The following is a 128387-nucleotide window of genomic DNA, read 5'->3' as shown; positions in this document are numbered from 1 at the left end:
AAACATATCAACCAACAAAAGGAATATATTAGCCAACACAAATACCATATCAGCAAACAAATGAAACATACTCCCTCCGTTTCGTATTAATCGCAACATTTTTCTTTTACATCCTTTTCGTATTAATTGCAACACTTTTATATTTGGAAAGAATCCACCATTATTTTATAATTTCTCTCTCCCATTAACCCACTTTTACAAAAAATTTATGATTTATTTTTCCTACCAACCCCATTTACACTGCTTTTTAATTATTTCTTTGTCCTACTAACAATACTTTATATTATAATAAATCCTTTTTTGGGCCTCACCCTATAAATTTTCTTAAACTTTGTGAACACCCCACTGTTGCGATTAATACGAAATGGAGGGAGTATCAACTAACACATAAAACATATTAGCCAACAAGTAAAATATATCAGCCACCCACCCAATCCTTTTTTTTTTTTTTTTTTTTTTTTTTTAATTTTAGCATTGCAGTGAGGAGGCTGTCATAACGTATACTCAATAGTCAATACCAGGCTCAGGGGCATGATTGTAATTACAAGGATTTTTAAATATTGAATTATATAAGAGTGGGTAGGGTACCGTACTACCGTGCGTTACGCCTAAAACTAAAAGATAAAGAAAGACGCATGTATAAATAAACAAAGAAAGGTTATACGAAGTAATAAACAGGGGAATTGAAAAAAAAAAATGAAACAACAATAGAAAAGTTTACCCTAACATAGTACTTTCATAATATGATCAGACCATATACGGAGTAATTACTAGTTTTATTATGCGAAGTACTTGCAAAAAGGTAAGGTTATACGGTTCTTCAAAAAGAAAGAAAGAAAAAAAAACCCTATTATGCAGCTGCAAAACTCATCTTGGTAGAAAAATAGAATAAAATAAAATAAATAAATAAAGGCCTAAACTTCGTGATAATTTAGGCCCAATCGTTAAAGCAGACTGAGACCTAAATCCTAGAAAATACTAGAAAGAAAAAAAAACCTAATATATTATTATTATTATTATTATTATTATTATTATTATTATTATTATTATTATTATTATTATATATAAAGGAGAGTTTTTTCCCCGAGATTATAGAGTTGTCACGTAGCATTATAATTAACGTGCCATGTAGGATTATAATTTTTAAAAATTATTAGAGCGTCACGTAAGATTATTATTTTTAAAGCGCTACGTAGGATAAAATTATAATTTTCTAATGGGCCATGTAGGGTCTGGATTGAAAAAACAATGAATTTGGATTAGAGTTGGAAGCTTGGTGTTTGGGTTATAACAATGTACTCCTTCCCTTTCATAATATAAAGCAATATTAGCTTCAGTAGTATGTATCAAGGTAGAACTTTGATTAAGAATAATTTTGAAATTAATTTAAAGAGATGTTAGTGATCAAAGTAAAAAAAAATTTTTGAATAATATCTAAGCATTGAAACAAAGGGAATAATAGAGAGAGAGTTGGATATGGGATAAATAAGACTATCCGCTTTATTTGAACAGAGTTTTCACATAATCGTAGACCTTATTCGTTTATAAAATGGATGTTATATATACATAGGTTGCATTCATGTCAAGTTTGTGAAAGTTATATATCATGAAGTATATACTCCGTATATTAGCAAATGTATGTATACCTTTACTGTATACCTGGGCACACCTAAGAATGGCACACCTAAGAATTTCAAACCACTACAAACGAATCTATGCATTGATATTCTTTTTACCAATTGATAATCTTATTTGTGTATGTATTGATCTTATTTATGTATGTATTGATCGTCAATTACAATGAGACAAGAAAAATAACAATTTACAAAGTAAATGCCGGCCTATGTGACATTGGATTATCATATTGACATTATATTTACGCCAAAACTTAAAATTTCTACAAATAAAAATTAATTACATATAGGTAAATCGGTAAACCAAAAGAACTTCTTTACAGAACAAAGGCAATATCTTTTTATTATTCTATGTTGATTGCATGTATTATTGTTATTGCTATTATTCAAAGATTTGGTACATCCTAGTATATCATTTGTTACCTTGTGAGTTTAATTTCTTACCTTATCAAGTGGGAACACATTTATTTTTGTTATCCCAAAAGAATCAACCCAATATAGAATGAATAGATGTTATTTTTAAAAATTAATAAATGAACTTTCTTACATAGTTTTCGTGGGAACACATTTGTTTTTGTTATCCTAAGAGAATCAAACCAATATAGAATGAATAGGTTTTGTTTTTTTAAAATTAATAAATGAATTTTCTTACATATTTTTCGTGGGAACACATTTATTTTGTTATCCTAAAATAATCAACCCATTATAGAATGAATAGATATTATTTTTAAAAATAAATAAGAGATGAATTTTCTTACATAGTTTTCTTGTGCTAAATAAAACTATGTAAGATTGACGTGGAATGTCATTTTCCATTTTACACACAGTTGGTCTATCCTATCCACTAGAACTCATTGAGCCACCTAAGGTTGTCAAAATGCAAACCCTAATCTTAGTTATTCTTTATAAATAGCTCTAATTTTCATACTATTGCATAAAAACAAACCATCTCTTCTTCTTCTTCCCTCCTCTCTTTTTCCTAACCTATTCTTCTTCCTCCTAACTTTAATTCCTTCAAAGATTTTTCTTTTTTCTTTTTTTTTTTTAAAAAAAAAAGTTGGATCACTCTGATAAAAATCCTTCGACGAAACTTTCTTGGGAAAATTGGCCGCAACAACACCAACCATGAAAAAGGTGCGTGTAGCAGCACAATAACCTTTCGAGGGTGCACTCAACATCACAAACTATGCACTTGGGTGCACATAACAACATAAATATATAGATTGTGATGCTACACGACCTTTATTGTATACATGTAGCATCACTCTTAAAAGGTTGTGATGTTACACGCACCTTTATCATGGTTGTTGTTGTTGCGGCCAATTTTTCCAACTTTCTTTTGGCTGATTAGATGCGCTTGATTTTTCGTGGAATAAATCTAGTTTTTAATCGGGTATAAATTCTTATATGTACCTGGCCTTTCAATGGTTCAATTTTTATTTTGTTATCTACAATCATCTTTTATACATGAATATTTGATGATATGATGATTTACTTACCAATTTATATAAATGACTAAATTAATTATTAAATTACTCTTGTAATTTGTGTACATATGTTCCTATTTTTTTTTCCCGGCAATTACCCTCTTCAGGTTGATTTAAATATGTAATTTTCAGTTAGACTTTAGTATAATATATTTATAATCAAATAATAAATATTTTTACATCTTATTATTTTTATTTATTTATTTATTTTTGCAAGTCTAGATCTTGAATATGTTCATAAAATTAGTAATTTTTTCATTTCAAAATGACTGTATAACAAAATTAACAATATATATTTTTTCTTGTAAACCAAGGTTACACTTAGTACGGAGCACCGGAGCAGCAACATTAGCCTACTTATTAACGGTCATAACAACCGTATAGTAGACTAGCTCTACTAAATACGCAAAAACAAAAAAAAACCTTTATTTATCCGTATCATTAATTAATGAAGGCTATCAACAACAATAATAATTAAATTCGAATCATATATAGAAAGTAGTTTTGATAATTATCATGTCTCAAGATTTGACATTGCAATTGTTATTGATCTTTAAGCATCTATTTATTTATACCTTTCTAATGCATACTTTCATTTTTTCACAATTAAACTACACAGATGCAAATTAAAAGTGGAAGGATTATCCATCAAAGATTACAGTGTGATGGATGGTGTTGCCTCTTCCTCAGGAGAAAAATATGCCACTGAGGTAAATATAATGTTATTACAAAGAAACATAATAATATGATAAATATCTTTACTTTATCATTACTTGTTTAAGCCCTGTGCAACTATATATATAATTTGCATTATTTAGGCGTTATTTAAAATGTTAAATTTATTTATAGTGAAAAAATAGCCAAGAATATATATATATATATATATATATATATATATATATATATATATATATATATATATATATGTATGTAAATGTATATATGTATATATATGTATTCCATACATTTATTGACAACAACATGTATCTTTAGTTCCATTGAAATTAATGTGTTCACAAAAAGTTTGGAATTGGCATAAATGACGTCACAATGAAGTTAAAATTAGGAAAAAAATTCCTCAATTATGTCGTCTCCCTCAGCTCTTCTCTCATCACTCTTTATTAAATTATGTCAATTTGATTCTTTTTTGAGCAAGTTAGTTTTAATGTAATAGTTGGTGTTAGATGGTTTACTTAGAATCAACAAATGTAATAATATCCCTGCTTAAAGTATTATACTCAACAATTTAGATCTTTTATTGAAATGACTAATTTAGTATTACTAATTACCTAGACTACTATATTTTCAGTATAGTTCTAAAAATAGCTAAAATAATGACTCAAAGGCCTTGAACCATGAAAATTTTAACTTTCCTTTCTTCTATGGACAAGGTTTATTTTTTTGAATTAAAATTAGTTCATTAGTAAAAAAGTCGAACAACATCTACAATAGAAATCAAAACTAGTAAATACAATATAAATTGTATAAATAATCTTCTAATTGGGAAAAACCTTGATCATTGTTGATACGAATTGACATTGATGAATACCCTTTTTACATCATTTTTGAGTCATTCCATGAGGGAGCCTTTCGATCTAATGTAATTTTGAAATCGAACAAAATTTAATGCAATTGATTGTAGATATAGGATTGACCTATGTCGCAACATTGCTGTCTATGTGTGTATGTATATATATACGAAGTATATAATATGCATTAAAAAATGCATTGTATAAGTTTAATTTTAAAGAACTATTCATTTTACATAAACAAATTGTAACCATATCTTTCACATGATTGTGCTTCATCTAATTAACCACAAGTTCCCTTATAATCTGACCACTCGATATATATTGTTGATTTCCTAAACTTTGTCTTCATTGGTGTTAGCATATGCTGATGTTTTCCATCTCTGGTAGCGAACGTAGCAGAGCAAGAACGTCGTCACTTTGTACGTCCAACCTCTAGAATCAATGAACCATCAACAATGGGCCATGTGGATGCAGGGTAAATGTTTGGATACACCTGACAATAGGCATTAAATTTTGTACATTTAACCTACTCAACATGTCATTGTTACGCATATTGTTAGAGGGTATTGACGACTTTAAATAACCTAATACCGCATGTGATACATAATTAAAGTTTTGATTATGAGTTTTCACCCTTCATTTGTCATCCAAAATACATGTTCAATTCCCAATGACTCTTAATTAGTTAGCAATTGTTTTGCCACTTATTGTAGTTCCTTAATGATGGAACATGCAATTTGGATTTCTGATGAACGATGAAAACTCAATATCAGGACTGAATGTATCACTTGCAGTATTAGATTATTTGAAGTCGTCATTGCCCTTTAATAATATGCTTAATTAGGACATGTTAGGTAGGGTAAAGATACAAAATTTTATGCATATCCCGTTAAATCAGGTGTACCCTGCAGCCACAGGACTTGTTGTTGATGGTTCATTGAATGCAAGAGGTAGGAATGTCGGTGACGGCGCTCTGCACTGCTACCTTCGCTGCCAAAGATAGACAACATCAACTATATATGCTAACGAGGAGGTTTTGATGAAGCATGGTCATGCAAAAGTTATGGAAAGCAGTTTTTATGAGTCAAATGTATAGCTACCCCTTTTTAAATTTATCTTATACAAATAATGCATTTTTTATGCATGCCATGCTATGCTATAATGCATGGTTATAAATATATGTGCTTGCATAACTTCTTGTCGTTGGAGACACCTTATATATCCAACTTTATAAAGGGATGTGTTACGTAGTTTGTCTTTCTTTTCTCTTCAAGCTAGTTTTTAAGGAGTCCGAATACAAGTGTACAACGATACAAATCCAATTATATTTAAGATATTGGGTAACATTTGTAAATTAAAGTTTAATGGAATGAGTCAGGTATATACATTAGTACATACTTATAATTCATTTCATCATTTAATTTTGATGGAATGAATATTTTTTTATATTTATTAAGTGATTTCATTCGAATTCCTACGCTAACACTTTTTTTTTTTTTTTTTCATTCATGTGCTATTGCATTTTTTCATGAAGCTCATCAACATTTTGAAAATAAGTGTGGTTAATCATGGTAAGGATCTTCCTTGCTTTTTATTTATTTGTTTGTTTGTTTATTTATAATTTTTAGTTTTAATATACTACCTCCGTTTCTGAAAGTTCGACTCACTTACTACTCATAGAGTCAAAATAAAATAACTTTGACCACATTCTATGGCTTATACAATATAAATAAATTAGCATATGAGATCTTATTAGATTCCACTTATTATAAATTTTCCAAATATCAATTTTTTTTTTATAATTTTCACTTATACATAGCCGAAAATGTTCATGGTCAAAGATATTCATTGGAGACCACGTAAATGTAAAGTGAGTCAAACTTTCAGGAACGGAGGGAGTATGTATTTTGGATATTGAATAAGCTGTAAGAAATTAGAGGATGATAAGGGATAATGCTCAAGCACATCAGACAAAAGCCTCAAAAATCAAAGAAGAAGGTCATGAATAACTTCATTCAACTCTTATTGTAATTTTATTTTCGTTTGTAAAAGCAAATCTCATCAATCAAATGAATCAATTATGCTTACCATTCCATTATGACCACATCTCTTATACAGTGTATTATATTTTATCTGTTACATAAATATTGCAATATATATGAAGATCAATATTACGTTTTTTAATGCACAAATCAATGTTGGAAATAGAAGTGGAAGTAGTACGTGATGGGTTGCAAGGATGAAATTATTATTGCATGAAGTGAATTACATTGCATGGCTACTCCTACTCTTATTTATAGTAGGTGTAAGTCGGTTCTTTCCACCGACATATTACTATACCTTTACTCTAGATCTTTCTAGGTGACTTAACATTATCTAGGACTTCCCTCTGGGCTAGATTTTTTCTTAGATTTTTTCTAGATATTTTCTTAAGCCTATTCTAGAATATTGTAAAATAGCTTTAAGTAGAAATTACAATATTTTTCTAGATTAGCTATTAGCTTATTTTTAACAATCAAACCATTGGCACTTACAATATTTTTTTTATTTAATATTTTTTGGAACTTTTGCAATTAATTGAACAAAAAAATGAAATACCAAAGCTTATATACTTGTATTTCAGTATCATCGCCCATGATCCAACATCCTTGGGGAATTTAAAGAATACCTCACAAGAATTTTATATTGTTATAAGTTTGAGGGGGTAGAGTAGTGGTGTCGCTCCCCTCCTAAATCTCATGGGATTTATTTAATTACTTGAGGGATTTCCCTTTTCTCCCTTCTTTCAAGTGAGCCCATTTTTCTTACCAAATAAATAAATAAAATAAAATAAAATTTTTTTTTTAAAAAAAAACGAGTATTCATGTTGCTATCGTATAGCGACAAGAAAGTGCAATGGTCAGATAATTGATGAATTGCATAAAATAATTTATTGCACAATTGATCACGGAGTACTAAAGATTGTTCATTGGGATGCAATTTACGTAGTGTATAAAACTCTGTTTGTACTACCAAAAAAATATCATGACATATTTATACCATTAAAAAATATTATAATACCATACTTAATTATGTCTAACTACTCCATAAAAAGTTCATATTATTTAGAAAAATTGTCATGGCATTTGATTCTTGGTACAACACGAGTATGGATTAAAACTTAGCGGTATTTTTTGTTTAAATAATAAAGACATTTCATTTACCATGTACGGAATATTTAGATTTTGTACTTTCTTAGACAACGGATATACTTAGTGTACTAATTTATTCAAATTGAAATTTTAATTAATGACTTTCACTTGACGTGGGTTTTTGGTCAGTTGAAGAACTCCCCGCATGCGTTGATAGTGGGCCGGCTAATATGCTACGGAGTACTTTCTTGATATGATAAATTGAAACTTAGATTAAATAAATAAATTAGAACTGCCCAATTCTATATTATTAAGATTCGTTGATGTAAAAGTTTCAAAGATCATATAAATATCTATCAACGTAACTTAATTCAAATTATCAATCAATTTTTTTTTTTTAAATAGATAAAATTAGCTTTTTTACCTCTCATTATTTGATTCATTTTTTAGTGCTAGCTTCATGTTTTTGCTGAGAAACTAATCTTCACAGCATTGATTTAGGTATTATATTGCTTTTTTTTTTTTTTTTTGAGATTTGGTTTAGAAAAAGAAATACTAGAGTGTAAATTAATGTACTATATGCAAGTGTTAAATGCAACATTTTATTGCATCTATCACATGTTATAAAGTTTTTTCCGGTTACATGTAAGTTATTATTATTATTATTATTATTATGAAAAATCTAATCTTTGATTAGTTTCCCTTTCCATTAAAAGATGAAGCATTGATCAAATAAGTGCATTTATTCAATGTTTGAAAAATAAATGAGCCATAACATGTATATTAGATATAAAATAAGTTGGGCCAAGCCATGGACGGGGATAAAACATGTAAAGAAGATTAATAAGGGTTCTGTTTTTCTATAATTTTTAGAACGTCTAGTTATGAAGAAATTGCTAAAACATTGTTCGTTTGGCAGATTTTCGTCGAAAATTTTTGTGGAAGGAGAGATTTTGGAGGGCTTAAACATGGCTTCCAAGTTAGAGGAAACTCGTGAAGCTGCAGAAGATGTTGATTTGGTAATATATTAGTTGGTGTTCATTTAAATTTACATTTTTTTTTTTGGCAAATTGGCATATGATTGTTGTAAATGTAGATAATTTTGTTTGTATGTACTTTATGTGCAGGAAAATGTACCAATTGAAGAAGTATTTGAGAGTCTTCAATGTACGAGAAATGGGTTAAGTTCTGATGAAGTTGAGCAAAGAATTGCAAAATACGGATACAACAAACTTGAGGAGAAAAAGGCAAGTGGGTGAATAATGGTTAAGAGTAGGTCACGTTTTTATCTTATGTTGTCCAGATATAATAAACATGTTTCAATTTAGCTCATAAAATTACGAACTTTCTTTTCTATCCTTTTTGTATCCGCCGAGGCATGGTAGAGATGGCGGATAATTTGATTCTAGCCTTTAATCTAACACAAATTGTTATAGATGAATTCCAAATCAAGCGTGTCTTATGATTTTGAAATAGAGGGAGTAATTAATATCTATTAGCAAAGTGTTATGTTCGTTTGATTTGTGTTATATGAATTTTCCAAAATGTATAGTACATTATTACTACTTTGTATGATTTAAGAATTTGCATGGGAAATTTTGTTGGTTGACAGGAGAACAAATTACTGAAATTCTTGGGATTTATGTGGAATCCTCTATCATGGGTCATGGAAATTGCTGCTATCATGGCTATTGGCCCTTGCTCATGGAGGGGTAATTACTACCTTTACTCTCTTCCTCTTCTCAACTCTCATGATGTTAATTTTACGTCGACTTCTCATATATAAGCAAAAGTTTTAAATTGATTTAAGGATTTCACATTAAAAAAAAGTTCAAAGGTGTTTTTGACACCACACTTTTTCATGTATGATTTATACTACAAGTACTTTGTACTCCATATGTTATAAAATTCGGTAAATTTATTTAACTTTGATCCAATATGAAATTAGACCTACAAGTTTTTATTTAGCATCTAGGTTATTATAAAATTTGCCACACCGAATGTCATAAAAAATAAAACCAGAAAAATGAATTGTTACTCTGTTTTCCTCTGTTTTATTTCCTTTTTTTAATTTAATTTTATTAATATTAGTAGTAGTAAAAGTTACATTTGTTTATCATCAGTATTTAATCTAAAATGAGTACGACTGATGGAGTGTTACATTTAGATACGTACAAAATTTTAATGTTATGATACTGAAGGAAATTTATTGGGTGTATTTTATTTTTTAATTAAAAAAACAGAGGAAAGGACCAGATTATCCAGATTTTATAGGAATAATAGTGCTGCTGCTGGTAAACTCAACAATCAGTTACATAGAAGAGAACAATGCTGGCAATGCAGCGGCCGCTCTTATGGCTCGTCTGGCCCCAAAAGCTAAGGTACATATATCAGTGTTATATTTCTTCTGTTTCATAAATATTGCAACATATAAAGTTTTACTTTTACGTGTTGGAAAGTAATTGTAAAAAACTTGTCGTATTGTAACGTATTAGTTAATCAGAATCGTTAATAAGAATAAATAAATTTAAGTAGGTCCTAAGAGATGGGGAGTGGAATGAAGATGATGCAACAAGATTGGTACCAGGGGATATTATTAGCATCAAACTTGGAGATATTGTACCTGCTGATGCACGTCTTCTTAATGGTGATCCTCTCAAAATTGACCAGGTTAATTATCTTCTTATATAATTGTTACATTATAGTATTATACATTGGCCAATCTGTATTTTATTTGGTTATTTTTATTTATTTAATTTTTGGTCAGTCACTCAGCCGGCTAAAGTGCTATACATGTAGTTAAGCATGCAATGATAATGTATTTTGTCTTTCATTATCTTCATCTGTCTTTATAATGAAAGGATCAATATAATAGTGGTTCTACATATTGTTGAAATTAAAAGACCGTGACAAAATGAAAATAATAAAGAAAAATCCTTCTCATGTACGGAGTAGATATAGTGGTACACATGTCTATAAATTCGACATCCAAAGACCACGACATAAGAATTTATGATTATTACGGTTCATTTGGTGTTTGGTATCGACTAAACTCTATGAATGGTCGAACAAGATATAGTGTAATGATTTTACCAAGATAATATTTACCATATTCAAGACAACCGTTCTTTGTAAGAGAACACAAATGTTTGTAAGCTAATACGAACTTCTATTGGCTAGATGTTACTTAATTGTCAAACAAGACGACCAACAATTACTAGCTAGCTTTGCATTAGGCTATGTACAAATATACGCCTTTCAAAATTGTCCAAAAATGTCACATTAGGACTTGTATCATATATTAAAAACCTCTATAACTTGAACTTTACACAAAGGCTAACAAGGTTAATAATTTCGCTTAACAAAAAATTATGTAAACTTAGACTTTCAAAATATGCCTTTTGGTAGCATAATTCTTAGCAAGTATAAGAAATTTTGTACTTATTAATTATTGTTCGAAAGTTTTGTTACTTTTTTTTTTCTTGACATTGGCTTCCCTGAAAATGTAACAGTCAGCACTTACAGGAGAGTCACTTCCAGTGACTAAACATCCAGGAAACCAAGTTTATTCAGGCTCAACATGTAAGCAAGGTGAGATTGAGGCCGTTGTTATTGCAACCGGCATCAATACTTTCTTTGGCAAGGCTGCTCATCTTGTAGAAAACACTAATCATGTTGGCCATTTCCAAAAGGTCAGTGCGTTTTTTAAATTCTAATGCTGCATTGTTTAATTTTTATGTAATCATTGGTAATCTTATAATGTGCAACTTTCGGTTGTTGGGCTGCAGGTTTTGACATCAATTGGGAACTTCTGTATATGCTCAATCGCGGTTGGAATGTTGATTGAAATCATAGTAATATATGCATTGCACCAAAGGCCATACCGCGTTGGCATAGACAATCTCCTTGTCTTGCTTATTGGTGGGATTCCTATAGCCATGCCTACTGTTCTCTCTGTTACTATGGCCATTGGCTCACATCGCTTGGCACAACAGGTATTTTTTTAGTTTAAAACTATATGTACTCGTGTAAAAATAATAGTCACGTGTACTATCTATCACAAGTCCTAGGAGTCTAGGACCATGGCTTTAAAAAAATGTGAGCTGATAAAGACGGTCTTAATTTGCAGGGCGCAATAACAAAGAGAATGACAGCAATCGAGGAAATGGCTGGCATGGATGTTCTTTGTAGTGACAAAACTGGCACACTGACACTTAACAAGCTAACTGTTGATAAAAATTTGATCGAGGTTTTGTATACTTTCCTTAATTAATGTCACAAAATTAAGTACTATACAAAATAGTGACATTATTAGCTTATTGCAGGTATTTGCCAAAGGTGTGGATAAGGACATGGTAGTGTTATTGGCTGCTAGAGCATCGAGAACAGAAAACCAAGATGCTATTGATGGTGCTATTGTATCAATGTTGCCGGACCCTAAGCAGGTATATTTTATACATGTGTAGGCTAGCTACTAGGTGGTCGTTTGGTTGACATATAAATACACGTGAAGTTACAAGTAGTCTTACATGAAACATGAGTTTTGATCTAAGTTGTTTTATGTTTTTGAGAGAAGGCAAGGGAAGGGATCAAAGAGGTTCATTTCCTACCGTTTAATCCAACTGATAAAAGAACCGCGTGACTTACATTGATGAAGCTGGTAAAATGCACAGGGTTAGCAAAGGTGCACCAGAACAGGTATAAACATTTTCAGAAAATCAGTAAAAAAAAAATTGTATTTACATTGCTTCACCACCTTAATAATATGTCTACCTTAACAGATTCTAGAGTTGGCTCATAACCAATCAGCAATTGAGCGTAGAGTTCATACAGTTATCGACAAATTTGCTAATCGTGGACTTCGTTCTCTTGGTGTTGCTCGCCAGGTAACCACTGCATGATCTTGTTCCATGAATAATGTGTTTCATTAGTAGATTTAATCATCTTATAAAAGGGTATAATATAATGTTATTTTTCTTAAAATGCATAGCTGTTTAAGGCATCATTGCTTGTACAATAGTACTTTACCATGCCATTATATTTTCTTGTAACTCTGTGTAGGAAGTGCCTGAAGGTACCCAAGAGAGCCCAGGTGGTCCATGGGAATTTGTCGCGCTTCTACCACTTTTTGACCCTCCCCGTCATGATAGTGCTGAAACAATCAGAAAGGCTCTGGACCTCGGTGTCAGTGTTAAGATGATTACAGGTTGCTACTTATATTGATCAACCTTAAAAAAAAACAATCTAACTCAAAAGCAGGGAAATGAACCTAATTTTTGCTTGTTATTACTTTTTTGTTAATTAAATCAGGGGATCAGCTCGCGATTGGGAAAGAAACAGGAAGGAGGCTTGGAATGGGCACAAACATGTACCCCTCTTCAACTATACTAGGAGACAACAAAGACAGAAGTCCTGATATGCCACCAATCGAAGAACTAATCGAAAATGCTGATGGTTTTGCTGGTGTTTTTCCTGGTAATTGTCCTGCATTTTTCAGCGGTTTTTCAATATATTATGTTTATCTTGTTCACGTAAAATGTTTAATTCAATTGCAGAACACAAGTACAATATTGTAAAGATACTGCAAGAGCGAAAGCACATTGTTGGGATGACAGGCGATGGAGTGAATGATGCCCCTGCATTAAAGAGAGCTGACATTGGTATCGCGGTTGATGATTCTACTGATGCTGCTAGGAGTGCTTCCGATATTGTTTTAACTGAACCCGGGCTTAGTGTTATCATTAGTGCTGTTCTTACAAGCCGTTCCATCTTCCAAAGAATGAAAAACTACACGGTACTACTCGAGTACTCGTACAAGAAAATTATTATTTAGCATCATGTAAACATTTTAGTCATAGTATGAATCCTGATACTGTAGTTTCATTTTTTTTTTTTTTTTTTCCTGCAGATATATGCAGTGTCCATTACCATCCGTATCGTGGTAAGAACTAATTTCTAGTCATTATTTCTTATAATCTAAACTTATATAGTACTTATTCCGTTTCTTTAAAATTGCAACAGTTTGATATGGCTCGTTATATTAAGTCATGGCAAACATACTCTTAATGATGATGTATTGTTATGTGGCAGTTGGGATTCATGATGCTATGTGTAATTTGGAAATTTGATTGCCCACCTACCATGATTCTAGTGATTGCAATCCTTAATGATGGTATGTTGATAAACATTTGCTACAAATTTGACGATCAATTAAGCTTATGATATGTGGTTTTCAACTTGCATAGATTGTGATTATTAGATTCAATATATGTGATGACTGATGAATGATTTTAATGTAATGTAGGTACCATAATGACCATATCCAAAGACAGAGTGAAACCGTCTCCGACACCTGATCGATGGAACCTCAAGGAAATATTTACCACTGGAATTGTCCTTGGTAGCTACCTTGCTACCATGACTATTGTTTTCTACTGGGCAGCTTCCGACACCAGCTTCTTCGCGGTACCTAAAACCTGGCCTATAAAAATTCTACCATTCATGTTTTGATTATTAGATGACATGAGAAGTAATTGGAGCCATTTTCGATACTAAAATACTAGATTTAACAAGTGATAAGAAAATACACGTGAAGACAAATCTAACAAGTAACAAGACCGCGCATAGACAAATCTAACAAGTAACAAGACCACACATTAAATTATTTTCTATAATTAGGGTGAATTAAACACTATGTTTGTTCCTAATTAGTCTTTATTGGTTTATATTTTTTTGAGCAGGAAAAGTTTGGAGTAAGAGATTTAAATCAATACAAACACAACTTATCAGCCCCAGGAGTTGAAAAAGATCTTAAGGAAAGAATGGCATCAGCTATCTATCTTCAAGTTAGCATTATAAGTCAGGCACTTATCTTTGTAACACGAGCTAGGGGTTGGTCTTTCACCGAAAGACCTGGCTTTCTTCTAGTTGTCGCCTTCCTCATCGCCCAATTGGTACGTAATATTAGTTGTCACATTACTAGTTCACATAAATTACACTATCAACATGACAATTAAATCTGGACTATATAGTACCTATAGTATATTATGGTACTACAAATATGTGTACGTGTTCTTTTCGGCATAACTCGAAATTGTGTAATGAAATGCAGATTGCTAGCATAATCTCGGCAGAAGCAAACTGGGATTTGGGGGGAATAAGAAAAATTGGATGGGGATGGACAGGGGTAATATGGTTGTACAACGTTATGACTTACATGCTTCTAGATCCTTTAAAATTCGCGGTTAGATATGCAATTAGTGGAAAAGCATGGCATCAAATGTTCAATAATAAGGTACTCTACTACACTAACTATTCACATTATTTTATTAGTTACTTTGTATTAAATTTTAGATTTATTTTTTCCGAACTTATTTTAAAAATGAATTTGAATTGGGGTGGCAATAGACCGCGTTTAGGGATAAAAAGAGCTTTGGAAGGGGAGAAAGGGAGGCGGCATGGGCGGCAGAAAGGTGGACGGAACATGGTGGGAGGAGAGCTGAAGACATGAAGGGTTTTTTTAGTGAGAGACACTCTTTCAGGGAACTTCATTCCATGGCTGAAGAAGCTAAGCGCAGAGCCGAAATTGCTAGGTTATTTCCCCTTGCCTAAAATTATACTTTGTAGGATATAGTTCGTGCATAAAATCTTGTATAGACCTGATTTTGGAATTTGAATAATGAATCTTATATTCTTATCGAGTTTAATTTATTATTGTTGTTTTTTCAGGCTCAGAGAACTCCAAAGCAACTCAAGTAACTAGAGTGATTTCCTATTTTTCACTACTTCACCACTACCTAACTATTATATGTGAATGGGATGAATTATCTAACTAACAAATATGTATAACTTGGTTTGATACTTCGTATTACACTCGAAGTTTTGCGTAATGTATTCTATTTTTTTTATTATCATATAAACATATATTTATTTTTTGACATTCAATTACTAAATTAATGGAGATCAACTTTTAATTATACTATAAGAATAATCGTTATTATAAAGTCCTGAAGGACGAGATAGAGTAGGTTTTACTTTTGTCATCAAATTAGTATCGTAGTGTGCCATGCGACACATGAACTAACTAATGTATAAGCAATTAAGCTTGTATGTTAATCAACATCTCAATCACGTATATGCTAGTATAACAAGGATTTATCACCATGTTTAGAATTCGGGGAGATAACAAGTACGAGTAGCTACTAACGTAGTTTAATAGTGGTGTATTACTATCTTGGACAACTAATAATTTGCAACTTAATTTTTGAAACATTTTGCTCTTTTGATCTCTTACATAAAGTTATCGGCCACAATTAGCAACCACCATAACCATTCAGGACATCATCTTAAGCATGTACAACCATGACTATATGCGATACCACCGTACTGAACCCATCCGGGCTTAATCTATTAATTATTAGTAAAACAAAACATGCTGATGTCATCAACCCTTTAAAGTGTCTTACGTGTCAAACTCTCATTAAAAAATTTCCCACCAAATTTACATATGATGTCATCATTTAATTTTTAGTTTTTTCCTTTCCTTTTATTTGCTAAAAATAAGGACTGAGTTAGTTTTGAAACTAAAAATATGAAACTTGACTTTCTCTTCCATTCTACTACCTCCTCTTTTTTTGTTGGCACGTTTTGATTTTAGCACTATTTACACAATCTCCTTTGACCGTGTTTTGTGCTTTATACGTAATGAAAAATATAGTCACGTGAGATCTTGTTAGATTCGTCACGATAAATATTTTCAAAAAATCTACTTTTCATAATTTTGTTTATCGGTAATTAAAGATATTAATGATTTAATTTGTGCATTGGCAAACGTATCTAAAGAAACGTATCAACTAAAAAGAAACGGGGGAAGTAATATTTAATAGATATAGATATTGATTGCTTATTATATGAGTTCTTCATTCCTTTAGCTTCCATTCTAAACGTTTATGCTCAATAGATAAAACAACATTAAATATATTTTGTCTAACCATTATTTTTGTATATTTTCAATAATATAGTAAATATTATGATGTAGTATTAAATAATAACAATTTAAAAATGACTATGCACATGTTTTTTTTAATATATAAATAAGTGAGCTAGTTATTTTAAAAAATTATCAACGAAAGATATAAAAATATGGAAATTTACTTATCATCACCGTACAATACGCGGTATTAATCTAGTAATATAATAAGAAAGGGGTGATGAAACGAGGGGTAAGCCGGGTAGCCAAACACGAAATTGTACTCGTACACTCACTCTTGTATTATGAATTTATGATGTTACCGTTTATCACCCAAAAAAATAAAATGATGGAACTGTTGACCCTTTTTCCTGCACTACTCTGCATCCGTTAATTAAAAGTTAAATTAAAATAATAAAATATTGAAACAAATATCATCCATAAAAAAATAAAATTAAAAATGGAGAGATATTGATGAAAGATTGATAGTCATACAAAAGATACTCTATAACTATTCTTGAGAGCCTCAATAATATAGATCGATCAACACCAACATTCTGCTGCCTAGGGTTTGTGCTTTTCTTCCCTTTAATATATTTTACATGTGATTTTAATTAATATTTCTCATAATTTTTTTCCTTCTTGTTATATTTGAATCACATATAGATTTTCCAATTATATATATATATATATATTTTTGTCCATTTTTTCTTGATTAATTATATTTTTTATCGTTGCAAACTTGATTTACTAATTATTTTGATATGCATATTTTTGAACTTTATTAATAATTTATTTATTTATACATATATGATGATTTTCTTAGGTAGGGAGACTAGATCTATATACATGTATACACATTAAATTTTTGATGTATTATTAATGATAAACATAGGAGATATAATATATTTTTATACGCTTTTAATTTTTCAGGTTGAATATGATGCAAAACCTTATGAATATGAAATTTGGACAGCAGAAATCTCCTGCCTCCTGGACCTCTAATGTGTCACCTACGTTCATCAATTTTTGTTAGTTCTTTCCCTTCTAATTCTTTTTTACTTTTTTATTGCATATTATTATTTTATTAAGGTATTATCATATTTACATGTATTACTATGAACTATGTTTCCTGTTAAATTGTTTTGTTTATTTTTCATCCTTTTTTTTTTTTTTTTGTGTCAAGTGGGATCAAGGGAAAAGAATGGAAAATGAGTTATTTCACTTTTTTAATTTAGAGATGTGTCTTCTTTAACTGTGAAGGTTTGACGTCTTTTGACCTGTATTGATTACCGATGTGAATACTTTTTTGAAGCATTATTCTTCTTTCCTTGAAGTTCCTCCCCCCTTTCCTCTCTTCCCATCTCCTATTCTCCACAATAAAATAAATACGGAGTATCATCAAATCACATTTAATTTGAATCACTTGTCTTTTATATAACTCCGTCGTCCACAAATCTATGACAAAGAAAAAGTGGGCTTTGAGGAAAAGGATATGTATGCAAACTTGGATTTGTACAAAAACAGTCAGAAATAATCAAATAATATGATAAGCTAATTGTATTATATCATGTGTTCAGCTATCAGCCTTTTGGATAGTTTTTTCATGAATTCCCCTATTTTTCTTATTTTTAATCCTGAGGGACTCAGAGATTTTGTTTGAATGATAAGAATTGGAATGGTGGATAACTTTACCCTAATACTTTCGGATATTATTGTCCTTCAACCATGTTCCACTTGGAAACATGCAAGTTTATAAACCAATAGATATTGAGCTGAACAACTATAGAGCATTTGAAAAACAAGGTGTGTCTTATTTATTTATTAGTATTTTTTTTTATTTTTTTTTCTAAAGTAAAAAGTTAATGAAAGTCTCTATAATGAGCTCGTGAAATTTAAACCCTAAACGTTCTACAAGGTGATGTAGGGAGCTGTATCACTACTTCACCCCAACCTAATAATGTGTCTCTTATTTATTCCGTGCAATTTATACTGAGATGAAAACCACCCCAATTGTATTGATTTTGGTTGATATTATAGCGAATGGTGAGTTATTAGCTTGACTTAATGTGTTTGAACAAGATCACTCATGGTTGCGCAACATTGTATACCTAGGGATGTCAATTCGGGTAAACAGTTCGGGTTTGGGTTGGGTTTATTAGTTTCGGGTTATAATGGATCGGTTTATAACGGGTTGAAATGATTAGCGGGTCGGTTTGGGTCGGTTTTGAAAACCATCAGGTCAATTCAATTTGGTTTTTTTATTGCGGTTTCTATTCGGGTTGGGTCCTAATCGGGTCGGGTTGTAATTAGTTCGGGTCATAATCAGTTTGGGTTAAACCGGATCGGTTTAAAAACGGGTTTAGCTAGTTTAAAGTGGGTTTCGGTTCAAAACAGTTCGGATTCTAATCAGGTCGGGTTGTAATCGATTCTGGTCATAATCAGTTTGGGTTAAATCGAGTCGGTTTGAAAATGGGTTTCGGTTCAAAACAGATCGATCGAGTGAAATTGGGGGTCCGGTCATTATCGAATCAGGGTCATAGTCGATTTTGATTGGACTTGGTCGGTTTGAAAATGGGTTTACCCAATTTGAAGTGGGTTTCAGTCCAAATCATATTGGGTTAAAATCGAGTCGGATCATTATCGAGTCGAGTTAGTTAGATAATGGGTAGGAACGGGTCATGTTATAATCAAGCTAAGAAATAAATAAGTTGGGTTTATCGAGTAGTGGGTTGAAACAGATCATATCATAAACATATTGGGCTACGGGTTGTAGACGACTCAGTAATAACGGGTTACCAGTCGTAAACGGTTCGGTCTCAATGGGCTACGGGTCGTAAACAGTTCGGTCTCAACGGGTTACGGGTTGGAAATGGTTCAGTAATAACTGATTATGAGTTATAAATGGTTCGATCACAACGGGTTACGGGTTGGACCGGTTCAGGTTTATCAGATTTTTGTCGGGTTTAAACGGTTTTCGGTTTTAAATGGGTCGGGTTACTATCGGCTTCAGACGTAATAGGTTCGAGTTGTTTTCAGTTTCGGGTTGTAACGGTGTGGCTTGATAAGGGTCGGGTTAGTAACGATTCGTACAAATTCGGTTCAGTTCAGTTTTGGGGGTTTGAAAAAATTGGATCGGGTCGGTTTTCGATTTCAAAAAAACAGGTTTTGTCGGTTCAGTTCCTTTTCAAATCGATTTGAAACAGTTGGATTTAATAGTTCGGATCAGAAACTGACAGCTCTAAGTATACCGCATAAATGTTACTTACATGACCGACATTCACACAACATCCTCAAATATACTTGTACTAATTAACTTATTTCAACAATGTTAATTTCCTTCATTGGGATCTTGCGTATAATTTTAAAATGTTTTGAAACTAAGCTAGAAGTTAATAGCCAAAGTCAAAGTTAGTTAATAGTTGAAGCTCAAATAAAATAGATTAAAAATAACAAACGAGTATGAACACGTTATCATTTCTGCTAAGCTAGGGGTCTGTCTGGTGCAATCCTCACTCTCCTACTACAATAGACGGACTAGGCGTGATTATCTAACTTGCCATTAAAAATTCTGCACTACTATTTACTTTTTCAAGGGTTATGGTATATGCGACCAACCTTTGTGTTGTATACCCTGTTGGTTTTGTTCTTCTTATTTAGAATCTTTTTAACTTTGTAATTTATTTCGAATGACTATTATAAAATTTTTATCAGCACAATCATAACCTTAACTTGATAGCAAGATTAGTATTTGAAATGCGGATGTAGCATAATCCAATGCTAGCATGTTTATTAGTTACAAATTTAAGTTAATAGTTGAAGTCGAAAATTAATTTTTATGCTCTATCACATGTGTTACGTGTATGATCAAGACACGCAGGGTTGTATTAGACCTGATCAAATGGCAAGCCGGGTCGGGCTGGATTCGGGTCGGGCCAAGTTCCTGTTTTCTGCCCATTTTCTCGGGTCGGTCCGGGCCAGGATTCGAGCCAAAATGTTGATGTCCAAACCCGTCCCATTCGGGCCTGCCAGGCCATTTCGAGCCTGCTTATCTAAACACTCTAAAGTCATCAATTTTAATTATTTTTTGTAATTTAAAGTTTGTTAGTGCATAAAATTATAAATTTTAATTTTTTTAACTAAACTAGTACAAATAAATAATAAAAGTTTTGAATATGGAAGTACAACAAAGCCTACAAATATTAAATTAAAAAGTAAATCCAAATTCCAACTCAGAAGGCGCTGCAATGGAGAACTCAGAAGGCGCATCAATGGAGAACTCAGAAGGCGCTTCAATGGAGAGGTCAGAAGGCGCTTAGAAGGTGTGGAAGATTGAGAAGGAGAAATTAAAGAAATGAAAATTTGAGAAGGAGAGTAAGGAAGAGGGAGTGACCAAGTGACGGCTGTTAGGAGAAAATGAGAAATGAAAAGACTTAGGCTGTTAGGGTTTAGGTTTAATGACATAATCTGATATTCTGAAAATAAAAAAATTGGACACCTCTTTTTCCGGGCCGGGCTGGGCCAGATCTGCTGCCCATAATCGCCCAGAATTTTTTCGGGCCTATTTTCCCTTGCCCAAACCCGCATTTTGGGCTCAAAAATTCTGGGCAAATTTCGGGCCATACTTGATCAGGTCTAGGTTGTATGTATCGATAATTTTTTTACCTTTAATTTTAAAGAAGGGGAAAAAAGAGATTAAATATAAGATTTGCGGCCGTTGGTGGAGGTTGAAATTGATAGCAACATTTCAGTTAAGTTTTTTCCAAAATTGAAGCAAATTTGCACTTTTGGTGGTAGCAAATTTCAAGTGATGTCATTTCTAATACATTATTAATTTTAATTTTTTTTTTTTTTTTTTTTTTTTTTTTTTTTTTTTTGCGGATTTTGCACGTATAAACATATCTGTAGCCGATTTTGGTTGCATGTGTTTTATGGAACAAGTCAATTAAGTCATGGCCTAATTTTCTTGTTGATGATATAATTTTAGTCTTGACCCTTTACCAATTCTTCAGTGCTGTCTTTCAGGAGTTATTGTCAAGGTACGCATAATTGTGCTCTAGCTACATTTGTTGGTGAGGTGGTGACATCCCCGAATTTCGCTTCGTCGGGTATGGCAACATCAACTTAAATGGTTAGATTTGTTTTCGACAATAGATGATTCGAGCAAAGTTGTTGTATTGGTAATTAAAATTTTATTTAATTCAAATAAAATAGGAAGATGTTGGACTCAAGTCACCTAAGTGCTTAATTTTTAGAAATCAATTCACGTAAGTGCTTGATTCTTTAAATCCTTTCGGCCTTTCAAATTGAGACAAAACACACAATCGTCCATAAATATAAGCTTGAAATGCTATGACTACTTGAAACCTAACCAGCTTTTAAAAAAATATGAAGCATGACGCACAAAGCAGTTTAGATTTAATAGTTTGAGTAAGTCAATATTTGTATATATACTACATTTAATCTACAATTTAACACTAAACACATTCATTAATCCATACATACCAATCAGAAATGAACACAGGGTGAGCACTCACACCATTATTATTGAATTTGAAATTTACCATACTATTTGCACCAAAATTCATGTGCCTATTCCTATACAAGAACACATGCAAGAAAATCTCACAGACAAACATCATTTAAATAACGCAAACCATAACAACTTACACCAAAGCATTAGTAAATAGTAAGATGCTCCCTTTATCCCCTAATTTATTGCCGAAATTAAAGTTTAATCCGTCCTCTATTTCATAAATAATGCACCACGTACATAATTATGCCTCACAAAGTCACAATACACAACTTTGAGTATATATATATATATATATTAACATCTAATGCATAATCCTTAGTAGGTAAATATTCTAAAAGTATCATATCAATCGTTGCAAATCCAATAACATTACAAATCGTTTACTTTTGTTTATGTACAAATCACAATGGGTGTTCAAAACTAAGCGTATGAATATGAATAGCATAGAAGTCAATTAAAACATAATAATAATACTTATGGAATGGAAAAGGTACAAACTTTAAAGTATTCTTATCCATTATCCTTTTTCAAACTTTAACTAACCTACAAATTGAATTGCATTGCATCTTTTGTATGTCTTGAAAGCTCCCTATACCAAAATATGGAGCCACAAAAATATGATAGTTGAAACTCAATATATATATCGGCTATTTCACCAAATATCACTGAGCACTTTAATAATTCACCAAATGTCATCAAGGTTTTCAAAATTCACCAAATGTCACTGAGTTTTAAAAAAATTCACCTAGTGCCATTAATGACTGACGGCCGTTAACTCCGTTAGTCATAAGGGTTTAATCATGGCACATGTGGACATGTGTCATTCAGCTATTTGTTTTTTTAAAAAAAGATAAATAAAAAGAAAAAAAATTAAAAAAAAAAAAAGCTCTAAATCTTAACCCAACCCAGCCCCACCACCGTAACCACCTGTCAAAGCCAACCGACAACCCAAAGCCAACCGGCGGAACTCCTTGACCTCCTGCCGGAACCCCCTAACCTCCCGTTGGAACCCGCCGGAACCCCCTGACATCCCTCTGGAACCCCTTGACCCCACCAAAACCGCCAACTCCACTTAATCCCCCTTTCCTCCTCCCGAAAAACCACCCAGCCACCGCAACTGTCTCATGCAATGTCTAGAACTCCGCCTTTCCGACTCCAGCACCTAGACGACGACCCACAGAACTCCGCCTGCCCGAAAACCCTCGCCCTGATCCCCACCCCAGCCCCCGCAACCACCTGACGCACCAACACGACGCATCATGGTAGCCACCGAAATCGACCATGGAAACCCTTCACCCTCAAACGACCGAAATCAACCATGGAAATCCAGAATGGTCATTTTCGTCGTTTCAAGGGTGGAGGATAAGAGGGGTGGTTTTGCGCGGTGGTCGGAAAACGCTGGGTGTTTTTTCGTGAGGGGAATAAGCGGAAGGCGCTAAGTCGCTGGTTTTAGGGGTGGTGGTTGAGCTGGTTTCAATACGGTGAAGGTGGGGCAGAGAGTACCGACGGCTGGGGTTAGGCTGCCCGGCAGCGGCAGTGTTGGTGGTGGGGATAGCTTAGGGTTAGGAATTTTTTTTTTAAAAAAAAAATTAAAATTTATTTATTTTAAGATTTTTTTAAATTGAACCAATCATATCATGACATGTGTCATGATTAAACTCTAATGACTTACAGAGTTAACGGCCGTTAGTTATTAATGGCACTCAGTAGCATTTGGTGAATTTTGAAAACCTTGATGGCATTTGGTGAATTATTAAAGTGCTCAGTGCCATTTGGTGAAATAGCTGATATATATATATATATATATATATATATATATATATATATATATATATATATATATATATATATATATATATATATATATATATATATATATATATATATATAACAGCTTCATAAGCTTTAAATTGAAAGAGCATAGCTAAAGCTCACCGTTTTTGTCCCTAAAAGATCATTAAGCTTAAAAGTTAAGGCCTCAATTAAAGCTATGAAGTGGTATTAGAGTGGGAGATATACAATAGGTGGCCTAAGCAGAAAACACCTAAAAAGTTAAGTATCAATCATCACAAATTATTTTCACTTCCTTAAAAAACAACTTTCCCGTGCCTAAAAAGTATTATATCCACTTATAATTAAAACTAATATAATAGTCACGTTTTCTACATAAGATGTTTGAAAAGATTGTCACATGTCCTAAAATATAAATAGTTCGTGCTATTGGTTATCCTATCATTTTATTTTTACTTAGATTGAACAATGAAGCATTGTGGTCCTAATTGTTATGAATTGGTGAGTATTATTGAAGCCTAAAAAGTATTCTATCCACTTATATATAATTAAAACTAATATAATAGTCACGTTTTCTATTTAAGATGCTTGGAAAGATGGTCACATGTCCTAAAATATAAATGGTTTGTGTTATTGTTTGTCAAATCATTATACTTTTTACTTAGAATGAACAATGAAGCATAGTGGTCCTAATTGTTATGAATTGGTGAGTATTATTGAATGGAACTAGATTTTATTTTGTTACAAGCCATAGAAACCCTATCTCAAAAAAATTGGAGTTTGCCTTTTATTTGCTTGATAAGACCCCAAAACACAAATTTAAAAGCAATGCACCTTGGATCAAAATACACTTTTCTATTATTTTATTGGTGGTGTTCCATAATGATTTGTGAAATAACATTTGCATACATTTCTTTTTTATTTTTATTTATTTATTTATTATTTTATTTTTTTGACAAAGGCAAATGAAGCATACATTTCTTTCACATGGCAAAATTTTGATTACATATGTAGCTATGATCTAGAATAACATAAAATCATGTCCAAATAACTAAAGTTGAAATACAAGTATAATGTATCTAAAAAAGAACACAGGGTTCATAATTATGCACCTACAAAAAAAATGAAGGACCTTTAATTCTAAAATAATAAACTTAGAACTTACCTTAAGTTTAAAAATAAAATCACCTTTCTTTCAAAACTATAATGTCCACTAATTCAATAAATAACTAATTATAAAACCGATATATACAAGGCTTATTATTTTTCAGTTTTGTATATACTACGTCCTAACCAAATAGTGGCTGAAGTGTCAAACCCTATCAATAAAAAAAAAAAAAAAAAAAAAAAAAAAAAAAAAAAAAAAAAAAAAAACCATTAACCGGTGAAAAGTAAACAAGTGAAGAAAACAATTTCAATAAAAGCATATAGTTGTTTTTTTATTCTTAAGTTTCTTTAACACTCAAGCTTTTTGGCTTAAAAAAACACTCCCTTCCAATTGGTCCAGTCAAGTTTTCATTGGATTTTATACATTGTTTATTTTGTATGTTTCCCTTTTTTCTACTCTTATTGTCAAATACTCCCTTCTTTTTCTTAAAATATATAACTTGGCCGGAGAAGAACAAAACAAACAAAAACAATTGAAGAATATACTATGCGTACAATAGTTTATAGTTGGCATAGGATTTTGGTCAAACCTTGTAATCATTAATCTACAATGTATGGATATATTAAAAAGGAAAAACTATGTTCTTAGCATGACGTTAGTTATAGTTTGTGCACTATTTAACTTTTTTATATATATTTTTTTTCTCTCCTTTATTTTTGGAGTACACTCCTTTTATATTGGGCCTAGCGAATAATTTTGACCCCAACTTTTGCCACGTATGTCATATATATTATATTTGGTGTATAAATTCTAGAAATAGTATGATAAATGTGCGAAATAGCTAAAGTTAGAATGATAGAGACTTTTGCTCTTTTACAAGTAGATAAGTTGCATTATGGCTGGCCATAGGGGGGGGGGGATACATGATTGCAACTTATCCTAATGTAGCCATGGAACTTTGGATACATGGGTCATTATAGTTGTGTGCACTCTTTCTATCAACATAGCTAAGGTTAACCACATGTATTCTTAGTGTTCACCTATAGCCTTGGAGTCTCATAGTCGATCCGTGGGTATTAGATTTCCACTTCTTAGTGCATTAACTCACAAGGGATGGTAGGTCAGACATTCTACAGGGAATCTATGAATAATCGAAAAGGGGTGTTTTTTTGAAGTTTTCAGCATATATATAAAGAATATAGTTGTTTTCTTTATCAGATAAAGATATTTTAATAAGAATATTAGATGTTTAAGAAAAAACATATATATATACTCTGATCTTTCTTTCGAGAGTATGATTTGAAGCAATTTTTATTTATTTGAATATTGAAATAAGGTAATGTACTTCTCAATTTGTTTTTGCTAAATTTAACTTTGCTTTGCTGACTATTTATAATTTAAAAGAACTTAGCATGTGTTGTCTCATGGATAGTGCGAATCAAAACGTGCTTTTAACTTTGTTCCTAAAGCAATAATGCCTCTAGTTGAGGGATGCAAACATAATTTGAAATTGACATTTTGTCCTTGTTAGAGTGGTGGTTTAGAATTTCTTAAAGCTATTAGGGAAGTAGGTCAATAAGTGTACGGAAAATTATATACATAAATCTATTTCTATGCGTGGCTTTAATAGTGGGAAAATGATGGTTTAAAACTAGCAAAATAATGGTTCTTGGTTATTAAAAAATTTCTAATTGACATAGTGACTTAATTTTAGAAACCTTTTGGGCTCAAAAGAATGTTATGTGGATTAATGCGAACTAAATAACTGTTTTTTTTCAAAGAATCCATTATTCTTTAGGAACTTGTAAATTTTAATCTCAAGAGCTTCAATTCAAAATTATTATCTTTAAATGGCCATTAAGTTAACTTTGCAATTTGTTCAATTCTCAAAATACCCTTTCTTGCTATCTATCTTCTAAAAACTTGAATCTAGAATAATTTGTTTTGTATAAATCATCTATAGCAATCATTGTTAACAAATAGAAAAATGAGTTATTGGTTCTAAGCAAATGAAATCGAATTATTGTGTAAGTCTTTGTATTTATTCATGTTTTTAATCATTGTGAAAATAATATTGGTATAATAGTTACTTAAAAGGTTTATATATATCATAATAATAGTTTTGTCTTCTCACCAAAGATGTATACCTTGATATTTTTAGTAATAAAAAGTAGCCAAATTGAATGATTATGATTTGTCAAATTCAATTGTCCTATTTTGCAACATCTTATCTCAATTTGAAGTGGGTTTTAAGCATGTTTGATTCACTACTGTTTGGATTTGTGGTTGCTATATTTATCATGTGAAGTTTAATTGAAAAAGGCATACAATGTTTCATGATCGAGTGAACTTGCTTTAAGTTTCAAAACTAACATCATTTGTTTGATATGATTTGCTTAGTTGGATTAAATTTTGATATAGAATGCAAAATTATAAAGTTGAGAAGTATAGAGCATTCAATTTTCGTTTCTTTATAGATGTCTTTTGAAGTGAATGTATGTATAATAATTTACTCCATGCAACCATATAGCTATCATCTAAAACAACTTAATTATCGAGTATAATATATTGCAATATAATTGTTTAATAACGGATTTATAAGAACACATGTATACACGTACACATATAAGTACATAACTCACCGTGATTCCTTATATACCTTCATAAAACCATAAAATAGTAATTGAAGTAATTCCTACGGAGTATAGCATATAAGCATATTTGCATGTCAACCATATGGTTGTCTTCAATTAATTCGTTAAGTTAGTTTTAAAAATTGGTAATAATAAATAATTATGTAGATGGTTTGCAGCATTTGCATGCTAGTTATATGGTTGGTTCCAATGGACTATAGATGACATTTCGAATTTCGTGGTACTGTTACGCTAATAGTGCCTTACACCCAACGGGAAGATTATTCAAGTTCCAACATTGCTATTTAACTCAACTTAGATTTCATTATTATCTATTGAATGCATTTGCTTTGTTGGTGCAGATAATCATATCATGTGCAACAATTATATAGACGGAATTTGATTGTACGCTTATGTACTAGTTTTAAAGACTTTAACCAATAAGGTTAGATGACATCCGTTTCATTGAATGCATTTGTAAGTCTTCTATAGTACTATTCTAATAATGCAATTGTAATGCATTTGCCATAATCGAAATATTAACTAGAAAGAGGATAAATTATTAACAATGATAGTACTACGTATAGTATTTAATTGATGAAAATTGAAAGTTTTGTGATGAATTTTCAAATTCAAGCTTCTTTTTCATTTGACTTTTGAACTACCTCATACTTTTAAGTTTGAAATATGTACGTAAAACACATATAGGTCTCACGTTACTGTGTAATCAATTGCTGGTGTTTGTTGGTTCACCTGATATATTTTTATTGTTTTAGTCAAGTGGTTAGTTGATATTATTGGCTTAATGTCACGTATACTTCTAAAGATATTTAGTAGGTAAAAACAATTATTGGCTATTAGATGCATGTTTATGGACAAATAAATCAACTCTTGAGGTAAACAACCTAAAGATAATATATCTAAATTATGCAATTGGTATATAAATAGTCGAGAAGCCAATTGATAAGCCAAAATAAAAAGCTATTTTAAGTGATATATTTATATAATTCGATGAAAAAATGTCCACTTAAGTCATTTACTAAATAAGGTCTGAGTTTCGTGATACTCCATATCTAAATAGGAATTATTTTCTCATTGAGCATGAAGGCATGAAGCAAATGTGCTTTGGTATCAGTTGCACTATTCACCATTTGTGTCATTTAATTTTTCTGTCTGCATGCATGGTTGCACTGCACCACTTTTTTGCCATTGGTTTGGAATGTTAAGTTTTAAGAGGATTGTTGACTTTCAATTTTTTTATAATCTCTAATATGGTCAATCTTTTTACATGTATTGGACAACAACTTTTATGGAGTGTTTCACATTTTTATGGCATGTATCTTAATATATATGCATGATTTAATGGTTTCACTACACTTTCGGAGGAATTGGAGCATACTTAGGTGTAAATTTACTATTATTAAAGTGATTATATCTCACTTTATAAATAACCTAAAATTATTAGTCAAAAAGTTTACCATATGTAATTAATTAGCCGCAAAAGAGGACCCCTAATCAAAGATACAATGGATGTGCGTGTCATTTGTCTGAAAGAAGTTATAACAAAATAATTACAATTAGAATGTTCTATTTACTCATTGTTATTGCATTTATTTTACTCTTGGTTCTGTGCAAGATATTTTGAGTTCAAATCTTTTAAAAATGATGATTTGGTTAGATAATCTTTGATTTAATTTGTCTAAATTAAGTGTTTGTAATCATAAGTTTAACTTCTTTCTTAACAATAATTATGAGAGTTTAACCGTGTGATTTGGGCATGTAGATTTCAGCTTTCTATGTTTACCTTTTAAGTTGTGCAATGAAATTATGGTGAAGAAAATGAATTTCATCCTTATGTAGTTCTAAGTGTTACATATATCACTACGCATGTATATATGCAAACACTAACACGCATTAATAATGTTGCAGTTTAGGACATACTTTTGTAATGAATTTCGAGGTATATTCTCTATCAACATGGAATAAAAATTTTATGGCTTCTATAATATGGACATATATGATACTTTTGAATAAAGATGATCATGTTCACATACTTATCTATTAGATTCTCAATTTTAATGATTGTTTGGCCATATTAATTTATTTTAACATTTTTTGACTTATCAGAGGTGACAATCAAGTTATTAGGGTAGATTTTGATTCGGGTCGTGTTATTTTTTGTTCTATTGTCAATATGTTTAATTTAATAAAATAATCATTACTACAAACATTGATTATCGAGTTGGGTGGGTATGGTCAGGGAGAAACTATGATTTTTGGTAAAGTTCAGGCATTGGGTTAGATTATCAAGTATGGATAAATTTTGCCAGACCTATGGCATACATTATTAATCTTTTGACATTTTATTTAGGAAAAATTGCAAGGAAGGTCCTTTTAAGTGGTCGACCTTGTGAGTAAGGTTCTTTTTAAAAAAAATGTGGCACATAAGGTCCTTTTATGACAATTGGGTTGTGAGGAGGGTACTTTGACCAATCTCCGGCGTTGACCTCTGTTTTCCGGCCAAAAAAAGTCATGTTCTGTGCACGTGACCACTTACATCAATTTTTTTTTTCTTTATTTCCCTTTCCCTCTTCTTTCTCGATTTCCCCTTTTCCCTTACAATTTCCCTCCCTTATCTCCCTTGAACCCACCATTAATGGCAAAGTTGCAAAGTGCGGTTCCCTCCACATCTAAAATCCGAACCAAATTCCGAGATAATAACCACTACAAACAGATAATCCCTAAAAATGGTGATTTAATACAGACCAAGGCATGTATGATGATCAGAGGAGTCGGTCAATGGTTGAGGCATTTGCCAAAGTCAAATCATAGTTTAGAGAGTTTGCACTTTGCTGCCTCAATGATTGAGTCATGAGTGGAAACTAACAAAAGCATGAGCCCAACAAATTAAATCACGAATTTGTTGAGATTTCTTGCAGACCTCTTATTGTATGCATCCGTTTTCAAGTTTGGCTAACTCTTGCCTAAATGCAGAATTAAAAATCCTACCCATTGATAATCTGGTATAAGTTTTTACCTTTTTTAAATCAGGAAAATTAAACCCTCAAAATCACAGTCTATTCCTATCTCAACAAATTAAATCCTCTGTTTGGATTCCACACTCACAATAGACTTAATGAGAAGACATTATACCCTGCAATTGAATTCAAATGAATAAGGATATACTCAAAATTAATGTAATTAGCAACCTACAAACTCAATTAACTGAAACTAATTACCATCAACAAACCCCTAAATTCAATTAACACATGAACCCTAGATTGTGAACATGGGCACTTGGCTATCATGGCGATTGCATTATACCGTGGCTTGCGGCCAGGAATTCGTGACTGGTGTGTCGATTCGGGTTGCCGACGGGTTATTATCAGAGAAATACGAAGGAGGGAATTTGGTTCAGATTTTAGATGTGTAGGGAACCGTACTTTGCAACTTCGTCATTAATGGTGGGTTCAAGGGAGATAAGGGAGGGAAATTGTAAGGGAAAGGGGAAATCGAGGAAGAAGAGGGAAAGGGAAAAAAGAAAAAAAAAATCTAATGTAAGTGGTCACGTGACTTTTTTTGGCCGGGAAATGTAGATCAACGCCGGAGATTGGTCAAAGGAGCCTCCTCACAACTCAATCGCCATAAAAGGACCTTCCGTGCCACCTTTTTTTAAAAGGACCTTTCTAACAAGGTCGACCACTTAAAAAGACCTTTCTTGCAATTTTTCCTTTTATTTATCTCGTCCTTGTTAATTTTACTTCTATAATGTGGTTGCGTCAATTTGTTGGAATTAGAAGATAAACTTGTGACTTTTTAGGATTGCGAAGAAAAAACTCAGGAACCAAGCAACAAAGCAATGATGTACTAAGGGTGATTATTACCTAGGTGCATTTAGAGGTAAGATACAACCAAGGGTTTGTTCATATTTTTCAGGTAAGAAGAGAAACCTTCAATTAAGCTCTATGAGATTTGATTCCTAGTATGTATGTTTAATATTTACGAAGTACATATTTATGTGGGGTCAAATACTTTAATTAAAGTCTAAAGCTTCATTGTTCGTTTGCAGAGTTGGAAGAAAATAATTATAGTTCGTACACATTCTTCTGTTTTTCCTTAGTTGTTTGGTCAAGTTGAGACTAAGGAAGGATACATACCATAATTTATATCATAAAGGTCTTCATAGACTTCAAATAGCTAAGTTTTCAATAAGTTTGGAAAACATTTAAAACTTGATTGCATGTCTATTATTGTTGAAGAACGAAATTCTAATTTGAGACATATTGCAGTTCATAAAATCAATTTACTCATTTTTTTGGCACATTTGACCGTTTACTACTTCCTTTGTTTAACGTAAACACAATTTTTTTAGTTAATAGCGGTCTCTAATATTGTATTTTGGTCAATAATATGTTTGATTATACATTAACCAAAAAATAAGCTATTTCAAATCTTATACATTGTATTGTGACAAATTTATCAAACTCTCACATGATTAAACAAAGAAATTTCATATATTGGTGTGAAGTCATGATAAAAGTTTAAGAAGTTTATTGACCATAAACAAGAGAGATTAAATGTTGAATTTACTTTTGGATCGGAATTGAGAAATCAAGTATGTACCCATTTTTTTAGAGTATATATGTATAACTTTCTAGGGTCAATATATTATTTTTTTTTCATTGAAAATGCCAAAGTTGTTGGGTTAGATGTTGGAATTTATACTTCAACGTGAAAACTTCAATTAGTTAAATCATGGAATTTTTGGTGACTGAAATTTCCTATAAGTTCCAGTTCAAAGTAATCCAAAACGAACAAGTACGTATATATTTATTTCTAATAAATTTAAATTTTAAATTTTCACACATATTTATATACAATCAAGCAATTTAGAAATTTGTGACAAATATTATATTGTGACAATTTGAATGTGCTTTGGTAATTTGTTTAGTGTTGAAACCATTGGACTTAATTGTGACTTACTTAGCTTTAGATATTTTCGAATTACAATTTACAATTAAGTGAAGTCTAGCATTTTTCAATTTTTCATCACTTGTGCTACCTTAAAGTTGTCAAATAGAGCATGTTAGTAGAATTAGTGTAGGTTCGTGTAGGGTCAAGGAGTACCCATGCTAATCAATTTTAATTCAAGCTACTTTGAATGTGATTAATTCAATTTTTGACAGCTTTAACCTTAAAGTTCAATTGATGCTAACTTGATAGATTATTTTATCTTTGGATTTCATGGTTTGCTCAGCTCTATACATCTTGTAGCATTCCTATTCACGAATCATTTTAAGCCATACTTCATCTATTCGTAGTAATGATAGCTAGGCAACTTATTTGCTTGTAATTTTGTATTTTCTAATAAACACATGATAATATTTTCCGACTAATTATTCAAATATATGGAGTAACTCAAAATAAAATAAAATAAAAACTATAATATGTCAATTAGTGCATATATATTTTTGTAATCTTATAAAATCTAAATGATATAGACTTATTAGACTAGATGATGATCATCAAATGATCCACTTTTTGAGTCAAATATTTTTTTTGTTGGCCTATAAAAATTGCGGCGGTATACTTGTAATTAATACGAGTACTAAGCAGTTGAACCTTTTTGGTACACGAACTTCGATGCAAGACTTTTTTTCCAATGACTTTTTTTCTTATAAAATAAGTTTGGTGTGTTGCACTTTAAGGAAAAAAATTACTTGTATAAATGGCCGGTGGAATGTGATTGGATGTTATTTTCATGTGTCAAATTTTGAACTCCGTAACTGTTTCATTTTCATGGCCGGTGTTATTTCATGCAGCCGTGAAGATTGTGGGTAATACACGGGTATGTTTATTCGACACTTTGACCATAATATATTATGTAGTCTTGCATTTTAATAAAATCAAATATATATATGAATATAATAATGTAAATGAATCATCTAATTATATTACGTAATATATGAATATAATAATATAAAAGAACTATAAAAAAAATAAAAAAAAAAAATAAAACAAACAAATGTCAACTTTATTAAATTATCCATTTGAGTTGGTTTTATATGCATGCACTCACGTACTATAACCTTATGATAAAAGGATTCTTTATGGACTTTGCTCCAACATCATATTGTTGCTTATTAGGCTCCTGCTTTAATTTTCTATAACCTTACGACGAAAAAAATACACCCTTAAAGTTGTGTTCGACTGTTCGTGTTATTTTTATATATTTCGTATGCTATTGATATACACTATACATAGAATAATATTTGATAGAAGTGTCTTTTAATGTGTAGAGCAAGGTACTATAGATTTTTACATTCAACAAATGATATACTTGATCGAGGTGCAAGAGTAGCTCGAACAATATTACAATAATCATCCCACTAGATCAAGGAGCATACTAATTGTGTTCCCGTCTCACCAAAGACACAAAGAAAAAGGAGATATTATAGTTGAGGCTCTAATACATTCACATTTGTATAATTTACCTAAAGATAGGTGAGCCAGCAAGGTATATGCACGTACTCACATATACTGAGAATTATATAATGAAGGTTACATTTTTTTTTTTTTTTTATTCAAAGCTCAATCACGGAATGTTATAAAGAGAGGGATAACATGGTAAGTTTTTTTTTTTTTTTTTAAAAAAAAAAAAAACCTAATAAAATAGACCTTTTAAATTAAAAGTATATACAAATTGTTTAACTTTATAGGTCATAGACCCTCTTAGGAGCGGAGATAAATCAAAGAGTAAGAGATAGTCTCACACTCTTACCCTAAACTAAAATTGATAGAGATCGGTCATTTGACCAAAAGATCCCATACACGGTGAAATCTATAACAACACTACTTAATGCAAAATACTTTCTATTTTGACAATGTGACATGTTCAAAAGCACAAAGAGTGGAAACTTGCGTGTCGTCCCTTGTGAATTGGAGTGATAAAATGAATGAAGAAAAGCCATTCTCGCCACGTGCTAAAATGAATCACTATATTTTTTGTGCCTTTTTCCTTTTTTCAGAGGTAATGGAAAATGTAAATCAATATGATCAAAAAAAGATTTTGTTAAAAATCATACATGTTCAAATGTACGTATTATGTAGATTAACTGTCTAATAGGTGCACTAGATTCTTATTTTTATTAGCTTAGGAAATGTGTAAATTTTAACAATTTATTAGCTTAGGAAATGTGTAAATTTTAACAAATTAGTATGGATTTGTTTGTGAATAAGCAATACTTGATCTATAGGTTTTTTTTTTTTTTTTTTTTTTTTTTTTTTTTTTTTTTTTTTTTTTTTTTACAAAAACTTGATCTCTAGTTTAACAAAATGAGAACTTACACTTAATACTAATCTTGCTCAATGAGTGTACTTTTTTTAAAAAAATATTGAGAACCTACACCTTTAAAATTATCGGAGTTGTTTGTATTATCAATTGTGTTAGTCAATTGACCTTACTTAAATTTAAATTCTAATTATAAAATTGAGATTTTGGAAAATATCCTTATTAAAATTACGGTTTGACCCATGAAATTATAAGGGTTTTTTTTTTTAATTTTTTTTATTATCTATTAGACTAATTTCTAGTAAACATAAAAATAGAAAAAAAAAATTATGAAGCCGAGTTCAACTTAGTATCAAACAATGTGGAATGCCCAAATCTATACGTAAGATATATATATGTACAATTATTAGCATGTCTCAAAATTGTTTACAAAGCAATGCAAAGACACCATTACTCTCTTTTTTATGAACACTACAACTCTCAGAGAGTTTGTTCAAGGACCTTCTAAAAAGATTTTTGAGTGGACAATCTTCCACTAAGTTAAGGTATGTTTTTAGGTCATGACATTTTGCAACGTCCATGTTGCCCAAGTAGTATGATAGTTGCTCTGATTCACTGCTCGCTAACCGGAGCTCCCGTCCCACCTCGGCGTACACCCACCACTGTGTGTCCTCCACCCGAAATTGTTGGATCCAATTCAAGCATAACTCCGCCAATTGGTTTAATTTTTTGGAACCACTATTGTTACTAGGACTTCTACTTTCAACTTCACCGAACCCAAAATGGCTACCACCACAACTACTTTTAATTTTACAGAAATGACTACTGATGTTACTTTCAATTTTACCAGGACGGTTACTCCTATGGTTACTTTTATTGTTAGTGTTATTGTTATTGCAAGGATTTTTACTATTTTTTTCCTCAAATTTTTTCGTAGGACTAGTACTTTTATTATTTATGTTGACAAACTCTTCAGTATTATCAGTAACAAACCCGGGTACTTTAGTGATGAGATCACTTGGATTGACCACCCTTAGGATTTTCGTCCCTTGTTTGTCTACAAGGGAACGGAAGCTTTGGTTTCCCACTCGTGGCCCACCGAAGGATATCACAGTCAAGAGTGGGGCCCGGTCGAACGTAGTCTTGATGTCGTAGGCTGCCAACGTAGCGAGGGCAGCCCCTAGGCTGTGGCCGGTGATGGTTATACTAAGAGGCTGCTTGTCTTGGTAGAGCTCGAGGATCCGACTTACCTCCATTCTTATTGAGTCCTGGAGACTGGGCCACATGTCGGTGCCCGAAGTGTATAGGCTCAGAAATCCACTTTCTACCATAGGGGGGCCATCTAAGTCCCGTGGGTCCATATTGTCATTATTTATCGATGTGGACCCTGGGACTGGGGCTAGAGTGGCTCGTAGGTTCTCTAGCCACTCTAAACATGTGGCGGTCCCACGTAAGGCGATGACTACCTCCCGGCGCCCCAGGTGGTCAATCATCGCCTTATCATTGCAGACCGCCACGTACCCAATCCAGCTGGTCTTCACCGGAGACCAGTTGGATTGGGCCCATTCGGGTACTTGAATTCCCGAAGTAGCTCGGAGGTGTCGGGTAAGCCGAAACCCGGGTGTTGGCAACCCACAATCCCTAAAGAAGGACTTTTTCTTGTACTTGGATGACCCAAAAGAGGGTGATCCAGGGTCAAAATCGAACCCCCGGTACGTAGCCTCAATAAAGGACCCGTATCGGAGGATCTCATCGCGAAGATTCTCATCAAGTGGGTCAAGTAGCCCTTCCCAATCCCTCGCCCCCATGTACTCCTTCCAACGATCAGCAACACGGGGCGAGCCCATATGCCTCACCCCACGACCCGACTTACTCGTTGTTGTTGTTGTCGTCGTCGTGGCCGTGGTCGGTTTAATAGAATGATGGAGGAGGGACTGCTGAGACGACTGAAAAGTCATCATAAGTTGTTGAGTTTGTTTAGTGAGATTGCAATGCTGCTGCGTGGGGACATGCGGTGATATGCCGGAAGAAGGGATATCATAAGTTAATGCAAATGACTTCATAGACAGCCTCATTATATATATATTTGGGCTGCTATGATATTATTCGTACGAAAAAACTATATATTATACGATTTGATGAGATATTATATGAACGAAATAAAGTTATTATTGTTATTGATGAATGATGATATTTTTTTGGGGGGATTTTACATATAAGCTAATGTTGAAGAGTAGCTGTTATGTAGCAAAAAATAATGTTTGGGAATGAAGAGTTTAAGCATTGCCAAATTTATAGGAGTGGAGAGGGGTAGAGGAGGAAAAGGCATAAAATGGAAGAAGAGTGTGATTGAGACTAGTGTGAGAGTGACACTAAACGAGTAGAATCTCATTGGTTGAATTTTCTTTAGTGAGAGAAAACTCTTGATTTTTTTTTTTTTTTTAAAGCATATGCTATATTTTTTCTAATTCTTATTAATTGACATGTTATAACTTGGACGTTATTCATCATATAAGTTGCTTTGACTAGCTTCTTTTAATGATTTGCACTAAAAATAATAATAACAATCAATGTAAAATATTTTGCAAGTTTTAAATTATTCACAACAATTTTTACTTGATTTGTGTGTGTATGCCTGACATAAGTCAGTAATATTTGTAATTATACATTACAGGTAGTAAAAAGTACATGAAGTAGTTGATATAATGAAAATATACATAAAGACTAATCCAAAAATATTTTACATGATATTTGATTATTATATAGAGGGAGCCCCAATTCCTCATCATGATGAACACTTTTGTTCCTCATCTCATAATGACATTTTGGAAAATAATGTGATGTTTTTTACTAGTGGAGACCGCCTGTCAATTTTAGGGTGGACCTCTCTGCTCATGACACATACCCCATGAGGAACAAAACTTGTTCCTTGCAGTGAGGAACAGGGAATTACTCTATTATATATTGATAAAAATAAACATATAATCAATGCAAAGTAAGTAATGAGTTTATAGTCAATATATTGTTACGATTAATCTGAAACCACAATGGTTTTAGACTTTTTAATCTCAATTTTTTCCATAATTGAGCCTATTAATTGATTAGTTGAATTCATTGATGTTCAAAATCATGCATTATGTTCGTGTCAACTACTCCGTAATACAGAGTATATATCAAACAGTGGAAGTAGGAATTTTTCTAATAATTTTATTTTTATGTTGCATAATTTTGTCTTGAGTTAGTTATCATTTCCTATATATTAATGGAAACACTCAAGGACTGAGTTTCTAAGTCAACTGTCAAGTGCTAACCTTAAAATTTTTGACATCTTGAGGACATGCAACATGCATGCGTCCATGCATGTAGGAGAAATTTCCTTTCAATGACAAGTCAGTATTTAAACTTTCGAGATCTTTACTTCGTAAAATGTAACCTACATCTGAATCAAAAATATTGTCATACATTTAATAAATCAAAATACTCGTAAAAGATAAAGACGACTAACGACTTATAAGTTATAACCGCATTGAATTGGCCTACATACTTCGTTTGTTTTATGTGGTCAATGGTCATAGGAGAGTCTCCTCCTTTGTGGTGAATTTGGTTTAACCCAATGAAGACATATGATCTTGATAGTTTCATTTTTTATATATTCAATTTTTTTTTTATAAGGTAAGGGAGTCCGTAAAGTAAAATAAAATATTAAATCAAACCAAAAGATTAAACTGATGATTAAAATTTTATATATCTTGTAAAATAACGTGTCACATTATTAAAAATGGAAAAATGGAAAAACTAGATATAGATCAAGATTTTATAATTGGAGAATCACAGGTTCATATATAGTCCCAAATAAAAAGAGAGAAAAGGGGAGTGGGGGATGGAAGAAGAGCGAGTGTGCGTAGGGGTGCGTGAGGGTGGGGAACCCACGCACACACTGTCCACCACGAAAATGGGAAACATAATTGAATAAACCGTTGGTGCTTCTAAACGAGCAAACGATATTATTTGGAAATGGTGCCCTATTATGCCAATATATGACTATATATTTGTAATTTTGTACACTATATAATTAGCTAGCTCGGAATGTCACAATTTGGAGATCCTATTCACATTTATGGCCCATTTAATGTTTTTCTAGCAGTAAATGTTTTAAACAGTGTCTTTTCTCCTTTTTATAAGAAAACAAAAGTATCCTTCTCTTCTGATAATTGAAAATTGAAAATTTTTATATACACCCGTGTGTAAGATACACCAAGGTTATATTTAGCTCATTTAATGATTAGATGAACAATAACCATTCTCATATAATCATCAAAATAAGCAAATAAAAAATACCTTCCGGTTCACCGTGCACCCAGCTGTATATAACAACCTTTGATAATAATAACATGCTCAAACCTTAATTTGTTCAACCTTTATCTTTGTTCTTTACGCTTTGAATTTTACAATTTTCAATATATATATCTTTGATCACGAATATATTCAATAAGATACGGGATATATTTTATGTCAAATCTAAATAGATTCCACATTATATGATTTTAATGTCTATAATAGTGAGTTTTAATTTGTCAAAAATTTATTGACCATAAAAGCTAAATGTAAAGAATAAAATATAAAGGAGCTAGAGGGTGTATAAAGGGATTTATTAAAGTACACAATAATACTAAGTGAAAAAATAAATAAATAAATAAAAATAAATTAAATTAAATAAAAAAATCTTATTTGCGGAGTATAAATTATTATAAGATCACATAATCAGTAAACAAGAATACTTTTATGGAACAGAAAAGGTACTAATTATGCCAAATTTTTATAAGGAGTTGTAATTTTTACACCTCGATGTCGAGGTAATTTCAAGCTCAAAATATGAAAAGTTTATCGCATCATAAATCATCAGAAATCATAAAAGTTTGTTTTTGAAATTAATTTAGTAAGAAAGACTCAAATAGAATTATAAACTATCCTCCTTTCCCAATTCAACAGTGAAGTATGAGTTTTTTTTTTTTTTTTTTTTTTTTTTGAATGGAGTGAAGTATGAGTAATTCGGTTGACTGTACGTTGGAGAATCTAGTTTTCCAACAAAAGATGAGAGATTCCAATTTTTTCGGCAGGGAAATATTTTTAGGGATTGAGGATGGATGATAAATGAATTGCGCATATACTATTTATAGGGGACCTAGCCTAATAATACACTTCCAAAATTGATACATTTTTATTTTGTTCATTCTCATTATCACTATGATTTTATACTTTATCTTTATAATATTACTTATAACGAAGTATGTGTCTTCCTATTAAATCATTGAAGCTTTGTTTGTCTTGGACGGAACACATTTTTTCGAAAAAATAAATTTCCTATTTTTTTAGTGTTTAGTTTGTAAAAGGCGAAGATTTTTTTTTTCCTCAAGAGTGAAAAACATTTTCCATTTTTAAAGAGGAGAATGTCACATTTCCTTTTATTCCTATAGCATTCTTTCTGCTCCCTGGATCTATACACTTCAACTTTTAAAAATCATTTTCTACTAAAAATCATTTTTGTGAAAAATATATTCACTCAAAACACACAAAGCCTAACTAGCGTACTAAAAATACAAGTAATTTTATTACACGAGAGAGAGGGCGGGTGAGGAGCGAGCAATGAATACAAATTAGTAATTTTATAAAATTAAGTCAATAATTAGAGATTTTCGGGTGGTATTTTACATTTTTACAATGTCTAAGAAAATATTTTCTTCTAAATTCACAATGAAACCTGAATTTTCTTTCTCATTAATAGTCAATTTATAATTTCCAAACCTAAAAACGCAATAAGATTAAAATTAATGTGGATTTTGGAGGATGACTCCGTGGGAAAAGAAAAGAGCAAAAGATGGGAAGTTGACAAATGACGTTAACGAATGTAAAAAGAACACACGAACTGTTTGTGGGGTGCGACTACCGAACTTATATATACTTCAATAACTTCATTCAAATATTTAATAATTATTTCGTATGAACTAGTTTCCTTTTTTCCTCTTTTTTATGTTTTGTAAATTACTTCAATACTAGTTTTTTTAGGGAAAAAGAATATGAATATGACTCAATGGGACATACTTGATTTGAGTCTACCATACAATTAGTGTTTGGTCTGATAAAATAATTAAATAATAAATATGCTTGTGGAGGTGCTTCAAATTGGGGATCCCCAAACCTTTCTTGTGTATCCATCTTTTATTGTTTTCGTTTCCATTTTTGCATAATATATACATTGACACATATAAGCAGGATTGTAAACACAAGTTTAAAGTAAAGGCAATATTAATTACAATTAATCTATATGGACGACAAGGTAATTTGTATAGGATGGGCTGAGGTCCTATAAACTTACCTTAGGGTATATTGAACTTTCAACGACTAAATGCAAAAGGTTAAAAAACATTGTTTCCTAAAATTTTTCGTACAGTGGTATTAGAGCCTCCTTCTAACATCCACATTTGAATGTTTTCAATTGATTTAATTTGTTTTTATATGGAGCATGGCACCACCTAACACTATTACATTAGTTAAGTTTTGTATATATGTATCTATCTCTTAGGCATAGTTTCAAAAGAACAAAGTAATTAATTAAATCAAAGAGGAATTAACAATTTAATGAGATAATTGTTAAAAACTTTTGCTGACAGATAAAAGATGAAGGCTTTTGTTGAAGCTACTGTATTTTATTTCTTGCCGCATTTGGGATTTAAGAACGTTAATTAATATGGGGTTAATGGGGTGTTGCTAATTTTTAATTTTTTTTGGAAAAAAATATGTGAACTTTTTATTGTAAATAATTAATCGTATAAAGATAGTGCTTTTTGAAGGGATATAAATACGGTCTTATGTTGTGTTTTTTTTACTGTTTATTTGCATGATAAACTCATGCTTCTAATTCCTACCATGTGCACGCGGGCGGTCCTCTTATGTACTATACTCCCTTTTTTGAGGGGACTATTCATATAAGTACTCAGTATTTTGTTGAATGACCTTTAATTCTTATAATATCATTGAAACTTACATAGTACATCATGGTGTACTATGAGCATGGTACACTCCGATGAAAATAGCAGCACAAAATTAATTATGTGAAATATACGCTCCTTAATTTAAGGAATTTGCTGGTATTTGTCATATTTATCATATTCAAATTTATAATCCTCTATATTGCAGTAAATTGAATTTTTTTTAGAGAAATAATTAGAAATTTTAGAGAGAGAAATAGAATTTTGGCGAGAGAAATAGAATAATGGTTGTGCATTAAGAATTTCATCATGATTCTGATTGTCATTATGTTAATGGTTATACGAATGGTGTGATTGAGAATAAAGGTGAATTTGAGGATATGTTAAACAAAGGAGAAGGTAATTTGGATGAAATTTCATATTTAATAATTTTCATCATTAATTATGTTATTTCATATTTTAGTAAGAATATTTTGCATTATTATCGTCAAATTCATTGTTTATTTTCAATTTTGACATTTGATGAATTTGTATATATATTGATCCATTCAAAAAAATATAAATGAATTTGTATATTGAATTTGAGAACAATGTGTCAAAGGTTGAAGACGATGTTCTTTGGATTGTGATGAATGTTCTTTAATCATTTCTTTGATCCACACTTATTATTATTATTATTATTATTATTATTATTATTATTATTTTATTTTTTTTATTGCAATAGAATATGTTCTTTAAGTATGATCAATATGTTCTTTAGGTCGTAACTATATGTTCTCTACCTTACAAACTATATTCTTTAAGATATGTAGATTAAAATTGTTCATGTCCGCTTGTTTTAATACTTATATATGCATTTGGGTATTTATGTTTTATCCTTTATGTTCTTTTGTTTAATCTCTTATGTTCTATGTTTTTGTTCTTTTTCTTAATCTTATATGAATGTATGTGATTTAACGCCGGTGTTCTTTGAATTTATCCCTTATGTTCTTTAAGTTTGACTAGCCCCTTAATTTTTTTGAGGCATTGAAACGAGTGACACACAATTTCTATTTTATCAAATGTCATATTTAAATTAGTTGTTACCGTCATTTGTTATTATTATAAAATTAATTTTAAATATCATTTATTAATACTATATTTTTTTAATATGAGTTACCATTTACTAATTGTGTATTTTTTTTTTGTTGAAATCAGGATCATGAAGGTTGATGGATGATGATGATATTCTTTTGGACCTCCATTATAGATGATGTATTTTCGGATCGATCAAGAACATGCATAATATTAATTAATTAATAAAGAACATGATAATATTATGCGATGAACATTATGTGAAATTATCCAGCTTGACTCAAAGACAAAATTCAAAGAACATTTCATAATAAACAATAGACATTATTTGACAATAAAAGTACATTACAATTATAATCGAAGAACATGGATATTTAAATTTTTTATCAAAATATCTAATAAAGATCATTAGATGATATAATAATGAACATTCAAAAAGAAGTTAATAATTAATACTTCGTAGTTCATTATATGACAAACAAATACAAAGTACATTATGTTTTCTGATAAAGAACATATTAATCATATAAAGAACATGATAAGAAATACACATGACCATCATTAAAACGAATGTCATAATTAAATGGGTGAAAAAATATGAACAATTTTTAGGATATTTTTTTTAAAAAATATTTAAAATGAAATAAAATATTTTATAACCTGAAATTTTGAAAATTAAAATGAATTTTTAAATTTTGAATTTTGAAAATTTTGAAAACCTTGAAAATAATTTTAAAGAAAGAAAAATAATCTGGAAAATGATTTTTGGTAAAGTGAATAGTTTGTCATTATATGGCACTTGATCCGGGATAAAAATAGTTGATAATTATCTTTTATCAAAAAAGATGCTTAGAGAAATTTGAGTGTACATTACAAATGAGTGTTGTCTTCTTTTTTATCATTCATGTTCTTTATTCTTAACTATAATGTACAATCCGCAATATTTCTTTTACCGGGTGTACCATGCTCATGGTACACCCGGGTGTACAGATCAAGAATTATAATATCATCGATATAGTTTTTTTTTTTTTTTTTTTTTTTTTTGGCAATTAATCGATATAGTTTTTTTAATATAATCGCAACAGGTTCTAAACAACAAACCTATCAATATACTACATTGACCATTAATATATGTAAATTTAACTAGGGATGTCAGTGAGGCGGGTCAAATAGGAGACCCGTCCCAACGGGTCGGGGATGGGTCTTGGTTTGGCGGGTGATGGGGCGAGGATGGGGATAAAAACCATACCCGCCATAGGTGATGGGGCGGAGGTGGATTTTAGGTTGTACCCGCCCCATCCCACTTCGTACTCGCCCCATCCCCACCTACCCCACTTCGTACCTGCCCCATCCCCACATCTATATATTTTTAAAAACAAAATTATATACTTTTATACTATTTTATAAAAAAAAAATTATGTAAAATAAAATAGTAAATATAATACTTTGTAATACACTTATATTATAAGCAAAAAAATGTGTAATATTAACTATAATTTTTTTTCTTTTTGCAATCTTTATTAATTATGAAGGATTGTGTATTTGGGAGGCGGAGATTAGGCGGGTCTTAGGTGGAGATTAAGTGGGGGAGGATATTCAAGTGGGGGTTGGGGTGGGGATAGTTTTGGAATTGTACCCACCGGGGGCGGGGATGGGGATGAATTTTAGACCCGCCGCGGGGATGGGGATGGAATGAAAATTTTAGGTGGGGATGGAGATGGGAAGGCCAACATCCGCCCCGCTCTGTCCCATTGACATTCCTAAATGTAACTATATGTTGCTGAACTAAATATTATAACACTTATTGATATTATGAAAAAAAATTAATATTGATTTTGATTTTGATTTTATACATTACTCCTAGTAAGCAGTTATAATCAGAGTATTATGAAAATTGAAAGTAATACTCCGTACCATTTAGCAATTGAATAGTATCATCAACTAGTGCCTCTTACCCACCTTTTTCTATCTCTGTATTATTTCTCTTATTATTATAATGAAATATAATAATTGACATAGTTTTATTTTTTTGCACTATTTATCTAACTTTGACTCTGTGTGTGTGTATATATATATATATATATATATATATATATATATATATATATATATATATATATATATATATATATATATATATATATATATATATATATATATATATATCATACTATCATGTAAAATGTTGCTAAATTAGTATTAATATAAATTTTCATACTACCTCCGTTTTTTATTATCTGCAACAACGGACCGGGGTATTATTTGTGAGAAATAAAACATTTCTTTGTTGCAATTTAAATAATAAGAAACGGAGGTAGTAATTTCTTTTAACTAATGTACATTTATTGTGATTACTTATTATAGGCATTAAATTGTGATGCTTGCACATGATAATTATGGATTATTATTGATATTAGTAAGAGATCATCAGCATTATCTATTTGGTTTATCTGTATGAAATTATTTTATATGAACTTATTTTATTTTATATGAATTTATTTGATTTTATTTAAGCTTATTAGAACTTATTTTAATTTATTTAATTTGAATTTAATAAAATTTATTTTATTTTATTTTCATTGAAAATTTGAATTTATTTTATGCGAAAGTATTTTGTCGAACTTATTTTATCTAAAAAAAAATAAAATAAGTTCAGATAAAATAAAACAAGCAGAGCCTAAATCACAGGTTAGGATCCTTTTCAATTCTTGACCTCCCATTGGTTCTCATCTTTAACTTAAAACACCAATATATACAAGCAACAAAATAATTCTCAATCCCTTTTTTTCCCACAATAATGCACATCCGACCATTACCTTAGCTTATGGCATATATTGATATATACATAGTTATACAATTATTATACTAGTATGACCAAACAACAAAACAAATGCAAGAGCGCGCCATGCTACGCTGGAAGGCCGTATAATAATGAAGGTAAAAAAAGAACAATTTAAGGGAATTATTGAAAGGTTGCTTGCACATATATAAAAGCAAAACATTAGCTGCAGCAGCAATTTTTTTATTATAATTAATTAAATTATGATTTTTCTATTTTAATAATAACATCCAAAAAGCCCATAAATTTTATGTTCCCTAAGTGGCAAGAAACCCATGTATATTGAGGGTGGAAGACACAATTGTGATACTAAATTTTGAAAATAAAACATTTATAAGTATAATTTGGCCTGGTTGTACAACCCAATTTCCACAAATAATAACATATTTTAATTTTGTAAAAGGTACAAAAACCACTTATCAGATTATCAATTGGTTTACCACCATGTTGTCCGTTACTATAATGTCAATATTGTCAACTACACTGCCAACTTTGGGTGTCAACCAGCTTTATAATACTCCATCCGTTTCCGAAAGTTCGACTCACTTTGCATTTGCGTGATCTCCAATGAACATCTTTGATCGTGAATATCTTTGGCTATGTATGAGTAAAAATTACAAAAAGTTGATATTTGAAAAATTTATAATAAGGTGAATCTAATAAGATCACACAAGCTAATTTATTTCTATTGTATAAGTCATAAAATGTGGTCAAACTTATTTTATTTGACTACATGAATAGTAAATGAGTCGAACTTTCAGAAACGGATGTAGTATATGTTTTCTAAAAAATAATGATAATATATTATTAAGTAATATGATAAAAGAGGAAGTTTTTTTTAGATATGTTGTGTTAGTGAAATTATATTGTAAATAATCGTGCACACTATCTATTGTAAATTTCTAACCCTATTGCACTAGTATATATATGTTGATGAGAATACATAAATCTGAGTTCTCTGACTAATAAAGGAGAAATAGTCAATTCAACATAATTTCTTTAATCAAAGCTATATTATTCATCAAGATAAACAATTTATCATACATGCATCATTACATGCAATTAACAATTACGTGTTGATAATATAAAAATCCTAATTTTAAAATAATAATAATATAGTCAGTTTTACAACTTTCCTTTTCATATTTCGTGCAAATATGTTCTAGCTTAGTAAGTTAAGCGATATAGCTTTCTAATATAAAGTAAGCTTTTCTTCTTCAGAAAAAATAAAGTATGGTTATATAGATGAATCTAATGTAATTTTATGACTTTTGAATAGCACAATTTTTTAAAGGAAAAATTGTTTATAATAATCCGAACTTTACCTTATTCGCCTAAAATAATCCCAACTTTCAATTATTTTTTAAAAATCCGAACTTTAATATGAATTCGCTTTAAGCGGACCCAAGTTACCTGACATGTGTCGACACATGATAGGTCAAAAAAATTAAATAAAAAAAACCTTTTAAGAAAATTAAAAAATAAAATTTAAAACTCAAACTCAGCTGCAGCCCCTTCCACTGCTAGGAGGTTGTTGCCGCCGGCTCCTCACCCCTTCCCCGTCCCATTTCCGGTTCCATCCCCTTTCCTCACCCATTTGCCGGCGCTCTTACCCTTCCCCCACCCATTTTCTGACCCTCATCCCATTTCTCCGCCTATATTACGGCCCTCCTCCCCTTGCTCCGCCTATTTTTCGGCCCTCCTCCCTTTCCCTGTCCATTTTCCGACCCTCTCCCTTTCCTCGCTCCGTTTTCGGCCCCTCTCCCATTCACCCGTCCCGTTTAAAATCTGGTAGGTAGGTGGTTTCGGGTTTGATTTGGGTGGCAATCGTGGGATGTGATGGTTTTGGAGTCGGGATGGGGTACTAGTGGTGGTTTCAGGGTCTGGTTGGAGGTGGGGTGACGGTTCCGGGGTGTGGGTTTGAGTGCCGGTGGGGATGGTGATGGCTATGGTGGTTGGCTTAGGTGGTGGTGGTGGTTTTTTAATATTTGATTTTACTTTTTTTTCAATTTTTGATTAAATGTTTTTAAAAAAATTTAACCAATCACGAGGTGACACGTGTGCAAATAATCTTAAATCACAAATATTAACCTGTTTAACCGGTTTCAAGTCATTTGGGACTGTTTAAAATTAATTGGGTATAAAATTGGGATTATTTTGGGCCAATGAGTTAAAGTTCGGATTATTGTGGACAATTTTTCCTTTTTTTAAAATAGATTGCTGAGATTATTTGTTTTTTGATTTAATTTTAATTAGTAATTTTAATTAAAAATAATTTTTTAATTATTTTAAATATATTTTATCTTCCAGAAATTAATTTCTAATATTATTGAAATTTTGGAAATTACAAATATATATATAAAATAATTAAAAGATGATTTTTAATTAAAATTATGAATTAAAAATAAATCAAAAAACAAATAATCTCAGCCGTCCATTTTAAAAATTGCGGTAGTCAAAAGTCATAAGATTACATTAGAATTTTCATTGGTTATTAAAACTCGTTTACTAATAAAATAATTTGAACAATAGTGTTTTCAAATTAAATCTAAAAGCAACGAAATTTTTGAAATGTCCACATCAATAATAGAATAAATATTATTCTAAGCTACAAATATGGCTTATGAAGTATATATATAAATAAATAAATAAATAAAAACCAGAAAGTTGGTAATCTGATTGTATAAGTATTATAATTCGTAGAAAAAGTGAATTGATTTTATGATTCTTAGCATTACTTGAAAAAAGATCACATCCTTTTGTTTTATACATTGTCTCTTTCCAATCAGGCCTCAAATGGGCAAAACCACGTTGATCTTTTTAACCATTATTTTGAGTATGGTTAGAGAAAGGAAGGATTATTTCATTTTGATTTAAGACCAATACACCTACTTCGTATTATTCTTTTGCCTCACATCAATTGTGTTACGCGATCACATAGCTTGCTAATAAGTATATGCTATCAGTTAGCTCATACTCGGGCCTGTTATATTTAGAAATTAGTGTGGTACGAGTGATATATATCCTGATATGTTGCTTCTAAACTCATATACCATGAGCTCTTTATCAAAAGATTCAAAACCCACATTGTGTTTTCCAACTTATTTATAAAATCATAATTCCTTGTATATGTGTGATGATTTGATCAAGACCATGTAATAATTTGGAACCATAAAGGGAAGAAAATTTGTGAATCATTAATGGTTTTGAAATATTTCGGGTCATCTAATGATCATTTCTCTCTAAATTGTCATTATAACATTATCAAGCCTTTTTAAACTCCTTTTTCTACATAGCTTGTAACATTGTTCACTCTTCCATTCCTATTAGTTTACATCCTATGTATTGGATCATTATTGTTGTCAACTTAAGTGGCCAATAGGGTACTTTTAATCCAACCCCAAGGAAGGCCTTATGGCCTGACTCGCACAATTCTTACTATGTAAGTGGGCCAAACACACAATTCATTAATTATTATAAAAAAAAAACGACTATATTGATAAGAGTGACTAATCACTCCTTTTAAAGAATTATTCAATTGACAAAGATTGATCTTCCTAGACTGGACCCACATATCGCAGATCACTTCGTGCCATCTTAAATCGATTATGGTTCCTCCTCACCTAATCGAATCCGCCCATTCGCTTGGGCAATTAAGGTCCTATGACTCGGGCCGTCACTAGCCATGTGACATACTTGCATAGTTGCATGGGCCCTTTCATAAGTGAGTGTCTACAATTGGGTGATTAGACTTAACCATCCTAATGTTACAGGAAAAACTAATGATAACAACATAGTTTTAATTTTTGGCCAAAACACTATGAAATACCCAACAAAATTAGAACAATTGTAACTCCTTTTGTAGCTAGAAAAGGCACAAATTGAGTCACTTCAACATAAGATCAACTTGGGAAAACGCCAAGCCGCATATAACTACATGAAGCATAAAAACATGAAGATGAAGTTGGCGTATTATGGTTAAGTAGTTGTACATTCTCTATATTTGTATACTACATAGAGCTGTCAGTTTCGGATCCGAACCGTTAAATCCGACTGTTTCGAACCAATCCGAAAAGGAATTGAACTGTTAAAAACCCGTTTTTTGGAAACCGAAAATCGACCCGACTCAATTTTTTCCAACCCGAAACTGAACTGAACCAAATTTGTGCGAACCGTTACTGACTCGACTTGTTATCAAGCCATACCGTTACAACCCGAAACTGAAAACAATCCGAACCGATTACATTTGAACCCGATAGTAACCCGACCCATTTTAAACCGAAAACTGTTTAAACCCGGAAAAAATCCGATAAACCTGAACCATTCCAACCCGTAACGCATTGTGACCGAACCATTTATAACTCGTAACCCGTTGTGACCGAACCATTTTCAACCCGTAACCCGTTGAGACCGAACCGTTTACGACCCGTAAGCTGTTAAGACCGAACCGCTTACGATTCGTAACCCGTTATGACCGAGTCATTTACAACCCGTAACCCAATATGTTTATTATTTGATCTGTTTAAACCCACTACTCAATAAACCCAACTTATTTATGTCTTGACTTGATTATAACATGACCCGTTCTTACCCATTATCTGACTAACTCGACTCGATAATGATCTGACTCGATTTTAACCCGATATGATTTGAACTGAAACCCGCTTCAAATTGGGTAAACTCGTTTTCAAACCAACCAAGTTCAATCCAAACCGATTATAACCTGAACCGATAATGACCAGACCCGATTTCACCCGATCTGTTTTGAACCGAAAGCCATTTTCAAACCGACCCAGTTCAACCCAATCTGATTATGACCCGAACCGATTACAACCTTGAACCGAAACCCACTTTAAACTGGCTAAACCCGTTTTCAAATCGACCCGGTTCAACCCAAAATGATTATGACCCGAATTAACTACAAACCGACCCGATTAGGACCCGATCCGAATAGAAACCGCAATTAAAAAAAAAAAAAACCAAACCGAACTGACCCAATAATTTTCAAAATCGACCCAAACCGACCCGCTAATTATGTCAAACCGCTATAAACTAACCTATTATAACCCGAAACTAATAAATCCAACCCAAACCTAAACTATTTACCCAAATTGACACTGCTAATACTACAGCTTCGTTCTAGATCTACTTGTTATAGCTGTGTTTGTACTTCTTACCTAACCCTTTTTGAGGTTGACAGACCAGATCGAGCTTTACATTTTGACACCACTTAACTAAGAAATTGATAGGGACTCCATACACGAACCGTTTTTGACACTCAGCTACATTTATATTTGATTACTACTCTGGTTCATACTGCATCCATCCATTCCTAATAATTGACAGTTGACATAATTAAACTTGGCATATATGTCAATGAACTAGTTTGACCCTATATATATACATGTGATTATTAAGTAAATTTTTTTTTAAAAAAAGTTGATATCATGAAACTTTATATTACTGCCTATTTAACAATATAGTTCATAATAATTTTTTTTATTATAAATTACTAAAAAAACGATGGTCAAAGTTATTATATGAATACTAAAAAAAAAAAATGTATCAATTGTTTAGGAATGGATGGAATAATAATTAACACGATTAAATCAAACATAGTTGTTGATGCATAAATTAGACTGTTAATATATAGAAATATATATATTTCTCATTTACTCCTAGTAAAAATGATGAAGAATTAAATATTAATATTATGAAAATATTTAGTCCGTAGTATGTATTAATACTTGTACAACAACATTTTAGGTGATAACATCTTATATTTTTTATACCTTTACTAGTAAAAATATTGTCAAAGTTTAAACTAGAACAAAGGGGTCAAACAGTGCCATTTGTTCTTTAATGAAGGTAAAATTTATAAGAAAACTTATTCTATTGTGCAAATTAGAAAAGATTTAGCATGCTGATTGTCAATTTCGAATTCAAAAGTATTGTCCGTATGTGCTTTGACGCAATAGAGAGTAAAAAAAATAATTATGTCTATTTTATCTTATTGAATTACATGTATATACTACGTATGACATAGCAATTAGCCATTTACCAAATTAGCATTACCATTTGTAAATCTATAACAAAGATTGTGTATGTCAATCGTAATACTCCAATTTGTATAGAAAATCTGTTGCTATTAACTAGCCTTGTGTGTGGTTTTGTTCATAAGATTAAGGATCTTAAATTGCTAATGAACGTCATGGGGTGTTAGATAAGCATTTAAAATATTTCTTAAAATAATATTAATTTGAGAATGCATGTCAAATTCACGCGTCGATCGGTGTAATTAATGTTCATTTTATATAAAAATTTCTACTTTTAGTTAACTTATCCAACGCCTTCGGATCGTTCGTTAGTTTTTGCCTAAGATTAACTTTTATTAACCAGTATGAGTAATATCACTTGTTCAATGTTCACAAAAAATAATCTCATTGCACATTTAAGTGACCTCTCTTTTTTTGTTTTAAAAATTCAAAAAATCAATTTACTTGTTTATTTTATAAGAGTATCTCTATTTTCCCATTACTTAGCTTTATCGATCCCTCATCCATCATAGTTTTCCCATTTGATCATCATCGTAACTCTCATCACTCAACTAATTGCTTATATGAGGAGTGGCTACACCGTCAAATAATGGTGAGAATGGCCACATAGAAAACTTTGTGTTTTAATTTTATAAGTAATTTTTTTTTTAGACAAAAGATTAGAATCGATCTGCAATAGCTGATTAGCAAAGTTAAAAATAATATGAATCTTAAAGAGCTCAATTTTTCTAACATTGATTTAAAAATAATATCAAATTCAAAATTAATATGATTTGTGGGAAAGGAAAATAATACATTATACTTTAAAAATAGAAATTTTAAAGAGCTCAATTTTTCGATCTAACAACTGACATTTAGGGTATATTTTATTCATTAGACATCCATTTATAATACTACCTTCATTTTAAGTTTTTTGCAACTTTGGGGTATTATTTGTGAAATATAAAATATTTTAAAGTTGTAAAAAATATGAAACGGAGGTAGTATGAATTTATTTGTGCTTACTAGATATTCTAATTTATTAAGACATATCTACTTTGTAAATTAAATTGTGTAATCCTTATCAAAAAAAATTTAAGCTAATTAACTTCAGTATATTTTATTTTATCCCAAAATATAAGCAGAAATCAGGTAAATAATAAGTCATGATCTTGAGTAAGGGGCCAATTAAAGAAGCCTTTTGTTTCTATAAAAAGAGTATTAGAAACCTAACCACATGCACATAGCACATTTTATATTAATCCCAATTTTATTTTTCCAACATCAAATATTTTGTTCTCAAATGATTGTTTCCTAACTTTAAATTAGATGGTGACATTTACTCCAAAATCGTTATATAAAAGACTCAAAACTAAGTGACCTAAAAGCATTATATAATAGTCGACTAAAAATATCATAATAATGGCATCATGCAACATAGCATATTCTTTAGTCTTGTAAACAAACAAAGAAATATGGACTAAGAAGCATCTTATCTCTATATGCCATTTTGCCCTCTCTAACTAGCGTTACTTGTAACAATTATGTTGAGAATTTTGATTTTCCACTCATCATATTTTTCAAAAAAATTTCTTCTGATCTATCATTTAATTTTCTTGTCCTTTGTTGCTTATTGCTCCACTATACAAGATTATGCAATTTTTTTTGTAAAATTTGTTTTTGGTGTCTCCAATTATAAAGTGCCTAGCTAGTAGCTACTTCACCATTTGTTTTATTATTACAATCAATGGTTGCTTCCACTTTCATGATATAATTTGCATATTCACTCTTTAATTCAGCAGCAATATCATAGCAAGAATCAATTTTGTTTGATTTTTGATAAACATAAATTCATGTTATGTAGTGGTAGTTTAAATTGACAATTGGATCCATTCATATCGAGTCAGTTTGGGTATAAGAGTTAGTGACATGACAAGGCCTAGCAACACCGTGAAAGCCAATTTTTGCGTTGGTATAAAGGTTAGCAACGCCTTTTTTATCATTGCTGGCCTCTATTTAGTTTTGTTTTCAATTCAAGTGTCGATATAAGGGTTAGTGACGCTTTCGTTACTGGCCTTTAATTAGCGCCGCAAGAGCCCTTCTCCATACTAGTTGTTGAGCATTTGGTTTAGTTTTTACTTTAATTGATTATTTGAGACCTTGATATCTAGGGCCAAGTTGGGCGCTAACCCAACTTGAATCAATATCAGATCAAGCTAATATTTGTTGGATCAATATTAGCTTTGATATTTGGTTGTATCAATAGCAAAGACTTATAATTGATTGCATCAATACTTATGTAGTTATGTTACATTTTGAATCTTCAAGTATTTATTTTTCCAATTTGGGTATAAATTGGATTATTCCATATAATAATTATTAATATATGAGATGTGGCATCATTATATTTATGTATGGTGTCCCTCATTTTGATGGTAAGCCTCAATTTTGGTCATTTTCATTGCCTTTTAGATTTATTACTTTATTAGTCTTGTATTTGATAATATTGCAATCAATAAATTTATCACATTCTAAGGAGTCTAATTTGTCATCTAACGAGTCTTCTTTTGTCATCTATATCATCAAAGTTTAGGAAGTTATTCTCTCTTTTTCTCTCACAAGTTAGGATTCTCACTATTATATTTGAAAAGCAAATCCAACAATATTATATGAGGTTTATATAAATTTTTTTTTTTTTTCTGAAAACTTTAATTTAATTCGATAATTTGGGACATGCATATTGTTATCATAAATTGTTGAAGTATATATAAACTTCCAAACAACAATGTAATAAGTGTTCCACTGCACATTGAAAAAAGAAGAGAGCTGAGAGTTAAACACTTTATAAGCTAAAGCTAAGGGGTTACTCCTCCTAATGCCAAATGGTTTTAGGATGAAATTTCTTTTAATCTTGTGAAGTGGACTCTCTCTCTCTCTTTTGATTGCGAATTATAGTTTAGCATTTTTTTTTTCAATCTTGTTTATATATATAATAAAATTGTTATTAATATTATCAAAATATAACATACAAGACAACACGCGTACACGACCTTGCAAAATATAGACAACAGAAAAGAAAAGTCGTCTTATGTCCATCATTGCTAAGCATAAAAATGCATTATGGTAAACTTATAATTATAATATGGGCCATGCAAACCAAAAATCATGTCAAAATAATTCATTTCCGGCTAATTCGATCGAGAAATACGTTGGCCATGTAATTGAGTCAAGTCAATGTCAAGATGCACTAAATTGACATAACCCCACTTTTTAATTATCATTACCATTTCCTTCCATGAATTTCAACTCTTTTTTATTGGATACTACTCGTAATAGTTTTTTAGTGGTACATTTTCAGCTTCCGTCCAATTAAATTTTCTCAAAAAAAAATTAAAATTAAATTTAAAATAATTATGCGAAATTTATGCGATTTTGTCTGATTTTAATTTTTACCCATATCAATTTCACCTTCGCTTCACTTTTTTGCCTTTATTTTTGTCTTTTCATCTCAAACTAATCTTCCTTTTAATTATACAAATAAGTCCTGTGTAAGGCGCACTTACGTTAAATTTTATTGTAAGAAAGTTAATTTAAGGGTAACTTTAACAATTTTTATAGTACTCATAACTATAACCCTATTAAGGGTAACTTTTAATTTGTATGAGTTTGATTGTATTTTAATGTGTAATTTCTAATAAATACATGCTTTAAATTAAGACTAATATGATTAATCTAATTAATACATTATAAATGCTTTTTAAAGGTAATTTTTTTGTTATAAAAACGGTAACTTTTGTATTGTATAAGGGTAACTTTAAATAATTTTAGAGTAACTTTAACCCGTCTTACAATAACTTAATGAAAGTCCGCCTTAATCAATAATTTATACATTTAATTAGAGACAATATATTCCTAATTTATGGAGAAATCTCATAACATCAATGATTTTTCCAAACTTGTTAGACCCCGAATCTAAAGCAATACAATCTGTGAGTTCGCGCTGATTCGGCTTGAAATCCACTGATGCGTAGTCGTTAGAGTGAAAATACTCATGTGGTCCTCCAGATTCTTGTAGAGATTATGAAGCCCTAGATTTTCAATTTTTTCCATACAAACATAAAAAGAAAATAAACTCAAGAGAAAAATCATCATTTCAAGGATGAGGTTTATTTATCGAAAGCAATTAAAAGGTTTTTGGGGGCTTACCACCGGTAATAACACCAGTGGAAGCCCCTACAAAGATTCACAACTAAGACCAAGAGGAAAGAGATGGTAGAGATGGAGAGAAAAGGGAGAAGAGAGAAGGAAGACCTTTAAAAAAAATTGAAAAAACCTAATAATGGAGGCTAGGAAAACCCTCCCAAAGGAGAAACCCTAGAGGGAACAAACAAAAAAAAAAAAAAAAAAAAAAACCCTCCCAGGAAGAAAACTTAGAAAAAACAGATACGGAGTATTATTTTACATATGCATCATCATATCAACTTTTCTTTTATGAGAGATAAAGAGTAACACAATATTGTTTTTTTAAAAGTCTGTATTAACTATTAAGTAATCTCTTATATTTTTTTATATTTACTTATAATCTTTCTACATATTTGTGGACATTGCTATGTGTCCAAATACTTTTGTGCACAAATTAATTGATTATTATATTTATTTTTCTCAAAAGAAAAAAAAATGATTATTATATATATGGATTTGTATCCTCCTAGTAATGGGGAAAGAGGCAGCCGCCTTACATATAAAATTAAGATCACATACTTATAATAAATTTAAGAGCATATGATTTGACGCTTTCATGCATGATAACTCCTTGTCTACCAATGGCTACTAAATATCACGGAGTAATTATAATAATTACCTAAGGACATGCTGCAATTTTTTTTTTTTAATCATACTTAACCAAAATATTCTTATGTTTAGATACGCGAAGGTCATATCGCAAGAAAGTTTGACTACATATAAGCTCGCTCGTTGTAAGAAAGTTTAATTACATGTAAGCTCAATTGATATTTTAGTAAACTAATAAAACTTATACTATATTTCTTATTTTAAATCGCGGTGATATTTGAAAATATCACTCCGTAATTCATATGTTGTTGGTCAATTGACAAGACCATGCAATAGTTGTAAGTAATTTGTTTTAGATTTTTTAAAAATATTGTGCTTTTTGTGAGTATCGTGAAAACCTTAAATTTTAAAGTAATTTTTTTTTTATTAATTTATACTACATATGTAGCAGCTAAATAATTTTCTTTTCATTCATTTTATTTATCTTATTTACTTTTTGCAAAGTTTTTATGCAAATATATATTTGAGCACTTATATATGTTTAGCTATCCATTGTAATAAACAATATTTTTAAACAACATATTAAAATAAATCCAATAAAATCTCACATAATCACTTGAAAGTTGGATCTAACACTTGCTGGTAAGACATCCTGAAGATCATGATGTATACAAACTAATCATCAATAGGTTAAGATTATTATTAAACCCTCTTATGCTCTTATGCGATTAATCTATTTTTAAGTCACTTGCTCCGATCCCCGTGATTCATGCACACAATTATACACACAAAAATAAAAAATAAAATGAAAGTAAAATAAAATTAGCCATAAAAACTAAGGTCCTGTTCTTTTGAGCTGTTGTGATATGCTTTGCTCTGCTAAAATTTGGTCTGCTTAGTCCTGTTGTGCTGAGTATTAATAATCTGATCTGTTAAAACTATTCTGCTCTGCTCAGAAACTCAAAAAAAGTTATCTTATTTAAAGGCAGAAAAAGGTGAAAAGAGAAAGAAAAAAGGTAGTAAAAGACATTGTATTTGCGGCTTGTCTTTTTCTTAGACGACAAACTCTGAATGGTGCATTGGTGATTTGGTGCCTAGTCTTTTTCTTGCTACTATGAAGTTTCTGTTTTCTTTTCTTTTCTTTTTTTTGGTTGTATTATAAGTCAGCAAGATTGTCAATGATTAAACTAGTTTATTATCATCCCGTATGATACACTTTTTTTTTTCAGAGAAATAAATTGAATTTAATTGTATATAGTTTTCCTCAAAAAAAAATTGTATATAGTTACTTCTTATATTATGGAGTACAAGTATTATGGTATTATGAGTGGTGAAATGATACATATATATTACAAGGTGACAAGTTGTACGTATAATTATGTAAGATGACAAGGTGACAACACTTCATTACTTTCAATGGTATATGGTATGATGATTATGCATATGGAAGTAATGGAGATACCAAACCACAATATTAAATTTTATTATTATTGGTTGCCAAAGTAACTTACTCTTATAATTTTAACCTAATAGTTACATTATTGCAATTATTAACTTTTAGAGATTTATTATTCCGAGAGATATATTTTAATTCGCATTGTTGTAACTAACTTTGTTGATCATTGAGGCATAGCATGTGAAACCAGTCTTGGCTTCAAATATTGTAAGTCTCTCCTAATATTTAAAATTAAATTCAAGTAAATCATATTTTTTGTATGACGATATGTCACCATGTGGCTAGAGCCATGTCATGAAGTCTTGCTAAAGACGACTAAGCCATGTGAATGAATAGATAGATCGATGGCTATGCACAAATATTGAAACTCCTTAGTTATCACCGGTAGAAAAAAGGAAATCGGCACCGCACTTTTGGCACCGATTTTTGAAAACCGGTGGGAAAGAAATGGGCGGGATTAGGAATACAAACTTTTGGCACCGGTTCCTATTAAACCGGTGGGGATTTATTTTTAGCACCGGTTCAAACCAGTGCCAATTAAAAAAGAGAAAAAAAAATAAAAAATAAAAAGGGGAGAAAGGGATTTGGCACCGGTTCGGTTCAAACCGGTGCGCATTATAAAAAAAACCCGGGCTTCTCGTATTTCTTCTTCTTCTTTTCTTTCCCCTTGTTTTTTCCCTCGTTCTCACCTTCTCTTCCAGGCCACCACCTCCAAATTCCCACCTTCTCCATTGAAGCCGTATTTGAGCTCTCTCACTCCATTGAAGCAGCTACATGCACCTCCTTCTCTCTCCATATCTCTCCTCCATTGAACTCGTGCTCTCTATTCTCCATTGAAGCGCATTCTGAGTTTTCTCACCTCCATTAAAGCAGCTTCGAGGTAAGATTTGGGCCATTGTGGTCTTCTTAATCTACCAAATTCCTTCGCAACCTAGGGTTTGTCGTTGATTTGGTTTTCAATTTTGTAATTTTAGGGTTGTGGTTATCTAGGGCTTGTCTTTGTTTTTTTCTATTGGCTGAGTTGGGTGCTTGGTCTAATTGCTCTATCTTTAGTATTGTTGTTATCTGTGTTTGTGTGTACATAGTCTTAGCGTAGAATATCACTAAAGATACATATAATTTATATACAAGTAAAACTCTTCTAGTTCCAAGTTTAGTCCGTATAGCAGAGGTGTTTTGTAATAGTTAGCCCGATAAGTTTGCTTGTGATTAAATTATTTTCAACGGGAGTAGTAGGAAACCTTGTCTATGAACATTTACTCTGCATCTTTGCAAGAAGTTTGAACATGTGTATATGTATTTTTACATAGATTTTGTTTAATTGCTTAGATTTTCCTTCTAAATCTCTGCTTGAAGCAGAGTAATTTTGTACCTGTATCTAAGATTAAACCCTAGATAAATCAGGAAACTTTATTATTATTATTATTATTATTATTATTATTATTATTATTATTATTATTATTTTCAACGGGAGCAGCAGGATACCTTGTCTAAGATTAAAATTTGCTAAATGGTTCAATTTAGTTGTCTTATTCTGTATATTTTTTGTACAGTGTCTCAATCTGCATTGGTTTTTTGGAGCAAGGGTGCTGTGACGGTGCAAAGATCAAGGTACCTTGCTTATTTTTTTCATTGTTCCTTTATTGAGATTATGAATGGATGTGAATAGAAAATCATGCAACTTTATGCTATTTGACAATTATTTTTGGTTAAATCACTTTTAATAAACATGCTATTTGAAATGCTTGCATCATCATATGCCTGGATACCCGTTCAAGGCTTTCTCATTAGGAGAAAGTCTTGAATAGTTCCCAATTGGGACTGTTCTTGAACGTTTACTCTCACTTAGGTGGTGAATGTATGTCTTTTTTTTCGATTTTAAGGAACATCTTGGCTTAGCATTTCCTCAACCTGTTCTCTGGGTACATATGTGGGTAAGTAATTACCTACATCGTGTACTTGGAGAACTGGGGGGAAATGCTGCCGGATTTTCCTTAAAATTGGAAAGTCGACATACATTCACTAGTGAGATTACACGTTCAAAGATGGGTTAGGTTGGAGTGATAAGGACCCTTTGGAAGCATATATATGCATTTTTTAATCTATATGAATGTTATATGCATGGTGTGTATTTGATTTTGATTTACATATATAATAGATGTAGCAATTATACATTATTTGTAATATGTTGCTATGTTTAGAGACAATTTACTTAATGGAGAAGGATCGTGGCTGGATGTATGGTAGACGTGATACATTGGAATTCTTTGATGGGGTTCAAGACTTTTGCGAGAGGGCTTCATCTTATCAGCGCAGAATGGGTGTCGATTGGCTCTACTGTCCTTGTGTTGATTGTAATAATGTGAAGGTGGTCAATAATGTTGAAATTATTAGAGATCATATAATTTGTCGTGGGTTTAGGCTTAAATACCATTGGTGGATTTGGCACGGTGAAGAAGGAGAGTACAGTGGGGATGTTGATGGGAATGATGTGCATGATAGAAGCAATGAGATTCGTGTGGACGAGGAATACTAGAATGATGAACATATTATTGATAATGGTGATGAGGATGGATTTACGGATGATCAGGTGGATAAGGTCGAGGATGAAGGGTGGATGAGATGATGCGTGGTGTTGAAGGTGATGTGTTTGAGTCATTATCGGAGGCTTCTAAAAAGCCTTTGTATCCTAGGTGCAAAAAATACTCCAAACTATCAATCGTGCTAACACTTTTTAACATTAAGTGAAAGCATGGGTGAACGGACAATAGTTTTACTTCTTTGTTGACCGCGTTAAGTGAGATGTTTCCTGACGGGAATGAAATTCCTAAGTCTTATTATAACGTAAAGAAGCTCATGTGTCCATTTGGTTTGGAGTATAAGAAGATACATACATGTTCTAATGATTGTGTTCTTTATCGAAATGAATATGAACAATTGGAGGAGTGTCCACGATGCAAGAACTCGCGCTACAAGCGCATGAGTTGCAATGCTGGTACGAAGGGACCTCCTGCTAAGGTGTTGTGGTATCTTCCCATTATTCCAAGGTTTAAGCGTCTATTCTCAACACCAAAATACGCTAAAAACTTGAGATGGCATGCAGAGGGAAGAAAGAAGAACAGAATGCTGAAGCATCCAGCCGACTCCCCGCAATGGAAGAACATTGATATGAAGTTTGGGGAATTTGGTGATGAAGTTAGAAATTTAAGGCTTGGGTTGTGCACGGACGGGATGAATCCATTTGGCACTCTTAGTACCCAACACAGCACATGGTCGGTACTTATTTCTATGTTGCTGTTGTTTCTGTGTTGTGTTGCTGCTGTTTCTGTGTTGTGCTGTTTCTGTGGTGCTGTCTCTGTTTCTATGTTGTTGTTTACAGGCTTCTATGTTGCTGTTTTCTGTTTGAGTGTTGTTGTTTCTGTGTTTGCTGGCTGTTGTGTTGTTGTTTGCTGTTTGAGTGTGTTTCTGTTTTCTGTGTTGCTGGCTGCTTCTCTCTGCTGTGTGTGTTGCTGTTTGTCGTTTTCTGTTTGAGTGTGATTTCAGTTTCTATTTGCTTATTTGTGTATGTGAGTTCGGTGTTGTGGTGTTAACTAGAAAAGTTTTTTGCCTTTGCTTGTTTTGTTTTCGGTTTTGTTTGATTATTGGTGGATGCTTGGCCACTTGTGATATGTTTGGTTCTTAATTATAAGTGATCTTCCAAATTGGTGTAGGAAGAGACCCGTTGTGCACTTCTACACCCGGGGCTATGAAACAGGGGACCTTTGCAGTTGGTTGCGTATGCTAGTGCACAACCGACCAGTGGTACGGTCCATTTGCGACCGCTTAGGCCACAACATTACTCGGTCGGAATCAATTCTGTGGTTGCGGGGTTCGAGTACATCCGAGTACCGGTGCCCGTATAGGAGGATGAGATTACTACACTCTGGAAAGCGAAAGGTAGCTTTGTGCAATGGCCGTGTGATTGGGTAAGGTTGATCAACGAGGTAAGATTTTGGGTTCACTCTTTACCCTATGCCCGGTTGTCTTCCCAAGAGTTGGATGGATTTATTTTCTAACCAATTGCGTGATTTGCTTTATCAGATTTCGAAGAAAAGCCAAACTTCAAAGAGAAGGAGGGTGGAGCAGCCTAAAAGCATTGATCAATCGGTGCCAAAGAAGAGGAGTGAACAGCGGTCGGAGAATGAAAAAGCGTCGAAGAAGAACTCTTCGAGAGGTTCAACTATGCAAGCTACTCCACTTGTTGCAGACACGGTCCTTCAATCGCTCTCTAAAGATTTAACTTATCTACACAACCGTGTTAGTATGTTGCCTACTGACACTCCCGTTCAAGTTGCACAACCTAAGGCATTGTTCCACTATGATGACGATGCAATTGCATGGCTCAGCAAAGAAGATGTAAAGGAATTTCTAAGTGGATCAATGCTTAACATGTCCCTCATTCAAACATTCATGAACTAATTCAATGCCGCTCAAAGTATGTTATTCAGATTAGTGGTGATTGTCGTTTATTTTTCCTTTAATATTCTATTATCATGCATGCAGAGCACTACAGGAGCACTTATGTGACATTGATTCTCCGTGTCAAGTTGGGTGGTTATGCCCCGAGCAGATCTCCACTACTAGAATCTTAGGCAACCACCCTGACGTGTTGTACTATGTTGAATGGAGTATCAAGGAATCAGTGCGTGCGGGAGACAGGTTCATATTCGCCTCATGTTATGAGGAGTACGTCTAACCATGTCAAATTCATTTGTTTCATTTGTTTCCCCTGATTATATGTTGTACATGGCTAATAATTGATTTGTTTGTCTATTGTGAATTTATGTAGTTTGCATTGGACCCTACTGATGATTTGTGTTTCCAGTAACACAATCTTCCTTTTTGATTCAGTTCGATTGCCTCATCCAAAAAAGCTCCTCGTGAAGTCCATACTGCAAAATTAAATAAAGCTACCTAGTGTTGATTATCATCACCTAAATCATTTATTAGTCATACTAATCAAATTTGACCTTACTTTTCTATAGTGTTATGAAGAAGATAAGTTGTCGAGCTCCTCAAGGTCCCACATGGAAATCACCGATGGTAATGCCACATGATATTGTGATTTTCGTAATAAACAATGTGTAAAATGTTACTAATTTGCTATATATGCATGTTTGATTCATGTACTTTGTTCCTATGCTAGTGCGCACAACAAGATAACGGAGTTGATTGTGGCCTATACGTGATGAGATTCATGTTTGACATAGTGATTAGTTGTACAGACACACTACAGCTTGATGAGGTATGCCATTGACTTAGTTTATTTGCTCGTAACATGTGATTTGATAAGAAATGTAAGAAATAGTAGTCATAAAGGCCTTACTTGGACCATTTTGGATGAAAATGCGTCCTAAAACACTTGAATTGCTCCTTTCATGTGATTTCAAGCCTTAGGCGCCTATAACTAAGTAATAATGACATGTTATGAGAAAGAATGAATTCATTTGATAAGAAATGTAGGAAATAGGCATCCTAGTAGTCAAATAGGCCTTACTTGGGCCAATTTGGATGAAAATGAACCCTAAAACCCTTAAATTGCCCCTTTCATGTGATTTCAAGCCTTAGTCGCCTATAAATAAGTAATAATGACATGTTATGAGAAAGAATGAGTTCATTTGACAAGAAATGTAGTAAATAGGCATCCTAGTAGTCAAATAGGCCTTACTTGGGCCAATTTGGATGAAAATGAACCCTAAAACCCTTAAATTGCTCTTTTCATGTGATTTCAAGCCTTAGCCGCCTATAACTAAGTAATAATGACATGTTATGAGAAAGAATGAGTTCATTTGATAAGAAATGCAGGAAATAGGCATCCTAGTATTCATATAGGCCTAAGTAATAAATTTTTGCCTAACTGAACTTGTAAATGTATTTTTACATGCATAACCTAAGTAATTAATTCTAACATACTTTTTGTTTATTTCAAGTTTTGCAAGGTACAAAAGGGAGGTCCGTTGACGAACTTAATGATGTTCGAGACATGTTGGCGTCTTTCATCACATTTAACTTGTAAATATCATTTCTATTTGAACTTGCATTGTTAACTACTTTATTGATTAGTATTGTTTGTAATTATGACAATTTTTTTTAATTAGTATTGTTTGTAAATAGTATTGCATTTGGGATTATTAATTAATATCTATGTATTGTTATTATTTCAATTTACAAATTATTATTATTATTATTGTTATTATTATTATTATTATTATTATTATAATTATTATTATTATTGTTATTGTAATTATTATTATTATTGTTATTGTAATATAATAATGGTAGAATTAATGCAAGATGTACATGTTCTCATTATTATTATTAGTATTAGTATTAATATTATTATTTATTGCCGGAAAAAAAAACCACGGTTAAAGGCACCGGTCCAGGCTTCAAACTGATGCCTATTGTATTGAAAAAAAAAAAAAAAAAGCGCGCCATGGGTAATTAGCACCAGTTAACCGGTGCCAAAGAGGTTATTTCGCACCGGTTAACCGGTGTCAAATCTTTAAATAGCCACCGATTTTGAACCGGTGCCATGGCATCCCTCAAATCTGGAATGGTTCAAAACCGGTGCGCAAAGGGGGGTTTGAACCGGTGCTAAAGACCTTTTTTCGCGTAGTGTATCCACATAAAAGAACATAAGAGAAAAATAATAAAGGTTCTTATTATTTTATAATTGGAATGAAGAACTTACTCTCTTCAATTCGTTTCAAAAATCTTATTCATGTCTTCAATTGCCCTTTTTATACTATGTCAAGATGATTCAATTCCAAGGAGCAAAATTATCACGCATGAACTTGAAGGACAAGCAAACACTAAACACGAGAGAAAGGGTAGTTTAATTAATGAATGGACAAACTTCAAGGAGGATAACTATATACTGTCCACACGATATAAGGTGAGTCTGTTTCATCATGAGTGCATCCATGAACCTGAAAATATATGAAAATTTCAAAAACTTATATAAAATATCCAAAACTTATATATATAAATATTAAATGTCAACATATCAAAAACTTATATGAAATATTTTAATAATTTTTACCCGTCACACCGTGCGTCCAAATCATACAATAGTTTCTCTATACTATCTCAACTAAACATTTTTCTTTCCACATAGCAAATTGTAATTTTTTTATATATTAAAGTCATATGCCATCTGTAAACAGAATATAAATTAAAGATATTCTAATTGTGCAATTAATTATCTCTCCGTCATTTTCTTAGAGGTATTGCTTTGTTAAATTAAGCCATATTCTTCATAAGGTAAATATCAAGATTAAAAATGGAACCATCAAGCTAAAGTATCTATGTCCCAAATCATTAAATTTCAATGAAGATATAAGCATCTTTGATTCAAAAATCTATTATGGCCCACCTTAATTTCCTTAAGATTTTTCTATATCTTCTCATAAAAGAGGTGAACAAGATAAAAAGAAATAAACCAACAAACATAAGATAATGTTTTCCTCTTCTTGCTTTTTTGATATTATACCCTATTGGAAAAGTCGTTTTTGTCCTCCAATGCATGCAACATTTGGCTACAACATTAATATGCTCTTGAAAAATAGCACGAACACATCCTAAGTTCGAGATTGAATGTTCACTAGATCTAACATATATCAGAAATCACTCAACATGCATAGAAGATACTTTAGGCTCAACGATAGGAATTTGCTGGGAATGAACTGTAACATTATTTATCTTTATTTTGGAATTGAGTGCCATTCATTTGCTAGAATTTTCCGGTGCACCAATTAACTAATTTTATTACGTACTCTTTTAGTTTGACTAATCGTTCTCGTTCTAAAGACTCTTGGATTTGGAAAAAATTGCTACAACTACGTCCTCTTTTGATTAGAGGCCTCCGTTGGAAAATTGGCAATGGCTCCTCTATCCTCTTTTGGGTAGACATTTGGTGTGCTGATACTAATATCATAGCTCTTTTAGATTTAGACCCGGATACCATTTCTAATATTGATCTTACTATTGATATGTTCATTAATGAGGGTAATTCATGGAATGTCTCCCTTTTGCATTCTGTTCTCCCTTCTCGATCTTGTTCATCATATTCAGGGTATTCCAATTCCTGCTACCTCTGTTCTTGATGAACCTTGTTGGGGCCTTTCTCAGGATGGCCAATTTACCGATTTACAGTTAAATCTGCAACTTGGTTAGCACATTCCACTTCTAGTATCCCTCTTAAATGGGAATTTCGTTAGATTTGGAAATTAGATATTCTGCCCAAATTAATTATATTTTATGGCAAATGCTACTTAATAGTCTCCTTCCAAGACAAACATTGGTTTCTTGTAATATTAATGTTCCTTCCTGTCGTGCCCTATAATTCGACAGCTGAATCTCAGGATCACCTTTTTCTTTTGTACCTCTTTTCAAGGGATGTTTGGTCTTCTCCGATTGTCGGTAACTTGGTTGGACCCCCCATCTCTGCTTCTTCAATCCATGACTTTTTTCGCTCTCTTAAAAGTTCCTCTCCCCGTACTATACCCAAGGTTGTCATTATGTTGTGGAACCTTTGGAAAAGCCGTAATGCAGTTGTTTTTAAGAATTCTTTTCCTACTATTGATATTGTTTTATGTCGTGCATTTTCCCTTTTTCAAGAATGGCAAGCCCGTTCTCTTATGGATAATCTCCAGTCTCTTGCTTTGCCTGTTCCCTCCTCGCGTACCCACTCTGCCCCTTCTTTTATTTCGTGGACCCCTCCCCCTCCGGGATTTTGTAAACTAAATTTTGATGGGTCTGCTGCTTCCTACGATTCGGCAACTGCTGGTGTGGTTTTTCGTGATCACCTGGGGAATCACATAGCTAGCCGCACTTTAATTTGGGCTCTTGACTAGCTTGTTTGGCCGAGGCTATTGCTCTTCGTAATGGCCTCCTTCTAGCCCGGGATCATAATATCTCTCATATTTTAATTGAAGGTGATAATCTAATTGTTATTAATATTTTGCAGGGAAATTTCAATTGCCCCTAGAAACTGCAGCTGCTCATGGCTGATGTCACCAAGATTCTTGAGTCATTTGTGGCTTTTGACTCCCGCCACATTTACTGTGAAGGAAATCGAGCAGCAGATTATGTTGCTTCATTCTCTGGGATATTCTATTCCGACGCATCAAGGTATCGACCCGTTTATGGACAACAAGTTTTCTTATTTTACTTTTTGACAAATTAGGATATGGTCTTGCGAGAAGACGTTCCTAATTTCCCCTGTATTTTACTTTCAAAAAAAAAAAGATGATGTTTGCTTTAAATTACAGTTTATTAATTTTAACAATATAATTTTAATAATAAAACTAATAGTTGTATATTCTCCTACCAAGATTTAAAGTAAATTTATGAATAATAAATTTATACGAAGTATGAATTTAACTATTATGCGTGGTAAAAATGATAAAGGTAACACACTAGTCTTGAAGACCTAAAAAAGGCACGAGTAAATTTTTTGTAACATAAATATTAGTATTTGTATTTGCCTGAAGATTTGCATACTATCGACCATGCCCAATTACCATTACCCAATTTTTTTTAAAAAACGATGTAAATTGAATACGTACACTGGTAGACATCTCCCTTACATCAAAAATTTTCTTAACCCTTTTAAATTAGAGAATTATATAAAATAATAAATATTTTCAACTATGTCTAGTATCAAAAGTTATTTTTCAAACATTAACCCACATAATTAATGGAACCGTTGTTAAATTATGGGCTTGTTTGATGAAGAACTTTTTCATGGCTTTTCCAATGGCTTTTGGATGTGATCAAACAACGAAAATATATGTTTGGTTATTTGGCTTTTTGTTGGCTAAAAAGTCAGAAAGTCAGTTTTTCTGCGAAAAGCCAAAAACTAGTAAGACTAGCTTTTTTGTGTTGATGGTTGGCTTTCAATGTTTTTAATGCTTACAACCAGTAGCCAACTTTACCGTACAAAACATATACATTAAGAGGCAATATAAAAAGCCTATACAAACAACTAGTTAGACCAATCAAGAGAAACAGTCAGCGGCCAATTTACAAGGCCTGTATCAAAATTAATGCTGATTATCACTTTTCAACTTCATAAGTTTATATTTTAGCTTGGATTTTCTAATTAAAACCGCTTTTATTTTTTAACACCCCTACTCGAATTGGATCGTGCATATTCATGCATAAGTGTATAACTCATGCCCGTACCATGCCGGAACCTTGTCAAAACCGACCCAATAAGGTGATGCGGACACTCCATCTAAAAATTTGGACGGCAAAGTGAGAGTGGTCACAAACAAGCTAGGATCGGATCCGAGTCAAATTGAAATTGAAATTCAAATTTAGTGTGAACTACTCTCGTACATTTGCGATGTATAAGCTCTAATTCAAATGATTGGACACTTTTCAACGGTTTCATTAACTGACTAATTACTCTTTTTTAGCCACAAATCTATTAATTGCTTTTCAATTTGAGACAACCAACCAACCAAATCTTTACAACAACTACTACTAATCATAGGCCTACATTTCTGACTACCTTTCCGACTATAGTACTAAGACACTTGTCTATTTTTTTCCCTTCTCTTTTCCGTCTTAGGTTTTTTGATTTTTTTTTAATCGGATTTTATAAATACTTCTTCCTTAAAATGTCATTTGACACATATTTTAAAGGAAAATATTAGAAAAGGCACAAATTAATTGAAATAATGTTACTACCAGTTAAAAAAATGTTAAGTTGTTATGATTTAAATGTATAACTTAATCTATTCGTTCACCTTTGAAATTAATCACTTTTTCAAATTGTATGTAAAGAATGTGTGCTTCAAGTATAAAAAAGATAGAGAAAGTATGTATCAAGGGTTTTAGTAGGATGAGTAGATTTTTTTATTGATATGGAGAAAAATAAATAAGTAAAAGAAAGTTAGGATTTATTATGTTCACCTTAATTTCACTTATTTTAAGTATAATAAGTTTAGATAAGAAAATTAAGGAAAAATAAATTCTGATAAGTGAAAATTAAATGAATAAAAAACACGCTCCTAGTTGATGAAAGGACTTACATCAACATGAAATAAGAAGAGAGTATAAAAGAAAGCAAGTCATATGGGGCTCCGGCCATACCATAAGTTAAATGGTTTAGGTTTTCATTTTCAATAACAACAATAATGTAGAAAATAATATATGCACATTTTTAAAAGAAATACTAGAAAATTATTTGTAAACAGAAGAAGTATGTAAGATAATTTATATATATATATATATATATATATATATATATATATATATATATAACACTTCCTAATTTTTAAAAAAACAAATATTCTTTTGTTATGTACTTTGTACTTTATATGGGACACGTGACAGTTTTTAACTGGCTTTCTCATATTCTCATTTCTCATTCTAGCAAATATATATATTATTCAAAAAAAATTACTCCACATTACATTGTACAGAGTATTATACAAGTATATATAGTAAGAGATCAATGTCACAAACTTGTTGAACCCCATATTGTGTACATATGAGTTGTTTCACACAAAAGAAGAAAAATACATGGAGTACTAATGTACTATTGTTATTAGCCTCATAAGTTTGAGTATCTAATCCAATTACTAATTGATCTGAGTAACTAATAATTCCAGGTGAAAGGAGATTCGTACCTCTTAAAAGTTATTTAATTGATTGGTAGGGGCCATGGCCATGGCCATTGCCGATTGCCAATGTCACATGTCACTAGAACTTTAGGTGAATTAGGTCCCCGATCTCAAAACTCTATGGTGCAAATGGTGTATACATTGTGAAAAATGCTAATAAAGAATTTGTTGTCATGATAGTAAAGAAGAATGTATTGATCATGCAAATATAATACTTTAAACGATACATCAAATTCTTACACTGTCAATGATAGCTCAATTGGTCGCAATCATATACTTAATATGATGCATGCACTTTTCCTTAGAATAATTTACGTATAAGGCTGCAAAAAGGGAAAAGGGGCGAGATTAGGACTTATGAGTAGTGATGCTAGACAGAGTGGTGCAAAAAACGCTCAATTTCAGCACAACAATAACTATTCTAATCTTTATCTAATTGACACGTCTTTACCTATAAATTGTTTTATCTCGTACTAAAATATTTGATCTACTAAAAGATGGAAAGTTAACTTTTATTCCGTCCTTCTAAATTGATTGGAGTAATTTTACAAAGATTTAATGTGCTATGTAATTGTTTTATTTCAAGTATGAGTAATTTAGGAGTGATTTGTGTATTAAAGATTCCTCTAAATGTTTTTATAAAAAAAAAAAAAAAAAAAAAAAAAAAAAAAAAAAATTAACACAAAAGACCACAAAGAGTAATAATTTATGCAGCTGCCTTCAAATATTTTACAATCATACGTATATAAATTGGATAAAAACCTTTTAACATAGAAGTATAGAACGCACAAAAAACAATATAATATTTAGCTGATATTTCACCATAATAAATTGATAATGCATGTAGCCATGATATTGCTTTAAATTTGAGTATTATTATTCCTAAAATTTTAACCCATAAACTATTGGTTTCCATATTGTCAAGCATTACATTTTAGTTTTACACGTAGGAAATATTTAAAATCCAAATAAAATGATGTTGTCTAATGCTCTTTTGATATTGACCTTGACATTGACGCCAATGTGGCCGGACCAATTTTGCTTTTGGTACTTTCTCCAAGGTATTACCTCCTTTGACAAATAGATTCATTTGATCATATACTCTACTCGTGGGCCTCATTAGAAAGAAAAAGGAAAAAAAAAAAAATCTTCATCACTTGGCAACCAAATCTTTTTCTTTGAATTCCTTAACTTTTTATTTATCAATGTCAATAATTATACTTGTATAAGAAGAATATAAGCATTTGAGGAGTTTTAAAAGGTTACTATAAAGTGATACGAGTAACTAATTTTTAATTTGACTATTTAATTTCCACCATTCTTTATTGTTGGATAGATCTAACAAAGTGTATTGTTCTTAATTTAGATTATATACTTTGAGTTTCGATTAGTTATGTAATTCAATTTAAATCATTACTTAGTCTCTAAAAGCTTCGCTTCCACAAACAAAGTCGCGGGTTAATAAGATTTTGTTCTTTTGTCCATATTTTACCTTGAACTTAGGGTGAATGAGCCTCAAATAAAGCTATAATCTCACCAATCATAACATTATAAGACTTTACAAGAGGATCATGAATATTGCAAAAATAAACTAAGGGAAAAGTCTTATAATGTCCAATAACAAACACACTATAAAGAATTGAAACATACTATTATCAATAAGCTATAATCTCACAAATCATAACATTATAAGACTTTACAAAAGGATTTGAAAATTGCGAAAATAAACTAAGGGATAAGTCTTCTAATGTCCAATAACAAACAGATTTTGTAAATGATTGAAACATAATGTTGACTCCTATTGGCAAAAGCACAACTGGCACAAGTCATGTCCTAAACATTTGCTCTAAACAAAATAAAAAATTTGGTCAAATTTTGTACGAAATATATCAATGACTCAATTTTTTGCATAAGTCATAAGAATACCAACTAATTAAATGTCTTTATGTAGTGGGAAGTTGAATCAACCCCAATGTCAAATTTACTATGATTTTATTTTATTTATACTATATAGAGGAAAGGTACACAATTGCTAATGGTCTCTCTGTCATACAAAAAAACCAAAAGCAGCTAATAATTTTTCTATCTCAGGTAAGAACCGCAAGAAAAACAAATACATAACAGAAATACTACGTCTTTGCTCCAAATGATGCTTGATACAAGGTCCTTAATACTTAAGGACCATAACTCCATAAGTAATACCTAAAGCACCACCGGAACATCTTATGATGACTTAGAGCAAAGAACATCCCCCTACCCCTGGCGGCCGAGCGAGCATGATTTCCTACAGTGCCAGTGGTTCAGGAAGATTGGAGAATTGTTCGTAAAGTAGAGGTGCTGCTTGCACGCATGGGATTGCTCAACCATTTGTGCCATCATAAACATTCTTGAGGGAAGTGTGTCGTTCATGCCATTACTGTTTTGTGTGCCTGTTTGGGTTTGATAGTTTATCACCGTTGCTCGCGCCACTACGTTTTTGGCGCGATCCTTAAACTGAAATCCCAAGGTTGGTTTATCATCCTTCCACAGGAAAGTATTTGATGATAATCAACCAATCTTCGGCATTTTTTTGTTGGTTTGTAAAACCTAAGGGAATAATGCAATTGCTTCTGTTATACTTTGTATAATGCAGAAGAACGTTCATGTATTATTCATACCAAATTTAACACAAGTATCCATTATAGGACGTTCATGTATCCTCTACATGTCCCAACCTTCGGCCCCCACAAATACTAGGGAAGCTTGAGGGTGAAAAACAATTAGACGAGCAAAAAAAGTATAGCGAATTGGGACAAATAATTCGAATCCTATTTTCCTATTCACAAGACTTATGCACATAGATAAGTTACTATACCGTATTACAGACTTTTCCCAACAACCATGGGAAGATTCGGAACAGATTAAGAAAATGGTACCTAAATTCACCTAAACCAGAAGTATCCTATTCCTTCTTAGGGCACGGTTTGGCTTGCCATCTGGAATTATTGTTATTATGTTTTCTTGGGCCAGAGTACCTGCGGTGCCCAGCATTAGACCTAGTTGGAGGACCACCAGATGCAGGTTCCATCGCGTTGTTATGACCTCTAGGACGTTGCTTCCTTGTTTCACGGGTACGATTTGAGGAATTACTTGACTCTGGCTCTTCTCTAGCAATTTGATTGTTATGTTGTTGCTCGCTGGCTTGTTCATTCATCACCTCTGCATCTTCACTGACCAAGTCTTGAAGAGAGAGGCGCGAAAATAACACATTGTCTTTCGGGGGTTCTATCAAGCCACCATGCTGTTGTTGCAGCTCCAATATTGTCTCAAACTTCTGTCTTCTACTGGTCTCCAGATCACATTGGAGGACTTTCTCCACGAGCTCTTTCTCATAAACATCCTGAAGATCATACCCAAAGCAAAAGTTTTAGTACCAAGATATTATTATACAGATCATCATGTTCAGGGATCTCTCTATCTACAAACCATCAACCATGTATAGGTGTCATGATTTGTAAAAGTGCAAGTGCCTAGTCCTAGTGCTAGCAGCTTTAATCACACACGAGTCACAAGCATCACTGACTTGTCAAGAGGAAAACATTGACCAATTTGATACTTTTCATCTTACGCTAAAGTTACATAACTGATTAAAAATAGCACTGCTAGAGTGACTGTGTCTTCCCATGAAATCTGTTAATCAAAAAAACAAATTTTGGAATAGGAAATCTCTTATTACATACCAATTCTGCATCATGAGAACCAACTAAGTTGAGCACATGCTCAATGTCCTTGGCGAGGAAGACTTTACGACAGACAGGACAGTTTCCTGTACTATCTCCCATCATTTTGCGTAATTCTGTTGAACAATTAGTTAAAAGAATCAGTGAAAAACAAACAAGCAGAGGAGCACCACTAAGATTGAAGGAGCAATTATGACTGTCTAAAGTCCACAAAGCTACCAATTCCATTCTTAATCATTTAGGTGCGTAACCTTCTTAGTAAGGCATCATCATATACTTGCAATTCACAGATCATCTTACATGACAAATTCTGGAGACTCAAAAGTACTAAATCAGTAATTTATCACTTCCAAGTGAGCTAGATCAGTTCCGTTATTCCAACTATCATAGCTAACTTAGTGTCAGTTTCAAAAAAAAAAAAAAAAAAACACTTGGTGTCAATGATGAAATGCCATGGACAAATCTCAAGGACAAGGTTAAACTGAAAGAGTCGTATAATTGCCACATTTTCCCCAAAACTAATAATCTCTGCCAAGATATCTTAGATTCTCTCATCGAGGGCTTAATTTAGGTGACACTCAAAGCTATTAACATGCAAATGCAAAGCATAAGTGGCATAGAGAAAAATCAACTGTCAAGCATCATCAGAATTAGACCTGTCAAAAGGGTAGGGTTAGACAGGTTTCGGATCAGGTAATTTCAAATATGGAACAGACCGGTTCCAGGATGACTTTGTAGAACTAAGTAGTTTTTTGCAAGTTTTGTCAGTTTTTTTGTTCCAAAATCTTGTTTGTGAACACATACTTTCAGATGAATCCAGGTTGAGTTTAGGGGAAGGGTCAATTTTAGAGTCTTTTTAAGGAAAGTTCCAGCCTCCAGAGCAATCCTAATAAAATAACAAGGTAGAAATTTCCTGATTAATACAGAGTTGCTAGCCAGCAGATTTGAGGAGTCTACAACTCTACACACTTTTTTTTTTTTTTTTTTTTTTAGGGGGGGGGGGGGGGGTCATTAAAATCCTAGAGCTGCTGATTTGCAGTTTAACTTAACAAACTTTCTTTAAAACAGAGTGCTAATTACACACACATCATTTTGCCGAGATATACTGTTAGCTTCAACGTTCCCCAAGACAACAGAGCCATCATTGTGGAGTTTCACAATAGATGTTAAACAATGTAAATCATGGCCGTCATGGGTAGAGGTAGCACATGACACACTGCTAAGAAGATCTAGCCAATGCAATCTGCCTCTATGAGCTTAAGACCAAGTACTATCAGATAAATCTTGAACAACTATTGGATAATCGACAACATGCACAAACTTTTCGACAGCTAGACGCAATTGTTTAGTGGAAAGTAACTATATTGGTCAACATGTCTTGCCTGAAGCCAGATTGTTTTCTTCATGGACAATAGTTGACGGAGTACTTGAGGTTCCATGGCAGGCATCATTTTGTCTCAGGAACCATTTCAACCATCTTACAATGCACTCACTACATCAACACAGGCAAAATCAAGACAACAACCATGTAAGAGAAATTATATCTGTCATTTGATGCATACTAGTATATTACAGAATAAGGATTTAGGCTTTACCAGTGGAAGCAATGAAAGCAAGACATCAACTTCATAAATGGCTGGGCTTCACTGTGCTTATCTTCTGTTACCAAAGGATACAAACACAATGGACAATCACCTTCAGGGTGGTTCATGCTGGTAAGAATTTCCACAGCTTCCTATTGCAACGAGAAATGTTTGTGTTTAGAGGCCCAATTCATAAAATAACCTTCTTTGTAAATTTTTTATTTTTTTTTAAAAAAAAAGGATTATAGTGACACAATAACGATAGCAGCTGAGTATGAATCCTGCATCAGCTAGTCCTTAAGGAAGCTTTAATGGCATATAGTCCAGAAGAATAGAAAAGAAAAGAGAAAAAAAAAAAAAAAAAAAAAAAAACTAACCAACTACTCGCATGTAGAAAACAACACAAAGCAATACTCTCTAAATTTCTTTTTCAAATAAGTGACGTCAAAAAGTTAATTACTTAAAAAAGTTTTGTCGATTTTATTTTTGTACTAACTTGACCACCTCAATGTTGGCAAGTTCAGAACTACATGATCTGCTGTTTCTTGTAATTAAAAAAAAAAAAAAAAAAAAAAAAAAAAAAAAAAAAAAAAAAAACTAAATCTCTGTACCCAAGTCAAAAAGGGAATATTTTATTATGTGCATCACATATTCACATGAAAATTGAATGAGCTAACCTCGCAAAGCGCCACAAGCATTAAGCAAGACGCAAGTTCATGAGCCTTCTCATGTAAACCACTAATCAGATGCTTTTGCCTTTTCTCATCAAGTCCTTTAGAACCTATAATATCAACATAAGGTGGATCACTGGGATACTGCCACAAATTGAAGGTAAATATTAGACAGAAAAGAGGTACAAAACCAAGCAAGGAAACTCTTAAAATGTCTTCCGAAATATAACAGGGGCAACTGGGAATAAACAAGGTTATAGAAACATGAAATTTTCTTCACATTGAGATGTCAGGCTATGCCATTCCCTTGACTCACCAAAACTAGAAAGGGGATAATTATATACAAAAGTAGAAAACTTTACCTGCATACCAGCCCGTAACTCAATTGTTGCTTCCACAAACTACATAAAAGGTGAAAAAACGCTTTTGTTAAGTTTTGACACTGCATAAGTCAAGGCAAGCAAGTTACAATAAACTTCGAAAGAAACACAATAGAGGTCTTAGGCCTCAATTCAATGGGTCTAGCCGTCTAGACTCTAGAACAATAAGCTGATCTAGTTCTCTTTCGTTTACTACTTGCCTCATGGAGTTGCTACCCGAGACAGCAAACAACAAAGGTTCACAATTTAGTAGGTACTAGTTTCAATTTACCTTTAAGGAACCTCAGTTTTCAATAACAGCTGAAATAGGCATCTCAATTTCCATTAAAATCACAAACACCTTAGCTCCACCAAAACAGGTAGGATGATAGACCAAGAGTTAATATCAATAAACAAAATCCTCGGAAATTCTTCCATTCGTTCATCGATTGTTCCGAAAGTAGAACTCAACAAAACAGAATTGGGGTAAAAAATCACAAGTTTTTTTCATATAATCTTGTTATGCATTATTAATACAATTATACTGCCTTCAACCTTTTAAGCCGTAAACCTTAGGGCTTTAGCAAATTCTTCACAATCACATACTTTCATATCAACAATCTAATTCTATGTTTATTCATCCTATGAAACGTAAGTTGGAAATTAAAAAAAAAGTTGCAATCAATGTAAAATGATCATAATCGAATAAATCAACATAAAAATCTGATCAAAAAGTATCTGAATAACTTTAATTCAAATACTAGTACTGATATTAAATTCTATAATTACAAATCAAAAATCAAAAAGTAGATAAATAGCTAAATTAACAATAGAATTAAGAAATTAAACCCATAATATTAATTACGAGCAAAAAAAAAATTGCAAAAAAAAAAAAAAAAAAAAAAAAAAAGAGACCTGTTGAGAATGGACGTCGGCGGTACGAGGTTTGATGTGGAGACGAAGATGAGGAGGAAATCTATTGAGAACGATACAGTCGTCGCCATAAACGGCTTCAGCAGCTTCGACTTCCATTGTTACTTCATCTTCTTCCGCCATTGATGATTGGCTCAGTTAGCAGAAAGAGGAGAGAGAAAATGGAGGGGGTTTTGAGCTCTGTCTTCTGGAATATATGGAAATATCGAAAATGGATCCTCCTTTCTTGACCCGGAAAACGGTAATGGCAATTTTGTAAATAATGACATTTTGAGAGTACTACTGAACATTTTTTGTAGTACTATATATGTTTTCAATAGTAGTACTATTAGGAATTCCATTAGTATAAAAGGCTATTATGTAATTTTACTTGTGCCTAATGATGATGTATTAGAACTTCCCTGCACGTGCATCGTACACTTAAAATATTTTTTTGCTTATTTTGATGATTAAATACGTAATTGATCATAGGAGTATAAATCTTCAAACGAAAATAAAATAAAATCTTGGTGTATCTTACACTCGCCCTTTTAGGCAGAGAGGAGTCGAAAGGAAAAGAAAAGATAGGAAAAATATAGGAAAAAAGAGAACGGGAAAATGGATCTCTCCCTCTCCTTTCTCTTCCTTCCCCCAATTCTTTACCCAAACAAGAAAGTTTGTTCCCCTCCCTTTTTCTTCCCTTCTTTTCCTTCCATCTCCTTCTATTCAAACAAAGTGTTAACAAAGGCGATTTTTGAGATATGTCAACAACTATTGCGCAATTCTTGACGAACTTCGTAATTTGAGTACTGAGATGTCTTGATTTTTCCCTCACTAATGTGGCATATGTTTCACAAGTTTGTCATTGACATGTTTTCACTGTTTTCATTTTCCTTTCATTTATGAAAACGATATCCCAATACACACATAGAAAGAACAGCTTGTGAGAAATAAGGAAAGCCAGAAGATAGTGTGTGCTTATTTAGTTATTTTGCATCATGTCTATGACAAAGTTGTTGACTGTTTCGCCTGCAAGTTGAGATTGAGTCTAATTGCAAGCTGAAACATCTCCAGCCTTGTCATATTATTTTATCCCCTTTTCTTCAGCAACCAAAAAATCCCAATTCCACAAAACGAAACATATATGTTTGATACATGATAAAAAAAAGCAAAGCAGAAGACGTAGATCAATGGACGATGAAATCGATACTGCGCCAAATTCACTTCATCTTGCTATAAAAGCACCAAAATTTTCACGTCAATAGTCATAGATCAATCAAGAAGATTATATTAACTACGAATCTTAACTAAACCTCGAAAATATATTGTAACTATTACAATCCCAAGATCCACCCATGAAAAATTCAACCCTTCAACACCAAAACAGACCACCTACTCTAATGAAAATTATTAACATGGATTCAGGGGGCTTGTATAGTTGCCAACTTTGCAAAAGGTCAAAGATCAGCGACAATGGTCCAAAAGTAAAGTTGTATTATCTCCAAAAGCAGAAATCTGTGCAGTTTGCCGCTGTCCAAACCAGCAGTCACCTGATAAACACTCTATCTCCCACTGTTCAATGTAGTGGATGCCGCCTCCTGCAGTCAAAAAAACATGTCAACAAAAAGAATCCACTATATTGAGTACTACTGAATAGTGAATACATAAACTGGTGCATTATAGAAAGCTTGACTGCAGGGAAACTACCTCTTAGGTCGGATTCTATCTTCCTCGAAGTCCATCACTCCGCCAGGTTCAGCGTAGATCTCCTCATGCCCTCGGAAGTCCAAGTCGGCCTGCTTACAGTGTGTAGCTTCTGCCACAATGTAAGTAAGACCATCGACGAACATATTCCATGACAAAGCAAGAAAATAAATGCACTCTCTAAACCTAGATGCTATTACTTGCTAACCGAATACAAAAATTATAACTGTAACAAACAACAGCCATCAGATCATTGAATCCAAATCATGATAAAAATGATTTGTCAGAATTTAGCACACAAGAATACCATTTCAGCCGAATGAATGGGCATAAACCAAGCAACAGCATCTTGCAAGACAATCGACATTATAATGTTATGTTTGACTTCTCTTACTATTCATATGCTAAACTTCAACTTATTTTATTACAAATACAAAAACAACCTTAATCCCAAAAAGATTTAGGGTCAGGTACAATGAACTGTCATTTGAAACCGTCCGTGAATTTTAACAAATATATAACTCCCTCCATCCCTTGATTACGTGCCAGTATTCCTTTTAGGAGTGCTCAAAATATTTTGCCTGTTTCAGAATCTTTTTTCTTAAAAAAATGTACTATTTGACAATTATAATTGTTGTATAAAATATTGTTGAATTAGTCACAAACTCACAATGTATATATACATATTATCAATTTATTTAATAATTTTTACCAATAAACAATAGATATTAAAAAGATCAAAGTTGTGCGTTGACAAACATGCCGTCAAACTATAGCACCAAAAAAAACACCAAAGGGAGTAGCATGTAAATTGACACTATACCAGATTTCCCAATACTACTATGCAACCAAGTCAGTAGAACGGCTACAGTGCAAGCACCAAAAGCAAATGCTAATTGCACGGTATACACATTGCTAGATGACAAGCCAGTATGCATGTTTTGCAGGAGAGAATTACTAGCAAAAGCAGAAAAAATGAATTTCACACCTTCATGGAAACGGTCTTCTTTACTTCCTCCACTCTCTCTTCAACTTCTTTTTTATGTTTCTTGTCCACCTCGCTCATGGTATCAGCCCATTTTATCTTCTCTTGAATTGTCAAAAGTAAATTGTCTGAAGTTGCCAGCCTTTAATACACACAAAAATATAAACCATTATATAGGATTTGCAGTGGCTAGCAATACAAAAGCAAAATTGTTCTATAGAAATAACCAATCAACGTAACAAAGCAGATTTGATTACTCAGAAAGCTTGATATGCACCCAACCACTGACATTAAGACAAAAAGGGAATTAAAACTGCTACAACTTCCCAGCTGCTAGGAGGTCCAGATAGGAAGAATCAAACAATGATTCATGAAACATACACCGGACTCCAGTTCTTAGAGAAAAAAATAAATAAATAAAGCATACATTGCAATCCTTGGATACAGTCTAAGGTAATCATAGAGGAATTTCCCAACACGATATAGCAATCAAGAATTAGACACCACAAAAATAAAAAATACCAAGAAAAATTAATCAAATCGTATTTTTAAGAGTGACGAGTTATAAAATTTGGGCCATGTAAGAGTCTTAAACATGTTAGGATGTGATCTAACAGAATGTTTGTCCACAAGCTCTCATCTGTTTGCCTTCAGATCAAGTGAGGATATCAGATGAGAAGAGTAACCAATAACTTACAGCACAAATGTGGGAAAAGAAGTAGAATGAAGATTCCACAAATATTGGGGGAAAAAAAATCAGTCAGAATGACATCCCAGCAGTTGACATAAGTTACAAACCCAGTACAAAGATTATCCTTGTTGGCACATTATCCACTTCCAAAATAAAAGGCTTTATGCAAAATTTAAAATACCAGTTAGTCAATGTATGTATCATACTGCCCAATTGCCCTGGTCTTAGATCCCTTCCAGCAGCAAACACTACCTGCATCCAAATGACAACTGTATCAAACTTCAAAAGGCTTAAACATTCATCGCGAGGAGGTGGGGTAAAGAGTGTGCAATCATAGCACCTCAAAACATCTTCGGTACTGACCCAGCTTTCCCCTAACAATGCCCTGTCAACCAACAGTAAATGTCAGTTTACAATCGATACATTAACACATCCCGATACTAAGGACCCTCCCAAGATCACTCAAATATTTAATGGTCAAGAACATGTATACATTGAAAAACACTTGTTCAACCATGTGCATAACACCATAGCACGACATGATTAAATCTAAAGACTGATAGGTACATATAAAGGCCAATCAGTTTGATTCAGATGATTTCAAATTTGAGTAATGACGTAATGTTGCAGGCTTGAAACTGAATGTGTCTAGGGGCTGGAGCGAGTAAGAAGATAATAGTTCGACGCTCCAAGAAAGTCTAAAGCTAGTCATGCTAAAAGCATCAATTATTTTGTTGGGAAATGCTAAACAAATATTAACATCTGTAGCTCAGGGCATAGGAGTTGATAGACCTCAACCCAGAAGTCAGGCCTGAAATACAAAAGGAGCACTGACTACTGCATTCGCAAATTTGCCAAAATCGTCATTCATCACATTGATTAAACCCTAATGTCGCTTCTATTACGAAGCCCGCCCCCCTTCAATGTGAAAGTTTCCCCTCGCATGAATTTTTCAGATAAACCTCTTAAAGAATTAGAGGTCAAATTTTTCCATATGTAAACAAAAAAGAGAAAAGACCAAACCATATCATAATTTGATTATAAAACAGGTTGCACTTCGGGTGAGTAACACGTAACGACCAAACGAATTGGGGGGGGGTGGTTTCGGGGAGAACCAGCTAGCTTTGGGTTCGACCAGCTACTTTATCACCTAATTTGATTTTGCGCTTCTGTGTTTAACTCAAATGTCGCTCACCTCTTTTTGGGTGATTGTTAAGAAATAAAGAGCTGCACCAATAAATAGGCAACGGAGCTACAACATTATGCTGACAATTGAAGCTTGAACCACAACTTCACAAAGAGACTCAACATGACATATAAATCATACATGATCATCACCATACGACATGAAAACCCAAATTAGACAAGATTGAAATGAAACACAGGCCTGAAGTCCAAAGCGGAGCTGTAGAAATATTAATGACATCTCATGGGAAAGAAAAGTAAAGGAAACATGACCTGAATAAAAAGAAATATTTACACAAGAAACAAGATAGACAGGTTTACTAATAAAGACCAGGAACACCTTAAATCAGTTAGCTCCATAAGTGTAAATGGAGATGAAAATATAAGTTAGCAGAATACGTACCGAATACATGCACTCATTGATAAGAAAATCTTCCAGTTCACGCACATTTGTAACATCTAGCTCCTCCATCAAATGATCATATGGTAGTACCTGAAAACAGCACAGACAAAAACAGAACAGCAACAAAATTGAGAAGGAAGCATGGAACCATAAACCAATAATGCATTGTTTATCAAAAACAATCCAGATAGGTTTATCATCGAATTATTTTATATATAGTAACCAAATTATTTTACATAAATAAAGAGTAACTCTCTGTGTTTCCCAAACTCAAAAGTATGTAAAATGTATCAGTTTACTAAACCACCACTTACAAGAACTTAAGTCATGTAAGAACATGAATTTATAAACGTTATACCAGTTTACTAAACCACAGCTATTATAGCACATTAAGACAAATAAGGTGTAAGAACCTCTGGTCTTGTCCATATGAACCCTCACCAGTTTTGATGACTGGACTTGTAGATCAAGAGTATGTAAAATGTATCAGAACACCAATATCATAGACCGAGGTGGCCATGAGCGCATGACGACTGCAGCATGTCAATTGTAGTTCAAATTACCCGCATTAAAAGGGGAAACTGGACGTGACATAGTGTCATTGTGGTTTGATGTTTACCAAACTAAGTCCTCATAGACAATATATACAGAAAAAAAAAAGAAGGAAAAAAAAAAGAGATACATGACATCCTAGCTGTATAAAGAGAAGAATCGAGTAATTACTCAAAGAAAAAAGAAAAAAAAAAAAAAAAAAAAAAAACATTTGTTCAAAACCCTATATTGTCTCTCAGGATACTTGTCTCCATGAAGCATCTAAGCTTATCGGCAACTAGTATTAATTTGTGAAATATCCATTTCCCACATTCTCCAATTCCATAAGTAGCATGGAACACCAAGGGTGCATTTTACTAAAGTAGTCTCGTTCTTCTCTTAAAAAAAATAAAAAGAAAATTAAAAAATTCAGTAAAAATTCTAGTAAGGGAATACAAGTAAATTATCTGACTGGCACTGGACAAGTGTAATACAATTCAGCACTTAATATCAAAACACCAGGCTTTGACACTGAAAATCGACAAAGACTTCGAGGGGACAACAAACATGAATGGGGCAGAAGTACCTTGCTTGTCTCAGCCAATGTGAGCACAGTGAGTTGCTTTAACTTGAGTATTTGGTCAGCAGCCAACGGAGGTAGAGATCCAGCACTGCCTGCACATTATAAATTCATAATATTTCATGCGCCTAATCATAAAGACCCAAGGTTAAGAGTTCTACAAATAACGATCAGATCAACGATAATGAAAGGCAAAGTAAACCAATAAGAGCATTAAAGGCTACAGCACTGGAAAGTTCACCCAGATCATAATAAAAACCAGTACACCACAGTGTCATATGCCATGTTAAAAGCCTTACTATGTATTGGACTCTTCTTTACAGAATATCATTTGGAAGGGGAAGTGGGGCTATCATTTACAAAATCACAAAATGCCACACATAAAACCAAAAAGACTAGAAAATCTTACTTTTATAATCACTCCAAGTTCCTTGAGCAAACAAACGGAGAAGATTAAGGTACACTGAATGTTCGGTTCCTTGGAGCTGCATCAAGGATAACAATAAGACAGAGAAAACACACACAAACAAACAAACAAAAACAAAAGGCATGTAAATAGTTTTTAGATCAAACAATAACAAGAAAAGAAAAAAAAATGAAAAATTCTCAATTAATTAGGAGATGCTACTGACAAAGTTACACGGTGACCGGCGTAGTCTTTAAAGTTTCGCTCCAACCTTATTCCTAAATCATTGCCATGACAGTTTACTAGTTTAGTAACCAGTATTTGATAATTCACCTTAATTACTACAACATGATCCACATATCTCGAACTATTTTACAATGCAGCTAAATTTTATTTTTTTTCATTTATAATACTTACTTCACCAACTTAAGTACTTAAACATATAGAATGCCAGCAGCATTACACTCGACATCGAATTAAGTAGAGCGGTACTGGACTATTGCTCTCATCGCATTCCACTAGCTCAAATTCATAGTACATAGGTACCTTACTACCCCCATTAAATTCAAAATCAAACCATCATCCTTGTGCTCTTCTTCATCATCCAGTCATCCACCCAAAAATTCATTGGGAATTAACTGGAGTATCAAATTCTACTAATCAATACATTTCCACACAAAAATACAGACTTTTTCAAATTCCATAACCCTAAACGAACCTGACTACAAAATCGCACTCAATTCATAAGCAAACAACCACGAAAAACCCTAATCGTAAGAAATTACATGAATAAATCAACAATAAAAAAATAAAAAAAAAAAAAAAAAAAACCTAAAAATCAATCAATTTGAAGAGAGAGAAAAACCTCGGCGACATTGGGAACAGCAAGAATTTCGGAGAATGCGAAGAGCAAAGGGTTGGAAGTAGCTTCGACGATGATTGGAACGAGGGAAGAACCCTTATTTGCCGACGCTTGCTTTACGAAGTGTTCGATTAACTCTGCTTGCCTCTGCTCGATATCCATTGTTGATGAAATTTAAAAATTGGGTATTTTCTGAGGAGAGAGAAATTTTTAATTGAATTGTGATGATTAAAGAGTTATAATCTAGGGTTTCAGAAATTGACGATGAGAGGAAGATGGAGAGAAAGGGAAAAAAAAAAAAAAAAAAGTGTGTGTATGATTTTATTTTTTTGGGTTTAGAAGTTTGTATTGAGGTTATAATGTTCTAGAATTTTCTTTTTATATTGGTCACTTCAACCTGAAAAAATACGAGTTTATCTTCTTGGTAAAAAAAAAATATTTATCTAGTGACATTTTTGTAAATAAGTATTGGTCACTTCAACCTGAAAAAATACGAGTTTATCTTCTTGGTAAAAAAAATGTTTATCTAGTGGCATTTTTGTAAATAAGTCAATAATTTTATTAAATGCGGGCTTCATTAATATTTTATTTGCGAAAATGTCATGCTGACTGAGATATTTTGTTGATTTATTTACATAAATGTCACTGGATAAACGATTTTTTTTTAATCATGAAGCTAAATTGGGGCTCCCTCAATTTCAACTTTCCCTTCATCTTTTAAAAATTAACAATTGCCGAAATCCATATTTGATATTGAAAAAACATGCTTATAAATGAATTTGACAAGATCATGGCTATACTTGTGGTTTAATAAGTTATTATGTTTTGACCCTAAAAAAGCAATAGAGCAATCTTTTGGAGACGAATGAAGTAGCATGTTATTACTAATCAACTTATTAAGTTAATATTTAATGTTTAATATCTAAACATTGGTAGCTTATTTGCTTGAGTAGTATTCCCAAGTATCCAATAAATATAGCGATAAATTATCATCTCTTAAGTTGTTAATTAATTATAATTTGCATAGGATATACCCGTAAGTGTTCTTTACGTTCACTCTTGAACACCCTAATCATGTAAGTGTATTAACCCTAGTCCTTAGTCATATGACTCCTACTAGGACCCTAACAACATCTACCACACTAATGAACATATTAGTGATAAAGTTCCACTATCTCCTTTATCCTTGTACTCTCCTTTAGCTAGGGTTTTATATCTTTTGGCCGTTTAGGAGATTTGGATGATAATGGCGACCTGAAGATTTTGAGGGAATAGGAGTAGAGATAGAATAGGACGAGCTCAATACTAAAACGTTTAGTTAACGTTGAGAAGTAAGGTAAGATTATCTAAAGAAAAAAATTTATTTTAGTTTTACTAAAAGGTAGCTTAATTAGTCAGTGTAATGTGAATATCCACACCTTCTTCATTGTCATTAATGTTTAGCCACCCTTCTTACCACCCCTAAGGGTATAGCCCACAATTAATAGTAATATGCACTACTATACCATGCAAATCATTAGGTATGATGTACAAAAATCATAAGGAGTAAAGTAATAGCTCTTAAGTTGTTATTCTACATCTTCTTTAATACTTGGTATTACGCTTATAGTCTTACCTCTTCTCTTATATAACAACTTCAAGATTTGAAGGTTTTTTTTTTTTTTTTTTTTTTTTTTTTTTTTTTTTTTTTTTTTTTTGTATTGTATCTTGTTTTTTGAAGAAATTTAAAAGGATGTTTCTCACAATAAGATTGTTATTAAAAGTTATTTTTGACAAATTTTCTACTCATATAATATGTTATGTAATTAATGGTCAATTTTTTTTTGTTTTTTTGACGAGTGGACATTCTTAAATGGAGAAACACAAATTCTTATATGTGGCTAGCCACATGGTGTGACAACTTTACATATAAGACAATAAATTAAATAATATGAGTCATGTTGATGAGCAAATAGAGTTACCTTGACGTATGTGGATTACTTAAATGAGAAAATGAGGTTACTCTTTTAAATAAGTGGAATCATTCTTTTATTTTTAAAGCAAAAGAACAGGGGTTGCTCGAATGAACAAACGGGGTTATTTATTGTTAAATTATTTGATATGACTCATATAATAAATTTGGGTTACTTTTATGAATAAATGGTGTTACTCATGCATATATATATATATATATAGTTGGGATCCGGTGAGAAGGTGAGAAGTAGAGATACATCAATAATGTGTTACAGATACATTACATATACATTATAAATACATCAAAAATACATTATAAATGCATCAAAAATACTTTATAGATACTTTGAAAATACACTACTGATACATTAAAAAAGTATTATTATAGATACATTCAGAATTCATTTTAAATACATTGAAAAATCAATGTACGTTTAATCTAAATCATATTTATCTTCTAGTGGTGGTGATTACAAATCATACGAAACAACAATATTCTGTTAGTCTTTGCTTCAATCACTATGCGCAACTTCTCCACTTCAAAATTTTCTAATTCTATAAACTAAGTATTAAGTGTCTCGAAATCATAATTAATCAAGCTAACAAAACAGTGCAGTATCTAATGTATCAAGCTATGAATTCTAATTTTTTTTCATCCTTACTGCAATTGTAATTCATAAATTCTTAATCGTCACAATAATTAAAAAAAATCAAGATGCATTTTAATTGAAGAATATTGAGAAGAAATTCGTATTATTTGGACAAAGAGAAGCTTGATTGGGTTGAAGCCGAAAATAGCAGGACAAAGGGTCTCAAATTTTAGAGCTTCAAGTGAGTGGAGAGTAGTAGAGGACGCCATTAATGGTGGTCAAAAGCTTCAATAAACAGAGGGAGGAGAGAGAGAAAATTATAGAGAGAGATGTTGGTATTATAAAATTCAAGAGAGTTGAGCTTTGAGCATTTTTTTCACCTCGATCTTAAAATTTTGACCGTAGATACTTACATCTTGTTAGGTTTTACAGTGATTTCAAACTAGAAAAACACTTAATAATTTGTGTTGGAACAAAACCTAAGATATATGGTTGCAAAACAATAAAGTTATGTAATTCAACAAATACTTCAAAAGTATTATCAAGTATTAATATCTAAGAAATTACAGAAAATTTCTAAAGATAACACTAATGTGAAGATAATCTAACTTGCCTCAACTCTAAACCGAACAAACCACGCAAAAACATGAGAATTCCGATGTCCCTTGAGACTACGACCTTGATACACTGTCAAAGGCGTATGAATACTTTCCTAAAGAGAATAATTTCCCCCACACGGTGCTTGGGTTATTCTGGAAATTCTCTTTGAGATACAATTGACAGCCCGTTCTTAGCACAAAAAATCGAAATAAAGATGAATAATTCACAAAGAAGGCTAAAACTCAATAGTATTTCTCACAATAGTTTGCAAGAAAATTGAGAGAAATTATGGAGAATTCTTAGGGAGAAATTTCAGAGAATAATATTCTATATACTTTTTCTCACAAAACTTGTCTTTTTAATAAAAGACACATCCGTCAAGAAAAAACCGCAAAACAGGTAGGCGCGGGCGCGCCACCAGATGGAGCGGGCGCTCCTAATCAGAAATACAAAATTTCCACAGGAAGGCAGAAGGGGGCGCGGTTTAGGCGCGCCACTCAGGACGCGCGGGCACGCCAACTGTCGCGCGGCCGCGCCAACTCTTCCTTCCATTTTGCCAAATTCCAGAGAGGTACGTGGTTTAGGCGCGCTCTCTGCGCGACCGAGCTTAACTTGCGTGGGCGCTCTTCATGGTGCGCGAGCGCGCAACCATCAACACTCTAAATATCTAACACATCTAAGGGTTGAGATTGCTTCTCACCCTTCTCACGTGAGCCTATATATATAGGGGTGGGTTCAGGTGAGAACCATCTTAAAATGAGAATCAATCTTACACCATCCATTTATTTAGACCTGACGCTTGAGTAGTTACCAAAAAAAAAATTGCATTAATACACGTAATGAGCAGTTTTTCTCGGAATGTGAAAACCATCATTGACGGTTATGAAGTGACTATTCATTTTCCTGTCATTTCAAACCCAATTTCCACCATTTGAAACACACAACTCCTCCATAACTGCAAAAAAACTTCCCATAACCGCTACAGTTTTTCCTAAAAAAGTTCCCATAAATCACCATTTTACATTTTGCAATCCTTCCACAAAATTACACCATTAGAAGTGACGACGAAGAGTACATTTCAAGAAAATTCAAAAAACTTCAAGCAAATCAATGGACGAGAAGAAAATTGCAAGCATTCGACGCAAAGAGGATTTCAAAAAATTCCAGTAAGTTCTTTTCGTGGTAATTGAAGTAAGGATTTTATCATTTGATATGAAGAAATAAAAAAAAATTACAATTTATGTTGTTTTAAACAGAGAAAGAATGAGAAGAGAATTGGATGGTGTGGAAAGTGAAGTTGTTCCGGAAAACCCTACCACCACAACCGCAGCCGTCGCCGCAACGGAACCACCATTGTCAACAAAAAAAGCTTCAACAACTAAGTATAGTTCCCATTTATGACTTTATTGTTCCATATATATGTTCAAGGTTCAAAATTATTTCTAGGGTTGTTCCTCGTTTTTTTCCTGTGTATCATGTTGAGAACCCCACAATATTGATATTACTGGTCCTGAGAGTTTTCAAATTGTTACTCGTATTTAAGCGATTGTTCCAACAAATTGAACTGTTGTATCTCAAACTTGTAAATGTGTTGTAAACAGAAAATAGTGCCCAAAGAAGTGAAAAAAAATGCAGCAGAATCGTCTCCAAAAACAACAAAGAAAGATGCTGCATCCAAGTACAGTTTTAGAATTTAATTGTGTTTCCTAATATTTTATCTGTTGTTCCATTACCTACATAAATTGTTTCATAAAATGTGCTTATTGTTTCACTATTAGTGCATTAAAATATTCAATATTAATCAGAACGTATTAGCTATTGTTCCGGTTTATGTATTCAACTGTTCCATAAAATATATGCATTGTTCCAATTAATACTCCTATTGTTTCACAATAAATATTTGTTGTTCCAAGTAATATGCCTGTCATTCTATTATGTATTTTTAATTGTTCCAGTTTATACATACTATTGTTTCATTAAATATGCCTATTGTACCAGTACTATTTTATGAATTATACAGACATATTCTCAATTATTTAAAAAAATGTGTAATGTTCCATATTTATATTTTGTTGTTTCACAAAACATGTCTACTGTTGTGTTGTATATTTAATTGCTTGCACCACTTATTTAAGAGATTGTTCCAATTAATGAAATCTCAAACATTTAAATGATTTGTAAACTAAAAACCCATGGGCCCAAAGAAGTGACAAAAAACCGCAACAAAATCAGTGACAAAAACGACAAAGAAAGATGCTTCATCCAAGTAAAGTTTTAATAGTTATCTGTGTTTACTTATATTTTATATGTTGTTCCATTATCTACATTAATTGTTCTATAAAATATGCTCATTGTTCCGGTGTTGTTGTAAAAAATTGTGCATGTTGCAACAATATATATTAGCTATTGTTCTGTTTATGTATTCAAATGTGTGTGCTGTTCCAATTAGTATACCTATTGTTCCGTATTTGTAATCTATTGTTTCATAAAACATGTCTATTGCTCCATTCTCAATATTAGGACCACTGAAAAACAATTAGTCCCAACCTAATCCCAGCAGAAAAAAGGAAAAGAACCATCTACTGATGTCCAGCCTGTTAAGCCAAAAAGGGTCAGGGAGAAAACGAAGAAGAGCATGTCATTTTTAGACAACAAATTCCACGTGCACAATTCATGAAGAATAAGCTAATAAGACTGCCTGAACAACACCAACAAGCCATAAGAAACATTGGCTTTGGTGGATTCCTACAGTTGGACTTGGATTCAAACAAATCCAATTTTTGTTTTGAGCTTGTTAGTAGTTTTAACACGGACAGATCCTCAATTTTACTTCCCATTGGAGAAGAAATTGCAATCCTCCCAGAGGATGTCCATGCAGTATTTGGACTACCACTAGGGGGATCAGAAATAAAAGAAAACAAATAGGTTGAGGAGGATAAAGAATCGCAAGTTTTCCTGCAAAAATGGAGGGACCAATTTGGGTTGATTATTGGAAGTCCCACCAATCCAACGTTAATGCACAGAATCAAGACCCAAAAGGACCAAGATGTTACCGATGAATTCATTTGAAATTTCGTTGTAGCTGCAATTAATTGTTGTGTCAGGTTACAACAAACAAACAACTCAGTTTCAAGTTCTTGTATTGCTGTGAGGATGTTTCAAAAATTAAGTCATTTGATTGGTGTGCATACACGTATGAAAACCTGATCATCTCCGTTGCGGAACGGAAATATGGAGCTTCTTATTTCACAAGACCTCTGCCATTTTTTATGGTAACATTCTGTTGTTTCATAAAATATTTCTATTGTTCCATTTAATAATATTAATCTTTCAAAAAATAAACTATTGTTACACCAGTTACAATATGCCTAATGTTGATTCACTAATCAATTATCTGATGCTCGAGTAAATATATTATGTTGTTTCATATTATATAGCTATTGTTCCAATCTTTAAGTCTACTATTCCAGAAACTGTATGTAATGTTCCAACAATAAAACATACCTGTTCCATAAAATTGCAATATGCCTAATGTTGATTTAGTAATATTCTGCTGTTTCATAAAAACGTTATACTGTTCCATTTAATTATTTTACTGTTTCAAAAAATATACTTTATGTTACACCAATTACAATATGCCTAATGTTGATTCAGTAATCAATTATCTGATGCTCCAGTATATATATTCTGTTGTTTCTTATTATACATCTATTGTTCCAATTTTTAAGTCTATTGTTCCAGATGCTGTTTGTAATGTTCATGTATTTTAGACAACTACGTAACTAATCTATTTTCTTAAACAGGTTTTATACTTTGACAGACTGAAACAAGGAACAGCTCAACCCCCATGGACAATACCCCTCTTGTCCGTTTGGAACAAAGAAATGATTTAACAACGGATGAAGGTGGAATTAAAGAGAAGTTTTGGGCAGGATATAGTCCTTGACAGGTTGAGAATCAACAAAGAAAAACTTGTTGAAAAAGATGAGCAAGAACCCTCGTCATCCTCTACACCTGAAGATATAATGGTAAAAAAATAAAAATAATAATAATAAAAAATCTGTTGTTCCATGACTTACATTCAATTATTACAAAAAATATACCTGATGTTACAGTGCTGATTCATACAATATGCCTGTTGTTGTCTGATGTTCCAGCATCTGTATTATGTTGTTTCATAAAATATATCTATTGTTCCTACTAATAAGCATATTGTTCCATGAAAATTATGTGATGTTACAATTAATAACCCTCCTCATTTATGTTGTTCCAATCTTTACAGTCAATTGTTTCATAACATATAACTATTGTTTCATTAAAGCTGTTTATTGTATCTACCAATGTTTACTGTTCCATAAAAAACTTTATGTTGTTTCAAATATTATACCTGTTGTTTCATTTTATTTATCTATTTTTCCAGTTCTATATTCAATACATCTCATTTATATTGTTCATATGTTATAAGCTTTTTTAATAGATGAATTCAACAACATGGCTAAGGCACTTGCTTCCTATGTTAATGAGATGTATGCTTTGGTTGACAAAGCTTACAAGATGTTAGAAGAGGTTGAGATTCCTGATGAGATGAAAAGCCTCATAAAAAACGTTTGGGGTAAGTACTCTTCAGTACAACCCACAATGAGTCAAGAAGGAATCAGGACTCATGGGATTCTCTCCCAAGACCAGAATCTGTTTGATGAACCAGCGTTTTTGTTAGAGCTGAATGATATGATAAGTAGAGCTAGGGCTACATTCCAACCCAAAAATAAAGGGAAAGAACAAGAAGTACCCCCCCCCCCGAACATGCTGCTCAAGAACCTTCCCATGAACAAGCTGCAAAAGAGCCCTCCCCCCAAGAACCAATTTTAGAGATTGCTCCAATTATTAAATTCAGCCCAAATTTCAACCTTTTCGTAGGATCACAGGCATTGCCTCCTACTCCCCCAACTTCCCCAACACCCGAAGAACCAGCAACAGAACAATAGTTGGAACAGCTCACTGAATTAATTGTTCATAAAATAACAACATCCCATTTCAGTGTGCCTGAAGGTGGACAACAAAGAGAAAAAAGGATCACTCAAAACCTTCCACCAAATATGTGTTCACCGTTCATGGTTCAAAATGAAAAAAATATCTAGAAAGCTTGATGCACAGCAGAGAACGGTGGCTGAATATGCATTTCTGTTGGTCCTAAAACGTAAGCAACATAATAAATGTTTTGTTAGTTCAATTGTTCCATATACTATTTCTATTGTTCCAATTTAAATAACTTGTTGTTCCACAATTTCAGTGAGGAGCTGTACAATGACACGCATAATTTTATCACTATGGATGAAATTTCATGTCTACAAGAAAACAATTATGTAATCAACACATAGTTGACTCTTGGGCACATATTCTGAACATGGCCAACAAAAGAAGAACCTGGAGCCATTAACAAATTTTTCTGCACTCACTTCTGAATGTTGGGTAATTATGTGTGATTTTTTAAAGTTGTTTCATAAAAAAATGTCAGTTGTTCCATTAATACACTTATTGTTCCATAAAATCTGACTGATGTTTCAATTATTATGCCTATTGTTTCTTTATATGTTGTATTGTTTCACAAAATATGCCCATAGATACACCCTATTGTTTCATAAAAAATGTCCAATGTTCATAATAATTGTGCTATTGTTTTTACAGTTTAAAAATTTTTAAATTGTTTTTTTTTTAATTTTTTCCCTGGCCAAATGCAGATTATGATGTGTACTGACAAATACTTCACTTCAAAAGACAAGTTTTTGGAGAGATATAAGACATTTAATATCAGAATAGAAAAAGAGATGATACACTCCAAGATCACTACATTTAACAAAGTTGACTTGGTTAGTATCTAAATTCTATTGTTCCATTATATCCATTTATTGTTTCTTAAAATAGGCCTAATGTTTCATATAATATGTCTATTGTTTCACGACATGTATTCTTTCCAGTAGTCACATTTGAACACTACTACCCGTTCTGTTTTAATTTCATACACAAAAAACTAGAAGTGATTGACAACAGGAAATTGGAAGAAGGTGTTGATATGGATGCCAAATATAGAAAATTTCCAACTACAATGGTAAATTTATTTGACTACTGTTCCAAATATTATCCGTATTGTTCCTGTTTGTCTATTGATTGTTCCTTAACAGATTTTGTATTGTTCCTAATTATTTTTAAACTGTATGTTTTGTTATGAAGATCAAGGCATTTGGAAAAGTACCGACATAAAATAAAATTGGGAATGGTCGAGCAGTATCGAGATTCAAACCAGTACTAAAGGAACTGAGATGGCAAAACAATGAAAATGTAAATGACTGCGGCGTATACACTCTGAAACATATGGAAAGTTATATAGGACAAACTGATTTACACTGGGATATAGGTTTCGACCCAAAAGATGTAAGTTATTATGCCTATTGTTCCATAAAATATGCCAATTGTTTATACCTGTTGTTCCATGGTATATTATCTGTTGTTTCAGTATTTATTTTCTATTGGTAAAATATTTTCAGTTGGAAGTAGTAAAGAAGATGGGGATAGAATATTGTGGCAAAATCTTAACAAGCCTAGCAAACACCTTACAGGATGAAGTGATAGCAAAATCAAAGGCCTGGGCATTAGAGTAGCTACGCCATGTACCGCAGTAATCAATGATAATTTTAGATTAGTTTATGTTTGGATGTTTTGAATGGATGTTTTTATGGATGTTTTATATAGAAAGTTTTAGATTTTAATAAGTTTGTATTGCTAGAAAAATAGATTATTAATATGGAACATTATGTATGTATTATTGGAACAATAGTAGTACTAATATGCAACAGTAATTATGCATGTTAGATGTTCTATTCAAAAAGATATACTATCACACTAAGTATAATATGCAAGAATAGTAGGCATATAAAATGAAACAACAAAATAGTGTTTACCTCTGTAATTGATTATATATGATATTAGATCCAGTTGCCCATATTAGATCCGGCAATGGCAGTAAACCACAAAATGTAGTTTGACGTATAACACTGAATGTAGTCCGTGGTATACCGCCATTACCAGAAATAATGTGGGAACAATAAGAAAATAAAAGAAATAGTGTTTGTAGAAGACTTAAATTGGTTGTGTTCAAATCAAGTCCAAGATACTTTATATAGAAGGCCACAAAAGTATGAAATGACATAAAAGCATGAATTGACACATCATTACATGTTTCCACATGAAACTGACAAGTGTTGGGTTGCTTTTTTGACTTTTTCCATTAATCTCTTCCCAAAGCTCTTGTGTCACACGTGATTTAAAAAAAAAAAGTGGACTTGTCAAATCATTACACGTTCCCACATGAAATCAAATTGTAGATTTTCTAAAACGTATACGTCTCCAAAGATTATTATTTAACTTTTCTAAAATGCAAATAAATGACTGTTTATACTTGGTGAAATTACTGGATATTTGAACTATTGTTTCATATGAGTAATATAATGTTCCATATAGTGAAACAATTGTTCCATATGTCAACACTGATGTTCCATATATGTGAATCATTTTTTCGACAACGTACAACCATTGTTCCATGTGAATCATATATTAAAATGGATGTTCCATATATGTCAAAACCGATGTTCCATATACTTAAATCATTGTTCCATGTGTTTGAACCATTGTTTCCGTAGTTTTTGAATTACTATTCCACATATTTGAATTACTGTACCAGTTATTTGACTGAATGTTCTCCGCATCTTAATATTTTCACTAATTAGTTATTGTTACACTGTTGGTAACTTACTGAAATCATTAGAACAAACAAAGAGGTGAGTAACAATAGTTTAATAAAAAGGAACAATAATTATACTAACACGAAACAATAAAACAAACTAGTATTTCACACGCGCAATTTTAAACTGTTTTATAAGGACAATTCCGAATATCATGATATGCAAGATCCCCACATCCACTACATTTCCTCTTCTTCTTATTACATTGTTTAACTGCTTTCTCCTTAGCGCCATTTAATCGTTTAGACCCACTGATTCCACTGCTATCATGAACACTTGTGCCTTTATTCTTCGACACTTTAGGAGGCTGAACCAGTATTTCATCAGGCATACTACATCCAATTAACATTTCAATGTCATGTTCATTTAGTCTTGCATTCTCACTTTCAACTGCAGTAACACTCTTTATGCCTTGAATTTTATTTTTAAACTCTCGAATATTCTTAATAAAATCTTGCTCACGACCTTTTACCCAACTCACACAAGAAAGTATCTCATACCACATTTCATTCAATACCACCCTCCTATCACCATCTATATCTGTACAACTTTTCTCTAACATTGGTTTCTAAGTAGCAGTTATTGTCCATCGATCTAAGATATATTGCTTTGGAATGTTTTTTAAATTCTTTTCTTTCCACATCCTTATCATATGTCTACATGGGATTCCTATCCTATAGAATTTTTTCCATGAGCATGTTAGTTTCATAATTAATAGACTCAAATACAACCTTAAACTTTCTTCTCCTATTAGCCTCAATAACTACTGCTATATCCATTCCATTTTCCTTCCTCAATTCATCCACACAACAAGAATAAAAAGCACTATAAACTTCATCTTGAAAATTATAAAAAGCAGAAACGGTGTATACCTTTGAACCATGCATCTCAATCAGCATTTCTGTCTTACATCGAGGGTACTTCTCCTGTGAATCATTGTCATTTTGTGCCTGACTGTGTCTTTGTGCATCCAACGCAGTTTCATACCTCATGAAAAACTCAACAAGAGACACATGAGGATTAATAAATGACGAAAAAAAACTATTCTCACTCTCAGACCTTGATGTAGTTCTCATAATTCCTCCCACAAAAATGCCTCTAAAATACGCAGGAATCTACATAAATCTCATCTCAAACATTAAATTAAGCCAATCATGGTCTTCTAAATTGAACTCAACAAGAACATCGTTCCACATCTCTTCAAATTCAGCTGGCTCAATATCTAATTCCAAACACACTTACTAAGTTTCTTCAAAAATTCAGTCTCCCGAGTGATACTCCTTCCTACTTTATCAGGCAGCTTTTACATAATATGCCACATACAAAATCTGCAGACCAATATCATTACAACAAAATAAGTATGAGACATTAGAACAAAATTTCGGAACAATGTCCTATAAAAATGGAACATTAACATAATAATTCGGAACGGATAAATAAAAATAAACAATAATTCGGAACACCTAATTAAAAACATGGATCATTAGAACAACATTTCGGAACAATGTCCTATAATACGGGAACATTAATATAATAATTCGGAACAATTAAATAAAAAAATAACCAATAATTTGGAGCAGATCATTAACAATGTGGACCAGTAAAACGATAATGTGAAACAATATAATTTAAAAATGGAACAATTACATAACAACTTAGAACATATTATAAACAATATGGAACATTTTAAGAAAATTAGTTCAGAACAGCTAATTAAAAATATGGAACATTAAAACAAGAATTTGGGACAATACAATAAAAAACTAGAACATTTAAATGACAATAGAATATCAGATACCTATGCTCACATTGCTCAAAAACAGAATTAACAGCAATCTTCATCGTTGGATCTTGATCCGTAATTAAACAATTAGGTTCTCTATGGCCCATTGCCTTAAGAAATGTTCTACATAGCCATTGAAATGAAACTACGTCTTTCTTTGCTATAAACCCAACAGCAAAAGTAACACATTTCTTGTGTGAATAGCCCCAAGACCATATTATACTTGAAATTAATACAAAAACTCATATAACCATTATTAATATATTTTAAACATAATGTTCTTCACACTTCCTCTATTGTTCCACATAACTGTTATAATGTTCCAAATATATAATCTAATGTTCCGTTTCTGTATAACATGAATTCATATATGAAAATACTAGTCAGCTTATACATATATAAAAATACCATTATAATACACATACAAATACCTGTTACTTTGGTAAATAGTATCAAAGGAGACCATATCACCAAAAACAACATAATTCTTCCTACAAATAGGATCTGCCCATAAAGCTCTACAAAGACAGCCATCTTCATCCATTTCATAATAAAAAAAATATGCTGACCACATCAATGTTTTCCTCTTAAAATTGTCAACAAACATCTGGGTGTCTAATCCTTCAATATAAGCCTTCAAATCTCTATGAAAGTTCTTGAAATCAGACTTGCTAGCACCTATATTCTCATATCCCCCAACATATTCCTTCATAATTTTGAATGTTTTCACAGGGCCAATATTAATCTGTGTACAATAAAAACAATAATAAAATTATTATAAATGTGTATAATAAGGTAGGTGAAAACCCTACCTTATATGGAAACCATGCTATATATGAGAACAAATCTAGGGCTTAATTAGATCTGACGGTGCACATTTAATTAAAAAAAGAAAAAGGAAATTGAAAACGAATCTTTATTATGGATGTGTACATTTAATTGAAAAAGAAGAAAAAAAAAGGATGCACGTTTAATTACGTCTGACGGTGCACGTTATTCTAAATGTGTAGTTCGAAATTCGAAAAAATTAATGCAACTGCTTGTAATTATTACTTTATTGTTCCATATATTTGAACTACGGCTCCGCTTTATTAACATATTTTTCCACTCAGTATGAACACATTTTTATAATAACTACTAATCCATTGACTTGAACTACTGTTCCATTTATAAGTTAACAAGTTCCATTTAGTTGAACGATTGTTCCATATATTTGAAGTCTAATAATTACAATAATTTTTCCTACAAACTATATTGTTTCATTTTCAAAAACTATTGTTCCATACAATTATACCTACATGAACCGTCATACATAATACCATATCTACTGATCCATATTCAAACACTATTGTTTCATAACATTGTGCCTAATGTTCCATATAATTAAACTAATGTTCTACAGTATGAGAAATATAAATCAGATTAATAAAACCATAATTAAATACCTTTGAATTATCAATAATCATTTTCTTATGCAACAACGTCAACTTTCTTTTCGACTTCTGAAAATGAGCATTGTTATGAGAATACATAGGATGAGTATGCCTTTCTTCAAATTTAGAAACAATATAACCTCCATCTTCATATCTCTTTAATATCATTTTGGCCCTACAACCAACTCGACTATCCAATCTTCTTCTAATAATACGAGTATTGCCTTGAACAACATTGTTTTCTTCTTCATTACTATCCCCTTATCTTGTACATCATTGTCTTCTTCATCTTGAACATCATTGACTTCTTCATTCATATCCTCTTTATCTTGAATAACATTGTCTTCTTCTTTACTAATATCTCCTTTATCTTGAACAACATTTTTCCATTTTTCCTTATACCCAGCTTTATTACACAAAATAATTTGAAAAGAAATCACACCATTTTTTTTTCCCGTAGATTTTCTAGTAATAAAACCAACAACAGCTGCATATGACTCGTAAAAACGTAACCCATCATCCACATTTGAAAATCTCATACCTATGCATGGTCTTATTTCACTATCACAACATGGAATCCATAGCTTTGTTCCACCAGGAATACAAACATGAACAACATTCGTCGTATTGCATTCAACTGAAACAACACAATTTTCTTCTACATCCATGCTTCATAACAAATGAAAAATGTTGATGAAAATTTCAGCAAAGAAAAAAAATCAGACCAAAACGTCATAACAAATGAAGAATGTTGAGGAACAATTTTTTAAGGATGTTGTTAAACGTCGTTCGCATTTTACTAGGTGACGTTCACATTTTTTACATGAATTTCCTAAATTGCCCTCCGTATATAAATACTCGATAAAGTAAGTTAGGGCTTTACGAGACATTTCCCATCTCACAAAATCACTCTTTGACACTTTCTCTCTCTAAAACCTTCCAAAAAATCAGAAATTTTGAAAAAAAAAAAATCAGAAATTTTTTTTTTTTAAAAAAAAACCAAAATAGTTGAAGGCTACTCAAACACAAGCAAATCTTGCAATCAAACGTTGAATCCGACAATGGCAGACCGACGGAGAATTAGGCTGACGTTTGGTGGTCGTGGTGGCGGCGTTAGCGGCGGCGAGCCGGTGAGTTTTTTTTTTAAAAAAAAATTTGAATTTTGAAAAAAAAAAATTCTGGACAAGGGGACTTCCGCCCAGAAATTCCGGAAGTCCAGGGGAACTTCCGGATTTTCTGGGCGGAAGTCCAGTTTCCAGGTTTTTTTTTTTTCTGTTTTTCCCCTTTTTTTTGGTTTTTGTTTTTTGTGTTTTTCTGTTTTTCCACCTTTTTTTTTGTTTTCTGTTTTTCCTTTGTTTTGTTATTTATGTTTTTCTTATTTTTTCTTTTTGTCCTCGATTTTGTTGATTTGGTGCATGTTTTAATTTGAAAATATTTGTGTCCTTCATTTTTTTTTTTTTGAAGTAATTTGTGTCCTTCATTTGTCGCATTAAAATAATTTTTTTTTGGATTTAGTTTTGCAATAGTTATTGATATGTAATTTTTGTTGATTTAGTTTTACAATAATTATAGTTTAGCATTAAAGTAAGTTTGTTGTTGCTATGTATTGTTATTGTTATGTAAATTTGGTTTGGTTTGTATTGGTTTTTGCTGCTGTTGTTGTTATGTATTATGGTTGTTTACTTAAATTGTTGTTATTGTTATTGTAATTGTTTTTTTTATTGGGTTGTCGTTGTTGCGTTTAAATTTTGGCAGTTTTGTGGTTAATTATAGTTTTGATTTGGTCTGTTATTGTGTTAAAATTATTTGTAGTGTGTTAGTGTGTTGTTATTGTTAGTAGTGTATTAGTATTGTAAGAATAATATTATTGTTATTATTTGTAATGCTGTTATTATTGTTTATTTGATTTGATTTATTATAGTTTTGATTTGATTTTTTTGACTATGAATTATTATTGAAATATGATTCTGTACTTATTTTTTAATGCAGATTGAGGGTTCTGGTCCTCGTCATGCAAGATCAAGACGTTTGAATGCGTCTGTTAGGAGGGAGTTAGGTGGTGCAGGACCTTCACATGCACCGTTTCAGCATGAGCAGCAGTATGGGATTGCTGGTGCTTGGTCGGGGGAGCACCAGTCACAGGGGAGCGCCCCCATGTATTCGTCTACTGGAGTGCCTTCATCAGATAAGGATGAGGATGAAGATCGAGGAAGTCAATCTGCTGGAGATGCACAGTACGACCCTCAGGATTACCGTACTGTGTATAGGGGTGACCATGGGAGATATGTTAACAGTAGTGAACCAGGTCAAGCTTCTACCAGCTCGTCAGAGTCATGGGTGGTGCAGGAGCCGATGCTAGGTGGGCCTGAGGATGGTACCGTTATTCCGAGTTTTGGGGGTCACGTGTCTGCCTACATATGGGGTGGGCAGGAGCGAAACGTGCTGCAGTGTTTGAGCAGGACACGGTTGTGTTCTGAATTGGGTAACTGGCGCACTCGTCTTCCGCCGGAGCACCTGGAACCGATTGATGGCACTGGTCTATCTCATTTACCCGGGATCATGTTCCGGCGATTTGACTGGCCCTTAATTTCTGCTTTTGTTAAGAGATGGCAGCCAGACACGAACACGTTTCACATGCCTTTTGGGGAGATCACGATCATGCTGCATGATGTGTATCATATTCTAGGGCTTCGTGTCGACGGTTCCATGGTTTCCACTACTCCTAGCACAGGCGTTTTACGGGACGCGTGCTCGGTTACCTTAGATATGACTGAGGAAGAGCTGAATGAGAAGTGCGGTACCAAAACCGTATGGCAGGGTAGTGGGGTCCTGACTGAGAGGATAGTGGAGTCGACCTTGGAGGCGCAGAGGCCCTTCAGTTTCCATTACAGGGCGTACCTGTGGTTAGTACTCGGCGGTTGTTTGTTTTTGGACAAGAGAGGAAACCGTACTCATCCTTCCTTCCTCAACGAGCTGTTTGTTGAGGATATTCAGATTAGTGAGTACTCCTAGGGTTCTGCTGTGCTAGCATACATGTACCGACAATTGGGTACAGCATCACGAAGAGATGCTGATTCTATCGCTGGTTGCCTTACGCTTCTGAAGGCGTGGATCTACGAGTACTTTCCGTGTTTTCGGCCTCAGCAGGGGACCTTGACCAGAGAGCTTGCTATTCCTCGTGCGTCCGCCTGGGATTTTGGATCGGGGTGCCCTAACAAGAGCATGGAGCGCCTTCTCGCTTTTCGGGCTAGGTTGGATCATTTGACTGACAATGAAGTTAACTGGCTACCGTACGGAGTTGATCCAGCACGACGCGTGCCTGCTACTCTTTTCATTGGCTGCATCCAATATCGTAGCATCATTGAGCCATACATGCCTGATCAAGTGGTTCGGCAACTTGGATACGTCCAGGGCATTCCACCAACCATTATCAGGCCTGAGAAGGCTAAGAGACCGACGAACTTGAAGATGTATCGGGTTGACTTTCCGCCAGAGATGACATCTGTGATGTGGACTCGGTTTGTCCTTGGTATGTCTTTTAGTGTCGTGGTAGGTGCCCTCAGCAGACTTGGTGGTGGTGCTCCTACAGTCGGTCCTGGTTACATGCAGTGGTTGTACCGATTTTCTCATCCACGTGTTTCTCCAGTTGCGTCATCACATGAGAGTCGCACACTGCCAGAGAGAACTAACACGGATTACGTAAGTAGTTGTATTTTTTGGTATAATTTAATAAGTTGCTATTTTAATATGCTGTTTATAATATGTTGTTTTTAAAATCCGATTTTTAAATATGTTGTTTTTAATATGTTGTTTTTTTTTTAAAAAAAACTTGTGATTTATTTAATATGTTGTTTTTTTAATTGAAGTGGATGGGTCGGTCTATGGAGGTCATCAACAGGACCCTGGAGGAGTATCCGAGCCTATCGCGTGATACAAGAGCAATGACTGAGGCGCTACGAGCTGATTGGAGGGCGATGATGGGGTTGTGAACTTCCTGTTTTTTTTATTATTTCCCTTGTACGCATTTCGTTTATGTACTATTTATTCGTCACGTACTTTAAGTATTGAACAACTGTTTTGGTGGTTTTGTAAATATTTTGTTTAATTAAGTTCAATTCGTTGCAAATTACATAACGACAACTGTTTAACATAAATGAAAGTACAACAACATGTTCACTATCTAATTAAGGCATCCCACATGTTCCTTCTAGCTTCGTAACGCTGATCCCAACAGTCAACACTTGGGTCGTGGTGCTTGGTCCACCAACCTGCAACCGGGGGAAGTGGCGAATCAGGTGTAAGTTCAATACAAATAAAATGTGAGGCCCCAACTGTAGCGATGACAAACTCTCGCTCCAGTTCTGTGACCCCCCTTCTTGCCCGCAACGGCAATATCGTGAGGCATGGGTAGTAGCAAGTTGGTGTTTGGCCTACACCAAGAATAATAACCGCTGCGTTGAACCAAGTCGCAATAGGAAATAAATCTTGTATTGCAACCATCCAATGACGGGAATCAACCGCCCCACCGTCCCATCGAATACGCTGCACATTGATCTCAAGTCTTCCAAGCCCATAAATCCTCTTATATAGGGCTCGATAACCGAGGACCTCATTCGCTATTGTCTCTCGAGCGTCATACCATGGATACACAATCATTGGATGGTTGTGGGTCCCAGTTACATCATCTTTCGCCCGGATAAACCAAGTATTGGTGACGAACTCGTAACATATCTTGATGTAGAAAGGACAACCAATGCCCTTGGTTTTAGTGTCCTTCCGAATTGCGTTCTCAAGATCTCTCGGCTTACTCCTGCGTCCCCGGTCACATCTTAAATATCGAACTGGTCGACCATCCCTCTGTTTGTTGAAAGACGATTTCACCAAAATAAATCCCAGATTTATTGCAACAGCATCCGCCCATGTAACTGCATCGTCAAACGTTAGAAAAACCGTGTCTGTCACAAAATGTGCACTGTAATTCACAACGTCACCGTCGTCTTCAACCTCCGAATCCTATCAAAATAACAATACAAACAAATAAAACACGCAAGGATTACTATTTTAAATTTAACAATAATAATAACAATAATAATACAGATAATCATAATAATAATAAAAATAACAATAATAGCAATAATAATATTAATAGTATTAATAGTAATAATAATAATAATAATAATAATAATAACAATAACAATAATAATACTAATGATAATAATAATAACAATAATAATACTAATGATAATAATAATAACAATAACAATAATAATACTAATAATAATAACAACAATAACTACGTAACATTAACAAATAATAACTAATATAATAATAATAATAATAACAACAATAGTAATAATAATAGTAGTAATAATATTAATAATAATCATAATCATAACAGAAATTTACAAAATTAACAAAACTAATATTAATAACCATAATAATAATAATAATAATAATAATAATAATAATAATAACAATAACAATTACGTAAAAAAAAAAACAAAAAAACAAAAAAAAAAGGACATCCACTTGTTTTTTACGGAAATCTGGGGGAGATCCGCCCAAAATTTCCGGATGTCCCCAATAACATCCGGAAATTTCATCCGGATGTGTACATCCGCCTGAAATTTCCGGATGTTATTGGGGACATCCGGAAATTTTGGGCGGATCTCCCCCAGATTTCCGGAAAAATCAAGCGGATGTCCTATTTACAAAAAAAAAAAAAAATTCCGAAATACTTACAGATTCTTCAGTCGAACCCTCCGGCGTGTGAACGTTGTCGTCGTCTATCGTAAAACATCACTCCGTACACTTTCCTTTTCTGGCCCGGGATTTTTAAATTCCTCGGGATCACCGTACAATGGTGGAACCGGGATTTTTTAATGCTCGGGATTTTTTTAACACAAGTGGTGGGCTCGGTAATGTTTTTAATGTTGCCGGTAACTAAATTTACCCATGGTGGACCTTTAAATAGATAAAATATCCACAAGGGCAAAAATGTCATTTCAATTAAAAATGTGAACGTCACCCAGTAATTTGCGAACGACGAATAGCAGTTCAGTTTTTTAATTACAATTCAAAAAATGGGCGGCTTAAATCTCTTGGTTTTCCAATGCATATTATCGTGTTTCAATGTAGAAAATTAAAAAAATTAAAAATAAAAACCATGTTCCAAGAAAGCAATGATGACTGATTGCATGTTCCAATACAAAAAAAAAAAAAAGAAGCCCACATGTACAAGTCAGCAATCCGAAATTCAATCTCAACCATCCATAATATGAAAACGGATGGTGTAAGATGAGTTCTCATCTTTAGAATGGTTCTCACTTAAGCTAAGGGTTCTTACATGATCCCATTTCTCTCTCTTTATATATATAAAGATTACTCTTTTTTTTTAATTTTTTTATTTTTACGATTTTTATAAACCAATGTACCTCATGTGCTTAGCCACATATAAGACTTATCCGGAAAAATATTTTACTCCACATTTTTCTCAAGGAAAGGTAGACAAAAGCTAGACAAGAACATAAAAGAACAGATAGACTCGATAGAGTACCAAATTAGCAATTGCGTATTTGCGTACAGCCTATTTTTTTCCACGAATTGTTGTTATTCATAATTTGATTCAATCAATCTGAGTGTTTGAGAAAGGACGAAAATGGCGACAAAATCAGCAGATGCAAGCAGCAGCACTGCTGCTGTTCAAGCCACTAATGACGACGCTTCTGCTAGCAAATTGTGAGCGATGTCTCTTTGTAACCCCAACTTTTATTTTTATTTTTATTTTTTGATTACAGCAATATTTATGCATATTTTTATTCCTGTTGCAACTTGAATTTTCTGGGATTATTTTTCTATTTATTGTTGAGCCGATTTTATTTATGTTATTTCGTATGTGTTTTGGATCATCGATTAATTTTTGTGTATGTGTTGAATCGATTTTATTTTTTATGTTCTCCCACTTTAGCCTATATTTTGCTATTTTCACCTAATTTTGATGGTTGGAACTGTAAGAATTGAAATGGTCGACTGCAATTTAAGAACACAACTCTATTGCTACGAAAATTCACCGGTATCGTGGCCTTGTTGTGGCTTGTTTTTTTGATAAGAAACCCAAATGGCCTTGTTGTGGCCTTGTTTTTTTGATAAAAGGGGGAGGGGGGGGGGGTGTTGTTGGGGGTGAGGTGGGGTGGGGAGGGGAGGGCGGGGGGTGGGGGTTTAAGCTTTACTGATTTCTTAACACGGGGTTGCCAGCTATAAAGGAGGCGTTATCTGTCCCAAGAATGTGTGATCCATTGTTTGGAGATGCAGGCGTTGCAGCATTCTCTTTAACGAGGAGGCAATGCATCATTCATGAGTTTGGGTCCAGCAGTGTGTGAATTGGGAAGTGTTTAATCAAGGGCCTGTACATGAATGAAGTTAATTGAGAGCTGTGAGGCTAATGTTTGCTAATTGTGTGAACAAGAGGTTGCTGTTTGACTGGCTGCAGTGAGAGGAACGGAGGAAAGCTTACCACATTTAATTTGCTTGTAAATTAATTGGTTATATTAGTGTTAGGATGGGGTGGGGAAGTAAGAAAAAGAAGATGGAACAGTGAGTATTTCAACTGATGAGGAGTTAGATGACATGCAAAAGGAAGATGCTATAGATTATGTGTTTTTTAGGTTTTGAAGGCTTGCAGAAACAATGAGATCATGATGCCCTTGTTGTAATTTTCAAATTTGATCGTCCTTGAAGGTAATGACAGCTTTCAACAGCTAAAAGAGTAACTAATCCTTCGCTTAAGAAGCTGAGTACCAATATGAATCTAATAATTTACTTCATATGTTTATGTGTAGATTTTAACTGTATGTTATCAATTCTTTAGATAAGGTTATAGATAATACTTAATGTAAGTTGTCCATCACATGTTCTTTAGAAATACATGCTGGCTTCAGTCGTTAGTCGAGTAATTTAATTTATTGTCATGGAGATTTTGGAAGACTTACTTGTGAACCATAACTTATACAGTATATATTTTTTGCCTAAAGAACATTTACTATTTTGTGCTGTATGAATGCGTAGACTTTAATTTGTATCTAGAAGAAAATAAACCTGGACCTGCAGGTGACTTGCAATTATTGTTTGTTATTAACCTAGCTCTATGTGAATCTGATTACTCCTCTCCTTAATAATTGTCTTAGGTCTTGTGTGAAAAAGGGATACATGAGAGATGACTACATCCATTTGTTTGTGAGAAGGCCTGTAAGGAGATCTCCTATAATTAATCGTGGTAGGCTTAGTTGTAGTAAGTTTTTTCATATTTGACCGTTGCGATATGTTTCTCCACTTATCTCTTAATTATGTATTTATCCTTTTGAAGGTTATTTTGCCCGTTTTGCTGCTCTTCGCAAGCTTCTTTTCCAGTTTCTCAATACTGATGATCAGAATAGGAAGCAAGTTCTATCACTTGGAGCAGGCTTTGATACAACATATTTTCAGTTGCAGGTACATTTTGCTTTATGATCTTGTAGTTTGAAATGGATGCTAGAACTTTACCAGCAATTGTTCCCTTTCTGGTTTCCTATATTCAAAGTCCACCTCAACCTGGAGTTGCATATATGTATTAGTCCATATATTATGAGATGTTTTATGCAGTTCGAGCAAGAGGGTTTCCTTTTCTTTTTTTCCCTTAATCCCTTAAACCCTTAAATGATCCCTCGTAACCTCGTTAATGAACTTCTTGGTTGCGTTTTATTTTAAGTTAGAACTGATTTCGGAGTTATAATTGATTATATATAATGTTCATTTGGGCAGTAGGCTGGTTTTTTTTCCCCCCACTAAATATACATCACACATGTTTTATTGGTTGCTTCTTAAGTTCTTAGTTCTTGGGTTGCTAACTTGCTACTATAATTCATAACTCCCACATTGGTATATAACTCTAAAATTTGAAGCTAATGATTATCTGCTACATGTGGCAATTATCATAGTATGATATGTTGCTTTAAATGGGTACAAGATTCAGCCTTTAGGTCTTTTACAAAAATTTTGGGATTATTATCTGGAACATAGTTAGCTTTGTCTAGACCATTTGACATGATATGCTAATAATTATGATTGTCTTTATTGTACTTAGTAGGAATGTATATTGATACATGTGCAATGCTTCTTTCTATTAGGCGGAAGGAAAGGCACCATACCTATACGTGGAGCTGGATTTTAAGGAGGTAAAATTGTGAGGCTTTAGATATTGCTTTAGCATTTGTCTAGTAATAGTTATTTGGTTTATACTCCAACACCCCCCCCCCCCAGTTTTACGTGTGGGTGAAGGTGGGAGAGTTTAATACTATATTATCTACTTATCAAGCAAGATTTTCAAGGTTGTGGGAACTTAGAGTTATAGGCATTCAAATTGGCAACAGATACTTAGAAGATAGATCACTTTTGCTACCATATAAACATATTTGACATTTCTGGGACTTCTGTTTAGTAAACTTTCACGGGATCCCAACTATCTGTAGAAAATATATGTTTTCTTTATTTCATTTTTGGATCAATATGAACTTATGAAGTTATATTGCATATTAATCTTTAGGTGACTAGCAAGAAGGCTGCATTAATTGAATTTTACAATGAGCTGAAAGAAAAACTTGGTCCAACAGCTTCGATTTCACGAGGTTAGACTTTCATAATTACTGTTAGATTTCTGTAAGTCAACATGCCTTAACAATCAAATCATTTGATCCAGAACTCTTGACACTTGTGTATGTAGTCGTACTGAGCTTCTACTACTTATGTTTGTGCTTGATAGCATGCAATTGATTACCTTTTTTATTAAATGATTTAAAATGGCATCATCAACACCTTAATTAAAGGTGCATGCTTGGTGTTATATGTATACTGCCTATTGCTCTAAGCCTTTTATAGATCTTCAGTGCTGGCATCTGTACCCCTGTGGCCTGTGGGTCATTTTTTTTTAATTTATTTGTGTGTGTGTGTGTGTGTGTGTGTGCGAGCGTGTGCGCACGTGTTGCATGGCGGCTTTATGTTCGTTTGTTTACTTACTGCAACTGAATTGAAGTATTCTGATTGTTTTAAGAGGATTCCATCTGTACCACTTTGTAGCCTGCCTGACTGCTACCACTTAATTGGAAATTAACTTGCTGCTGACTTGATATTTTTTGGCCTGTGCAGAAAATGGAGAAGTGCATGGAGATCATTACAAACTGCTTCCTGTTGATTTGAGGGACATTCAAAATTTAAATGATATAATAGGTTTAGCTAACCTTGATCCCAGGTATGCATGAAATTTTCTGTTTCACTAACAATTAAATCACTAGTTCTGTTAAAGTAAGTGATTGTTAAAGTTGGTGAAGCGTGAAGATCCCCTCCGGTTCAGCAGTTGTATTTTTTTTACCTTAAGGATAGAAGGAGGGTTAATACCCTGAGTATGATTCTCATTCTGCAAGCTCTGTTGTTTTATAGTTTGAATTCTATGGGTTCGATATGTGGTTCTAGCTTCTTAAGAAGTAGAGGATGGACAGAAAATTTGTCAAGATAATATAAGGGAAATTATGTGCCAATTTTTTTGTTGTCAACCGAATGAAAGTAAATCAGTTCTTTGGTCAGATTGAATATATCTTATCCCATGCTCCCCTGTGTGGTCGCTCAACTCTCTTCAAATTTAATTTGTCATCCATATACATTTGCTTAATTTAGCAAGGATGTGGCTAGATGATAATGCTTATTCTGATGACAATATCAGTCTGCCAACATTTATTATTGCAGAGTGCGTTTTAATATACTTGGATCCTGAGTCAAGCCGTTCTATAGTTGGTTGGGCTGCAAAAACATTTTCCACAGCTGTATTTTTCCTATATGAGCAGGTTATACATCCTTGATTCACAGCTGTTTGTCTTCTTGGAGTCACCCCTTTGTACGATGTGCTTATTTCTGTATTCATTTTTTACAGATTCATCCAGATGATGCTTTTGGAGAGCAAATGATTCTTAACTTGGAGGTAATTATTTTTACAATTTTTTTTTTTCAATCTTCTACTCTTCTTGTGATAACTATATTACCTCAAGTTTTCTTTCATATCTATGAGATCAATATGATTAAATACATCTTCTTTTCAAGTCCTTTTCTATCTGCATGCTACCCTATTTGCACTTGATTTTGGCTTTACCTTGCAAATCCTGAAGAAATTATTCTAATACTCCATTTTTACCTTCGTTTGTTTTGTCTTCCACTACTTAGTGTATGATAATCTCTTGTTTTTTCTTTTAGTGCCGTGGTTGTGGGCTCTTAGGCATACATGCTACACCAACTTTGGAAGCGAAAGAAAGGCTTTTCCTTGATCAGGGATGGCAGGTATAATTTGTACTTTCTGTAATTACTTGGCTACTTCACTTCCAAAGTTTAAATTTTTTGTTATGGGATGTCTTTTTGAGAATTTGAGTTTATATTACATGATATTCCCCTGAAAGCAACTCATTCCTAAGGAACAAGTCACCCGAAGATGAGTAAAGCCTGCAGTGTGCGATCCAAGACTGGTAATGGGTACTTTGGACGTGATAGTTCATCTAAAGTCAACTGATGAGATTGGCTATTATATATAATTATTCACAAGAAGCAAAATATTATTTTTCCATATTATTTAAAAGTTAGGTACATCAATGAGCAATTATTGAGATTTTGTTACTAGAATTCCGCATATGTGGTTAGTTACATGATATACAATGACTAAGCTTGCCTTTTTGCTTTTGATTGTTATTGGTGTACTCTATCTATGTATTTTCTCTTTTGTTTTTCCTAATTATATATTTTAAAATATATGCGATGTTTCAGAGGGCTACTGCTTGGGACATGCTGAGAGTTTACAGTGAATTTATAGATTCCCAAGAAAGACGCAGGTAGATTCTTTATAACTTCTTTCATAATGAAGTTGCATTTTCTACTTTGCGTGTGGGTAGTAATGTTATTGTCGAGCTGGGTCGTTTGGAAAAGGTTATACTGTGTTTGGATACCTACTTGCATTTGCAGATCAGAAGGTGCAATATCTTCTTGTTGGTTCAAGAAGTGAATAAATTCTATGCTTTGTCAAGGAGGTGATGGCTCGATATTATCATGGTGTACTGAATTGTAGTTATGTTGTTTACGGGATATTAAAATTTCAGATGGATTTATAAATAACATAATATTTTCTTTTATCTAGAATGCCTTTTCAGGTTAATAGTATTTAATTTTCTGACTTCTATGTTACACATGTCTAATTTTTTTAATTTTCATTTACCTGCTTTACTTATTATGCACCCTTCCCAGGTAAGCCCACCTAAAGTTTCTCTTTCGTAATATTGTGTTTAGGATTGAGCGCCTGGAGTTATTCGATGAATTTGAGGAGTGGCACATGATGCAGGCAAGTTTTTATTTCGTTGTTTCATTATGTCAATTATGGTCCTTGTAAATTAAACATACAAGTTGGGTGGAACCATCTTCCCCTTGAGCCTCAATCTTCCCCTTGAGCCTCAATATAAAAGCTAGTGCTTCTGATCTTGATACGTGAACTCATCTTGCTCTAGATGTATTGAATTTGTCTGAGCTTGTTTTTTTTTTATAAACTCACAAGCTTTGATCGATTTTGTTTGCTATCGGTTCGCAAACTTGTTAGACCAAGATTATAAATGAGCTATATGTAGTCAGTTTGTTTCTTTGCTTTTTGTATGGCACTATAATGGACAATTGGACACGTTGGGGTTTGAGGGGCGGGGGGGGGGGTGACTAGGTGAGGAGCGGCCTGTATTGGGTGGTCCCGGAAATGAAGGTGGGGTGAACCGTGAAAATCTAGGTAGAACTAAGTAGCAGTGAGGAAGAGATTTGTAGGTGGAGGAATTCAGGGTTGGGGTATGGTCAAATTTTCAACCATTCTCTATGATGTAATGTCATAAGAGATGGGCTATTGATTTGGTCCCCCTTAAGTGATGACTTATTCATCCAATGACCATGAGGGCTTTTCTTCAACATCTGTGTATGGGATAAATTTCCTTAATTGTTGTCCTGCTAATGATGTTTTCTAATACCAAGGGTGAGAGTGACTAATATGCTATATGATTTTAAGTAGCTTTGTTGTCCCAAATGTCTGATAACATTACTCTTTTGACTTTAAACAAATTTCTTCTATACACAAACATTTAGCCATACACATGAAAGTTATGGATCAAGGATGCCTACAAAGTTAAACAGATGAATGATATATATACAGTTTTTGGACTTGAGTTCATGGTTTCCAAGAGTTTGTCTTTGTAGACAACTCTAACTAATTATTTACCCTTTTATGCTTGGCATGCGTTTTCATGATCTTGAAAAGCATGTGACAATTTAGGTTCTATTTATTAGTTTGTGTGCATAAAGTGAAAGGTGGTTATTTTTAGTACTTTCACTTCAACCAAAATGAAGTGACTAAACTAAATGTTGCTTGTTTTTAAGATCCACTTGGATGTAAACTCTTGGTAGAATATTGAAGTCTGGTGATGGTTTCAGCTGACTGCATTAAGCTGAGTTTATCTCGGTGGTGAAATATCCTCGATCCATGGTTCAGTACATGTGCTGGATTCAACTGCAAGAAGTTGCTCCTTGGATATTATTTTTAAAATACTTATAACGGAGTATCATTTTCTAAAACCCCCAGAGTCTGCACTTTTCCCTGTAGGTGTCCCTGAGATTTAGAACTTTGCCATAGTTATGATTGCTAACAAACTTTTTCTCAATTTCTTCTACAGGAACACTACTGTGTTGCTCTTGCTATGAATGATGCTCTGGTATGTTCTCGTACCAACCATCCAAGTTCTCACAAAATGAGTTTGGACGTGTTATTTTTATCAATAGATTATGCCTGTACATTTTTCAAAAAAATAAATAAAATTGGTCGGCCTTCAACTATCACTTTCTGATAGCTGTACGTAGAGAATCTGACAAAATAAATGCATGACTGCATGAGGATTACTTCACCCATTTTCAACAAATATTTTTCTTCTTTTCCTAGATGTTCCTTACACTTGCACATATACATAGTTGTACAACATATCTAGCAAATCATGTACAGTGATACAGGTACCGCTATATTCTGCTGCTTAAATATCTGACCTATCCGCCTTCTCAAAATCATGCTTCAGGGCATATTTCTGAATTACGGCTTTCACGAGAACGATGAGAAAAAAGCTAGCTCCACTCCAACCAGATCATGATCAAAGCAAGGATGCCAACTACACAAGCTCATAATCAGTTTTAGTAAGTTTGGTACAATGAAGAAGTTCATGAAATGTGCATGTTAATTTGCTCCCAACTTGCACTAGATTAGACTGAGAATGAAAACCCAAGAAATACAAAAAACTTCAGCACTAGTCTACAAAAGGATATAACATGTAGTATAATGTGGTCCGTGTATGATGTTTGACTTATAGGAAGATCTACATTTTCTATTCTTTTGCTTAGCTGTTTTCGCAAACGAACGTGGTAGGGACCTTTCTTTAACCACATAACTGGTGTCACCCATGGACTTGTGGGGGACTTTGTTTGGGTCTTTGTTATTTCTAATCTGACCCCTTCTTTTTTTATCTTTTTTTTTTTTTTTCTTTTAATCTTTTTGGCTTCTCTTGGGTAATTAATATTTAGTATGCCTTTGGTTTGGGTGGTTCTGGAATTCTTCTGCTTTCATAATTACCCAAATTGCACATTTCTTTTTGTCGTGTGTTTGATTATTGCACATTTGATGGTGGCCTTATTTTGTTGTATTTGTGGTTTTGCATTATTTGATTGGATATGATTCTGAATTCTGATTCTCCTAGGCAGACACTACTCTAATATCTCGCTGAAAACTACCCCGCACCTGGCGGGTTAGATGGGAAAATATCTGTGAGGATTAGCATTTGATTTTGAAGATATAGTGGTTGATTTTTTGGATCTCATGAGAAAAAAAATCTGATGCCTTTGCTTGTTAGATTCCTTTCTCGTTCCATGCTACCGCTCCTTTGAGCTATATAGTTATCTAAATGAATTATGGCATGGTCCGATGCATCAGTGTGCATTACAAAGGGTTTGTCAAAGACGGTCAGAGTAAGGACAGGCTCACAGGCTGTTATTTTTCTTGGAAACTTTTTTTCATAATAGTCAGTAGAAAACTAGAAATTTTTTATCCTTATTTTTTGTGCTCTTCAAAAAGAATCCTTGGGCGTTCATCTAGACTGTGCTGCTTTTAGAATAAGCTAAGGAAGAGTAGAGATATAGATTTTCCGACAAATGATACACCATAGCGATTTCCATCTGAAGGCATGGCCCCAAAGCCTCTGTTGGTGGCGGGTTATCCTTGAAAGGTAGATGAGAGAAAAGAGTGAAATCAAAAGGCAGCCATTTCAATAAAATCTGGGAAATGTTCATTTAAAAGTGTTGTGTACTTGTGTTTAGGTTATTTACATGACGTGCCTGTCAAAAAAAAAAAAAAAGGTTATTTACATGACGTGTAAGTTATAACGTGTTTAGTACAAATGACACTTTGACGACATAGCAAAACACTCGTACTTGATTAAGCACTGAACAGTTTGAACCTTAGGATCTTAACATTTTGATCCTTCCTTTTATTTTGATTTTTGAAAAACTTTGAATTAGCAACCTAGTTTCAAGATACTGTAAGTGGGAACATGTTCATGGAAATTATAGAATAAAGTGGACCCACTTAGAGATCTCTTTTATAGAAGATTTGAATATTGGTATTCTCCTGTATCATCTTGGAAATTTTGGACTCCTTCAGAATTGAACTGAGCTAAGTGGACCATATATATTTTGGGTTTACCTTTTGAGGAAGAAGAAGAAATATTGTTTGGATTTATACTCCATTTTTACTTTACTTAGGATTATGCATTGGATTCGAAGCTTTATAATTATTTATCTTATTGTTTTAACTGTCTTGCTTGTAATTTTACTACTTTATAGGGTTTTGCTAATCCCCAAATTTAAGGGAAAGAAAATTCAATGCCTTGAGCTTTGGGTTCTTGGGATGTCCTTCACTCCTTCCTTAGGCTGGGGTAGGAGATTTTAGGTTAACTTCAACTAGTTTGGGTGCGTATAATTGGGTGTGAACCTATTCATTTAGTACTCCCATTGCAGTTGACTATTAAGTTTGTTTTTGTATCAGCACTGTATAATAATAAGTGAAAGGTTAGCCATTTGCTTATTGCACTATGAGTGGTTTATTGGGTTAAGAATAAGCACAAGTGCGGTTGTAAGATTAGGTAGTGTGTGCGTGTGCGCATGGGGGGCGGGGAGGGTTGATACTATACTTCGATAGCTAGTCTATTATGTAATACTGAAATAACAGTCCCTATTGTTCGTGTACTTCGAATCAGCATTGTGATTTGTGACGACAAGGTTTTGGACCGAGGGAGTATAAAATTGGGTGATTATTTCTTTTATAAGAAGAGTTTTACTTTAAAGGAAACTCATAAACTGAATAAAGTGAATGTAGTGGTAATGTAACGTTAGAAACCAACTTAATTAGTTTCCTACATGAATGTTTTACTATAGTAAAGAAAAGAATCGGATACTCACAAGTCTGAGATATTCAACAGGATAACCAACAAATATCTGGATGGTCCAGGACAAAAAAAAAGGGTCTGATTACTGAAAAATGAGGGTAAAATAAAGTTACAAAGAGCCTTTTCCACCGTTAACGTTGTTTCCTTTATGTAAGTGTGAAAGGACATTAAGGGAATATTTGGAGGACAGTACAGTGCTCTTGGAATTTTGGTTGGACTCAATTTTGAGAGTTTAACTACTCTATCCATCCATGAAAATTCATCGTGTTAATATGAGAGTAGGGTAATTCGTTTTGAAATTTTGTTGTTAATATTCAGGTGCAAACGCTTGGAATATTGTTTATATGTACTTTGTATAGTGCGGAGTATGAAGTATTTGTTCTCGATATGTTTGTCATATAGTACTAATCTTTTAGGGTTTTGGGACATATAATCTTTTGAATTCCCCCCCTTCTTTTTCCTCAAAAAGGAAACTAGTTATTCGATGCTAAAGGAGGAAAAATAGCCGCAGAATTACTTTATTTTACAATTACAATGATGTGTGTGACTAATTTATTGCTTCACATCCATTTTGCTGTTGCACTGCATGGAGGACGTGACGTTTAGGATTGCTCCTTGCTCGGTGCTGGAGATCAACGTCTACTACTTTACTCGGTATTTATTATGGAACTTCATAATATTTGTCTTTTGTGATTCTCTCTTAAAAATACGTGATTCTCGTATTACTTTATATAAAGTATTTAATAATAACAGTATAGCACGTAATGTTAAGTACTTGAAATCACTTTTTAAGTTCTTAATACGAATTTAACATCATACAAAGTGTTTTATAGCGAGTATTGTAACTTATATCAATGTCTTAGCAAGCAACTTATTGGTTCAGATCAATCTTTTAATTAATAATAATGAAATCTTTCCAAATTAGGACAAATTTAAAAAATGGATTATTAGAAAGTTTGGCATGTAATGTATTAATTACAGTCCCATAACTCCATAAACTATGGATTCATCGAGTTATCCAACATAAATATATAATTGTAGGTTTCATTGATATACCTCCCAAAATTTGGCTTCTAAAAACCTTTCTAATGTATTTTAATTTAATTTGGACCGAATGTTCATATGTCCCTACCGTATAGGTACACTAAATAACGCCAGCGTGTAGCTTAGTTAAGCACTAATTAAATAAACTACCACTGTGAAATGTAGTGTGAAAAGGGCTTAGGTGTTCTTTTCCATGCTGCCATAGATAACCCAGAACCTGGGTTCAATTACACTGCCCAACAAACATTTGTTTTGTCCTCAAAAACACCTTTTTTACGCAAATTTTTTTGGTAATTTAAAGCCTACTAGACACTAACTAATCTGAATTTTAGTCGAAATAAGGGTCCGTTTGGTAGGGTGTAAAACATTTTCAATGTAAAATGGTTTTCCATGAAAATCATTTTACAATGAAAAACTCATTTTCAAAAAAGTTTTCCGTTGTTTGGTTGAATGGAAAATGATTTTCCATTTTAAACATTTTCCATTGTTTTGTTGAACTGAAAATTCAATTGTGAGGGAAAATGTTTTCCCTCCACTTGTGATGGAAAATGTTTTCCTTCTAAATTGGGGGGAAAATATTTTCAATTAGGTGGAAAATGATTTTCCACCCCAAGTTTTACATTTTAATGTTTTACACCAAACCAAACAATGTAAAATGGGAAAACGTTTTACGTCCTACCAAATGAAGCCTAAGCGTTAATTTTGGTAGAAAGCTCTTCTATTAGCTGATTCAAGCACTTTACATCCTCATAAATAATTTGATGTAATAACTCTAACAACTTATCTTTGAAAACCACCCATACGACCCTTTTTCTTATTCATTCGTCACATGCATATGTTCTCTACTCAAGTAGCAACATTAATTCTTCACAAAAAAAAAAAAAAAAAAAAAAAAAAAAAAAAGAAGAAAAAAAAAGCACATTAATTTTCATATTATGGTAATGCCGTAAAATAGGTGTGCGTCGAGTCCTTACCATAAATTTTCATTTTTTATGATAAGGACTCGATATATACCTATTTTAAAATTTATGGTAAGGACTTGATATATACCTATTTTAATATGTTGCATTTACCATGCAAAAAATTAGTGAAGATGGAACCTCTAAGTTAAATGTACAAACAAAAGACAGCCTTCTTACATAGGAGAATCATCTTTTTATACAAACCAACAGCCTACAAACAGCCTTCCATAACTCAGCCATATAATTTAGTTTACTATGATAAAATCTGCACCATATCATTAACCATAAATCAACTATTGCCGACCAAAATTTATAAAGTGATAAATTATCTTTACCTTACTACTACACAATTATTAATTTAATCAAAGACTGTCGTCTCTGATTAGGTGAAATATAAGCAACAATATTGTTCCAAATTAGTGCATAGAATATTAATTATTATTATTATTCTGTTAATTAAATCCGCGTGTCTTCTTCACGTCCTTAGCTTAATCGCTTAATTTAGTTGATTAATTTATTTAATTTTGTTGAATTGTTAAATAGAAAAAAGGAAAGTTGGAAGAAACTACTGTGCTAAATTGTAAAAAAGTAAGTAGAAAAGTGTATTCCCTTGGAAAAATGGATGTACAACAAGGCTACGTGCATCTAATTGTATTTTTCGAAAAAGTAGGTAGTTTTTTTTTTTGCTTTTGTGTTTTTTGAGCGAGGAAAAGCGTATTTTATAGGGTTTTTTGTTTTTTTGGTTACAAAGTACTTTATTAAGAGGCTTAAAAGAGAAGGATATTTGAGGAGAGAAGGATATTTGAGGAGAGAAGGATATTACTCCTTAATTTCTTATTAGTAAGTAGTAAATCAAATACGAAGTAATTAACAAAAAATTATTTATATAACACTATTTGAAATGGGTAAACAAAAAAAGTGGATTATTGAATTTAGGCATTAGGCACTGTTAGGATGTAATGTTTCAATTATGACTCTTATGAGTGTCAAAAGAGGCTATATTGAGTCGGTGGTAAATGACTCATGTTTGGACATTATAAAGGTATTTATAAATCTATAATTACAATTTATAAAAAGAAGTTGCAAAAATTGCTAGTTATAACTCTCGAATTTTGAAAAATTAATTAAAGCTTCATTTGATTCAAAAATCTTTACAAATCACAAATTCAACATTTTAAAACATTAGGGAGTAACAAACTTTAAAATAAATTTTCCTATAAAACTCTAAATTTCCATAATCACTCTCAAGTCTCAACTAACCACATAATTAAAGTTATGACAAAAGTTTATCATCTTTGCCCCTTTCTTCTTCCTCATCTATCACCTTTTTTTTTTTTTTTTCTTTTGTATTTTTCTTTATACTCGTATTGAAAAGTCAATTACTAATAAGACATGTCCTATCAAAAATAAATAAAAATAAAATTAAGACATAAATACAAGTATATTTTTTAATAAAAAATAAAATAATAAAAAGAAAAAGGCAACAGTTATCTCTTATTACCAGTAAGCTACTCTCTACTCTACTACACAGTACACTCCACTCTTCTTCTTCCTTCCTTCTTCAACCGTCCTTTCTCTCTCTAAAAAAAACCACCATGAAATCACTCCAAAATCGCCATTTCTAACACCCCTTCTCTCTCCTCCACTTTCTCTCTCTAAAACCGCCATTAAAATGGGGTGCACGGCTTCAAAGCTCGACAACGAAGACACTGTTCGTCGCTGCAAAGAACGCCGGCGACTAATCAAGGACGCCGTCTTCGCGCGCCACCACCTTGCCGCCGCACACGCCGACTACTTCCGCTCACTCCGCGTCACCGGCGACGCTCTCACCGACTTCGCCGCCGGCGAACCCCTCCTCGTCGTCTCCCCTTCAACTCCTTCTGTTCTCCTCAACCATTCTCAGAACAATCGAATTCCTTCAATACCCAAAACGCTATTTTCTCTCTCCTCCAATTCCTCTGCTACCCATCTCCCTAAACCCCCGCCTCCGATTAAAACTGTCCCGTATTCTCCGGTTGCGCAACCGCCGCCGCCTCCGCCGGAGTGTTCTCCGACGATTGGGAGTTCGAAAGTGCCCCATATTTTGTCTGATTCGAGTGTTAAATCTGGTAATATTGTTGAAAAAGGGAGGGTAAAAAGGGGTCCGAAATTGCCCCATATTTTGTCGGATTCTAGTGTTTCATCTTCAACCCCTAAATCATTCGCCGGAAAATTCGATTTTCCGGGAGAAATGGAGACAACTTATGTCGGTGTTCCTAATTATAATTACGCATCTACCCCTTCTCAGGCTTCTTCCGTTTGGAATTGGGATAATTTCTACCCTCCTCCTTCTCCTCCTGATTCGGAATTCTTCCACCCTTCTGCTAAAAGTGACACCGTTTCAAGCCACCATGTTCACCAGGGTTTCAACCACCAAGGGCAGAATCGTCATTTGGGTGGTGGGGAGGAGGAAAGGGAGGAGAGAGAAAGAGAGAGTGAGAGGGAAAGGGAGGAAGTTCATTGCAGTGAGTGGGGTGATCATTACAGTTCAAATTCCTCGGATTCGGACGATGTTGATGAGGAGGAAGATGATGGGGATATTGATGGAGATGGGGATGATGAAAGGGAGACAAGATCAGAGTTTTCCGAGCTTCGAACCCGGTCCCATTTCGGTTCTTCCTCGGTTCGGAGCGAGCCGGTGGGGATGGCTCCGCCATTGAAGAAGGTGGAGGAGCGATCTGAGGATGGAGCTTCGTCGTCGAGGAGTTGGAAGAATAATGGGAGAGAAGTTTGTGGGAGTGAAGAGATGAGGATTGTTGTTAGGCATAAGGATCTTCAAGAGATTGTGGCTTCTCTTAAGGAGTATTTTGATAAAGCTGCTGCTGCTGGTGATCAGGTTTCTGAGATGTTAGAGACTGGTAGAGCTCAGCTTGATCGCAGTTTTCGACAATTAAAGAGTATGTTCTTCCTATTTTTAGCATCTTTATGTTGTTTAATTTTGTTTGAAGATTAATATAATTGTTACTTATGATTTCTTGTGATCCAATGTGTAAGTAGTTTGAACCATTTATACACATGTTTATTGTATAATTTGGCATCTTATGCTATATAATCATACTATTGTCTGTGATCTGAAGTAAATTTGATTGAATTTTGGATAGTTAGAATTGGGGATGTCTAGTGTTTTAGTAGTTTATTGGATTGGATAGAGTAGAATTGTAGGATGATGGATAAGATGACTAGTGGTGCTTTAGAATTTGAATCAGTCCGTTTTCGGATATGTTGTATGGATTTGGGCATTTATATTTGTTGTTGTTGGGTGTTGCAGAAACTGTATATCATTCAAGCGGGGTGTTGAGTACCTTAAGCTCGACCTGGACTTCAAAGCCTCCATTGGCTGTGAAGTATCGGCTTGATACCTCTGCGTTGGAAGCAACCGGAGATTCTAAGAGTCTTTGCTCTACATTGGAACGCCTTCTGGCGTGGGAAAAGAAGCTTTATGAAGAAGTCAAGGTGCTGATATATTGCTTTATTGAACAAATTGTACATCTATCTTTATCTTTGCCCTTTTTTCTGGCTTTTTGATAAAGTTCCTGTAAGGTGAGAATTTACCTGTAAATGCTTGCTTTCTCTCTTGTGTGGATCCCTGGTTGAGAGAGTGAACGGTTTAACATGGCCAGTGATTTTTGATATTGACATTTCGAGGTCCCACTTTTCTTAAAGTACCCATTTTCTGATCCCAGCGAATTGTCTTACAGTTGTTTTCACTTTCAAGCTAAATTAAGTGATTAAGATGGGAGTGCTTATCCTAGTTTTGCATCTATATTTTTTGGATGTTGTGTACCATACCTTTTTATTAGTTAACTCTATTAGGCAATGGTCCCTTCCATTTTGGAGACTCTCGTAGAAAGAAATTGAAACTCCCTCCAGTTTTGAGATGGTTCTACTTTATTTTTAAGAAAAATAAAATTAGGTTGGTTACAAGTTCTGTGTCCCAATTTCAATTTTCTCTTTGCCTGTAAAACACATTATCTCATTTAAAAGCATGTACTGCAATTGGTTTTTTTTTTTTTTTTTTCCTGATATGCAAATGTGTCAATTAGGATAGTCAGTGACACAGGGGAAGTATGACGACTTATGGTTGTTTAGCATGCTAAGAGAATAAAGGTGAGTCGTGTTTATGAGCTATTTGGTTGACGGGGATGTTTTTGCTAGATTGTTACCTAGATGCATCTCATTGTGGAATTTCCTACCATCCATGTCAATGTTTTTGGGAACGAGAGGAGGGTAGAGGAGGAAAAAGTGGTGGAATGTGGAGATCTGCATTATGTTCAAATGCTGTCATTATTCAGTTGTCAACTTGTCATTGCTTGTTTGGTGTGGTTTATTATGATTATGCAGATAATCTTAATATAAACATGCTATAAGAACATTGAGAAGACTTGTTCCTGAATTATATACGATGTATATTTTTTTATTATTGTTTGTAACTCCAGTTTTATTCTTCATGAAGTTACTTAATTAGGAAATCTAATCTTGGAAGAATGGTTTCTCTTGTCATGTTTGATTATTAAAATGCTGAGTTAAGCTGCTTTATAGTTTTGGATGCAATTCTAATTATTGCTGTGAATGAGCTGCAGGCTAGAGAAAGTGTGAAGATTGAGCATGAGAAGAAATTGGCAACGCTTCAGAGTCAGGAATACAAAGGTGATGAGGTCAAGTTGGACAAAACAAAGACTTCAATTAAGAGACTGCAATCTCTAATTATTGTGACTTCACAAGCTGTCAATACGACATCGTCTGCCATTGTTGGACTGAGGGACAGTGATCTTATCCCACAACTCGTTGAACTTTGTCATGGGTAAGCATTATGTAATTGGCAATTGAATGTATTGCTGCTTATAAAATTTTAATTTGCTTATGTTGATCCAGAATGAGTGTTGTATTATGGCTCAATCTACTACCTAGTCTACTTTAATGCTATAATACCACTAACTGTGTCGCCTTACTGGTCTAGAATCTTTATAGGGAACAGATTATAACTGCATAATAATTTTATCTGCTCTCCTTGAATAAGCCTTTACTTATTTGTAATTTTCAGGCCATTGTGCAGACACATTTGTATTGAGCCTTCTAGTGGTTTTGAAAATTGGAATTGAATTTCTGTTCCATTAGTATTAGTAGAGAAATTTCAGAAATTTCAGACACATTAGTATTAGGGGCAACCTTGCATTTCCCAGGTAGGTGGAAAATTAATAGAGAAATTAGTTCTAAGCTTCCTCATGACCTCATCAAACAGTGGAGTTTGATAGTTTGATCATCTGATTCACTATATTCTTGCCAATCCTGCATCATTTCATACTGATGCCGGTTCTGCCTGACATAAAATGTCATTAGAGGGAACAATTCACTCTTGTTTCCTATTAAGTGTGAAAGGAAAAAAAAAAATGGGGGGAGTGGAATTGTCAAGGCAAGTGGCATGGAAAAGGTACTGGAAAATAAACCATGTGCTCTTGCAACCATCTTGTAGTAATAGGTGTCCTGTTGTCCTATTGGGCCGCCTCCTAGCAATTAGTTCATTCATAACATGGTTCTTTTAGGCTTAAATACAAGTTCTTTCATGATATGATTAATGTTGTGGCATTTGGTAGATTGTTTTTATTGTGTCTGGGTCCACCCTTGTTTTTTCCTAGCCAATCTAGAAACGATTTATTTTGGTTGAAGTGACTGCTGTTAGTGTCCTTGCTTTTATATTTATGGGACCTAGTTAATAGTAATAGTGAGATCTGGATTTAATTAGAGTATAATCTTGTGTCGAAAGTATTGATCATTCAGTATTTTTTGTACTGTTTGAGCAGATTGGGAATTGGGGTGGATATTTATATTGATCAATGATATTTTGTCAGAATAATAGCATTGTAGGCCCCTGATTGTCATGAGCCAATAAAGAGTATAGATACGCAGATTTCTAATTAGTTTGCACTTTAGCATGATTATCATTGGATCTATCAATGTGGTGCATATCATTGACAATTATGACATCGACCCCGGTGGTTGGTGTGGCTTGTTAACATTAAACACGGGTGCTAGTCAGTTTGAATAGATGGATTGAAAGGATAAATTAGGGTCTCCGGCGAAAAGTTTGGATTGTTTTCTCATTAGAGCAGTTGACTTCCTGCATATGTAGGTTACCATTGCAGAGTTAGTGGCAGTTGCTACATACACTAAAAGGATTAACTATGATAGAAAAATTATAACTAGAATTAAGTGGGAATTAATTTTTAATTCAAATTGAAGCTTGTAGACCACTGGACTGTATGCTGGCTCTGTTTGCTGTCCCTTTCTTCTTTAAAGACCATGCTTGCCTGCTAAATTTCAGAACTTCACTAGCTTACTGTACTAGTTTAGCTCTGGATGGAAGTAAATATTTTACAAAATCTTTGATTAAAAGTTGTAAATTATAACCTGAATATTGAGACTCATAGTGCTGTAGTTGCACATATTGCAATATGGTCTTAGCTGGTGTTTTCTGTATTCAATGCTTTGTAAGGTATGATCCTTGACACTATCGACTTTGCTTTGCCTTGGGGCGTAAGGAACTCACTTCCTTGAAATGTTATGGTCTTTCTTTTCTTTAGCTCTGGCAATTTGAGTTCATTAAAATGGTTTGATATTAATATGTTATGCTTACGCAAAACCATTTCGTTGAATGCAGGATGATGTACATGTGGAGATCAATGAATCAGTTCCATGAAGTTCAGAACCAAATTGTTCAGCAAGTACGTGGTCTGATAAACCGTATAGCAAAAGGGGAATCAACCTCTGAACTCCATCGGCAAGCAACTCGGGACTTAGAATCAGCTGTCTCTGCCTGGCACTCGAGTTTCTGTCGCCTTATTAAATTCCAACGAGACTTCGTCCGTTCTCTTCATGGTTGGTTCAAGCTAAGCCTTCTTCCTGTTGACCACGAATCCGCTAACATGATGCCGGAGCACTCAGATGCATATCCCTTTTTTGATGAGTGGAAAAATGCCCTTGATCGTCTTCCTGATACCGTCACTTCAGAAGCCATGAAAAGCTTTGTTAATGTTGTCCATGTGATATCAGCGAAGCAAACAGAGGAATTTAAGATCCAAAAGAGAACAGAATCAATATCAAAAGAACTTGAGAAGAAATCTACGGCTGTCAGAACCCTTGAGAAGAAGTATTACAACTCATATTCCATGGTAGGCCTTAATTTTCCGGATGGACCCGACAATGGGCAGGTACTTGATGCACGTGATCCACTGTCCGAGAAAAAATCTGAGCTCCAAGCCTGCCAAAGGCGAGTAGAAGACGAGATGATGAAACATGCTAAAGCAGTGGAGGTAACTAGAGCGATGACCTTGAACAACATACAGACTGGTTTACCGGGAGTTTTTCAGGCGTTGACAAGTTTCTCCTTACTATTCATGGAAGGACTGGAAGCAGTGTGTACACGCTCCTACGCCATCAAATAGAAAGACAAAACACTTTATATTGCTTTCGGCCTTTTGGGGGGATAATTTTTTGGACTTAAGGTAAGTTTAGCTTGGAGAGGGCTTGGAATTTTTTTGGCTGTGGCCCTTCATTTCTTTAGCATTACCTGTTTCTCCTTCTGGAGGGTTGTTGTCTGTAGTTCTTTGTTGTAGATATGTGGAATTTTGAAAGTTCATCATCTTGATATTGGTTGAGGGATAGAAATTTCTCTCTTTGTACAGGAAAATTGCTTACATTATGTTTGTTTTTTCTGGGGATTTACATAAATTATTCAATATTTTATAATCAATAAATGTCCTACTTCTCTGCCAATCATTTATCTTGTAATTTATTGGCTTGTGATTTACTTCTGTAATTTATTATAATTTTATTTTGTCAGAATAATCAGGCTACTTTTGTTGTGTTCATACACCAATCAAACTCTTTGATGGCCATTGGCCAATGCAGCATCAGAAAATCAGGATGCAATAAGAAGATTTTCTTGCCTTGATAATCACAAAGGACAACAATGTAGATTAGATTCAATTCCATAAAATTTACGCACCAACAAACATGCTTGCAATCGCATTCTCATATGAGGGAAAAGGCTACATACAATGTGGCATGGCAGCATTTCATTGGTAGTTAATATGGGCTTCAAACTCCACTAGTTCTGAATTTTCATTTAAATTTGAATTGAAATTTCTGATTTAACCTAATGTTTAAAATTAAATATTTTGTCATTTCCAAAGCTAGTAATTTAATATTTTTTTTAATTTTTTATCCAAAAAAAAAAAAAAAAGAAACAACTGTTCATTTCTTTAATTCTATGAAGAAATAGCAAAAGGGCGACCATGGAAGATGAAAAAAAAACTTTGAAGCTGCTTCATTATCATTAAAGAATCTTGAATATACATCTTCCAGTCAGATTAATTGATGTAATTGGACAAATTAATCGAATTTAATTAGACAAATTAAACCTCCTAAGATTATTAAGAATTTTGAGTTTTAATTAACAACGTAAATTGGTGTAATTATTTGCAATTATATATATATATGTGTGTGTGTGTGTGTGTGTGTGTGTGTGTACGTAGTAGTGTAGTACTGTTTTATGGGGTTGAATATGGTGAATGATGAAGAATTGAGCCAAAGTTTAGAGATTTAGAGGAGCCAAAAAAAAAGAAAGAAAAAGAAAAAGAAAAGGTGAGAGAAAGAGAACGGAATTGTGGAAATTGGTGTAATTATTTGCAATTAAAATGACCTATTCTTCCTCCATTAATCGTCTCCAATTAAGGAAATGGGTCTATTTGCAGAATATACCCTTATTCTATTGAAATACTGAAATGAGTCTTCTTGTTCTTCCTGGCGATTTCAAATGATATTGAATTTTGTGTTGAAATTACAATAATTGTTAAAGGCACAGAAGTAACCTATTCATTAATAAATAAATATGAGATTTGAAGGTCGACAACAATAATGGTTGAAAATGGTGTAAGGTCGTGGACAATGGCGGAAAATCCCCAATAATTTCGAACATTGTTATTTGATAATATTTTGGTAACACAAGCAGTTATGTTTGGTAAGCTCATATCTGAAAACAACACAACAATTCATAATATAATGTTTGAAATTTTTTTAGTAACACAAGAAGCTATGTGATGAAAGCTTGCTTTGATTAATTAATACTCGATAGATATGCAAACATTGACATGTTGTTACATGATTCCGATTTCGATTCCTCACTAGCGCATATTTTTCTATTTTATACTTTTTGTTGTAACCCTTACAATGATCTTGTGTAATTGTTTTTTTAATTATAGTTACAAAAGTGGAATCTGTAATTTTAAAGCAACATTGGTCTTGTGTAATTGTATTTGTTTTAAATAATTTCATGTTATGAAAAAAAAAAAAGGGTCGCCCTTATCAAGTTCTTAGAGATTTAGATAATGTGAGAAAGACATAATCAATGGAAAGTAATAAGGAATGAAGGAGAATAAGTAAAGATAATCAAGTAAATAACAATAGACTTTCACATCAATAATAAGCGTTGAATAAGATCATAAGTAAGAAGAAGAATTAGTAAAGATAATCAAGTAAATAACAATAGACTTGTAAATTGAACTTTTTTTTGTAACGAATATATAATAAAAATTTCATGTAGATAGCTTCGGAAAAAAGTCACAAATAATCATTCCTTTTGTTTTAATATTATATTGAAATAGTTTGATAAAAAAGTTTTGCTTATTGCAAGATGAAATATGATTAAGTTATTATCACTATTATTTTTATCATTCTTCTTCTTCTTATTTTACCACTCTTAAAAACTCATTATTATTATTGTTATTATTATTATGACCATTCCCCCCAAACTTGGTTCATAAAGTTAGTACATAAATTAGTAACCGTATATATGTTAGAGACTTAGAGTGAAATTTTAAATATATAAATCCATTTTCTAGTAACAGAGATCATGATTCATGAAATTAGTTATAAACAAAATGGATAATTTAGCAATAATAAGTTATTAGCAATCGAAATAATCACTTAGAGAAAGTTGTCATACATGAGCTAAATTATCAATTTAGATCAAACTTGTAAACTTATGATGAGCTGGGGCATCGCTTACTCTTAAATATTGTACTGCTAAACTGTTTGGTAAATTATTTTATTTTCAATACGTAATTATTATACTATTTATAAACATTACTTTCTATTTAAAAAAATATATAAACATTGAAATTGTTTGATCAATAATTTTTTACTATTATTGAAATAATTGTATAATAACAATTACATCATTTAATACCGAATTGTGTGACAATATTATCTTGTTTCAACTCAAAATAAAAAAATCCATTTCGTTTGTACTTTGATAATAGTTGTTCATCAATTTGTGATTCACTTATCACTGTTCAATCAGTGAATAGGTTATTTTTAAGTAAGTAAATGGGGTTATTGTTTTGTAAGGTAATTCGAATATAGTTTGACACTCATACTTGTTTTGCAATGTATAAAAGTAGCAGCCTATATTAGTATATTTGTATCCGTTAGATGACTTAGATCCCCCCTTAATCAAATAATTTGTCCCTTTCCCAATTTGGTTCTTCTTCTTAGTTCATTTATTTGTAACCATTTAAATAAATAGACATTTATTAGTAACCATTTATATATATAAAGGGGATCTAACAAAACATTTACACAGCTATAAGCTATTAATATAGTTATTATATATAATTATAAATATAAATAAACGATATAAATGGGGTTATTAATTTATTGCTTTTACTAACCACTCGTTACTAAAAAAAAGTGATTGTTACTAAAAAATTATCAAACTTTGGATGAGTCAGGGATGTCGCAAAATACAAAATTGTTAAACAAAAGGGAGTTGTTTGAACTCGAAATAATTATGTAGTGAATGATGTGATATAAAAAAGGGAGTATTTTCCCGAGATTACAGAGCGTCATGTAAAATTAGAATTATTTAAAATATACTCCCTCCGTTCCTGAAAGTTCGACTCAATTTGCATTTGCGCGGTCTTCAATGAACATCTTTGACCATGAATATTTTCGGCTATGATAAGTGAAAATTATAAAAAGTTGATATTTGAAAATTTTATA

At 32.9% G+C, this 128387-nt stretch overlaps 9 protein-coding genes and 1 pseudogene across 11 annotated transcripts; 5 read left to right on the top strand and 5 right to left on the bottom strand.

The window, feature by feature from the left end:
- The first annotated feature begins 8606 nt into the window (after window positions 1-8606).
- On the top strand, window positions 8607-15545 carry LOC110721538 (annotated as a pseudogene).
- Window positions 15546-34950: 19405 nt separating this feature from the next.
- On the bottom strand, window positions 34951-37828 carry LOC110721339 (phospholipase A(1) DAD1, chloroplastic-like). Its single transcript, XM_021900476.1, has one exon. It carries the CDS (start codon window positions 37184-37186, stop codon window positions 35528-35530), a length of 1659 nt encoding a protein of 552 aa, XP_021756168.1. The 5' UTR covers window positions 37187-37828; the 3' UTR covers window positions 34951-35527.
- Window positions 37829-72594: 34766 nt separating this feature from the next.
- On the bottom strand, window positions 72595-77464 carry LOC110721536 (E3 ubiquitin-protein ligase RNF25-like). The gene is made up of 7 exons (XM_021900711.1): window positions 77218-77464; window positions 76306-76344; window positions 75950-76087; window positions 75285-75424; window positions 75072-75181; window positions 73690-73805; window positions 72595-73349 (listed from the first exon to the last, which is right to left on the bottom strand). The coding sequence occupies exons 1-7, from the start codon at window positions 77356-77358 to the stop codon at window positions 72912-72914; spliced, it is 1122 nt and encodes a 373-aa protein (XP_021756403.1). The 5' UTR covers window positions 77359-77464; the 3' UTR covers window positions 72595-72911.
- A 943-nt stretch (window positions 77465-78407) lies between these two features.
- Window positions 78408-84893, bottom strand: LOC110721535 (COP9 signalosome complex subunit 7-like). 3 transcript variants are annotated; one of them, XM_021900710.1, is made up of 9 exons: window positions 84565-84893; window positions 83703-83778; window positions 83300-83388; window positions 82183-82272; window positions 80935-80979; window positions 80776-80846; window positions 79907-80045; window positions 78922-79027; window positions 78408-78812 (listed from the first exon to the last, which is right to left on the bottom strand). In XM_021900710.1, exons 1-8 carry the CDS (start codon window positions 84721-84723, stop codon window positions 78956-78958), a joined length of 741 nt encoding a protein of 246 aa, XP_021756402.1. In that variant the 5' UTR covers window positions 84724-84893; the 3' UTR covers window positions 78408-78812; window positions 78922-78955. The 3 variants fall into 3 exon arrangements, with proteins under 3 accessions (XP_021756402.1, XP_021756401.1, XP_021756400.1); XM_021900709.1 differs by having other exon boundaries at window positions 78922-79030; window positions 84565-84891; XM_021900708.1 differs by having other exon boundaries at window positions 78922-79010; window positions 84565-84890.
- Window positions 84894-95621: 10728 nt separating this feature from the next.
- Window positions 95622-96062, bottom strand: LOC110721290. Its single transcript, XM_021900429.1, has one exon. The coding sequence runs from the start codon at window positions 96060-96062 to the stop codon at window positions 95622-95624; it is 441 nt and encodes a 146-aa protein (XP_021756121.1).
- Window positions 96063-96174: 112 nt separating this feature from the next.
- LOC110721287 (protein FAR-RED IMPAIRED RESPONSE 1-like) lies at window positions 96175-98884 on the bottom strand. The gene is made up of 5 exons (XM_021900428.1): window positions 98729-98884; window positions 97715-98028; window positions 97309-97505; window positions 96824-96828; window positions 96175-96615 (listed from the first exon to the last, which is right to left on the bottom strand). Exons 1-5 carry the CDS (start codon window positions 98882-98884, stop codon window positions 96175-96177), a joined length of 1113 nt encoding a protein of 370 aa, XP_021756120.1.
- Window positions 98885-99461: 577 nt separating this feature from the next.
- On the top strand, window positions 99462-101728 carry LOC110721286 (protein MAIN-LIKE 1-like). Its single transcript, XM_021900427.1, has 2 exons — window positions 99462-99846; window positions 100706-101728. Exons 1-2 carry the CDS (start codon window positions 99778-99780, stop codon window positions 101726-101728), a joined length of 1092 nt encoding a protein of 363 aa, XP_021756119.1. The 5' UTR covers window positions 99462-99777.
- A 21-nt stretch (window positions 101729-101749) lies between these two features.
- Window positions 101750-103313, top strand: LOC110721285 (protein MAIN-LIKE 1-like). Its single transcript, XM_021900426.1, has 2 exons — window positions 101750-102415; window positions 102583-103313. The coding sequence occupies exons 1-2, from the start codon at window positions 101750-101752 to the stop codon at window positions 102703-102705; spliced, it is 789 nt and encodes a 262-aa protein (XP_021756118.1). The 3' UTR covers window positions 102706-103313.
- A 1661-nt stretch (window positions 103314-104974) lies between these two features.
- On the top strand, window positions 104975-113310 carry LOC110721534 (tRNA wybutosine-synthesizing protein 4-like). The gene is made up of 13 exons (XM_021900707.1): window positions 104975-105454; window positions 106900-106988; window positions 107079-107203; window positions 107878-107925; window positions 108294-108375; window positions 108893-108995; window positions 109464-109584; window positions 109671-109718; window positions 109988-110071; window positions 110549-110613; window positions 111065-111116; window positions 112477-112515; window positions 112870-113310. The coding sequence occupies exons 1-13, from the start codon at window positions 105375-105377 to the stop codon at window positions 112939-112941; spliced, it is 1008 nt and encodes a 335-aa protein (XP_021756399.1). The 5' UTR covers window positions 104975-105374; the 3' UTR covers window positions 112942-113310.
- A 5329-nt stretch (window positions 113311-118639) lies between these two features.
- Window positions 118640-125114, top strand: LOC110721533. Its single transcript, XM_021900706.1, has 4 exons — window positions 118640-120226; window positions 120598-120782; window positions 121910-122130; window positions 123985-125114. The coding sequence occupies exons 1-4, from the start codon at window positions 118963-118965 to the stop codon at window positions 124766-124768; spliced, it is 2454 nt and encodes an 817-aa protein (XP_021756398.1). The 5' UTR covers window positions 118640-118962; the 3' UTR covers window positions 124769-125114.
- Window positions 125115-128387: the final 3273 nt, after the last annotated feature.

This window comes from Chenopodium quinoa, unplaced genomic scaffold (genome assembly GCF_001683475.1).
Source record: "Chenopodium quinoa cultivar QQ74 unplaced genomic scaffold, ASM168347v1, whole genome shotgun sequence".
Taxonomy (NCBI): domain Eukaryota; kingdom Viridiplantae; phylum Streptophyta; class Magnoliopsida; order Caryophyllales; family Amaranthaceae; genus Chenopodium; species Chenopodium quinoa.
The sequence above is the reverse complement of the archived record's forward strand: the minus strand, read 5'-3'. Positions and strand labels throughout refer to the sequence as shown.

What these genes read in the sequence shown, in the direction of transcription:
- LOC110721339 (XM_021900476.1), bottom strand. Translation starts at nt 37,186, where the DNA reads ATGAGGCTGTCTATGAAGTCATTTGCATTAACTTATGATATCCCTTCT.
- LOC110721286 (XM_021900427.1), top strand. Translation starts at nt 99,778, where the DNA reads ATGGCAGACCGACGGAGAATTAGGCTGACGTTTGGTGGTCGTGGTGGC. An exon ending in GCGTTAGCGGCGGCGAGCCG is followed by an intron (nt 99,847 to 100,705) that starts GTGAGTTTTTTT and finishes TTTTTAATGCAG; the next exon opens with ATTGAGGGTTCTGGTCCTCG.
- LOC110721290 (XM_021900429.1), bottom strand. Translation starts at nt 96,062, where the DNA reads ATGTTAGAGAAAAGTTGTACAGATATAGATGGTGATAGGAGGGTGGTA.
- LOC110721285 (XM_021900426.1), top strand. Translation starts at nt 101,750, where the DNA reads ATGTACCGACAATTGGGTACAGCATCACGAAGAGATGCTGATTCTATC. An exon ending in AGAGAACTAACACGGATTAC is followed by an intron (nt 102,416 to 102,582) that starts GTAAGTAGTTGT and finishes TTTTAATTGAAG; the next exon opens with TGGATGGGTCGGTCTATGGA.
- LOC110721534 (XM_021900707.1), top strand. Translation starts at nt 105,375, where the DNA reads ATGGCGACAAAATCAGCAGATGCAAGCAGCAGCACTGCTGCTGTTCAA. An exon ending in TATTTTTCCTATATGAGCAG is followed by an intron (nt 109,585 to 109,670) that starts GTTATACATCCT and finishes CATTTTTTACAG; the next exon opens with ATTCATCCAGATGATGCTTT. An exon ending in TCCTTGATCAGGGATGGCAG is followed by an intron (nt 110,072 to 110,548) that starts GTATAATTTGTA and finishes GCGATGTTTCAG; the next exon opens with AGGGCTACTGCTTGGGACAT.
- LOC110721533 (XM_021900706.1), top strand. Translation starts at nt 118,963, where the DNA reads ATGGGGTGCACGGCTTCAAAGCTCGACAACGAAGACACTGTTCGTCGC. An exon ending in CAGTTTTCGACAATTAAAGA is followed by an intron (nt 120,227 to 120,597) that starts GTATGTTCTTCC and finishes TGGGTGTTGCAG; the next exon opens with AAACTGTATATCATTCAAGC. An exon ending in AGCTTTATGAAGAAGTCAAG is followed by an intron (nt 120,783 to 121,909) that starts GTGCTGATATAT and finishes AATGAGCTGCAG; the next exon opens with GCTAGAGAAAGTGTGAAGAT.
- LOC110721287 (XM_021900428.1), bottom strand. Translation starts at nt 98,884, where the DNA reads ATGATATTAAAGAGATATGAAGATGGAGGTTATATTGTTTCTAAATTT. An exon ending in TGATTATTGATAATTCAAAG is followed by an intron (nt 98,029 to 98,728) that starts GTATTTAATTAT and finishes TATTGTACACAG; the next exon opens with ATTAATATTGGCCCTGTGAA. An exon ending in ACTATTTACCAAAGTAACAG is followed by an intron (nt 97,506 to 97,714) that starts GTATTTGTATGT and finishes ATTAATTTCAAG; the next exon opens with TATAATATGGTCTTGGGGCT.
- LOC110721536 (XM_021900711.1), bottom strand. Translation starts at nt 77,358, where the DNA reads ATGGCGGAAGAAGATGAAGTAACAATGGAAGTCGAAGCTGCTGAAGCC. An exon ending in CCGACGTCCATTCTCAACAG is followed by an intron (nt 76,345 to 77,217) that starts GTCTCTTTTTTT and finishes CCTTTTATGTAG; the next exon opens with TTTGTGGAAGCAACAATTGA. An exon ending in TGCTTGTGGCGCTTTGCGAG is followed by an intron (nt 75,425 to 75,949) that starts GTTAGCTCATTC and finishes TCGTTGCAATAG; the next exon opens with GAAGCTGTGGAAATTCTTAC.
- LOC110721535 (XM_021900708.1), bottom strand. Translation starts at nt 84,723, where the DNA reads ATGGATATCGAGCAGAGGCAAGCAGAGTTAATCGAACACTTCGTAAAG. An exon ending in CTGTTCCCAATGTCGCCGAG is followed by an intron (nt 83,779 to 84,564) that starts GTTTTTCTCTCT and finishes TCCTTGATGCAG; the next exon opens with CTCCAAGGAACCGAACATTC. An exon ending in TCAATGAGTGCATGTATTCG is followed by an intron (nt 80,980 to 82,182) that starts GTACGTATTCTG and finishes GTTGGTTGACAG; the next exon opens with GGCATTGTTAGGGGAAAGCT.